A 144,179-nucleotide genomic window follows, 5' to 3' on the forward strand; every position below is an offset into this window, starting at 1 on the left:
TTGGGGCATTTCCATATCACGTACCATCTTGAAAGGCTGCTGTTTGGCCAATTTCTCCTTAAGGGTAGGGTGTCATACACTGAGTGACCCCAAACTGTCTTTGTCCATTTCTCTTAATATTGTACAGTCTATAATGGCTGAATTTTTTGGTATTTTATACAAGTGGAGGGGGGCCTAGAGAGACAGAAACCAAACTGTCATTCTCATTTCAATTAATATTGTACAGTCTATAACGGCTGATTTTTTTGGTATTTTATACATGTGGAGGGGGGCCTAGAGAGACATAAAACAAACTGGCTTTCTCCATTTCAATTAATATTGTACAATCTATAACGGCTGAATTTTTTGGTATTTTATACAAGTGGAGGGGGGCCTAGAGAGACATAAAACAAACTGGCTTTCTCCATTTAAATTAATATCGTACAATCTATAACGGCTGAATTTTTTGGTATTTTATATAAGTGGAGGGCGGCCTAGAGAGACAGAAACCAAACTGGCTTTCTCCATTTCAATTAATATTGTACAATCTATAACGGCTGAATTTTTTTGTATTTTATACAAGTGGAGGGGGGCCTAGAGAGACAGAAACCAAACTGGCTTTCTCCATTTCAATTAATATTGTACAGTCTATAATGGCTGAATTTTTTGGTATTTTATACAAGTGGAGGGGGAGCCTAGAGAGACAGAAACCAAACTGCCTTTGTCTATTTCTTTACATATTTAAGTATAAGTGTAGGGTGTAATATACATCCAAAGACGATGGCTGCATTGCCAATATTCATAGATGGATTGAAGACAATCTGGTTAGTGTGTCGAATTAATGAAGGCCTACCAGGAATTAAACTGTTTTTTGGATAATTTATTAGCTTTACAATTACATTACTTATCCAAGAAACAGGTGGAGCACTAAATTTAGTTATTTTAGGCCCAAAAACATTGATTTTTAAAGAAAATGGCAAAACAAAACCAAACAAAACCAAAACCAAAACACGCAATGACGGTTTGGCAAAACCCAAACACGACGGTAATCCAGATCCAAAACCAAAACACGGGGGTCAGTGAGCATCTCTACTCAAGACTGTGTGGCTGAGCCTTCAGAATGTGATTGTAATTCAAAATGTATAATTTTGGTGATGCATTTAGAAAATTCAGTTCGAGCCCAAGTTTGACACCTCTTCAACTCGGTGGAGTGATGATTAGTGAACCCGACCTGCCATATAAGTCCAGACTACTACGATACTTCCGATACTCATGTGTGTCTGAATTCTGAGAGGGATGCTCTGGAATGCAGACGTTGCCTAGTGATGCTGCTAAGTGTCAAGACTAAGTGGTTAGGATACTCCAAACCTGCCTGCATGTTAGTTGAGGAGTGAGTGTTGGTGCATCCGAGCGGGTTCAGACTGCACTTGCTGAGTCCCAAGTATAATAAACAATGGAATGAAGTAAAATGGTGCATGGAACAGTGTGAGCATGCTGTTGTGAGAGTAGTGGTATAGAGGCAGGGGAGTGAGAGATAGTGACATTCCCACTAAGCGAATGCCAACTCTTGACCCAAGTTAAACTACTGCCTATGCCAGTGGTTCCCAAACTTTCTCAGTTTGAGGCACCCTTAAGGTTTTCAATTTTCAAGGCAACCCTAATCCAAAATAATTACTGAGCAGTCCCATTTTATAAGTAGTTGGATCAAAATAATGTAATACGTATTTAGGTCAGGACAGAAATGCTTATTAAGTTGTTTGAAAAAATAATACACATACATCCAAGGGAAGAGAATATTTTTTTGTATTTTTTCCAATTATATTTCTGACAAAGAACAATTTACAGCACTCATTAACAGAAATAAGATAAAACAAGAAAAACAAAAACTAACAATTTGTTAAAAAATCATCACACTGTGCCTCTTCATAATATAAAATGTGCCCCCTCACAATCACACTGTGCCACTTTATAATCACATGTGCCCCATCATCATAACACTGTGCCCCTTCACAATTTCACCATGCGCCCCTTCAAAACAATTAGTTTTCCTTATTTTACACTGGCCCTTACATTTTCTTGCCCTTTACTTGTCCTTCTTTCTTTTGTGTTCTGTTTTCGTTTGTTTTTTACTGTTTTTTTCTGTGTTCGCCTCAGTCTTCTCTTCATCTGGCTCCTCACTGTATCGCTCAGACTGACTGCTTGTAAGGGTGATTGGCAGTGGCGCACGCAGGGGGGGTTTTGGGTCAGGGGAAACCCCCCCTGACAATCCTGCGTGCGCCCCTGATTGGAGTAGTGTTATCACGTACCTCAGTAACCCACAGCATGACGCTAGTTAGTCTTTCCACAGCAGATGAGAAAGATTGTAGCCAAGGCGGTTCCTCCACTGTTGCAGACACCTTCTGGGGTGAGCTGTTCTGCACCTGCCTGTCAGCAGTACAGGCTGCACAGAGGGCGTCCCGGTCTGTGTGTCCAACAGAAAGCTTTGTCTTACATTTGGCACAGGTATAATACATCACAGAAGCCACAGAGTGACCCTTGCTTTTAGCAGTCCCCTTCTCAGCCATTGTCCCTCTTTCAAAAGTAATACAAGGTAATAAACTCTGTATTAAAGAAATATAGATAACAGATGGCTATTTAGATAGGAGTCTACCAAGTCTCTGTACCAGGTAGTCCTATATAATAAGTGCACTCTCCCTATATATCTTTCAGCGCTGTCTGTGAAAAGATACTGAGAGAGAAAATACAAATATAAACAATATAATCACTCTCCCTTCAGAAAAATTATACTGTTATAAGCCTGTAAGTAAAGCAGGCAGCATATAAATTGGTAGAGGAGAGGCAGAGCAGAGGATTCAGTCAGCGCTGTCTCCGCTTGTCGTCTGAGGTAAATTGGCGCCAGGAAATAAATCTGAGGAGAGATGTTGTTAAAACTCCTCCTCCTCCCCTTCCTCTCTCCCGCATATACTGTGTACCGTTATTATGGCCACCTTGTATGCTAGGCACACGCTTAATTACAGTGCCCAGCGTGTGCTTATTAGTACAGCACTTTCTCACCTCCGAGGAGTGTGAGCGCTGACTTAGCCTCCTTAAAATGCTTGTCGCCAATGGCAGTTAAGGAGGAGAGGCTGTTGCAGGTTCACTCCTTTGACCGTTAACGGGGCTGTGGCTGCGGTTCACGGGGACCCTTTATACTGTCCCCCTATTTATAAATACTATTGGGAATGCCGGCAGAGGTGCTGAGTAAGGGAGCCATAACTGCTTCTCTTACCAGTGCGGGACCCGGAGTGAGCAGAGTAAAATCTTGCTCACTCACCTGGGTCTTAATCTAGAGTCCCGAGCCGCACCTAACAGGGAATAAAAAATAAAAACGTGTATTTAGCTAAAAACTAACTGAGTATAGGCAGGAGCCTATACCCTAGTGACAGTCACTTTAGAAAAACTGACGATCTCACAGGAGAGGAGGGGCATATTAGGGGAGGAATTCAAAGATCTAGCAGTTAAAGTGACAAGACTCCTGAGCCCACTACTATACCCCAATGTCTCGCAGTGTCCCCCAATGGAGTCAGATAAATGGATTTTACGGTGAGTAAAAATCTTATTTTGTGAATGACAGTAGTACAGCAATGCTTTTCTAGAAGAGAACTTCAGGTTTAGTGATCCTAAAAAAAAAAGCATTTTCTTTTATTTATTGAAAGAAGCAATTTCCTCAGAAAACTATTAAAAGAACAGTGGATAAAGAATGAAAGCACATAAATAGAAAGTCCCCATAAGTTAAATACATGTTTACATAATATATATCAGTAGTCTGTATTCTACTACAATATTTTCTCTCATTAATGTAGGATAGGTTCCCCATAGAGAAACTGATGGGCCTTTTGGCTAAGATCAAGTGTAGTATCTGTTCTTATCAGTTTACCAAATACCCGGTGGAGGTTATGCTAAGTGTGGCTCATCCGATAGCGCACTCTAACATCGGTGAGGGGCTGATGTAGACTCTGCTGCATGGTGCACTTGTCTCTCTCCTGCCCAAAACCCAGAGGACATACCTGAGTGTGGCTCATCCTATAGCACACTCTAACCCTGGTGAGGAACTGTTTGAGACTTGTGTTACCCGATCGAAGCCGGCCAGGAGCAAGAAGACCGACCCCGGGGAAGAAGCGCTGCCGACCCCTGCCTGTCGGGAAGAAGACGCCGGGAGCACCTCCAGCTGAAGAAGCCCTCCTCTCCTCGGGCCCTGCTCCAGCGGAAGAAGCGCCTCCTCTTCAGCGGAAGCCCCTGCTCCTCTTTACCCAGCGGGAGGATATCTGCACTGCTCCCTCCACCCCAGAAGACCAGCCTCTCTGCCCCAGAACGATGGCCTCAGCTACTGCAGCTCCTGCCTCCAACCCTGCTCCTGCCCCTGGGAAGAAGGGAGGAAAGACCACCGCCCCGAAGCCTCTCCCCGTGGCCGGAACCTCTGCCTCCACTGCCCCTGCTACTGCTGGACAAGGCCAGCCCAGCCAGGACACCCCCCAGAAGACCCCACTCTGGAACCCTGGATGAGGCAGACCGTGGTCCTGAAGTTGAAGGAAGTGGAATGAAGGGTCCCAGACATGACGGCTGAGACTTTTGGTAAGAAGATGATCCTCGATCAGGGCTTCTCCAAGGCTGAAACCCTCAGCGTGCAGAATTACCTGAAAGGGATCTGGTACATCACCTTCGCCTCCACTGCCATCTGTAAGAGGTACTGGGAGGCAGTGAAGACTGCGAGACCGGAGTCTCCCTTCTCCCGCTTCGTGGGGAACTGCCCCATCCAGAGAGAGGAGAGAAGAGTCACGGTCTCCATGAGAAACCCTCACACCCCTGGTAAGGACATCGCTACCTTCCTGAGCCGCTTCTGCTCCGTGGTCAAGGACCCCTCCAAGATCCTGGATGTCAACGGCTTCTGGACAGGCAAGTGGTCCATCATTATCAGACTGAGGAAAGACAACATGGCAACTGACGGACTCCAACACCTGCCATCAAGCTTTGCCCTGGGTGGCTCTGCCGGCCTTCTTCACTATGCCAATCAGCCGAGGAACTGCAGGAAATGCGGTGAAGCTGACCACATGGCGAGAAGCTGCAAAGTCTCAGCCTGCAGGAACTGCAAGGTGGCGGGGCACGAGACCAAGAATTGCCCACGAAAATTGTCCTGCAACCTCTGCGGCCTGGCCAGCCACATCTACAGGGACTGCCCCCACAGGGCCAGAACCTACGCTGCAGCTGCCGAGATTGGACTGCCGAAAAGCGGACCTGCCCCTGCCCTGCAGCCCAAGCCAGCACAGAGGAAGCAACAGAAGCCCACACCGCAGCCAAGAGCTGGTAAGATATCTCCCACCCCTGTTGTGACAGCACCCCCCCCCCTTGTAGGAGCACTAACCCCCTCCACCGCTACTGCAGCTCCCTCCCTGCAGGTGATGAGAACAAACAAAGGAGGAAGCGGAAAGAGCTAGACAGCCCAGCTGGCGACTCTGACCCCTCCAAGAAAAAGGCAGTTGAGCTCGAAGAGGACCCTCTCCCATCGGAGGGGGTCCTGGTAGAGATGGTGGATGAGTTGCTAGATTCCGAGCAGGAGGAGGAAGAATTCCTGCAACTACCCCACATCTGCCTATTCGACCAGCTAGAGGAGAAAGGTCTGCTCCCACCCGAAGGGGACACGGGCAGATTGGACCAAGTCCCACCGGACGAGGAGGGTAACTGATGTATTGATTGTGCTAACTCTCTTTTTTCTCCCAACTAATGGCTAACTTTTCTCTTTTTACTATTAATGTGAGGAGTGTGAAGGATAAGATTAGACGTCAGTCTGTGCTTACCTTTCTTGACAGTCAGAAATGCGATGTTTACATGTTGCAGGAATGTTCTCTCCCTTTCTCTAGTTCCTACAGGCATCTGGGGAGGCAGTGGTCTCACGGGCCCTCCTATTGGTCTGGGGGGAGTGACTGTAAGTCTGCAGGGGTCGCCATTCTTATCAGGGGAAGCCTCTTCACACTAGATTCCGTTCAGGAGTTTGTCTGCGGCAGATTGCTTATCGTAGATGGCTCCTGGGCGGGTTAGCCTATCAGGCTTATCTGTGTGTATGCATCCCCGGGTAAGAATGAGCGTTTGGAGCTTTTCCAGACCCAGCGGGCCCAGCTCGCAACCACCAGGGCGGTAGTGATGGCTGGGGACTTTAACTGTCCTATAGAGGAAGATGGTAGGAGTTCCTGTACTAATGCTAAACTTGATGTTTCTTCCAGGTTGTTGCAGGAGATGGTATCCGAAGCATCCTTGCGGGATGCAGTCGGATCCATGGGGGCCGGCTCTGTGAATTATACTTGGAGTCGCCCCGATGGCTCAGTGCGTTCCCGGATTGACTTTGTGTTTACATCGAGAGCGGTAAGACAAAACAGGCATGTCATGGTTCCCTGCTTTTTCTCTGATCATAGGGCCATTCTCTTTGAAGGTGTTCTGGGTCACGGGTTTCCTCCCGGCCCTGGCTCTTGGAAGTTGAACTGTGCTCTGCTGGGAAAGGAAGAGGTGATGGTTGAGCTGAGGGATGCCTATGTAATGTGGAAAAATGACAAAATGTATTTTAACTGTATGTCTAACTGGTGGGAGTATGTCAAGGGCAAGTTTCGCAGTTTCTTTCAGGCTAAAGGCCGCCAACAGGCGTGTGAGAGGAAGAGAAACTTCAGGAGGCTTCAGCGCCAGCTGCAGTCCCTGCTGGATCTCCAACTCTGCGGCTGGGATGTGAAGGATGATCTGGCTGAGGCCAAGGGGGACCTGAAAAGGCACTTCGAGGAGGAGTCCAGACGCATCATCTTCCGTTCCAAGGTGGAGAATCTGGAGAAGGGTGAGAAATGTAATTCTTTCATTTTCAGAAAACTCCACTCCGGCCACACGCCCCTGACTGAGCTGCGGGACGAGTCTGGCACCCCCAGGAGGGGGAAGGAGGGCGTCATGGGAGTCGTCACAGACTACTACAGCAAACTCTACTCCCCTAAGACTACAGACGACGACGCGGCTGAATCTTTTCTGTCAGGTATCACTAACCCTATTGATCCTACAGGTAGGGCAGCTATGGATGCCCCCCTCACCTTGGGGGAGCTGCACTCTACCGCTAAATCCTTTAGGCCGGGCAGGACCCCGGGCAGTGATGGCCTCCCAGCCGAGCTCTATGTAGCGCTGTGGGACCTCATTGGCTCGGACCTGCTAGAGCTGTATGAGGAGATGGTGGTGGAGGGCAGGATGCCTCCTACTCTGAGAGAGGGCTTGATCACGATTTTGTATAAGCGCAAGGGAGAGAGATGTGACCTCAAAAATTGGAGGCCCATCTCCCTCCTGAACGTGGACTACAAGATTTTGGCCAAGGTACTAGCCAACAGGCTAAAGGTTGTCATTGGGCGAATTGTTCATACTGATCAGACTTGTGGCATTCCTGGTAGAAGGATTGCAGACAGCCTTGCGCTGCTGAGGGACACGGTTCATTATATCAAAGACCGCCATGCACATGTGGCCCTGGTCAGTCTTGATCAGGAGAAGGCCTTTGATCGTGTCTCTCATGGTTTTATGCGTAAGGTTCTGTGCAGGTTTGGATTGGGTGATATGTTTTGTTCTTATGTTAACCTGATGTACCTTGATATTTACAGCTCGGTGTTGGTGAACGGCTGGAAGACTGATCCCTTCTCCATCATGTCTGGGGCCAGACAAGGCTGCCCTCTTTCACCTCTCCTTTTTGTCTGTTGTATAGAGCTCTTTGCGATGTCCATCAGGTGAAACCCAGAGATCAGAGGGATCACCGCACCGGGTCCAGACCGACTAGAGGCCAAGTGTTCGCTCTACATGGACGACATCACTGTCTTCTGCGCTGATCAGCGTTCGGTGGCAGCACTCGTCCAGACCTGCAACAACTTCGGCCAAGCTTCAGGGGCAAAGGTCAACTGCGGGAAGTCAGAGGCGATGCTGTTTGGTCAGTGGCACCTGTCATCCCCCGCTGCATTCCCCTTCACAATCAAGCCGGACTTCATCAAAATCCTTGGAGTTTGGTTTGGTGGAGAGGAGGCGGCCCTGAAGTGCTGGGAAGAGAGACTGGCGACAGTCAGGCAAAAGATTGGATTGTGGAGCCTCAGACTCCTTACCATCGAAGGGAAAGCACTGGTGCTGCGCAACGAGATTCTTCCCGTTCTTCAGTACACGGCCCAAGCTTGGCCAGCTCTTGCTGCCGTCTGTAAGACCATCACGAGGACAGTCTTTCACTTCATCTGGGGCTCCAAAATGGACAGAGTGAAGCGGTCAGTTATGTACAAGGAGCCCCACAAAGGTGGGAAAGGGATTCCAGATATCCCCACCATGCTGCGGGCCTTCTTCGTTTGCAACTGTATCCGCAGGACACTCCTTGAAAAGAATGTTTGCTCTGCTGGGAAGTCCATGTCCCGCTTTTTACTTCTTCCTCTTTGGAGGAAACTTGTTTGGGACAAGTGGGACAGCTCCTTCCCTTACAACTGGACTACACCTTGGTTTTACCTGGATGTTGGACAATTTGTGAGGGTGCACCATCTGGAGGGACTTAAACCAGACTTGTGGAAACCTAAAACTATCCACAAGCTCATCAGAGCTAAGGACATTATGGAGTCTGTTCCAGGGCTCCCTGTGGCCACGGCCAAACATGTTTGGGAGAATGTGGCCTCTAAGAGACTGACTAATGGACATAAAGACATTGCATGGATGGCCATTCAGGGGGTTTGCCTCTCAGGACATTTATGCACTCTCGGAACCTGTGCAGATATGTTCATTGCCCCTTTTGTATTACCAACAGGGAGACTGCTCAGCATATCTTTTGGGACTGTCCCACTGCACAGGCATTGTTGGATGCCCTGGAACATGAACTTAAGGACAGTGTGCCCAGGACTTGTCTTTCATACCATTCGGTATTTTATGGATTATTTCCTGGGACTCACACCGTTGAGGCAATCCAGGAGGCCTGGCGCCTTATGAACTGTTTTAAGGACGCTATGTGGCTTGCCAGGAACCGCCTCATCTTGAAGCGGGAGAAGATGACCATCCAGGACTGTCGCAGGCTTATCCATAGCCTGTTAAGAGACTATAACACCCTTGACAGTCCTGAGGAAGATGAAGACGACGATTGATTGTAATTGATTGATTGTTGTCTCCTCTTCACCTTCTCCCCATTGTGTCTATTTCCAATAAAAAACTTTGGTTTGTACTCCCCTCCCTCCCCCCCTCCAACCCATTCCCCTTCACAGCATGAAGTATTATTGAATGTCATGTCTATTTATGCACCCTTCCCTTTGTGTCTGTTCTCAATAAAAACTTTTTGCTCGTGACTCCATCACCCTACCCCTCTCACCTACCTCCCCCTCACGTGCAATGTTATTTTATTGCACTGTGATACGCTTTAAAGTTTGAATGGTTAGTGCAGTACTTGATGTATATAGTGTAGGATGTCATGTCTTGTACTTTATGCCCTGTATTGTACTAAAACGTATGCATGATCATGTCTTATGGTGTACTGTGTACACTTGAATGAAACGTATGAACTGTGTTTTTTGTACTTTATACAAAATAAAGCTACTTTTTCAATCAAAAAATAGAGAAACTGATATAAACTGCTGCCTTCATTGTTAGGTATTGCACACAATGAGCATTTTTTTTTTTTTTGCAAGAAAGATGTTACGAGCCGCTGCGGTGCCCAGCCGCCGCGACTCACTCACCCGCGTCCCGGCCGTCGCCATGGCGACCGGGACGTCATTTCCGGCCATGACCCGGCCGTTGCCGGGGCAACCAGCAGACGCTTCGGAGCTGCGTCCCGGCAATAGGAGGAAGCCGGGCGCAGCGTTCTACAGCCTGTGGGCTAATTAATATGGGCAGTTTATAGGAGGCAATTACAGGCATTAGCCTGCAACTGTGCAGGCCAGGGGCAAGCCCTGATTGGATCTATTAGTGACTGCTCTATTAACCTGCAGGAGTGTGTTTTACCTGTGATTGGTTCAGCTGGGTATTTAAGGCAATAAGGTCTGCTGCCTCATTGCCGGTTATAGCTTCTGTGCTCCAGTCTGCTGACCTGCTTGTTCCAGTTCCTGTATCCTGTATCTACGTTTGACTTCCCGTGTATGACCCTTGGCTTCGTATTGGACTTCGCTTGTGTTTCCTGTGACCCTGATCCTTGGCTTGTTTACCCGTTCTGCTACTTTGCCTGTGACCTCTGACCTCAGCTTGTTCATCATTACTGTTACCTGCTGCCGGCCTTTGACCTCTGCGTGGACCTGACTCTTCTTGCCTGGGTTCTCCCCAGCCGGTACACCCTTCACGACCCTCTGTCAGTCTGCAGCCCAGTCTGTCCCCACCATCAGGGGCTCCAGTGAACACCTGACTGGCAGAGTAGACTCCGGGTTGTGTTGTGCCGGCTGGAGGGGTTCCTAACATTATAACCGGCCCACTCACGGAGACAAGATTAGGATGGATGCAAGTGGATCCACACCGTCTCCGGCACAAACCCTAGCAGGCCATGTTGAGTCTTTGTATCAGATGATGCAGGGATTGGCTGAGCGTATGTCTGTTCAAGAAGAAGCCACAAAAGCTTCACAATCTCCTCCAGATCCCATCTGTGAGCCCAAAATGAATTTACCGGATCGGTTCTCCGGAAATAGAACCTTGTTTCGGAACTTCAGGGAGAGCTGCAAGCTCTATTTTCGGATGAGACCCCGCTCCTCCGGTTCAGAGCAGCAACGAGTTGGGATTATTATTTCCCTTCTACAGGGTGACCCCCAGTCCTGGGCGTTTTCTTTGCCACAGACCAGTCCGGCCATGCAGTCCGTAGACTCCTTCTTTGAGGCATTGGGTTTACTGTATGATGACCTGGATCGAGTGGCCTCCGCGGAAGCTCACCTACGGTCCTTGAAACAAGGCAGACGGTCGGCAGAAGAATACTGCGCGGAATTCCGTAGATGGTCACCTGACAGTGGATGGAACGACCCTGCCTTACGTAGTCAGTTCCGTGTCGGCCTATCTGAACAGATTAAAGATTCGCTGGTGCAATACCCGTCTCCTAGCTCTCTGGAGGATCTGATGCACCTCTCCATTAAAATTGACAGGAGATATAAAGAGCGGAAAACTGAAAAGGAAACGTCATCACCTCCATCCGCCTTCGTTCCTATCTCCCAGGATGGTGAGGAACCAATGCAATTGGGAGCATACCGTCTTTCCTCTGAGGAGAGAGACAGGAGATGGTCACAAGGCTTATGTTTATATTGTGGCGCAAGAGGCCACTTCTCCCGTTCTTGCCCAAACAAGTCGGGAAACGAGCATGCCTAAGGAACGAGGGGAGAGTTCACTTAGGTCTACAAATTGTCTCCCAGAAAAATGCACTATTGGTCCCTGCACAGCTCACGTTCAGTGCTCGTTCTACGAAACTATCAGCCTTCATTGACAGTGGAGCTGCTGGCAACTTCCTTGACATCGAGTTTGCCCGCTCTGCTGGGATTCCGCGGATTAAACTCCAATCTGCCATTACGGTATGTGGCTTAGATGGTAGTCCGTTGCCAGGCGGCAAGATTACTTGGGAGACCCCACCATTACAGTTGAACATTGGCGCTCTCCATTCGGAATCCATAGTCTTACGTCTTATCGAATGTCCTTCGGTTCCTTTAATTCTGGGCCACCCTTGGCTATCCTGCCATAACCCCGTCATGGATTGGGCAAAAGGAGAAATTGTCCAGTGGAGCCCCCATTGTACACAGTCTTGCTTGACACTACCTCTACGTATTATTCAGTCTATTCCGGAGCAGCTCCCTTCTCAGTATCATGACTACTGGGATGTTTTCTCCAAAAAGGCTGCTGACACACTACCACCGCACCGCAATTTCGACTGTGCCATTGAGCTCATTCCGGGCTCTAAATTACCCAAGGGACGCTTGTATCCTCTCTCTGGTCCAGAGACCAAATCCATGCAGGAGTATATTGACGAAAACTTGGAGAAGGGCTTCATCAGGCCATCCAAGTCCCCAGTAGGAGCGGGGTGTTTCTTTGTACCCAAGAAGGACGGTGGACTCAGACCCTGTATCGATTATCGAGGGCTGAACCTTATTACGGTTAAGAACACCTACCCCCTTCCCCTCATCTCCGTTCTTTTTGATCAATTAAGAGGAGCCACTATCTTCACAAAAATTGATCTTCGTGGGGCCTATAATCTCATACGTATTAGAGCAGGTGATGAGTGGAAGACGGCTTTCAACACGCTCTCGGGCCATTACGAATACCTGGTCATGCCGTTTGGCCTTAGTAATGCTCCTGCCGTATTTCAGGACTTGATTAATGAGGTGTTACGTGAGTTCCTGGGACACTTTGTTGTTGTTTACTTAGATGACATCCTTATATATTCAAAATCGTTGTCTGTGCACCAGGGTCATGTCAGACAAATCCTACAGAAATTACGGGAACATCACCTCTACGCTAAACTCGAGAAATGCGAGTTCGAGGTCCAGAAGGTATCCTTCCTAGGTTACATAATCTCCTCAGAAGGTTTCTCCATGGACCCAACCAAGGTCCAAGCAATTCTGGATTGGATACAACCGAATAACCTCAAGGCGGTCCAAAGATTCCTGGGATTCGCCAATTACTACAGGAGGTTTATTGGCGGCTTTGCTGATATCGTGGCTCCTATCGTCACCTTGACCCGCAAAGGAGGTGATCCAACTGTTTGGTCACAACAGGCAATAAATGCATTCAAAACCCTGAAGAAAGCTTTTGTGTCTGCTCAGGTTCTCAGACATCCGGATCCTAGGGTACCGTTTGTTCTTGAGGTAGATGCGTCTGACGTCGGTGCTGGGGCCGTCTTGTCACAAAAAGATCCCCAGACCCACCGCTTACATCCATGTGCCTTTTTTTCCCGTCAGTTCTCATCAGCGGAAACCAACTATGACGTGGGAAACCGAGAATTGCTGGCAATTAAATGGGCCTTTGAGGAATGGCGGCACTGGTTGGAAGGCGCTGCACACCAGATCTCCGTTATAACGGATCATAAAAACTTACAGTATATACAGTCAGCCAAACGTCTGAACCCCCGACAGGCTCGGTGGTCGCTGTTCTTCACTCGGTTCAACTTTATTATCACCTATCGTCCTGGTTCCAAAAATATTCAAGCGGACGCCCTGTCTAGAAGTTTCCTGGCACATCATGCTCCGGTCACCTGCCCAGAGCCTATTGTTCCTGTGTCTATGATTCATGCCGGATTAACTCAAGATTTGAGCTGTACCTTACAAAGGTTCCAGAGGTTGGCTCCTGATAACACTCCGGCAGGATGTTTGTTTGTCCCAGTTCATCTAAGGAAGACAGTCCTTGCTGAGGCACACAACAGTCGGACTGCTGGGCATCCTGGAGTCTACAAAACACTGGAAATCCTTTCCCGTACTGTATGGTGGCCGTCTCTGTCTGCTGACGTCAAGAGTCACGTCCAGTCCTGTGAAGTTTGTGCCAGGAACAAAGTTCCCAGGACTCACCCGGTAGGTCAGTTAGTTCCGTTGGCCGTGCCTGGTAAACCTTGGACACATCTGTCCATGGACTTTATAGTCGATCTGCCACCCTCTGCGGGACACAATACCATTTGGGTCGTGGTAGACCGGTTCAGCAAGATGGCGCATTTCATTCCACTCACTAGGCTTCCTACTGCTCGAGATTTGGCAGTCTTGTTCATTCAACACATTTTCCGCCTCCATGGACTCCCTACAGACATCGTCTCCGATCGGGGTTCCCAGTTCATAGCGCAGTTCTGGAGATCATTCTGTACCCTCCTGGGAATCAAGGTCAGTTTATCATCTGCATACCACCCTCAGTCAAATGGGCAGACTGAAAGGGTTAACCAGTCCTTGGAGAAGTTCTTGCGATGCTACATATCGGAGTTCCATGACAACTGGTCCTCCTTGTTGCCCTGGGCAGAATTTGCCTGTAACAACTCCTGTCACTCATCCACGAAAACCTCTCCGTTCTTTTGCAATTATGGTTTCCACCCCAGATCTAACTCTTTGTATTTACTCCAGTCTGTTGGTATTCAGGAGATCCGTTCCACTGCCAGGGATCTCAGAGTTGTCTGGAAGAAAGTACATTCATCTTTAAAACAAGCCTCACTTGTTGCAAAAAAAAATTCGGACCGACACTGTACCCCCTGCTCCCTTAAGGTTGGCCAGAAAGTCTGGCTGTCTACAAAAAATATCAGGCTCAGACAACCTTGCAAGAAATTGGGCCCTAAGTTCATCGGGCCGTTTCTTATCATCAAGCAGGTGAACTCCGTCGCATTTAGGTTAAAAATTCCAGGCTCATTAAGAATTCCAAACACCTTTCATTGTTCTCTATTGAAGCCAGTGCTTTATCCTGGTCAAGCCCAGTCTTCAAGTGTGCCTGGGAGAGGTTCCAGTGGGCCAAAAAAATTTGTGATTCAAAAGGTCCTTGATTCTAAAAATGTTCAAGGACAGGTGCATTTCCTTATACAATGGAGGAATCGCGGATTAGAAGAGCGATCTTGGGTTCCGCGGAGACAACTCCATGCCCCAAAGAAACTGAAGGAGTTCTTCAAAAAATTCCCTAGAAAACCAGGATGTCGGGGTCCCTCGACCCCTCCTCAAGGGGGGGGTACTGTTACGAGCCGCTGCGGTGCCCAGCCGCCGCGACTCACTCACCCGCGTCCCGGCCGTCGCCATGGCGACCGGGACGTCATTTCCGGCCATGACCCGGCCGTTGCCGGGGCAACCAGCAGACGCTTCGGAGCTGCGTCCCGGCAATAGGAGGAAGCCGGGCGCAGCGTTCTACAGCCTGTGGGCTAATTAATATGGGCAGTTTATAGGAGGCAATTACAGGCATTAGCCTGCAACTGTGCAGGCCAGGGGCAAGCCCTGATTGGCTCTATTAGTGACTGCTCTATTAACCTGCAGGAGTGTGTTTTACCTGTGATTGGTTCAGCTGGGTATTTAAGGCAATAAGGTCTGCTGCCTCATTGCCGGTTATAGCTTCTGTGCTCCAGTCTGCTGACCTGCTTGTTCCAGTTCCTGTATCCTGTATCTACGTTTGACTTCCCGTGTATGACCCTTGGCTTCGTATTGGACTTCGCTTGTGTTTCCTGTGACCCTGATCCTTGGCTTGTTTACCCGTTCTGCTACTTTGCCTGTGACCTCTGACCTCAGCTTGTTCATCATTACTGTTACCTGCTGCCGGCATTTGACCTCTGCGTGGACCTGACTCTTCTTGCCTGGGTTCTCCCCAGCCGGTACACACTTCACGACCCTCTGTCAGTCTGCAGCCCAGTCTGTCCCCACCATCAGGGGCTCCAGTGAACACCTGACTGGCAGAGTAGACTCCGGGTTGTGTTGTGCCGGCTGGAGGGGTTCCTAACAAGAGACACTTAGTTCAATTTGACCTTGGATATGTCCCCAGTGATGCAGATTTTCTTTGGAATTCAAAGTCAAATGTTAGGTTTCTCATTTGTGTGACCACAAATGTATAAATTATTCTGCAGTAACTAACCCCCTTCTCCCAGCAGATACTTAAAAAGTGCAAAAATAGTTATCAGCTTAACCAATCCAGGGCTGGTAGTCATGAGATATCACAAAAAATATAGCAAAAGATAAAGTAAACCACCAACAAATTTAACAAATACAGCAGAAAACTTCAGTTGTGCATGTGGAATAATCACATCCACACTCTTGTTAGTGCAATTATGTACATAAATATTCTGAATACACACACACACATTATCTACTATATAAATGCCTAGTGGTGTGTGGGAAAAAAAAAAAAACAAGCTGCAGCGCCACCTGCTGAGGCAGAGTTATACACTGACCTATATATTTCTTGAAGGAGAAGTGACAGTTGGGAGTGGTTGGTGGATGCCGGGGGTGACAGTGGGGAGTTTTTAACACCTTAAGTAGCTTGATGAAGGATGTGGCGATGAAGATGAAGGATGAGGTGATGGAGAAAAATGATGAAGTGGTGACATGTGGACAAAACCACGTTAAAAAAGGGCGCTTGCGTCGGGAAGTAACGCTCTTCCCCTGAGGAGGCCTGGGCTAGGCCCAAATGCATGACAAGAACCTTTTAAATACCTTAAGTAGCTTGATTTGACTAGAATGCATGAGTATCATGCACGGGTTAACTTGTGGAATATATATGGCAATATAAATTGTACATAGCCCCCTTGTGGAGGGATTGAGGTACCCCAACATCCAGATTTCCCAGGAAACTTTCTAAAGAACTCATGATGAGCTTGCCAGTGTGGAGGTGCCTCTGTGGAACCCAAGATCGTTCTTCCGGGCCGTAGCCTTTCCAGTGTACAAGGAAATGAATCTGCCCCTGAAATATCTTGGAATCCAAAATTTTCTCCACAATGAATTTGTGGAATCCATCTCCATTGACTGACCGGGGTCTGTGTAGTCTGTGAAAATTAAACTTATTAGGAAAGGCAACAGGTTTTAATAGAGAACAATGGAATGTGTTTGGAATTTTTAAAGATGGAGACAATTTAAGTCTGAAAGCCACAGGATTTATATTCTTGATAATAGTAAAGAGTCCAATGAACCTGGGGCCTAGTTTCCTACAAGGCTGCTTGAGCTTGATATTTCGGGTGGAGAGCCAAACTTTATCACCGACTTTAAAGAAGCAAGCTCTTCGATGACGATCCGACAAGTACTTGGATCTGAAGGAGGTCTGAAGCAAGGCAGAGTGAACTTTCTTTCAGATAACTCTGAGCCATGAGGCAGAAGCAGAAGCTCTGGAAACACCAGGAGATATTACAGAAAAGAGAGAATTCACCCTGGGATGGAAACCAAGGTAGCAGAAAAACGGAGATATGAGGGTTGAGGAATGACAAAAATTGTTACAGGCAAATTCAGCCCACGGGATTAGAGAGTTATCATGAAATTTGGAGATGTACAAGCGAAGGAATTGTTCCAGGGACTGATTAGTTCTTTCCGTCTGTACGTTGGATTGCGGATGGTAGGCGGATGATAGACTAACCTTCATTCCCAGCAGGCTGCAGAAAGATCTCCTAAAAGTGGGTGACATATTGGGAACCTCGGTCAGAGACAATGTCCTCAGGAAGGCCGTGTAACCAAAAAATATGTTGAATGAACAATGAGGCCAGAGTTCGTGCATCAGGCAGTTTAGGTATCGGTACAAAGTGAGCCACCCCCCTGAAGTGATCCACGACCACCCATATGGTATTTTAATTAGATGACCATGGTAAATCAACAATGCAATCCATTGAAAGATGTGTCCATAGATTAGCTGGAGTAAACAAGGGCATCAACTGACCCGAAGGGTGGTTTCTAGAGACTTTACTTCTGGCAAATACTTCACAGGAAAAGACATAACTCCGAACATCAGAAGACAAAGTGGGACACCAAACCCAACATGAGAGAATCTTGATGGTCTTAGATATTCCTGTATGCCCAGATTTGTTTTCATGGTATTCGGCAAGTACAGATTTCCTCAGATGAACTGGAACAAACAGCCTGACGTTAGGGGTTTCAGCAGGGTCAATTCTTTGAAATTGACGAAGTGTAACTCCAAGGTCTTTGGTCAAACCAGCATGAATCAAGGAGGACGGAAGGATGGGCCGAGAATCCGGAGGCGGATCATGACAGAACCTGAAGCTCCGAGAGAGTGCATCAGCCTTGATGTTCTTAGAGCCTGGTCTAAATGTAATTAAGAACTTGAAACATGTAAAAAAGAGGGCTGATCAGACTTGTCTAAAATTCAAGGTTTTGGCAGCCTAAATGAAGGTTTTTATGATCCGTGAATATGGTGATTTTATGGGCAGTTCCTTCCAACCACTGTCGCCACTCTTCCAGAGCCCATTTGATGGCTAATAATTCGCAGTCACCCACATCATAATTAATCTCTGCGGCTGAGAATTTTTCAAAAGAAATATGCACAAGGATTCAGCTTTTGGTTCCGTGGATCCCTCTGAGAAAAAATAGCACCAACCCCTACGTCTAAAGCATCCACAACGACTATAAACGGAAGTTCCAGGTTTGTATGCTTGAGGATTGGAGAAGATGTAAAAGCAACTTTAAGGGCTGAAAAGGATGCTAAAACTTCTAGCGACCAATTAGCTGTATTGGCACCTTTACACGTAAGAGCAGTAATAGGTGCCACTAGTGTTGAGAATGAACAGATGAACCTCTGATTGTGCACGGCAAGACCAAGAAATCTTTTATGAATGGCTTTCAAATTAGTGGGAAGCACCACAATCCTGGACTGCTCGCACCTTGTCATAATCCATTGAGAACCCGCGGGAAGAGATGACATAGCCTAAGAAGGTAACACGGGTGACCCCAAATTCACATTATTTGAGCTTAGCATACAAGTGGTGCTGGCAAAATTTAAGGAGCACTTCACGGACATGCTGGCGGTGCTGAGCCAATGACTGCAAATTGATTAAGATATCATCCAAGTAGACTACAACAAATTGCCTAAGATTTCCTGCAGAACATCATTAATTAGATCTTGAAATACTGCAGGAGCGTTGCAGAGGCCAAATGGCATAACCCAATACTCGTAATGCCCTAAGTGGGTATTGAAGGCTGTTTTCCACTCATCTGCTTCTTTAATCCAAGCAGACTGTAGGCACCCCGAAGGTCAATCTTAGAGAAGATGATGGGCAGTTTCAATTGATCGAAGAGTGTAGAGATGAGAGGAAGCGGGTATGTATTTTTGACCGTAATTTTGTTCAGACCGTGATAGTCAATGCAAGGCCTCAAGCTGTCATCTTTCTTGGCTACAAAGAAACTCCCAGCTCCTACTGGAGACTTGGACGGTCGAATTAAGCCTTTCTGAAAATTTTCCTCCACGTATTGCTCCATTGCCTGGGTCTCAGGAATGGACAAAGCATATAAGCAGGGCCATCTCTTCCATTGGGCACAATGGGCAGGTGCCCGGGGGCCCTGTGGGCAAGGGGGCCCGTCCGAGGCAGCGCTGAAAAAAAATCCTGCAAAAAAAAAAAGAAAATATTTACCTTGTGGTCACGTCAGCTGGTGATACAGCTCCCTCCCTGGTCCCCTCTTCCGTGCTGTGCTCGCAGTGAATGTTGGGAGTGATGTCACGCCCAACATTCACTGCAAGCACAGCACGGAGGAGCGCAGAACAGAGAGACTCAGCGCGGAAAAAAGAAGAGAAGGGGATCGGACTTAAGGTAAGTTAATATTAAGTTTATATTTAGGTGCCCCAGTGCACTGCATTGCCCGGGGGCCCATAATGTAGTTAAGGTGGCCCTGCATATAAACGTCCTTTAGGCAACTTAGACCCAGGAATAAGATCGATTGCACAATTATAATCCCGATGAGGGGGAAGAGAGTCTGCCTTTCTTGGTAAGGAGCAGGAAGAGATTCCAGAGTAGGCCGAAGGACACGAAGTGGTAAAGTCAAGCAGGTGGATGAACACTTAAGACTTCAGCAAATGATCTCTCCATTCTTCTAATCAATGTGGCTTTGCAGCCAAGGATGCCCCAGGATCAAAGGAGCGGAAGCACATGAGATCAATAGAATGAGAGAACCTCTGAATGGAGGATACTGACAGACAACTGAACAGGTGGAGTTCTGGCATGAATGCTGCCTCCAATCAGAGGATTACCATCCAAACCACAGACGGTGATTTCAGAGTCCAACTTAACCGAGGGGATACCAAGAGTCTGGGCCAATTTGAGGTCATGGAAATTACCGGCTGCACCACTAACGAGAAAGGTTGAAACATCAGTGGACTGGGAACCATAGACAAGGAATCAACACAGAAGTTTCTGAAGATATTATTTTCTCTAACACCTAGGCCTGGTCTTTTCCTGACTTGTTAGGGCAAGCACGAAGTAAGTGGCCTTTGTTACCACAATACATGCAAAGGTTCCTTAACTGCAGGTCAATACGCTGTTCAGTTTCGTACCTTAGCCTCAGAATTAGGCTGGAATGATGAAGCTCTCTCCGCCACCTATTGGCAAGGCCTGTCAGATCCTATCAAGGACGTACTCGCTTCACAAGAGCTTCCGTCGAAGCTTGACGACTTGGTTTCTCTGTGTGTCAAGGTAGACATTCGCCTTCAAGAGCGTTCTCAGGAGAGGGTCCAAGGTCGTCGCACTGTACGTTTGGCTCCTCGTTTTCAATCCCCAGCTCTCCCGGCGGAAGAGCCGATGCAAATTGGACGCTCTCGCCTGTCACGGGATGAGAAGGAACGCAGTATCAAGAATCATCTGTGTCTGTACTGTGGAGAATCCGGCCATCTGCTATCTTCTTGTCCCAAGAGGCCGGAAAACTTCACCGCCTAGGCAACACCAGGGAGGTTGTTTTAGGTTCCTGTCTCCATTCTCCCTCTCCTTCCAAAGATAACAGTTTTCTGATGCCTGTCACTCTCAAATTCTTGGACTCTTCCCTAAGTTGTTCTGCTTTTGTGGATTCCGGATCTGCAGGAAACTTCATCTCTGCCACTCTGGTGTCGAAGCTTCACATACCCTGCACTCCATTGCCGCAACCTCTGGTTCTTACTGCAGTTGACGATAACCATCAGCCTTCATAGGCCTACAGCGTGACAGTGAACTGGCATCTGTGGTAAGGACACACCAGTCTGGCACCTTGTGTTCTCAGGCCTGGAAGCTGCCACCAATGTAAGGACTGCCTTGCCAATCTTGAGAGGTTGACTTTGCAGTCTAGAGACCCCACTGTACGATCCCACTGCACAAAGAGGTTTGCTTGAAGATCTCTCATATGCCATCTTACCCACGGGAGGATTCCTATCTTTGAGGAAAACATTCCTAGGAGGCGCAGACACGTTCGCGCTGACACACGAGGTTGGATTTGAACTTGGTGTGCTAAGGACTGGATTTTGTCTCTTGCCCTCTCTTGAGCTAGGCAGACTTTGTCCGTATGTGTATGTATTTGCACTCCTAGAAACACAAGCTGTTGTGATGGTATCAGATGGCTTCTTGCTAGATTGACTAACCAACCGTGCCATTGCAGAAACTGGATTACCTGGGATGTAACTTCCAAGGCTGCTATGAGAACTATAAGGATCTTAGTGAATGTTCTTGGAGCCGTGGAAAGGCCAAATGGAAGGCAAGTGAAGTGGAAGTGGCGCCCTTGAATGCAAAATCTCAGAAATTACTGGTGAGATGTGACCAGAATATGAAAATATACATCTTTTAAGTCTATTGCTGTCAGAAAATCTCCTGTTTCTACTGCTTTGAGAATTGAGTTGACAGATTCCATCCGGAAATGTTTTGCTTGCACATAGCAGTTGAGAGCCCTTAAATCTAGCACTGTCCTGAAGGCACCTGATGGTTTCTGGACGAGGAAAAGTCTGGAATAGAAGCCCATATTTTCCTGACCAGACGGTACTGGTACGATAGCTTTTGTTCTCACCAGGCCTCTTAGGCTTTCCTCCAATGCTTGCCGTTCTAGGAAAGATGAGGGACTTCTTGACTGAATAAATTTGTTCCCTACCCAGGGTAGTTATGGAATTCTATAGCATATCCCTTGGTGACTATCTCCTGGACCCATGTGTCTTGTGTGGTCTGAATCCAAACTTTTGCAAAGCGTGATATCCTGCCGCCCACTGGAGTTAGTAGAGACAGGATGCATAGATAGTTATTGGGGTCTTTGCTGTCCTTGTTTCCCCCTTTTTGGTCTAAAGGGCCAAAAAGACTGTCTTGCCATATTATCCTTATCCTGTTTTCTAAAATATTGTCTCCCTGGCCTATAGGCACGGTCTTCCTTAAACTGTTGCTTTGGAGAATAAGAAAGAAAAAGTCTCACCTTTCTGTCCTGTGGTAAGCGATTAGCATTGCCACTTGCTAGCCTCTGCATTAGATTATCCAGTTTTTCGCCAAACAAGAAACTGGCTTCATATGGCAGCATTGTCAGACGGCTTTTAGATTGATGATTTGCCGCCCACGGACGTAGCCAGAGTGCCCTTCTTGCTACTACTGCTGAAGCCATGCTCCTCGAAGAAACCACAATCATATCCAATGCAATTTAACAGAAGAAATCAATGCTTTTCTGCATAATCTCTAAGAATTTGAGAAGATACAATCCATTTATTTTATCCTCAATATCCGTTTGTAGAGTATTGGCCCACAGCCTCAGGGCTCTAGCTACCAAAGCCATGGCTACCCCTGACTTTAGTGTTATGCCTGAGATGTGTAATTTCTTGAAGGAAGTCTCCATTCTCCTATCCATAGCATCTATTAATGGACCCCCATCATCGCATGGTAGAGTGGTCCTTGAGGAAAAGCCAGCTATGGCTGAATCCACCTTAGGCACCGAACACCATTTCAGCACATCTTCATCCTGAAAAGGGTACATGCGATTTAGCCTCCCCATGTTAGGATGACTATTGTCTAAAGCCTGACATTCTTTAGCAATCAAGCCTTTAACCACCTTATGCGTATAGAATACTTTAGACCTTACTTGGTGCTCTGAAAACAATGCATCCTGCGGTTTGATTGGTACTGCTGGCTCTTCAATACCTAAAGATGTGTTAATGTGCTTAAGTATAATATTCACAGTATCCAAATTAAACATTCTGGTCTCCTCTTTCACCTCAGCCTCACTATCTGAGTCGGAATCCCATTCCTGAGTAGAGCTGAATGTTTTAGAGGACGGCCCTGGCCTCATTTCCTCCATATCTTCCACTATAGGGACCCTGGCCCTTGTTGCTCTCTGTTCTGGGGCCTGAAACTCCTGTATCATTTTAACCATTCATGAAAAGAACTGCCTGAATTGTTCAGGGTGCATGACACATATAATGGACCGGGACAATCCTTGACATGATTTTTCACTTTGCATTTCCTTTTTCCCTGCACAAGCTCCATCGAGGTACTGTAAACACACAGAAAAGGAACTAAGTAACCTATCCTAAGAGTAATAAAGACCCCTTACTAAGAACTTACCTTGGGGTGTCCTTCAGCTGTTTTGGGGCGGGCTCCTGGTCCATAGTGCACAATCCAAATGGCTGCTAAATCCTGCAGCATCCAACACCAAGCAAAACACTGAACCTCATATATAATGGGCTGCAGTTGCTTACATACGGTGCCTGCTCTTGACGTCAACATAGTGCTAATTAGCTATCCGGTTTGCGGGATCACGCCGGAACGGCCCGCGAAGTCAATCCACGGTACCGCAATAACGTGGATTTTCGTTCGCGGCTCATAGGGTTGCGTACGAAAATCTGCGTTATTGCGGTACCGTATTACCAGCAATACTGCGCATGTTGAATATGCCCTAGTGAGTCTTAACAGATAATTATGTCACCTGATTCATCCTACAGATGAGCCTTAACAGAGAACAGTACTGCGTGCGCGTCCTGCGTGCACAACCACCAGGAGTCTCAAACAATCATCAGAGAGAACTCCCGTCCAACTGCCCAGCTGGAACTGCACATAGCAGTCAGCATAGAGGAAGCCAGAAACCTCACCAGGTAAGCCCTTTAGAATACAATAAAAGATAAAAACAAAAAACATTCCACTATACTACCCTGTCCTAATACTGCTGAGACATGAAGAAAAGACATCATGGAGAGGAGCTGCCAAATATATGGGCCAGGTGGGACAAAATTCTCCCTGTCTACACTAGCTGATCAGGGGATTAACCCATTGTGTGGGCTGTCATAGAGTAGCTAAAGGAAAGGTTGGGTTTTCACTCAAACCATTTTCTAGTCCAAAAGCCAGATAGTGTTTTAGGCCAATATTGAACCTGAAAGATTTGAACCTCCATCATCTTCAAGTCAACATGTTCAAGATGGAGTTGCTGTGATGAATGCATTATTAGGTATACCAACCTTACCAATATGTGGCAGTGCCTCCTCAGATTTGCAGTTAATCTCAGCATTATCAATTTTGTCCTCTCCCTTTTGTTCAAAAGACTGTGCCAAAAATCTTTACAAAGATCATAGCAACATTGTCAGCTCTCTTGAGAGCCAGAGGCGTAACTAACATGCCTTACTTGGATGACCTGCTTATCAAAGGAAATTCTTCCAAGCTTATTAGGATCACACTGAGATGTAGACCCAGATTTTAAAATCTTACACGTGGCCAGGCCCGGCGCTCCCATTAGGCAAGGTCAGGCAATTGCCTAGGGTGCCGGGCTCTGCAGGGCGCCTCGAAATTAAAAAAAAAATGACTATGGTCATTTAAAACGGAAATCCACGGGGAGGAGAGGAGGGAAGGGGCTATGAATCTTACCTGCATGAAGCTGCTCCTCTCTGCTCTGTCTCCTCCCCTCCGCTCACTGACAGTGACAGGCCGTGATGATGTCATCATCACGGCCCGACAGTGTCTGTGAGTGGAGGGGAGAAGACAGAGCAGAGAGGAGCAGCTTCATGCAGGTAAGTTAAAGACATGGGGAGCTGAGGGGAGGGAAGCGCAGCGCCAATTTTGACAGGGGGGCGCCGATTTTCACACTGTGCCTAGGGCGCCAAGGACCCTAGCACCGGCGCTGCAAAGGGCATATACACATTGGTCTCAATTGTCCTTGGCTGCCGTCTCAAATGATTTCATTCACTTGTACAAATTTCATTAATTAAAGAAGTGCACCTTGTTCTCTTTCACTAACTTCTAGTTTGTTTTTGGGAGTTGAGCACTGCCTCCAAGTGCCGCATGCTTTTCAAAATGGATATTCAGGGAAGGTTTTAAGTGTGACACCCTGAATATATATGTGTTTCACTGTCTTGACGCTGGCAGGTGAACTTACCCCTATATAGCTATATTGTGCCCAACATTTTCCTTTATGTATATGCTGACATATAGTGATTTATATATTGTTTGTTTCTGAGTGCCGGACAACATTTTTCTTTGGTGTGATTAAGCCACCCGTTTTTTTTTTTTTAGTAAAGGCCTGAAGAACAGTTTTACAAAACACCATGATATCCACGATAGAAATACAAAGCTACTTTTCCCATTTGTAAAATAAAAGGAGCCACTATAGACTTGTGAATTACTGTGACAATCATTATTTATTGATTATGGGCACAGAATTTATTAATAATTAACTTATGGGAGTAATTTTTACTTTTCATTATATTAAAGAGGCAATATATTGTATTATATTATTGGGCAACAAGATTCTATAATTCTATTAAGGGAAAGTATTTAATTGCCTTATTTATATAGCGCTGCAGAATTAGATTGCTAATGGGTGCAAAAATTATTTATAATGGGATGACACTTATTAAATGGCACTAAAGTGCCAGTATGCACTTGCACCCATGTACATACCAACACTTGTAGGGCCACATGTGTGCAATCTCCATCATGAGATAATAAATGTTTTCCCCATTATAATTATTTCCCCGTTCACAAAAATTTCCCCTAAATATAATTATGTATTCATATTGCCCCATAATATAAAGAAAAATGAAATTTACCCCCATAAGTTAATCATAATTTAATTTTGTGCCCATAATCAACAAATGATTGCTACAATATGTCAATGGTACCTTCTTTTACGTTAGGAATGGCAAGCTATGTCAGAAAACATGTTTGAGCTAACTATCCTCTCAGAAGCAAGTATTTAAAAAGTGCTCTTTTATTCCTGCGATTTTGGCACTTAGAAACATCAATGGCAGTTTTACATTCAAGCCTCATACCACCATATATAGTAAATAAGGCAGTTTGGAGCAATCAACCAGCATAAATTTGTGGGGTTCCAAACCACTGCCAAATATGATTTTTAGTAAACCTAGCCCATAGTTACTTAAAAGCAGGGCCGATGGACAGATGGGCCGGTTGCTAGCTGGCCGACCCCATCGCTCAGCGCATAGATGCCAGAATCCGGAATGACAGTCTGTGCGCTGAGCAATGGGGCCGGCCCTACACTTCCTGGTGGCCGCACGTCCCCCCCTCCTCCCCTATGAATGGCTCTGGCGATGAGTGTCACATGGGATGTGCACCATGTGATAGGTGCCGTCCCATGTGTTAGGAGAGACTATGGAGCGCACCGCAGAGCGAACAAGGTAAAGAGGGGAGGGTAGTTTGTGTGACAGTGTATCTATAGTATGTTTTATGTGTGAGAGGGTATGAATATAGTATGTATGTGTGTGACAGTGTATATATAGTATGTTTTGTGTGTGACAGGTTATGATTATAGCGTGTATGTGTGTGTGTGTGGGCCAGTGTATGACTATAGTGTGTGTGTAACAGTGTAACTATAGTATGTTTTGTGCGTGACAGGGTATGACTATTGTATGATCATAATGTATGTGTGTGTGTGGGCCAGTGTATGACTATAATGTGTGTGTGGGGTCTTAATATAATGTGGGAGGTAGGCTATTAATCTAATGGTGAATTGCAGGTATGGGCTAATTATTGGGTGCTATTTTATTTGTGGGGTGATGGTGGGGCAATTTAACAGTGGGGCCTATCAATTTAAGATGGGGTGATTGGATTATTAATTTAATGCTGGGATGGTTTGGGAGCTATTAATTGAATGTGGGGCTGTTTGGGGAAAATGAGGTCTATTTATTAAATGTAATTATGAGTTAATGAATGGGTTGGTTGTGGGAAATGGATATATTTATTAAACGTAAATGCTATTTAATTTCTTGCTTGGGTTCTTAGGACAGAGGGAAATAGTTTTATTTATTAAATGGGAATACTATTTAATGTCAGGGCTAGTTGAAGGGAAATAGATGTATTTATCAAATGTAAATACTAGTATTTTAATGTTGGGGCTGGAGTGAGGCCTAATTTTAAAACGTTGATGCTATATTGATTTAACACCGGGGCTACATTTCATGCACTCATTTTTTTTTCCAAATAGGGCATCCAATATTCCAGGATCCAGACAAGCAGCAACTGATCTAAAGACACCAGCAGCCACAAGTGGTGACCATGACAAGACAGGTAGGAGAGACCAGGGCAGTCTGCCAACTGTTCTGAATTTGGTGGGTGACTGTCCCGCTGAGTCAGGATTTGGTCTGACTACAAGAACAGTTGGGAAGATATGTCCTGCTTCACACTGTACTGCTTGTTAAGGCAGAACTGTGTGCACCTAATAGTAGTGCTCACAGTATTGCCTGTGTATTTGTCAAAAATTTGTCTAATAGCCAAATTACATCATAGGAACCCCCCTAAGTGTCCGGGCCCCCATAGCCTTAATCCAGTTCTGGTCAGCAGGAGGAATCCTTGCTCCCAGTCCTGGACAGGGCACAGCCTGCAGAGCAAGCCGAGGAGCTCTAAGTCTCATGATATTTATTAATCTCGTGAGACGAAGAGCTTCCCTGCTCACTCTACAGGAATGTCAGCAGCATCAGAAGCATAGATAAGTACAGTGGGCTGGTAGTGTCATAATGTGGATAGGGAAGGCCTGATAAATGTAATGTTTTATTATAATGTATGTATCAACACACCATTTTGACCAAGCCCCCAACATAATGTAGCCACCCCCTTGGCGGCGCCACGGAACGTGTTTTTTTTTTCCTGCTCATCAACAGAGGTGGGCCTGTGTGCTTTAAATGCCAGGGCCGATTTTTAGTCCCAGTCCGGCCCTGCTTAAAAGTACATGTTTCAGCTGTCAGTCTTTTTTCAGAGAAGACTGGGACTAGTCCTGCAGATTCAGACTTTTCTGCAGGGAGATCTGCATGTTCAATCACCCTATATATTGAGCATTTTGTCAAGGTCTTACTGCATCCCCCGTTTTAACTAGAGATGAGCGGTCCCGGATTGCGCTAATCCGAGCCCACCCAAACAGTGCGGATCCGACGGGATCCGAGCACTGTTCAGGTATTTCCGGCGGGCAAAAAAAACTAAACAGAGGCTATGACGTCCAAGTCTCGCGTCGGATCTCGCGAGACTCGGATTGCATAAATTCCCCGCTTGCGGCCGCCATCTTCAGTCGGGCTCAGATCAGGGAAGAGGGAGGTTGTAGTTTGTAATGGTGCTCCTGTGTCCTGTCACTCTGTCCTGCTAAATCCAGTGGTTACTTTGTCCTGTGCTCTGTCCTGCTGAGTCCAGTGGTGCTTTGTCCAGTGCTCTGTCCTGCTGAGTCCATTCATTTGTTATTTTAAAATTATTTAAAAATCATAAAAAAAAATAAAAATAAAAAAAAATTATACAAAAATAATTTAAAAAAATATAAAAAAATTATTAAAAAAAGTATAAAAAAATGTCTACTGCAATATATAAATACGTTCACTGTTCCTGCAGTCCAGAAATATTAGTACTGCAATATATAAATACGTTCACTGATCCTGCAGTCCAGAAATATTAGTACTGCTCTATATATATATATATATATATATATATATATATATATATATATATATAACAAGTTAACCCGTGCATGATACTCATGCATTCTAGTCAAATCAAGCTACTTAAGGTGTTAAAAAGGTTCTTGTCATGCATTTGGGCCATAGCCCAGGCCTCAACCACCAACCACTCCCCACTGTCACCCCCGACAACCACCAACCACTCCCAACTGTCACTTCTCCTTCAAGAATATCAATTAACAAATTAAATTAACAAATTAAAAACATCTTAGTATACCAAATTTCAGCCCTTTCTGAATTTTTTTTCCCACACACTAAGAATTTAGTAGGTCAGTGTATAACTCCGCCCAGCAGGTGGCGCTGCAGCTTGGTTTTATTTTTTACACACAGACAGACTAACACACGCCACTAGACATTTATATATTAGATACGTTCACTGTTCCTGCAGTCCAGAAATATTAGTACTGCTATATATATATATATATATATATATATATATATATATATATATATATATAAATACATTCACTGTTCCTGCAGTCCAGAAATATTAGTACCAGAGATTAAACTACGTTCACTGTTCCTGCAGTCCAGAAATATTAGTACCAGAGATTAAACTACATTCACTGTTCCTGATTGGTTTGTTAAAGTGCAAATGTCCTATTTCAACATCAGGGTGGGTGGGAGGGCCCAAGGACAATTCCATCTTGCACCTCTAGCAAACTGCCATCCTGTCTGCCACTGCAGTGCCACGTGTTTGTGCCACCCACTTGTGTCGCTTAGCTTAGACATCCAGCTACCTCGGTGCAACCTTTTGGACTAAAAACAATATTGTGAGGTGTTCAGAATAGACTGGAAATTAGTGGAAATGAATGTTATTGAGGTTAATAATAGTGTAGGAGTGAAAAAAAATAAAAAAAATATGGATTTTAGCATTTTTTGTTTTTAAAAAAAAAAAATCAGAACCAAAACCTTTCGTGGGGTGTTTTGTCAAAACTAATCAGAACCCAAAACCCCAAAAGTGGCCGATGCACACATCTAGTTTTAACCTTTAGATTCTGTGAAACTTGTTTCTCTTTCATCCTATCTGAGGGACACTGTTACCATGTGTTGTATGAGGGAAGCTAGGAGTTGGCACTTAAACATTTAATTATTTGTTTAACCTAAAGACAGACTCCTCCCCTCTACATCCTCAGTGTAATTTGAGCACCCAAGGAGTTGGGCTTGTGTGCTGCTCTGCAGCATTTCTTACAGACTAAGGGGGAATTTCTTTAATTTTCATCTATTTTATCTTTCTTTACATATTAGGTGCAGCACTGCTACTTAATGGTGCTGTGTTGGAAACACATTTCCTCATAGTACCTCAAGCTGCTGCATTGCCAGGACAGACGGCTCTGGTACTCCAGATCACTAAAAGAAGTGACAGCAGTCTGAACTGACAGGCGAGTGACTGGAGCTGCTAGTCGGCAGAAAGTGACGCAATCCCGATGCAGGCCACCATTTTTAGGCCAGTTCCAAGTTCCCTAGTAATGAGAGGGGCTTGGACCACAGTGTCACGGATGAGCTAAAGGTCACTGCGGGCTCATATAAAAAAAAAAGTCAGCACATCCGCCAGAGTAACAAGCGGTACCATTAGGGTGCTTGATAACAAGACAAGCACTCCATAATGGATATTGGAGGAACAAGGAGCAGCAGAAAGTGGTGACTTGTTGTGTCCCTTAAATTAGAGAAAACGGCAGCTGCCCGTTATCAGCTAGAGGCAAGTTGTACATTCCCTATGCTACATAGACCTCTCTCCCCACACGGTTCAGAGGGTAGTTGGCAAGAGATAGCGAGCGATCCAGCAGAGTCCTATCATAATAGAATTAACTATTGTTTTTCCTATTATAACAGGCACTATAGCCAGCAGGGTGTGTTAGACTACTGAGCACCAGTCTGACCAGCCCTGTCAGGTGTGGGCAATAACATCCAACATTTTATTACAACTGCCCTCATCCAGCTGCTTCTTCATGCCACCCGGCTGGCAAAAGAATTTGGGATATATCTATAATATAAATGCTTAGTAGTGTGTGTGTGTGTGTGTGTGTGTGTGTGTAAAAAATAAAACCAAGCTGCAGCGCCACCTGCGGGGCGGAGTTATACACTGACCTACTAAATTCTTAGTGTGAGTGGAAAAAAAAATTCAGAAAGGGCTGAAATTTGGTATACTAAGATGTATTTAATTTGTTAAGTGTTTATAAAGATTTAAAAAAAAAATATATATATATATATATTTCTTGAAGGAGAAGTGACAGTTGGGAGTGGTTGGTGGTTGCCGGGGTGACAGATCCCTGTGTCTGGATAGATGTGGCGATGAAAATGAAGGATCAGGTGATGGAGAAAAATGATGAGGTGGTGACATGTGGACAAAACCACGTTGAAAAAGGGCGCTTACTTCGGGAAGTAACGCTCTTCCCCTGAGGAGGCCTGGGCTATGGCCCAAATGCATGACAAGAACCTTTTTAACACCTTAAGTAGCTTGATTTGACTAGAATGCATGAGTATCATGCACGGGTTAACATTATATACATACATACATACATACATACATACATATATACATACATACATACATATACATATATATATACTCATTCAGTACAGATATTATTAAGCACAAGGTTTGGGAGATACTGTTTGGGCTACTACCCAGAGACAAATCAGTATCCTCCTTTACTGCTCTATTCTGACAATATTTTGTGACCATTTCTTCCTGCTTGCATTTTATTTTCTTGCAAACACACTAGGGGGCACCAAGGCCAACGACCTGACCAGACACGAGATGCTGCCTGGTGAGTGATCCCTCCATATGGAGGTTTTTCAGTCGCTGGCCGGGAGTGGGGTCTGCCCGACATCAACTTAATGGCTTCTTTGCAGAACAGGCAAGTGGACAAGTTCTGCTTGAGAACAAAGGATCCTCTGGCGGTAGCAGTGGCTGTAATGACAATGCCGTGCTGGGAGTTCCAGCTGGGATATCTGTTCCTCCCATTCCAATGCCGGCCAGAGAACTCAGACGAGTGAAACAAGGACTACCCGTGATCCTGGTGGCTCCACATTGGCCACGTCAGGTCTGGTTTGCAGACATTCTGTGAGCCAGGGTGGTATCTACCGCTTCATGAAGATCTGCTACTACAGGGCCCGTTTAGGTTCCAGGACCGAAGGAAAGGATGGCTGACTGGTAGAAAAGAAGTCTTGTTTCCTGTACCCACAGCAAAGAACTCTCCAGTTCTAAACTAGAAACGGTGACACTGGAAATGTTAATATTTGTTTTTAAATCCTGCATCCGCAGCTCAAGAACATAACCTCAAGAAACACTTGGCTGCTATTATGAGTGCAAAATACCCTGGGGAAAATGCAGAGACTGCATCCAAAGATGGCTGAGGGTTATGCCGCTCCAAGTCCATTGATCAGGCAGCACAAAATGACTGCTGCTAAATGTGCAGATCTAAGGAGAAAATTACATTTTGTACACATACTGATCCAGAGCAAGGCTGCTCCCCAGTATTATAGTTCTACAGAAGCAGGCAATGGGAGAATCTACCCTTAAAGTAATCTGCCATTAATAGACTCTGCCAATGGAAAATTGGGGAAAAATTAAAATTACATTTTCCGGCAATTGGAATCTAGAACTCAGGCTGAGAAGATGGCGTAAAATCATGTTTCCTCTGTCTTGTGACAAGAGGAAGTAAGAAGAATCTGTAAGTGCATATGCTGCAAAGCCAAGTCTGTCAAACCCCCAGGACTAAGCCATTCACATTAAGTATACTGGAGGCATCCGTAACACCAGAAGGGTCCAGGCCCTCGAGCACGTGTACTAACTCCCAATCCTCCTCAAAGAGATCAGAAGTAGAAACGAAGGTCTTTATTAGTTCAGGAATATGGAGCTTACCAGTTTTCCTCTAGGGGGAGCGAAGCAGACATTCCAATGAGGAAGCAGCCCTAGATAAACCAATAGCTGACTAATGACTGCCTGGAAACCCCCACTAGTGGTCAAGACACATACCTGCTTCACAGCTAGTGCTGAGTGTAGAGAAGGAAAAGGCACACCTACCTCTGTGGCCTGAGATAGTATTCGAGTGACTTCGGATATGGATGTCGTCAGTGACTTTGCTTCTGCAGTCTTGGAAGAGCCCGCGCTTAGGCATTCACAGAAAGTGCTGATCACAGCACCCTGTCTCACACTGGTCATTATATGTACGAGTCACACACACTGGTGCTTCACACTGTAATTTGTAATTGTAATTAAAAGCCTTTGGCACTTATGAAATGCTTGTAATTTTTACTTCAGTATATCATAGCAACATCTGACAAAAACTTTGTGAAAACCAATACTTGTGTCACTCTCAAAACTTTTGTTCATCACTGTAGTGGTGTCACATTAAGGGTAATGTCAGTACTTATAACAGTACAGCTGGTCCCCAAAACCAATTAGCATATACTACACTGTATGAAAACAGATGGTAATCTCAAAAATAGAAAACAAAAACACAGGGCTACAGCCTTTAACAAAAAATGCTTTATGCCAAAGGGAACTTAACTAAAACTGAACATATCTCCCATGGAATGGGTATAGTAGGGGAGTAGCTATCCTTCAACAGTTTAAGAGTTAAAGTGCCCTAGCTCCAATTACACCTACTATACCGCAATAGTCGCAGTCTCTCCCAATGGCAGGAAAGAGAAAATCCCATTTGCTGGATAGGACAGTTCTTAGGTGTAAAAAAAAAAAAAAAAATCACCTTGAACTGTTGATAATACAGGAGAAAATCACATTAACAGTATATAAACACAAGCTCATCTTGATGTGCATCAGTAGACGTCATTCATCCAACCATGTCTCAAGCAAGCTGTTAATAATCAGTTCAGATTTTATTTGAAACCCAACGCAAATTTTTAGTTACAAAAAAAACATAAAAAACAAACAAAAAAAAAAAAGGCATGGAAACAATGACTTTATAACATCCTAAAACAAAATGGAAGGTGGGAGGGAAAAAAAAAAAAAAAAAAAAAAAAGTTTACTACCGCCAGCAGATCATATACAGACAATGTGGTGAAATTCTTAGCACAAAATGGTTCATTTAGAGGAAATACATAACCACAGTGGACAGGATTATTTTTTACAATATAAAACAGTGACAAGTTCTACAGATGCAGTTACTTATAAGTATACACATGCATTCACAGAAAATGTAGGAATGCTACCTTACGGGACTTTTGTGATTTTTACTCGTTTCCAATTTTTATTTATTTATTTTTAAATCTGACACGTCAGGCACAGAAAAAAAAGCATCATTAAATGACATCTTCATTGAAAAACGAAAAACATTTAAAAAAAGAAAAAAAAAAAAAAGAAAAAGAAAGGAAAAATAATTGAGGTTAAGTTCTGTCAGTGTTTGCTTTTCTTTGACTTTTTGTGAGATCTGTGAGGGGATCTGGACAGGGACCTAGACTTTTTCACAGATTTTTTTGGTGACCTTGACCGTGATCTTCGAGACCTTTTAGGTGTTCGAGAGCCAGATGGTGACCTGGAACATAAAGAAGTCTTTGAACATTGAGACTACACTGTACAGTATAAACCATTGCATGAAACGTCTATCACAAAATCGGTGAAAGACCACATCATTGACATGTTTTGAGATAAGCAATTAACTGTAGCAGATACGAATGCGAGAACAGGTCACATATTATTATTACCACCAATTATTTATATAGCGTCACCAGTTAAGTTGCACCGTACTAGGAATTTTTGTCATTCACATCAGTCCCTTATTATTATTATTATCATCGTCAACAGATGAAGGCCGATTTACAACATCTCTATGGAAATGTTCAAGAGAATTTCTCGAATAAAAAAAGCCACTGCTTAAAGTTAATTTAAAAAGTTATGTTAAAACATATACAAAAACAAAAATAAAAACCCCTAATGCTTTACACACCTGTCCGAGCACGTTTTGTGCAAGTGCTCCCAAAAGCACCACAGTATATAGTACATCAGATTTTGAGGGTGAAAATGTTATTTCAGGTTATAACATTTGCAAAAAAATGTCTGAAGAATACATCCAAGTGGTGGAAACCAAACTATGCAACTTGTGCTGCTGTGGAGGCACCAATAATTTATCAAAAGGTTTTCAGCCCTACATAAAAAAAAATATTTTCTACAACTTTTGAGCGGCTGCTTCTCCGTTTTGTGGTTCTACTGGACATTTCATTCGCTGCCATATACCAACCTCTACAAATTATTGAACACATGTATTTTTTTTTTTCATAGCTCACCTTTTAGCCTTTTTACTGACATCTCTTGGAGAATCTTTATGAGAGGACCTGGATCTGGAGTTGTCCTTATGTGATCTTTCAGAACGTTCTGATTTTGGTGAAGGAGATTTGCCTCTCTTACTACTGCTACTGCGTGATGGACTGGGTGACCCACTGTGACGCTTTTTCCTAATTGGCATAAGAGATGAATGATTACTTAGTATGCATTATAACAATTCTAGTACCTACGATAACAGATTTGAAGAAAAATAAACTTGAAAACTCAGATAACATGCAGTCCAATAGCCCTTCAGCTAGGCCATGGCATACACTAGTGAACTTTGCTTTCAAGAAAAATTTGCTGTTTCTTTTAAGCAGAAGTAATTTTGATCTGGAAAGGAGTTGAAAACTACCAATGCAAGGGAAAGGAATATGTGTTCAACAAAACAGATCAGAACATAGGTTTTAAAGTTCTGCAAAAGCCAACATGTTAATTCTGTCGCGTTAACTGTGAAAAACAGGTTGTCTCCATCGGTTTACTCAAGCTCATAATGTGCATTGAACAAAATTGAGGCAGAAAGACAAGCATATAACTATGGCTAAAAATTGGGATCTGATCACAATCAGTTTCTTTTGTTTTTTTTTAAAGTGGGGTGTAATGTATAGTTTCGCCGCAAGAGTAAATATGTGCACAACTGCTGAGCCGCTTAACATTTTATTACAGTTAATGAAATTGCATAGAGCAGTTCATACTTGGAATTAACTTTTTCGTGGGCAACATGTGACTGTTCTATTTATTGTTAAAAGCTTTTCTCTGGCAGGTCATTGGGAGGCAAAGGAATAGTAGTTATGGCCAATGCTTGCAAAACGGTGTTCCAGGAGAAAGGGGTTGAGAGGGAGCTATTCCACTGCTGCAAAATGGCCAGTTGTAGATCCTTGGTATAGAACAGGGCAGGGTAGTCACCAGTCGGCACTGCATCAGATTCCCTCGGGAAGGAAGCTTCTGGCCAGGGCTGTGCGGAACTCCTGGTAAGGTCAAGCAGGAACCAGGGAAGCCTTCAAAGCAGTTGATTAAGAGCTCTTAGGAATAGGGGTAGGGACAGTCTCAGCTAAGGAGCAAGCCCCCAATCAGATCAAGGCTGAATAGCTTCCTGTAGAGAAAACCACTTTGTTTAGCCTCCAGGAAGGCTGGTAGTGAAAAACCATTTGGGCTGGGATTTCAGGAGATGTACAATGTATACACAAGAAAGGATTCCTTTCGCCCTGGCATCTGTGATGGAATTGAGCCACAGGTCTCAGAAGAGAAGCAAACTGGCTCCCACCACGGGAGATGTTGTGTGGGTGTGACCTACTGTCATGTTGTTTGTCTGAAGTCTTTGAAGCTGGATGCTTCACTGCGCAAGTTTCCACCTTTGTTGACCACAACAAGGAGCAGAGACTTGTACTCTGGAAGTCTGACTCTTCGCCTTCCCAGAGGGTCTAAAGGAGCGAAAACCTAGAGCCCTTCATCCGGAGCATATAAAGAGGTAGAAAAGAATTCTCTCCCTCTGTAGTAAGGGAAACAGTCTACAGGACAGAACAAGACCTTCACAGAAAATGGCAGGGACTCCAGTCCTTTTGGCTCTACACCCGTCTCCCAGTGTGATAGCAAGAGGGCAAAGTGTGCAGAGACTGCCAAGACTGAAATTATTTAAATTTTCGAAGGTATCATGGATGTGCTCCACCAGTTAGCAAATCCAATCTGGGTATATCAGACTGCAAACCCTCCACAATTGCACAGACCACCTCTCGACTGACTTAAATGACCAAAATAAGTATGGGTCATACATGGTGCTATGTCAACAGACTTAAGGCTGTCCTCAATTTTCCTATTCATGCCATCTCTAAGTTAACATTATATGCAATTGTAATGGTGGTGATCTTAGACATGGGACCATGTACCTTAGGCAGAGATACTCATTTTCACTGTATCCTTGCTATTGAGAGGATAAACTGACAGCAACTTGCTGGACACCTGAAAAATTATAATCAGGCTTGGTCCACGCTTCACATAGAAGTATTACTCTCTGACAAAGAATACAGACATTTAAGTCAAACTATACTGCTAAATTAATAGATGACATGTCAGCATAGCGTGCTTTGTATACATTTTCAAATGAGTTAAACAAACAACTGATCTAAACTAACCCTGAAGGCCAAGTGAGAAATGGGGTGCACCGCACAGCATAATGACGTCATTTCAAAACCCATTCACGGGATCCATAGCGCTGTGTTAAATAGGGTTCCCTGAATCCTGGTGGCCCAATGTGAATTGGCAAGCCCAAGTCAAGTGCTGGGAGTTGTAGCAGGCTTCGCTAGAAGCAACCACAGTAGCGCCAGGCAGAGTTCGCTTGAACCCTGCTAGTTCGAGTGTGTGAGATGGAAGGGGGGCGACTGTGGCTTCTGCAACTCAGTTCCCCACTTGGGGACCAGAGAGTGCAGCAGCACCAGACCCTTAACATTACAATGCCCTCTGAGGGCCCCTGGGAGCGAAGTTCGACAACAAAGCTGAAAGAGCTCCGACTGCGGCAGCAGGAAGATGACTGTCACAGAGTCTGGCTACTATCCCTTTCAAGTCGAATTGGGCTTTGATGGAGACAAGAGACCCCAGCGCAGGTCTTTAATAATTAAATCTCCCAGCCCAGACCTAGTGGCACCAGGGTGGAGAGGAGGAGAAGCTCTCCCTCGCCAAGGCAAGAGTGCAATGTTAAAGGTGTTAACAAGTTCCAGAATTACCCCCTGCTAATGTGTGCATTTGAAAGCAAAACCCAATGTAAAGCGCATCGGCCTGTGTGTTTATCATTACTAACTCTCGTGTGTAACAGCTCTATTAAGAGCTACAAAACAAACACTACTATTGTTAGACCCTGCTCTATTCCTACAAGACACCTATATTTGGTGAAATCATGCTATCATCAGATAAGTGCGAACACACTAACACTCTGCCAGCAGTCCTGATCCAAACTATGCAGTCAGGATGAACCAGCTGCAGACACAGGCAAAGAGGTGCGGTAGCAGCTACAGACACGAACTAGAAGTAAATGTTTCCAAGTGCCAGTGAAGGAGACTGGTGGCACGACCACTCTACAACTGGGGACACCACGAAGGTGCACAGTTGCCGCTTACATTTTGGTGGCTTAATAACACCAGTAGGAGTGGTCAGTAATGGAAGTTTATGGATAGTAAAAAGAAACAAATCTGTAAAAACTCCTCCCTGTGTCAGGGTGGTAGAGTAGGCCAAGCGGTCACAGAAGCATTTGATGCACTATGAGTAGAGCTTAAGGAAAAAACAAGCTACTTGTTAAACCCCACTCGCTTCCCCGCCCCACCCCCCCAAAAACTTCTTGGTAACTATTTTACATCTCATCAGTTGGAAAGACTTGCATAACTTGAAAGATTGCAGATTTAATATATGAATTTCTCAGTGCATTACATAAGTTAACACAATGGTTTATATTATTAACCTTTTATTGTATAATGTACACATATAAACTTTACTGACCTTTCTTTTCTGGTTGGAGTAGACTCATCTTTGTCTTTCTTTTCTTTTGAACGGTAATCAAATTTTTCTTTATCTTTCTTATCTCTGTCCCTTTCTCTCTCTAACTCCTTTTCTCTCTCCTACAATAAAATTTCAGTCATTTATTATTAATTTGCAAATTGCTGCCACCTTGTGGCATCAGGGGTAACCTTCATGTAATATATTATTTCTAGATTTAAAGGATATAAAGATGATCATAACAACCAAGAACACATGCATAACATCCATTAGGGTGCAATTAAATTCTAAAAACGGTATGGAAAATATTGTCCAAAGCTATTCTCAAAATATGGCCAAAGTGTGTGTGTGTGTGTGTGGGGGGGGGGGGGGGGGTGTATCCATTTATATTAATTTGCCATCACATTTGCACCACACTCATCAATGTTACTCAACACCAAGCAAATTATTCTAACCTCAGCCAACACACATTTGCATGACATAAGTTCTCTATCTGGTAGAATCAGTTGGTCAATGTGAGAAAGGCTTCCAGTTTCACACAGGTTATCAGTGGAATCATTAACCTTTTATAAGTTGAAAGAAATGACAGACCCCAAAGCCAGGTGGCTATCAGATAAGCAGGAGACCGACTACAGGTGATCTTTTGTTCCGGATACTCTACACCTCCATTATGTCTTGAATGTTTCACTTAACTGCTAATCTGATGCTCTAATGAACCTTGAGACCATTTATTAAAGTTCACTTGAACAATCTCCCCAGGGAAAGGAATACCCGGCAGTGTATATAGAATGGGTCATTAGGTTTCTGGAGTCACAACAGGTACATTTGCAGCAAAATGAACACATGCATACACACTAAAGACCAGTTTTACTAAACAGAAAAAGTAAGAGCAGATATTCATGATGAACTGAACAGCACACTGAGCTTTACCAAAGAGGTAGTATTGCTTATTCTTCAAAATACCCCAAACATTCTTCTGTTTCTTCCATATATAATAATTGTTTAAAACCAAACATAAGTACAGGTGGAGGCTCCTCAGATACCCAGCAAACGTAAACAAAACATGAGAGATGAATAAGAGTGCAGAAGCAATTGTACCCTCTGTAGCAACTTGTCTCGATAGTGTTCAACTTGTTCTTGAATACTCTGCCCGGACTTCTTAGGCCTTTTCCCAGATTCAATTTCATCTTGAAACTTCATTACCTTCAGCTAAAACAACAACAAAAAAAAAACATTAACCACACGCGGAGAGTCACCTTAACTAAACAATACAAATGAATGAAATTACATTAAACTTCCATCAACCACAGTCTGCAGGAGGTGACATTAGTAATCTTTCATTCAAAGAACTTACTAACAGTCAGTGCAAATGTTTTCACTACCCTTTATTCACCCACCAGTATCAGATCTGGGGCCTCTAGTTTTGAGTTAACTGCGAATGCAGCAGGTCTTTTAACTGTAGTAAATAGCATTTAATCATGTCAGAAAGCTATACCACAATCAAACTTATTTAGTAATGACTATTAACCAACACAAGAATGATTAAGAGTCTAATGATTGCTTCGGGTTACTGCATATTTGGATTTGATTTTTAGTAAGTAACCTGCAATGTAATTACACACTGCAGTGTGATATCAGATTATGCTGTGACTGTGCCACGCAGACTGAAGACAAACATCATTAAACTAATACTGCACCACTTTGAGACATAGAAGGCAAACACCCAAAAAATCCTTCAAAATATTTTACATTTTAAAAAAAGAATTTTTTTAAAATAAAACTAATTTCATAGATAATTATGCTCACTTGTTATTTTAAGATTAGTAGTAGTTTTATGATTATTTCATTCAGAGGTTGGATGTGTTTATCTGTAGAAACTATACATAAAAACAGATAAAAAGCTATCTATTGAAGTCAGCTGAATCCTTTGTTAGGTTACATCCGTGCAAACATTTTGTTGTTGAATAAAAAACATGAAATGCTTATTTTAGAACAGGACATAAGACTAATTGTTGAAACTTTGCACTGACTTCAATTTCACGAAGTTTGATGCGCTTTTCTTCGGTCATTTCAGAGTATTTCATAGATTTGGAATCGGACAGGTCGTCCCTAATTGGATTGTAGTAGTGTTGGTCCTCTGACTTAGAACTCTGTGTATCCTCTTCATCGTCACTGTCCTCTTCTTGGCTGCATTGAAACATAACATGTATGATCCATATTTCAGGTTTCATGAGCAAGAGGTTAAATTAGAGTAATCAGGTGCAAATAAGTTTATAGAACATTTACAGCATTAAACTCTAAACAGTACCAGCAGTAATACAACTATTATTTTATTCGAAATTAATTGCGTGGCAATTTGTGATTACTGCAATTATGCATGATAACCTGGTCTCTGGGGACACTGTTGCATCACTGGCTATGTAGGATATTTAGTTTTACACCTAAGCCAAGAAAGCAGCATGGCAGCTCCCACTGATGTTACTGAAACTAATAAATGTAAGATTAAATTTTGGATTTAAAACTATATCAGTTTATGGCATGTGAGGGGGCATGTCTGAAGGGGTCAGCTGAGACCAGACAAATGCTAGGTTTTTTTTTTGAGAATTATTAAATGATCATGAATATACAGAGCCAATGTTTGCCTACAGGTAAATTGCAGCCCTATGACCCTCCTCTTACTTTTGATTTTCTTCTTCATCAGAAGCCTCATGTTGGTCAAATAATTCCCATTTAGATGTGGTAACAGCTAAAAAAAACAAAGCATGAATAACACCACTTATTATTAAAACAAAGCAGAACAATTGTACAATTAGTAAAAAGGCGAGTAGACATGCTACACACGTGTACACGCTGGTTTGGGATGAGATCACAAACTTACACTGCAAGGGGCATTTATTATATTTATGTGGACACTCGCCTTGTGACTCTAGCTCGGATTCATTTACTGCTTCCCATTTAGATGGCGCCACTTTGAAAATCGGCTCATTCTTTTTAGAGTCGTCACCAAGGTCCACTTTTCATAAATAAAAGGGAAAATAAAACAGAAGTCATTCAAGGAGCACTAAAGCAAGTGAAGAATAGTAGATGTGCAGCATATGTAGCTGCAGAAATAAGATAACTCTTACATGGAATTCCATCCAAGTCATCATCAAGTGACTTTATGGGTACACCGTCCAGGTCATCAAGTGGAGCACCATCAATAGGAATTCCATCAACATCTTCCAGTGGAGCACCATCTAATTCTTCCTCAATTGGGGCACCGTCCAAGTCATCAACTACCTCCTATCAGCACAACAGGAACAGAGGTACTATTGTGAACTGGTAGACCTGACTAGGATAATCTACTTACATGGCAGTATACATACAGGTGGCATATTTTCTTATGCCACACTACAGTTGGCTGCCATTTGATAATGTGCTTACCTCAACATCCTTCTCTTCTATATTTACAAGACCGAGAAAAATGTTTTGTAATTTTATTAAAAAGGGCTCTGGATAAATGGTCCAGTCTTCCCAGGCACGGAAGCAAGCCATGACTCGTTGCTGCATGGAAAGAACAGAGTGGACACAGCTTAGGAAGCAGTTCAGTGTTTTCCACAATGGACAAGACATTATTCCCTTATTACATTGCAGTAATATGTAATCCAAAATGCATATGTTGAGAAAACCAATCACATCAACAGGGTCAGAGCAATGGCAGAAAGGTGTAGTTGTTAGCAGATAGAGGATTATTTAATAATTGCTGAATGGTTGCTATGGTTTTAGTAGATTTGTACTTTTGAGGTAAGTAAGGATGCAATGTTTTCCCCAAGCTTGTTAGCTTTTGAAAAAATTACATTTGCGGTCATACCATTAATTTTGAAAAGGGGCTATCAGTGTAAACTGAAAATATTACCCATAGCAGAGAATCAAAGAGCATGAAATTTTTAGTACGTGTTTTTTTTTTTTTTTAAAAAAAATATTTTTAAAATGAAAGAATATCACACAAGGCAATAAAGACAAATTTCATAGTAACCAGCAATATTCACTTACCTTAAAATTCTCTGACTGCAAGTGACCTTGTATAGCTCTGTAGGCGGCATTTAAATCGGCAAAAACTTGGCATAACTTTGTTTCAAAGCTGAAGTAGATAATAAAGAATTGTTAATCCATATCACATATACTAGGACAATCTGCATGTCAGCACTCTAGTACAAATTATATAAAATGAATAAATATTACACTATTCCACAGATCAGTACAAGGAGGGAAACATGCATTTTACACAAATATGCCGATTTGTACTAGGTTCAGCGTGTTTTGCAATATGCAATACTTGACTGTATACTCACACTACATCATTCAAGAATTAGCTATTCTAGCCTGTTAGACTAAAAATTTATTTTTTACCATTGTAAAAAACAAAACAAAAAACAAAAAATAAAAACCAGGAAAGTTCATTTGAATTTACATGTGAATACTCTTGTTTAGAATTTGACCTTTAAAAAAAAATGTGTTTTGGTTTTGTATTAAAAACTTAAATACTTACAATTTTCTGTAGTATGATGCATTGGCGACTTTAGCTGAAGAATTATATAAGACATCAGACACTAGGTAGAGTCTAGCAATCTGTAGAGCACAATTGACATAATAAGTAAACAGTAACAATAGTTTAATTTATTAATACCAACATCAACATTAGTGGGTAGCAACAGTGATAAGCACTGCTGCCTCACAATGTTCTATTGCGAACAAAGCACTGTGGAGTTTGAATGGATTCCACCCCAGCGCCACAGTGCAAACATATAGCGGTAGGTTAATATTACCCTTGGTGCATTTGTGTGGGAGAATTTAGACTAAGCTCCACTCAGACAAGGAATGTATAAAAATAAGATTTTATACTTACATTAAATCCTTTTCTCTTACTCCATTGGGGGACACCAGACACTGGGGTATTGAATGTTGTATAGTAGCGAGGGCTCTTTAAATTTCAACATTTTAGCTGAAGCTTCTCCACTTCCCACTCCATAGTGCCCGCTGTGACCAGTTATCTTCTAACTAAGCCCCACAGGACAGGGTAGGAACACACACCATAAGGAGAGGAAAACCAGAGCGTAAAAAAGGGGAAGGTGTCTGGTGTCCCACACTGGAGCAAGAGAAAAGGATTTAACTAAATATAAAATTTTATTTTCTATGTCCTCTGATTGGGTGACCCTGGACACTGGGAACATTCCCAAGCTACTCTTATGGGTGGGTTTTAGTAGAGGCAGTGCGCGCAGCACCTTCCTCCCAAAGCTGACATCCTTAGATGCAAACACATTAAACTTATAAACCCTTGTAAGGGTGTTGATAGAGGAGGAGATGGCAGCCCGTCACAGCTGCTCAGTCGAGACCGCATGCCGAGCCGCCCAAGGCGGCCCCACCGACTTGGCGGAATGTGCTTTAACAATCTCTGAAACGGGCAACCCTGCTCCCCTGTAAGCCTGATGGATTACTGACTTAATCCATCTTGCAATAGATATTTTGGATGCTGGTCAATCCTTCTTATGGGCCTTGTAAAGGACCAAAAGACTGTCTTGCGAACATAAAGAGTCCTCTGAACATAAGTTCTCAGAACCCTGACAACACTCAGATATTGAAGAGAGCCCTCTTTCAATGGGGACCAACTGTGGACAAAAGCTGGAATAATTATACCCTGATTGAGGTGAAATCTAGTTATCACCTTAGGCTGAAAGGAAGGCCTGGCCCGAAGGACTGCCCTATCTCTATGGAAAATAAGCAGCGGAGATTTGCAAGACAAAGCTGCCAATTCTGAAACCCTTCTTACCGTTGAAATGGCTAAAAGAAAAACAGTTATCAAAGTCAGAATCTTTAACTCTACCTTGTCCAAAGGTTGAAATGATGAATGCTGCAAAGCATCTAACACCAGATTTAAATACCATGAAGCCACAGGAAAGACGCAAGGGGGATGAACATGTAACAAAATTTTAACATCTAGCAATAATGGCAGTCTTCTCTGAAAAAAGACAGAAAGGGTAGAAACATGAACCATCAGAGTACTATGCCTCTAGCCCATCCTATAAAACCATAAGAAGCCTGGGTGTTTGAAAAGAAGAGACGGAAGCCCCCTTCTTCTCACACCAGGCAATACAAAGTCTCCACACACTGTGGTAATTCTTGGCTGAAATCGATTTCCTAGCATTGAGCATGGTCTGGATCACCCTATCAGACAATCCCTTAGTTCTCAGAATCAAGGCTTCAGCAGCAATGCTGTCAAAGCTAGCTGCTTTAAACAGAGGTGCCAAAACGGGCCCTGACTTAACAAGTCTGGCCTCAGAGGAAGATGCCACGAATGACTAGCTGACATGGTGAGGACGTCTGTTTACCAGGACCTTCACGGGCAATCTGAAGCCACTAGGATGACCCGAATCCCCTCTCTCTTCACCCTCTGCAGAATCCTCTGAAGCAATACCACCAAGGGAGAATATGTAGATTAGGTGGAAATGCCAAGGAGTCGACACGGCATCTACCAAGACTGCCCTTGGATCTCTTCCCTTGAACAGAACCGGTTCAACTTGCAATTGAATCATTATGTCATCAGGTCAATATCTAGTCGCCCCTATCTGCTCACAATCTGGTGGTAGACCTCTGGGTGAAGAGACCACTCTCCTGGGTGGACAGTCTGTCTGCTCAGAAAGTCTGCTTCCCAGTTGTCTACACCTGGGATGAAGACGGCAATGATGGCCATAAAGTTCCGTTCTGCCGACCGAAAAATCCTGCTGGTCTCGCATATGGCAGGAGAACTTCTTGTTCCTCCTTGGTGGTTGAGGTATGCTACAGTCGTGGCAATGTCTGACTCTCTCTAAAAAAGTTCCCTGCAGCATATGTTCCACTTAGAATTGCATACAGTGTTTTAGTCAAACACTTAAATTGGAAGCTTTGAATCCTCCAGAGTCCAAAGACCCTGAAACCGGAACAATGGGCGACAGCCCCCCAACCCCGGCTGGCATTCATAGTCCACTCCCAAACAGAGAATCGGCGATCCCTGCTGAGTTTCTCCCTCCTCAGCCACCAAAGGAGCGTGTGATGCAACCTCTGGGAAAGGCGTATGACCTGGCTGGACAGACATTGTGGGACTTGTCCCAATTGGCGAGAAGTTCCAGTTGAAACTCTCTTGCATAAAACTGGGCAAATGGGATCACTCGAAAGTCGAAACCATCTTGCCAAGTACTCTCATGCAAAAATGAATGAAAGTCTGTCTGTGAGCTAAGAGACATTACAATGTTCTGTAAGTATAGGAATCTTGTCCGCCGGTAAAAACACCCTCTGTTTCTGGTTGTCGAAACAAAGGCGCAAAAAGACCATCCGCTGATAAGGAGTCAGTCTGGACTTTTTCAGATTTAGAATCCACCCGTGGGCTTCTAATATCTGAGCAGTCTCTTGCACGCGAGCCTGGAAAACGGCTGTCAATTCTGCCTTTATTAGCAGATCGTTAAAATAGGGAATAATCTTTATTCCCTTGGAAAGCAGCAGAGATGCCATGACTGCCATAATTTTGGTAGAAACTCTTGGTGCCGTGGATATACCAAAAGGCAGCACCCAAAACTGGTAGTGGAGGGACTGAATAGCAAACCTGAGAAGACAATGATGTCCTAAAAGTAACATGGAGATAAGCGTCCTTAATATCCAAGGCCGTTTTGTCCTGTCTGCATGAAATCCCATGGTGAAAAGTCTTCTGGGTTGGGATCCAGGGCAATCTATAACGTAACCCTGTGATACAATCCCTCTCACCCAGGCATCTGTAGTGGACTCTAGCCACTGGTCATGGAAAAGTAGTAAGCAGGCTCCCACCACACAAGAATCTGTGTGGGCAAAATGCCTGTCATGCTGAATGCTTGTCATGGAACCTAGCTCCTACACTCCCCCCCCCCCCCCCAAGCCTATCTCTCCCTCTGCAAATTCCCACTGGGGACCAAAGTCTGGCCTCTGGGGTACGGAGTCCTAGATTTTCTTCCAGGAAATTCCCTCGAGAACTGAAGGGAGCGAAATCTAGCTCTAGTTCTTGAAGCATTAACGGGAAGAAAAATACTCCCTCCCCCTGTGCCCTGGCTGATAAAATTATATAGCTCAGGCCCAAACAGACCACCAGAGAAAGAAATTGACTCGAGTCTGCTTGGACCCAACATCAGCTTCCCAGGCCTTTAACCAAAGCATGCGACAAGCAGAGACTGCTGGAGCTGAAATCCTTGCCCCAATTAATTTAGTATCTAGAACCGCATCCCCTAAATCACGGGTGTCCAACCTTTTAGCTTCCCTGGACCACATTGGAAGACGACGAGTTGGTTTGGGCCGCACATAAAATACACTAACACCAATGATAGCTGATCATCCAAAAAAACATAGAAAACATAGTTAACATATTAAACGTACTTGGAAATGAAGTTAGTAAAAGTTAGGAAACCTGTTGCAGAATCATGATTAAAGCAGTAGTCCCATTACCAGCTGCAATTTAACTTACCTGCATCTGCCCCTTAGTGGGGTTCGGGGAATTACATGCCAAATACTTTTTCCTCTCTTTCTGCACCCATGAATCATTTTTTTTATTGACCAGTTTGAAATGGTCACCGATATAGGTAGCATCAGGAGGACTAATAGAAATCTACAGAGATTTAAAGATAGGGTGGCGGGAAAAATGGCTCATGGAGCAGCCTCCGATGAGGGTAACAGTGGGTGATAACTTCACCCTACTCAGCACTGCACATTTAAAATGGTTTAAAATATTAAAAATACAATCATCTCTTAATATTTATAATAGATACATACAGAGAACACAGCTAGTTCATAATTGCATGGTGCAGAAAGTCCAAATTCAGAGTAACAACAATAAGATACTGGATAATCTTTCACTGCTGCTGATAGTTCGCGCGGGTGACTCTTCCGTGCTGCGCTACGCAATGGATGTCGGGTGTGATGACGTCACCCCCGACATTCACTGCGAGCACCGCACGGAGGAGGAGACCAGGGAGGGAGCCGGAGCGCCAGCTGACGTGAACGCAAGGTAAGTATTTTTTTTTTCAGGATATTTTTTTCATCAACAGCGCTGCCCCCTTGCCACAACCGCTGGGCCACATTTACAGGCGTGCTGGGCCGCATGCGGCCCGCGGGTTGGACAACCCTGCCCTAAATACTCTGTGGCTCCCTGAATTTGTTCCTCTATGGACAACAATTCAGACCCTGGTCAACCAGCCTGCTCCAAACACCTCTCTAGAGCCTTGTTAAATGATGCAGAGGCTAAAATGGGTCGCAGAAAGGCCCATGCAGACACAAAAATAAAGCTAAGCATGCTCTTAACCTTGCGGTCAGCACCATTTTTAATGTTCGCCGCATTGTAAATGGAAATTGTGGTCGGCTTGGACAACCTTGTTACTGAGGCATCCACCTTGGGAGAACTCGTCAGAATCTGACCCAAACACAGGCTGGGTAACCAAACCTCTACGTTTATGAGAGGTGTAGCAGAACCCATCATCCTTTCTAAGGAAGATGAAACCCTGACCAACCTCTGCACAGAAGTTGTCAAACTTCTTGTCCAAAGTGGCTCCTCCTAGATTGCCACCCTGGGACCTACTGGCTCCTGGCTGGTCATAAGTCCACCAAAATCTACCCCTAAACCTGAGGGAATCAGAGAAGGACTCTTCTCATGAGAACGGGTCAGTTGGGCAACATCAGCGATAGTATTGGCTAAAGAGTAATCGGCACCCGAGCCTCCAGGGGCACACCCCCAGTCGCTACCTGCGATTGGTTCCCCCCGAAGGAGTCCCTCGATGGAAGTTGGAAGGCGGCATCTGAGGCACTACTTGCATCTCCGCTCCGGCATTGCACATACGTCTGTGCTATGCAATGCACTGCTGCTTCCCCCTCCCAGTCTGTCGCCGGCCGGCTCTATTACTGCCGAGCGGTATGAATAAAGCCGCTATGAGGCTCGTGCCCACACAAGAGGGGCGGGGGGGTTGGGGGGAGAGGGAGAAAACTAAAAGCTGCTATACAGCTAAAACAAACTCCTCTGCCCACAAGGGCACTTTGAAAAAACTGTTCATAACTCCTGCAGGCGGGGGAAGGGGAGGAGCTTCAGATAAAATGTTGAAATTTAAAGTTCCCTCACTTCTATACAACACTCAATACCCCAATGTCCAGGGTCACCCAATTGTAGGACAAAGAAATATTAATACCAAGGACAATTACTTGATTCATTAAACAGGTACTGTAAAGTATTTATACACTAAAAGTAACAGAGAATTAAATAATCATACCTTTTTAGGGAGTGGGGTTTTCAAGATAGACAAAGACTCTGCTATGCAGTCTACAATTTCCTCCGCTGCTTCAGCATGGTTAAGACAGAACACCATAGCTTCACCAATATCATTCTTCCGTGGTGTTAAGCCTCGTAAAACCTCCTCTAATTTGTCCCTTTGTCTAAAACAGAAATTGACAATTATAATCACAACACAGTACATAGATAATGAAGAACAGTTATGGTTGCCATCAGCTTAAGATTTCTACAGTGACTGGTTCATGTTTTGTGTGTCTGCTATTTGCAGTCTCCTCATCCCAACCGCTCTACACTTCTGATTGCTGACAGATATGCCAGAATTTTGTAGGTCGATTATGTTGGTACCCAACAAAAGCCACCACACTTTTTCCAACAGCAAATGAAGGTGCAATAAGTGATGAAACACTGAAAGTTTTAAAATATTTCATGAATTCATGTCCATATTGCAGAGTTCATCATCTAATATTTATATACCGCCACTAACTCCGCAGCGCTGTACAGAGAACTCACATCATTGTCTGCCCATTGGCGCTTACAGTCTACATTCTTTAACAAACATACACAAAGAGATTAAGGTCAATTTTAATAGCAGCCAATTAACCTACTAGTATGTTTTTGTAGTGTGGGAGGAAACAGGAACACCCGGAGGAAATCCACACAAACACGGGGAGAACATACAAACTCCACACAGATAAGGCCATGGTCGGGAATCAAACTCATGACCCCAGGTGCTGTGAGGCAGAAGAGACACCCACTAAACCACCATGCTGCCCAAGCTTTGTACTAGAGTCCAAATTTAAGTACTCCGATTCATGTAGCTGGTACACAAACTATATAATTATGAAGTAATGATACCTGTGACGCATAAATAGTCCAAGTAGGGTGCCTGTTCTCGAAAAAGAGGAGCTAAATTCATTTTATAGCAACATTTTAAAATTGTTTTTTTTATTTTTCTTCATAAAAATACAATTCAAGTTTAATTGTTTGCAAACTGAATGGAATAAAGCCCTTTTCTGATTTTGCTATGTAAGGAGTGCACAGTTGCACTTTTCAAATATACAATTGACACAATTTCAATGACAAATCAGCTTGTGAAACATACGGCACAAAAATCCAGTAATAAATATTATTTGTAAGTAGAGTCCATTTGGAATCTGGTGCTCACAAAAATTACAATTAAAAATATAACTGATAGGAAAATAAATCCTTTAATTGACCACTAATAATGAAAAATGTAATGTAACAAGTAGTCAAAGGACATGACCATGCGAGCTTGTGCAGCAAAACAATTTTTAAAAGTTGCTCTCCACTGTGTCCTGAATGGAATTGTAGACATAGGGATAATTCATCCCTATACTCTACTAGAGCTTTCAGTCACATTCATCTGGTTCCCTTCAATTTGCGTTTCACAATGCCCAAAAAAATAAAAATGAAGTGGGGATGTTTATCTAAATAAGCTTTAAATTATCCTCGGCTGCTGGGTGCCCTGAACGCAGAATGTTGCAATATATTTGAATCAATCATGAATGTCCAGGTTCATCAAATATGGTGCTAAATAGACTGATTTTCTCAAAATACATTATTGCATATTTTAAATTATTGAATATTCATCAGTCTAAACTATACACCATTGAATAATTGGTAATTACAATACAGAAGCTTGCGCAAATGTAATGGTTAGGCATGTAGACATACTCTTCTTTAAGAGATCCCTTTTTGATGGACTCCTCAACAAAAGTCTCAACTTCCTGTTCCTCTGTCATGCCATGCAAGTATGGATTCAATGGCGGCGGCCGCCACAATGAGCCGTTCTTAAACATTCTGAAATCTTCTGTTCTCCACTTTGTGGGAGAATCTCCCTAAATTAAAAGATACAATTATTAAGAGAAAGTTTTTTGAGCTGTGTTTACTTGAATGGGGAGAGTTAAAAAAAAAAACCACAGTAAGCTGTCAATTATGAAACATTATGTAATAAGAGAATAACATTTCACCATTTAAACTAGTATATTACTTGCCTGCAATATGGAGTAAAGCTTCCATCTGTAATATACATGGGCAGGTGTCTGGTTTTCAAATAAGAACCTGCAAAAAAAACAATTCATTACATTAATTTATGACCTTACCAATTTTCCTAGCTTAATCATAAAATAGTGTGTATATTGTAGTTTATTAGGTTCATACATGAACTATTACTCTGAGAAGCAAAGGTAATCCTTTTCAACAGTTGCCCTCACACATATAAATTACAATAAATCCTGGAAATACAGAGTGCAGAGGACATCATGTTTTGTGGTACTGGGACATTGGGACTTCTAGAAAGAGAAAGCTAAATCTGTACCTGAACATTGGATTGTTGATTTCTCTGTTCATGATCATAGCTTCAAACATTGGCCCTTCACGCACCACAAATTCGATCATGCGATGGATCAGAGCGAGTAAATTCCTACAACGACAGCACAGTTAAAGAAAAATGTATTCACACCCTACCTACTAGTTGCACTCCACCTAACTCCTGTACTGATTACTAGCCACTCTGCAGTGACATTACAATACTACATAAAAATGAAGGATATCGGTGTGTGTGAAGCCACTGCTGAATGGGCTGTGTAGTGCAAGCTAGACCAGGGATGCCCTACTGCAGCTAAAGTATTAGTCCCACTGGAGCATGTAAAACAGACTAATTTGGCTTCCAGGGCAGGCTGAGAAAAAAAGTTATATCATGGTTTAAAATGAAACATTTACCTATAGGGTCATGCAACACTAATGTATGGGGCGTCTACATATACTGTATGTTAAAATACAATTCTAAATGGATACAATTAAAACCAAAAGGTTTTTACTTATAAGTACTATGCTCACTTTATATACAAGAACAGTTTATGTTAAAGAATCATATGAAAGATGGAGTAGAAATGCAGCAGCAAAATCCTTCTGTCACTATACAAGATACTGTTGGGATTATTTCAATAAACTGTACAAATCCTTTGTGATTTTATGTACAAATCCAATTATACCATTGATGGCTCTTAAAAAGGCCATAAAAAAAATCATTGAAGATAAAAATGGAATGTTTTTAAGAAAACAAACACAAGCTCTTCAATGACAGAAGGATACTGCCTGAATACACATTGAATTCTTTCAGATATTTTACAGGCCAAGACCCACTGATGACAGTTTAGAATAGAAAAGTAGGGGTTTAACTAAGATTCCTATAAAACAATTAGGTGTAAAAAAAACAAACAAAAAAAAACACCAAAACAAATAAAAACCAAAACAAAAAACCACTGTATGAACAGAAATAGGGTCAAGTCCATTCATCATAAAACATGTATGCCTACTTAAATTAAATAAAAAAATAAAATAAAATAGTGTATATATATATGTATATATAAAAAAAACAAAACAAAAAAAACCCCAAAAACAACATCAATACTTAAAAAAGAAAAAGTAATTCCCAACTATGAGAAAGCAGCACATCTACAGCACATTGGTGCATAGATTAATCTGGTAAATTTCCAGTGGAGCACCAATACAGATACAAAAAGAGGCCATTTTCTGCTTTGACATTTTTCTTCATAACTAAGCTATATGCTGCCCTAAAAGTTAACATAATTGTCTAAATCACATGGGTTTTTATCTTGTATTTAAAGGGCAATTACTTTAGTAAGGGGAGGGAATAGTGTATTATAAATGGATAAGAATCAAAATTGCTATAATTTACAATAAAAATTGTGTAAGCTACATTTTGGCCAAAAGTTATGTCAAGTGCTTTAATTATAACAACAACCACATTTATTGGAGTCGATCGTACCAATGTCTGGTCAAAATACTTTCCCAATCCTTCCCTGGATGTTTTCCTGGTCCCCCGCTGCCGCAGACAGTTCAGCTGTGGTGTTGCTCACCAAGGCCAATGTCAAAGGTCAATGGGAATTGGAATCTGATTAACTTATTTTAAGTGAGGTTGTATTTTTCATCTTGAAGAAAAGACTGCACTTCACTGAGCAAGAGTGTATATGCCAACCTGATCCAGTTCTGACCAACCATGGCCTACATCACAAAAATATACTGCAAAAGGAGAAAGTATTCCAACTGCCCTATCAACACATTAAGTATACATTTTTGCACTGTGATTTGCAGAAGCACTAAAGAAAAGGATGAAATCTGGAATTTAAAACATCGGGCGCACTATATTCTCTCTATGGAAAAGTAAAAGAATGGGGAATCAACAGCATTAAAATATCCTAACACTTAATAATAATTGCTGTAACAGTGAAGTGTGGAGAATGATTCACTTGCCTCTTATAGGTTTGTTCCAGGGCTGTATAATCCTAAATACAGAAACCACTAATGGCTTTATGACTAATCTAGCACTAACATGTATTGTGTAGTAATAACAGACGGCCATTAATAAACTGTTGCTCAGTGAAGTCCCAATCATCCCCTCAAGACCACCAACCAATTATTTGTAATTTTGTAGGGGAAATTTTCTAAAGTCAAATGAGTAATAATAAAGAAAAAAAAATGTACCTTTCTGTTGGGATAACCACTTTGACTATGGCTTGCGACAGAGTCTGTATATGAAGTCACATCAGATAATAAACATAGAATATGTGAGTATTGTTAACAAGTAACAAGCAAAAAATATACATATTCATTTAAACACTAAACATCTAGTACAAACTTTTGTAGGCACTTCTTGACAAGTCATACTAAATACCTATCAAGATACAAAGAATGTGCCCACAAAGTGGCTGAGAACTGGAACGTCCTTACATAATACACATTAAGGCAGCAAATAGGTACTACACTGGAAATTGTAAGGGCAAGGATTTTATAAATACTACAAAACAGGCTATGCGCCAATGTATTTTCTGATAATTATCTAATATGCTTGTGGGGACCTTCACTTTCAACAATGAATCAGAGGCAATAGAGATCACAGCTAGAAATTTATACAGAGCTTGGTTAAAATGAGATCGCATTGGGGCACAGGAAAATTTCAATGAAAGTGTTAGCCAGGGCAAAATGACCTCTCAATGAGTTTGGGAACTGTTGGCCAAATTACCTTGATGCTAAAAAAATCCCTCCCATCTACTATCACTTACTAGCAGGGGGAGATTATGTATTTCAGGTGCAGCTGTACTGCTTGAATTACCCCAGCAATATATTCTTGTCCTATGTGTCTTTTTAACAGATATAGTATCAATATCAAATATATACTACTGAATGCATCAGTTTACAAGGGTCTTTTGTACTTACTGTTCAATTCTTTTCTCTGCTTCTGCAAGGGCACAGAGAGTGGGAAATGGAGTAAGGAACCTCTCCCCATAAACCCCCCCCCCCCCCCCCACACACACACACTTTACAATGAACACAGCAAGGAGGCAAGAAAACGATGATTCAGAGAAAACTGATTGGGCTAGTTGGTCTATGTCCATCTAAACACTTGGAGCACGGGTTTTAATGGCAAGCACAAATATCCTGCACCCAAGGAGCAGTTTTTAAGAACACAGGGACAGCACCACCAACTCCTGATTAATCTAAAAACCAGGGACCATTTTAAACTGGAAGGATGGTACTTGTTTCCATGTATTATGAGTAGCAACCATCTCAGGATACATGCCACGTTGAAACAATAGCAAGGAGGGCAAAACAAAACATCCAAGTGTAAGAAAAACCAGTAGAACAAGAGGCTCAAAAGTAACACCTCAGATGACCTTTTGAACCAGGTTGAAGACCACTAAGAGGAGAAAGGAAGAGCAGGCAGAACACAACCCGCTCCTTGTAAAAATACTAACATCTAGAAGGAGGACAAAGACCCGCACCGTAGGATAAATCAAGGCCAGACATCTGGAGGAAAAGAAGCAAACTAGAGATATGAAACATTTCAGGTTGAACCTGTTCCTTGCACCAGTCTAAGTAGAACAACGAAATCAAACTATAATAGACAAGAGAAGACAAAAAGTTTCCGTACCCACATCATGGTTTACAAGTCATTTCTGATTAAGAATCATGGCTTCAAGAGCCATGTTGTTAAAGACAATTCTGTGAGGCTCTGTTGAGAAACAGGGACATAAGATCAAACAGATTTAAGTAACAGAGCTATCTATGCCAATGGGGACATTGAATAATGCCCACACCTCTTCCAATATTAGCTTTACCAGGAACCACATGATCAGAAAGGGAGATGGGAGAGACAGGTAGACAAAGTGAAAAACTAAGTTCCTTGCGTCATAGAGGGTTGAGCTAGTGATTTAGCTTCAAAGAAAACATTTATTTCTGGGGACCCCCATATTTAGGTCCTGAAAAACTTCAGAATTATCATCAGCTATTTATATAGCGCCACTAATTCTGCAGCGCCGTACAGAGAACTCACTCACATCAGTCTCTGCCCCCATTGGAGCTTACAGTCTAAATTCCTTAACACACACACACAAATTTGATAGCAGCCAATTAACCTACCAGTATGTTTTTGGAGTCTGGGAGGAAACCCATGCAAACACAGGGAAAACATACAAAACTCCACACAGATGAGTCCCACTTGCTTGATGGCTTAGGAAGTCCACCCACTGAATGAAGGTTGCGGAGGTGGTTGGAACAAAATGTTCTCTTTACTGGTGAATACAGGATGCTTCTCATGGCCTTAGTGCCCCGGCAGACAATGCCACTGTAGAGGCTTCTCTGAACAATAAATGAAGCACCAATTCACTTGGCCTTTCGTAACAATTTCCAGGAGCTCAGTTAGATAAATGACTCCAAGAAATTTATAAATAAGATGGGAGTTTTGAGGAGACCATGTACCCAAACGTGGTGAAGGAAAACCCTCTTTATTACAGGAAGCTGACCACTCCCTGACTCCAAATGGGACGTGCGATAATTCAAGTAGCACTCTCAAGGTACCCAAAACCTAAAGTCAAAACTAATCCCCACCAATACTCATGCAGCACTAAATAGTAGTGTGTGGGTTGGACAGAATTCATCAAATAAGCTTCTGGAACCATGTTCTGGCAAAAGAACAAACTGTACAGCAGTGTGAAAGCGAATCCCCAGAAACACCATTAAAGTTGACAGGGTCATGGGACTCCCAAGAGCTGGCTAAAACCAAAAGATTAGTAGGCTTTCAACAGATCATTCAGATACAAGACCATCATCATAGCCATGGCAGCCAAGACCTTGGTGAAAATCCATGGAGTTGATAATAAGTAGAGATGGGCGGGCTCGGTTCCCGAGATCCGAACCCTACCGAATTTAGGGTATCCGAGTACCAAGCCGAGCACGCTCGGTACTCTCCTGCCCATTCGGATTCGAAATTGAGGCAAAATGTCATCGTGACGTATTCGTTTTTCTGAGCTCGGTTCTCGCGAGATTTGAAAAGCATAAATACCAGCCTCCACAGCAATCCATCGCCATTTGACAGAGGGAGAAAGCAGGGTTAGGTCACACTGGCTATATCAGCGCAGGGACAGTGATTGATTGTATTCAATACCATTGTAATCAGTTGTTACAGCAGTAAGAGAAGAAGAGAGAAGGGTTTTTGTTCAGTTTCTGGCACTCCAAGTGCTGTTGGGGTGTCCCCCATTCTTTTGCAGAAATTTATCTGGCTGTCCAAAAAGTCCTATATTACAGCAGTGTCAAAAAAATATATTTAGAACTCCCATTTTTTTTTGGGGTGTCCCCCATTCTTTTGAATACATGTTTCTGCCTGTCAAAAAAGTCCTATTTGGCAGCAGTATCTAAAACAATTTGTAGCACTGCAAGTGCTTTGGGCTCAGAATGGATTCAAAGCAGTCCACATATGAGCAAAATGAGCAACCAGGTTCTGTCACCAGTCCTGATGGTAGTGTTCCCAGTACGTCATCAGGGAAAGGCGATGTCAAACTACACAGTCTTTTGAAATCAGTCAAAAAAACACACCCCAAAAAAAATGTACCGTGTTGAAGCGAAAAAGAAGTGTAACTGAGGAAAAGTTAAGTGCCGATAAAAAAGAAATTGCAAACATGCCATTCTACACACGCAGTGGCAAAGAGAGAATGAGGCCTTCGCCTTTCTCTATTAGTGGCAGATCCAAAAATGTTACCGAGCCTACAAGTGGTGCACAACTACTGTTACGCGTCAAAGCCGAGCTGCAAGATAACAGTAAGGCATTAGAGGATAATGTTTGCTCTGATTCACAAATGACACCAATCCCTGTGGAGAGTCCATCCAACAGTGGGATGTCTAATCGTGAGCATTCTGTTAGTGTACCCATAAAGAAGGTCCCTTTCAGCAGTTCTGCTGATGTGAGCCTGAACAGCCCGAGAGTAGCCGGTGATACACAAATTGAGGATGCCACTTTGGAATTAGAAGAGGTTGAGGGGGAGATTTGTGTAGGCGACGAGGGCGCTAATGATGATGTTGATGATTATGATGCAGACAGATACCAAATTGCCTTTCTCAATTTCTATTTATATTTTAGATTATATAACGGCTAAATAGTTTTCTATTTTACTCCTAGTGGAGAGGGGATCTGATGCAGACAGATACCAAGCTGCCTTTGTCCATTTCTTTGTATATTCTAGTTCTACAGTCTATGCAGGCTGCTTTTTTTCTATTCAACTACAAGTGGAGGGCGGGGGGGTCATAGACAGCCACCAAACTACCTTGGTCCATTTATTTTTTTATATTGATCAGTCTATCCAGGCTGCTTTTTTTCTATTCATTTACAAGTGGGGGGTGGGGGGGGTGCTATAGAGACAGAAACCAAACTGCCTTTGTCCATTTCTTTAGATATTTAACTAGAAGTGTAGGGTGTAATATACACCCAAAGACGATGGCTGCATTGCCAATAGGCTAAAATGGAGAGGAAGACAATCAGGTTCGTGTGCAGAATTAGGGACAGCCTACCAGGGATTAAACTATTTTCTTCCTAATTTATTATCTTTAGAATTACCTTACTTATCCAAGAAATAGGTGGAGCACTAAATTTGGTTAGTTTATGCCCAAAAACATAAATTTTTCTACAAAATAGCAAAACAAAAACAAAACACGGGGGTCAGTGAGCATCTCTAATAATAAGTCAAAAGGGGAACACCTGAAACTGGAAAAAGTAAATCGCTTTAACAAAAAAAAACAACAAAAAAAAAACCACACAGGTTGGCAGACTATCTGGATCAACCTATTCGCCTTTTGACAATAATTAGAGCTGGACTGGGAGAAAAACAAGCAAGTGGTGCAATGGTTTTCTAAAAAGGGAGTGAAGGGCCTGGTTTTTTTATACCCTGAATATAGATATTCGAAAAATCTGGTTTGAGATAGTGGTTTGAAAATGGATCACATTTCACCAAATATGTTTGTGGAACAATCTGCTATGGACCTAGATTCAAACTTGTAGTTTTAAATCGGGGTCAAGCTTTGAAAATTGAAGCTTACAATCATGGATAGTGTAAAAATTATTGTTCAACACAATGAAAATATTCATAATTTAGCTCTTTTTTTTTTTTCAAACTGTTCAAATGTGTGCAAACCAGCTCAGACCTGTTCAATTTTATTGATTTTTTTAACCAGTTCTAAGGCTGGTTTGATAATCAAACAGAGACCAGTTAAAGCAACTCAAGTCCTTAATGGACACCACAAAAAAACACCACATTCATGAGACAGTTTGTCATATTTCATGGGGTTATCTAATGGTCGGGCTAACCCATGTTTCGCCTTCCTATTTTACTTGAGGATGAGTCAATCACAGACTCATCCAAAACATTCCCCAGACGCCCAATTGGCAGGGTATTATGGGTTTGTCCTGTGCCGAGCAAGCAGTCTGCAGGCCAGTCCTTAACCTTTCCCAAAAAGACCTTTATGAACTGAATTGGGGATTTAGCCAAGGCAGGTTTGGGGAAAGAAACACCAAAGATAGTCAGGCCCTGTCCCGAGTTGCCCATCAGGAAAGACTAGAAAGGCGGTCTGCCGCCTTCCCTGAGCAAGATTAATAGATGAGTTGCAAACAGGCCATAGTGCAGGCTGAAGACTAAATGAGAGACTGTAGTACATATGTATGTACATGACTCTAGAACACTGTAGTAATGCTGGCCGCACTGGAGACACTTATTCAAAGACTCTTGCTATATGCTGATTAGCGGTACCAGAGTGGCTCGGCATCCTCAAATCTGGTGTCTCTAAGGGACAGCCATTGATTATTTGCACCTCTGAAGATCTCTGCTCCTCATCGCAGCTGTCATCTTGAAATGAACAAAGTTGTCCTTTCTCCTCTTGATCAGGAATGCACCGCTTTGCTCTACGGCAGTGTTTCCCAACTCCTCATGCACCCCCAACAGCTCATGTTTTCAGGATTTCATTAATCATGCACCGGTGACTTAGTCTACCTGGCTGGGTCAGTAATTATCCCACCTCTTTCCACCAACAGAAATCCTCAAAACATGAGTTTTTGGGGGTGCATGAGAACTAGAGTTGGGAAACACTGTTCTACGGTAATGAAAACTCCCCTTCTGAGTAAGTAGAAGTAAGCGGTCGCTGTTTAGATCTCCCTGGTCAGAATAATGACCAGGGTGAGAAGACCGATAATGCTCCAGTGTTCTAGAGTGGAACCACAAGGGGTACACTTGAACCATGTCTGAGGCCATGAAAATAGAGGATTGTTTCTGTACACACTCATTCAGCCCCTCCCAACACAGGTATGTTTGCCCTGCAATGCTAGACGGGAGAACAGAGGCAGTCCCTCTAGTATTTCAAAAGAATAAAATAGAATTAAATAAAACATAAACAAGGACGTAAACAAGGAGGAAATCTGATTTTATGCAGTGTTCAGTCTTCCTGGGGTAAACATAACTCACATTCTAAGTGCCCCTCCCCTACTGCAAATGAAGAAGTTGTATTGGACATGTAACAGTGCTTTTATTTTATTGAGCAATACAAAATAAACAATATTTTAATAACAATATGCTCTTAATTTAAAGCCCGAAGCAAAAATATAAGCAAAGTATCTGGATTTTAACCAAGCTCTGTATATGTCTAAAGACTAATACAAAACTATAAGCAAAGCAACTGCCTGGAATCACATATCTGCAGTAGTGTGACAATGTTTCCCAACCAGGTAAGAGACAGCTACATTAAGCAGGCTACAAATATCCAAGACAGTGAAAGGCACAATTATTGTTTTCACTCTATTATGACAGAAAAATGCTGTGTTCAAACAGTAAAAGGGGTGACTAGAGAAGTACATGTTCTAACCTGTTTAAACTACATGTGGATATGTTTAGAAGTGTACATAGTGTAAGTGTATAGGGAGAAGAAATACAGTATATAATTTAGATATGTATGTAAAATATATATGTATCCAACACCACTGATGAGGTGAGTACACTGCTAAGTTTTGTTAATTACCTTCTCAAAATCCTCCTTATTTTTCGGTGGTGGTAACATGGGAGCATTGGGATTCTTGAGACGCTCTCTAGGCTGGGCATTAAATGGTAGACCAGATGGAGGGGGTGGCAGGGTGTGCTCCATCATAGACGGGGGAATATAGATTGGGTGTGGAGGGATAGGAACCGCTTTTCCCCAGCCTAGCTTCATTTCAAAAGACATAACCATTTTTCCTGCAATCATAAATAAAAGTTTTTATTTATTTATTTTTTAACTTATCCATCAGAATTCAGCATTATTCGAAGATTTTCCCACTGTTATTAAATAATATTAGAAAATCAAAATATATTATTACAGATCAGTCATGTTAGCAATTTCTATCACTAGCAAAGTAATTGATGTTTACAATCTTAGACTCTGCCAGAGCCACTAGAGGGAATGGGAGACCAACAGACCTGGTAGGTTTTACATGAGCACCTGAGAAGGATCTGGGATATACCAGAACTATCAAGTAGAAATCTACACGACAATGTAACTGCTACAACGCTTATAGACACTGAAGAAAGAAAGCTTGGATGCCAATTAGGAACACCTTGTTTGCTTCTATCTCCCATTATTACACAAGTACATGTTATTTATGCATAAAGAGGTGCAGGGATACTGAAGTGATGAAAAAGTATCGGATAGGTAGGATACAAACGTGGAGGTAAACATCTTGTCATGGTATGGAAACTCATCATACTACTTAACTGGAGGGGTTCTTTGAAGGAAAATTAAAGTATATATACTATATTCAGCTTTACATTATACCAGCTTTAATCCCTCTCAAATACTACATACGATTAAAATGGAAAATGTAAACACAACACAAAAAAAACCAAAAAAAAACCCGACAACATATCTTACCATTCAGATTTTTCAAAGCTCTTTCCGCATCCCGTCTGTTCATGAAGGCAACAAAGCCACAGTTCCTCTCTCGTGCCCTCTCCTCATCCGTTCGCGGCCACATGATTTTAACACTAGCCAATGGCCCAAACCTCCCAAATTCCTGACACAACATTTCTTCATTCATCTATAAAGGTGATTAAAAATGTGCATTATCATTCTTAAACAGTTTATTTTTTTATACTGCAAGCAGTTACGACATCATCTTGAGATTTGTATTTTTCCCCCATATGTACAAATGTGTGTTCACCCAACAATTAAAGATATAATGCATCTAGATTCTGTGCAGGTTCATTATACTTGGGTAATGGAATGTGGGTCTAGTAGGTTTATACATGTGACCAACCACTATCTGTTAATTTTCTGCAAGAACATAAAGCGGTAGATTCAATTAAGCGAGTGGTCCCACTGGAGCATTGCGTGATGTGCCCCTCTCATGCGAGTGTGATTACTTTAAAGCTCAGATTAAAGATTATCGGGTATACATATACATTTAAATACTTTCATCTATTTTTTTATAAATATACTACAGATATATTCTTCTTGCAAGTAGACCTAACATTACTACTCTCATACTAGATCAGTATTCCATGCAATATCGAGACACTTACGTTTTTAATTATTGAATATAATCTGTGTGCACGATTTTAGTTACAGTTGGTACAATAAGGGCAAACACCCCACACTAACACTATGCTATCAAATAGACTGCCACAACACTCGCACTACACTACTGCCTACACTATACAACAACTCTGCATAGTACATATACCCACACAAATACTGCCACTCACACTATCAGCCTACACAATATAAACTACTCTATACCACCACAAAATAGCCTACTGCACACAATGCCAGCATCCACAATGTATGATACAACTTAAATTATACCGCCATCAAGACAACCTATTACATGCCATCATCTAAACACCTTTTCCTATTTTACAGTCACCCTGTCACACACCTTACAATAATACATCTCTACTAGTCTGTGCTAAAACTACATGACAAAAAACAAACAAAAAAAAACAAACAAAACCAACGTTCAGATCAGTATGAGTTTTGACATGTAAAACATCGCTACAAACAATTACCTACAGACACGCACCATAGAACTCTACTTTGGTTTGATTTACGAAAAAATAGATAGAATAAAACCCAAGTAGCTCCCCTACTAGACCCAGATCTCTAGTTATTACCTGAGGGTTGATGTTGCCAAGATAAAGATTAGTTGTAGTCGGATCACCAACATCGTGTGACCCAGGGGCATAGTCATCAAGAGCTGGATAGAGGAGAGAAAATAACTAGTCAATATAAGAAAATCCCAAAAAAAAGTACAATAAGAAGTTAAAATACTAAACAGGTTACCACCAGAGGATCTGTTTCTTCTTGATTGAGGATCCACTGTCCAAAATAAAAAATAAATAAAAAAAAAAAAAAAAAAAACAGAAAAAGAAAAAAGAAAAAAGAAAAAAAAAAAAAAAAAGGGAAAAAAACAGGGTAAACATAACACATTTCAGACATCACAGTTTAGACGATCAATGTATAAATCCAATGTTTAATACATGACTGGATAAATCCCAGGTGGCCAATGTGCATAAAATTACTGCTGGTGTCTAAGTTTTGCAAGTCAGTTCTAGTCACATCAACTAAAAGAGCCTGCTGGCTCAGATATGACTGACTGGGTCCTGAATTCTACATTATTTTTTCCAACTTTATTATAACTTGTAGAGATTGTTCATTGAGAACTAATCAGCAAATGTAAAATTCAAATCTATTAACCATCAAATTCTAGATGGTAACTAAAATTAGTAATTTACTGTACATCTGAAAGAACATTCACAGTAACATACGATCCAACAGACAAGACGCTTCTCACGTGTAAGCTTAAAAAGATATGTCCACCTATATGTGGTATTAAATAGTCCAAATAAATCCAAAAAAAACTACCCTAAGGGTGGGTCAAATATTTAGTTTTTATAGCTCTTTCTAGCAAATAATGACAGGCTACATTCAGATCAAATAAAAGATAACATTCTAAGCGTCTGTTGCTTTGTTCAGGAGCACGGAAAATTAGATCGTTCCATTTCCATTCTGGTGATTTTGCATTCAAATAGAGACATATTTCTGGGATTGCTGGAGCATCAGAATCACTTAATATATGCTCCAAAATGAGGCAGGGAAAAATATCAACACACATATTATAATATATATATATATATATATATATATATATATATATATATGCCCCTTAAGCACTCTTTCGTCCAGTGTTTTGGGTTTTTTTATGTCCAAGTTTATTTGTGCATTTTATTTTTTTGCACTTTTACTACTTAAGCCGCTGCATGCTCCTATTAATGTTTCAATGTGGCACCGGAAAAAAACAAACTTGCTCTGCCACTCATTTTTTGTTGTCTCTTGAGGTCTTTAAATTACAATAGTATTGTGTGTCTACCACCACAGGTAAAATGAATAACATTTTAGGCATGAGTTTGCTAGCAAGGCTGAAACAGGTATGCCCAGGTATGTGATGTTACACAATTCTTATACTGAACTGCATTGTACTCTACAAATCACAAACGGAATAAAGAAAGAAAAAAAAACTGATACAAACAAAAACAACACAACACAAGAGTCCGTACATGGCAGCATAGCCTGCAACTTAAAACACTGTAAATAAAAGGAAGATAAAAATGTCTCTTACTTGGACGTCTCTGTCCCTCAGCGTCTGATTGTGGAGGTTCAAATCTGCTCATTCTGCCTTTTGTTTTGTGCCGTTCATCTCTCTCCTCCTGAATCCTAGAAGGAATTAAAATCAGGTAAGGGTAATAGGAACCAGATATCATTAGACCTACATGCCTACTTCCCTCACTTTGGGAATTTAGGTTTTCAACCCCTACATGATCAAGCCAGTGTGCGTTTATATATTAAAAAAAATAGCCTCTAATTTTATATGCATTCTATAGGGAACGAAAAGTACAGTGAGTGGGTGTACTACTTCCTCCTATACATACTTTCACTGAATTAAAGCAACCTCAATGATTACCCTACAATATAAATAAGAACAAAGGCAAACCTAAGTGTATGGAAGTACATGAAAATGTTTCTCCAAAAAACAGACGCGGACATGTGAATGTTCCATGAGATGCATGCATTGTAGTTATACATAAGGCACGGTGGCTGCACATACTTAGGGGTTAGAGGAAATGAGGGATAGGCCATAGTATGAGCACAACAATATCAAGGATGAAGGATTTTTTTTTCTTGCTTTCCTTTAATGATAAAAAGAATGTGTCTAGTGATTAGAATAATGTTCCCTTATTTACATTAAAAGCAGTTTGCTGAATAAAAACACTTGTCATAGGTGAGGGCCAAAGTTATTCTTTATTATACAGATAGAGGCATCAGAGATTTGGGGGTAAATATATGAAAGTCCGGTTTTTTGCCTTTACAAGCCATCGTCACTTTAAATTTTACCTGCAAAGTCGCCGATTTCCGGCGAGCTGAAAAAAAAACGGACTTTCATATATTTACCCCTTGGTATAGGTCAGGCCTCCCTCTAATATGCACCTCACAGGGGCCTAGATCCAGCGGTCATCATTTACCAATAACACTGGCCAATAAGATAAGTTACATTATAAAATCCAGTATCACAGTAAAACTTGAACTCCTATTCTATATAGTAAAAGTAGCAAAAAATTAGCAACTTTTTTTTTTAATGGAAAACCTGTTTAAATAGCATCTCGAAAAAAGGGCTTTAGTCGCTTTTCTCAAGACTGCACAACATGTTACAAAGTGCAAACATCAACAGATAACATTATAGATCTGGCCTTATGTTACACAGGGTAGATTTGCAAATATTTTAATATAATCTTGGAAATAATAATAATGTACTCACTGCTTCAGTTCTTCTTTGAAGAGCTCCAAATTGCTTTTCTTCTTTTCTTTCTCCCCTTTCTTTAAAGGCTATGAAAATAAATAAATGAGAGCCAAAAGATTCACAATCTTATAATTGGTGTTCATTTTAAAGCCACGCGTTCATCAAGTCAGGGTTAAATAATAAAAGGAAAGAAAAAAAATTCTGCATACAGCAGTTTTGGTGCAGTGAGATACATGTACATGACACAAAAGGAATGGGAAATAGGTAATTTCCTGTTTAAAAAAAAGCACCCTTCGAGGGCCCATGTCTAAAAGATAAAACCTTTACTGTTTATTTATGTAGTGCACAATATCATTCAGTACATTTTTGGGCACCTAGAGAAAACTCACTCAAACATGGCAAGAACATACAAACAGATGACTAGAGTCAGAATAAAATTAATGGCCCCAGCGCTGTGCAATGCTAACCACTGTGCCACCAATGCTGCCCATTCTGTTGATAAACAAATCAACCACTCCTTTTTGAAGAAAAGGACAGCAGTGACTGTACCCTCTTTGCTAATTTACTCTATTCACAGTGCAGAAGGAATGTGCTCAGTTCCATCCAATAGCTCAAACAACAAGACAAAGGGCAACTACAAAAAAAAACCTTAAAACATTAGAGCCAGTAACAATTGCTGAGTAAATACAGAAACCCTAGGGACATGAGGGCAGTTAGGGGGCTAGTCAAAAATAAGTCCATGTCCACCTTCAAAAGGAAACAAAGCTAAAAAATAGTTTGTGTCATGCATAAGTGTGAGTTTTGCAAACAGTTCCTTGCTGTCCATCCTCCTAAGGTAGTGATATGCATGACAAAAGAAGCAGTATATTGACCTTATCAATAAACATTAACTTTCATAAATTAAAGAAATGTGACCATGGAAAATCAGAAAAGGGAAGTGAATAGAGAAGTTTCAATTCCCTGCAAACTTATTTGTAAAAGAATACATTATAGCAGATAAATACATATTCCCAGATCTTGCTTACAAAATGTTCTGTAATGCCAAATGACTATGCACAAATTCACAGGTATATATCAAAGGAAACCATTAATGTGCTAAAAAGCAATACATAACACATGATTACATACTGTGACAGCAGTCACATGGGAAGCCGACGTGTTAAGAAAATACTGTAAAAGACATGCAAAGCACTACTATAGATGTATATCCAATGAGAAGGGTTTAAACACTGCATGATATAATATAATATATTTGTGACCATACCACACTTCAGTATAACAGATATAGATATATGGGCCTAGAAACAAGGGCAGATTACATTTATTTTTGTAAACGCAGAGCTCCCATGCGGTTGCCTAGGTATTCATATGTACGTAGTGTACACTAGAGGAAGGAATAGAAGCTAAAATAGAATGTTTGATTGGCCATTACATAAGGAAATAAAAATCCTGAAAAAAGAGGATTTATATACTTACGTTAAATCCGTTTTTATTTTATTCATTTTAACTTTTTTTTTATAGGTGGCAGACCTGGGAGTGTGTTCAATTATAGAGAACACACTCACAGCAGAGCAGCGCAGGCACTTCCCTGTCAGATGAGAGCCAGAGGCTCTCACTGACAGGGAGAGAAGAATGGGGGGCCTGAATAGTGAGTGACAAGCGGTTTCACCGGACCGCTGTCACTCCTGGAGCCTCCCCGATAACCGGCGCTGCCACTGCAGGCACAGAGCGCCGGTTATCTGAGATTACAACGCCGGCGGCCATCTTGGATCCGTGGGCGAGAAGAGCAGAGGAAGGGGGCCATACCAAGATCCCCCCTCATACATAGGAGGGGGCATCGGGGTGCTAACTGCTGCGGAGACCTCAACTTTTGAGGTCTCCACTAAAAAAAAAAAAACTGAGGAGGAAGAGGCGGGGGGATTGTAGAGGGGAGGAGTCTGTCAGCAGTGCTAAAGATTAACTAGCTAGATGCCAACTCCCTGTGCTCTTCTCCACAACCCATGGTAAGCAGTGTCCTCCAGACTGGATGAAAGAGAAATACCAGATTTCATTTACACTACATTTCCCTGCGTTCTACCCAGATGCAGAATTTTATACTGTCATACTGACATCAAGTTCTCAGTATGGTAATCCATGAGTTACTAATGCAAAATATAAAATAATGTACATACAGTATGTAGTACTGGTATGTGTGTTGTGGACACATCTTATTTATTTTACTGCGCAGATGATTTATTATTGAAACCAAGTATATAGACTTTTTACATTATGGTGCAACCTGTAACAAAAAAATACAATGTAGAAAGTTGTAAACTGAATGGTCTTATTTCCCTTATTTTAATTGAAGTTTTGGAAGTTTTACACCAATTTTTCCCAGTTCCCTTGAAAACCATATAAAAGGTGTTTAAATGATTGAGAATAGTTTCTTTTGCATAGAGGATCAACTTTAGTTGTGTCTTAGACCTGTAAATCCTGCACACTAAGACAATAATACAGTGCAAGTTACAATAAAAGTTCTACCTCATCATACCAATCATGAGTGGTCAGTAAATGAGTGTTTGATTATTAGAATCCTGACATAAAACAGGAAAAACAGATTATCACACCTCCCAATATTGTAACCGCCTTCTATGGGAGAGTGAATGAGCGCCTTTGAAAACATGGCGTCACCAAGCTGAGGCATGACCGCATCACTTTGGGTTGTGCCATGTACTTCGGTAGTCTGCCTACCAGGAGGTGAGGAGATGGGAGAGGACAGTGACGTTTATTCTAGAAGTGTAGTTTGGCACATCTAAAGCTCATATAGTACGCTTTTTGTTTTTTTGCAACCATCTTTAAAAAGCAATATACAAGGCAGCTGAAAAGCTTATTTTTCCTTAATTTCTATTTATAGCAATTCCCTGTGGAGCACACATGAAAGAATTTCACAAGACATTTTCTAAAGCGCACACAACAAATATTAACATATTGTTAAGGAACAAAAATGTCTGCAGTATTCTGTATGAAGCACAAAAGCAACAAATAAAGAAAATATGCATATTTAGTAGGCCTTTATAAAAAAAGACATTTAAACAACTCAAAAATGCAGTAACAGTAACAAAACATGAATAATGCAACAACAAAAAACACAAGTCAGTCAAACAATTTATTATCTGGGTAAAGGCTAAAAAAAAACTGGAGAAAAAAAGCAACATTTTCTCTTACTGGTTTCTTAGGTTCCATGAGTATAATTGGTGGAGGTGGTCTCTCGATGGGCGCCGGCGGTGGTTTCGGCTCAGAGAACCGCGAGGAAGGCTTGTACAATTTGCCTTTCTTTTCATCAGTCTCGTGCTCATCTGCAATCATTTTTTTTAATAGAAAAATGTTTGTATAGCGTGTTAACAAATTTCAAAAGACATTACATTTTTGTTTAAAACAATAGCTGCTTTTCAGTAATACAGCAAGGAAGGGTGATCTAGAGTTTTCATGTAGTCATTCCGAGAAACAATTCTAAACAGGTTCACTAGGAGATAATATCATGAGCAGTGAGGGAAAGGCTGGAGTCATTTTTACATGTAATCTAAACTCACCATTGTGATTATATCAAGACCTTTAAATAGTCACAAAGTCAACTATCTTAAAGACGGGAAAAAAAAACGCATACAGATCATCAGGCTGACAGGACTTATACAAAAATTCACACCCCTAGGCAGATTGGCAATACGCAATCTAAAATAACCTTAGGGGATTGTGACTAGTGAAAAGGCAGTATTTTATTTGAAAGGTTACAGATTTATAGTGCAAAGCTTATACAAAAGTGTTTTAGTTCGGGGACCAGCATTTACCTTTTGCTGCATTGACAATCCCGCCTCTGACAAACGTTTTAACTTTACTGGCATCACCGCCTTCAAATGCAGCTAGAAATTCTTCATAGATCTCTGCAGCAGCTTTTTCATCTTCCTGTGTACAGCAAGAGACAGGTCTGGTTACCTAAATAAAGTCCAAATTACTAACCTGATAGTGTAATAACAGGAGCTATGTGTTACAGCGCTGGGAAAACGATGAGCGTACTGAGGATATATAAAATGGCTATATAAAGTATCAACCATTTCCAATAAGAATACCAAAAACTTAAAAAACATGCATACTATTAATTTATAACCATTAAAATAAATTCTATAACTGGTTCCACATATTAGAATATAACAATGCCAAAATAAAATATTGTTCTATCAATACATTTTCCATCGAAAATCTATTAAAATAAAGCCTAAGTGTGCATATAATTGCAGAAGGAAAACTACACAATAATTGCTATTAATAGCATAATAAATAAATAGGAGACTCCCATAGTCACTAGAAACTAAATATCCTCTAAGAAAGTACAAGACCAGAAGACATAGTACCTCTGTGACTGAAAGCTTGACATATGATGAAGGCTGCTGGCACTTACTCCAAACACATATGTGGAACAAATTATGTTACAACTTTGCAGCCTGGCTCCCCCACGTCTGGTCATCTGACCTTCCTTCTGTCAGCCTCCAAAATGTCACTCCCTCATCTCTATTTTGGCATCTCTCAATGGACACCCTCCCCCCACCCACTGCCTCAACAGCTCCCTTGGCCTTGCTTTCTCTTGTCTTTGCATAATTTCTGACTCCTCCAACTTTCTTTTCCGCTCTCGGACCACCAGCTCCTCCCCTTCACCCTCTACACCACCACTACCTTGTATCTCTGGCTTGAAACACTCCTCTCCCATATTAAACCACCTTGACTTGCCCTGACTAGGCTATCATCTTGTACAACCATACTCTTACCTCTACCACTTTGGTGTGCCTTTGGTGATCTAAGCCCCAACCATGGTACGCCAAACTAACTTTGTTCCTACAAAGATGTTCTCACACTGCAGTGTTCTCCTCAGACAATTTTGCCAGCTGTGTGGGAACAGTTGTAATACTTTGCAATAATAATGAAAAATGTTAGAAATTATTGCCTACCCATGCCAGGAATGGTCAGTCTGCTGGTCAGTGATCTAAGACACACTGCTGGCTGTAGTGCTCACTTAGGGCCTATTCCAATAGGAGAAATAATGTTTTATTCTATTATAATAGAACTCAGTTGGACACTAAGAGTCGGGTGGCAAGAAAAGACTGAATGGAGCACCCGGGAAATAGGTACTGGGGAGAGCACTGCATCGCTGAAAACCAGTGGAGGAACGCTCACTCTCTTGTTGACATCTTACATTTTAAAATCCATCAACTCCTACAATTATCGCCAAACAATCCTTCTTTAAGTTCTTCATTTGCTCCCAAACCTCGACGCCTTTTCTCCACTTTCAACCCCCTTTTCTGCCCCCCCCCCCCCTTTCACCTCCAAAACAGAATCCATCCACTAAATTCCTCTTCTAGCCAGGCCCCATTCCCTGCACTAACTTGAGCTCCTTCCTCCTTACCACGCTTCTGAAGTCCGCCCTCTTCTACTCCCTCGCCTGCTCCCTTGATACCATCCACTCTAACCTTTTCTGTTCACTGTTACCCAACGTCTACCTCTAACTCGCCCACCTCATCAACCTTTCCCACTCTATAGGCATCTTCCCCGCTGTCAATCTTTCTCCTCCCCTTCGTCTCATAAATACTTGAGGGGCTCTTCTACACCAACCTTGTCACCTTACTCTCTGATAACCTTGACCCTCTCCAATCTGGTTTCTAACCCCTCTACTCCACTGAATCCAGCTTAACCAAAGTCTCCAATGCTCTTCTTGCCGCAAAATTCAAAGGTAATTTATCCGTGTTTATCCTTCTGGACCACTGTGTGGCTTTTGACACAATAGACCACCCTATTCTCTCCTCTATCCACTCTTAGTTTACTGTTTATCACTAAAAAAAGATCATTCTCCGTCTCTACTTCAATCACCACCTCATACCTTTCTCTTCCCGTTTCCTGTTGGCGTTCCTCAAGGTCCATGTTGTTCTCACTACACACATACTCTCTGGTTGTGCTAATCATCTCCTTCAGACTAAAGTACCACATCTATAACGATTATACCCTTAGCTCTACCTGTCCTCCCTACGACTTTTCCTCCTTCCACAAATTTCAAAATGCTTCTTTGCCACCTAGTCCTAGGATGTCAAAACACTTTCTCAAGCTAAATATGAGCAAAACAGAGCTCATTTTCCATCTTTACAAGCCTCCACCCCTTCTGACATTGCTCATTATTGACAACACTAGGATCCCCTCAGTTCCTCAAGTCTGCTGCCTGGTCTTCACCCTCGACTCCTCTCTCACACTCCACATCCAATTCCTCTTCCACGACATTAAACCACTCTCATAATCTTTGCAACTTTCTCCTATCTGGCTTCCGCTTTCCTTCTACCTCCCTCTTTGCCATTCCCACCACTTCCTATAGAGTCCAATTTTAAACACCGCTCCCTCCGCTAAACCAATAACCACCGCCTCACCTCCAATTACCACTTCTCACTCCCACATCCAAGACTTTTCCAGCACTGCCTTCTATGTCTGGAACATGCTCTATCACAGCAATGCCTACCAGGCCACTGACTAACCCCTCCCTATCGTCCCCCAAACGTGTCGCCCTCTTATTTTTACATTCCATCCCCTCTAGATTGCAAGTTCTCAAGAATAAGGCCTTCCTCTCCCCTACATGCTTCCTACCCCTCCCTTGCCATTCCTTTAATGTTGTTGTTCTGGTATTACTACTTGTATTTGTTACCCTTTTCAGTTCAACTTATGCTATGTACATTTTTTATTAACTTTTGTTTATGTGAACTATGTCACCCTTAATTGTACTACCACTATGTACAATGCTGCACCCTGTAAATAAACATAAAACAGTGATCACTGTATGTTTGTAATATTAAAAATTAAATTAGCATATTTTCACAGCAAATATATAAAATAGTAATTCTGTTATATTTTGCAGATCAGTCCAAACTACTGGATTGCCAGTGGGAATCTCTCCACAGGTCCTGGATGCTGAAGGAGCAGTAGTATCACTCAGTGAAGAAAGACCAAACTGGCTGTCTAAATTAAAAAAGTGTGGCCATCTTTAGTTTTACATTTCTATATAAAAATATGTGCTACTTACAAGTCTTATGCAGATCACACAGACCAACCAGGTCATATGTTAAAAACAAATAAGCACTTACATAGTATTTTTTCCAGGCAAGGAAAAGAGTTTATCAAAATGAGCATATCTTTCAGATCTCATCACTGGAAAGTCATTGCACTAAGGCGGTATGCATCTACTCCAATATCTCACCTTCTTCTTGAGCTCCTCTTGCTCCTTCTTGCTTAGCGTTCTCTTTGCAGCGCTCATCTTGCCAATGCTGAATGCTTTAAGCTTACTATCCAAAATAGGTTGCTGCATGCGAGATAGAAGAGAACAATTCCATTATACTAATCCTGCAGTTAAGAAACTAATTAAAGAACATTACAATTCTGAACTATTAAAAAAAACAAAAAAAAAAAAAACAACAAACTAAACTTTTTGGACATAGAGGATTACTGACTGCAATGCATGCATAAATTAGTTAAACCAAGCATAGTATTTCAACTAGCTGGAAATCACTGAAGGAAACACATTCAATAAAAATTAAGAGTGAATTACTTTCATTTAGCAAGAAGACTAGGAGAAGCACCACACACAATTTCTTAAATGGTCATCCACTCCGTGAGCATTATATTCTGCCAGTGTTATAGTATGAAGTGAAGAAAGCATGCAAGTAAAGAATTCTATGTTACCGTACATTCCAGTATTAAGCCACTGCTCACAGTGGAACCAGCTAAAAAACAAAACAAAAACGCACAAAAAAAAAAAAAAAAAAAACACAAAACATTTTTTTGGTCCGGACTATTTCTGATGGTATGTGAAATAGTAAAACATAGTACTTAAAAGGAGATATGAATTTAATTTATTACAGTTTTTCCCAGACATTCTACCAAAAAAGACATAAGACATGGGTATAAGTAATTTTGCCCAATGAAGTATTTTTTCCTGAATACTTGCAAGTACTAAAATTAGCAGAAGATGCTGTTAGGCTAATGTCAGTGAAGTAAAATAAAATATCGGTCATGGGCTTCAATGGAAGTTTTCTATCTTCCAGCCAAGCTCAATTCAGTGGTCAGTAAGGTCTAGTGATGACCAGAAGAAAGTTATACTAAGGTCTTACTGGGTAAATCAAATAGCTTACAGACAGGCAGTATGGTAAAGCCTTTTATCATATTTACAAATAATGTTATATTGACAATAAAAACAAAGGTATGCATCCATTTTAATGCAAATGTGGTTTGTCCCATTTCAGCTATGCATAATGGGATTGTCATACATATATAGGAATCAAGCACACTTTAAAATACTAAATGACCTTGTCCTGACACACAGTAGGGTGATTCCACATCAAATCAACAGAGTTTAAAACCAACAATTTCACATTGTAAAGACATTTGTTATATTAAATGTTGCCATGGGTGTAAAGAAAACCCCCAAATCTTAGGCCGATATGTGCACTTGTTTGAAGTTATGACTTTAAATCCGCAATTTTTTAACAAAAAAAATTGCTTTTAACGGTTTTTAAATTGCATTGAGCTAGAGAGTTGGGCAAGGTCTCATTTTAAACCAGTTTCTATATGATATGACAGCAGTTGGTGTAAAAAAAAAAAAAATGTAAACATTTTGAAAATCAAAATTTTGATTTTCTCAAAAGCCATTTTTATTTTATTTTATGTTTTAAAAAAAAACATCTTAAAAATTGTTCACACTGTTAATAAATCCCCAAAGTTTTATTTTGGGATCATCTGCTCAAAAACTTTAATTTTGGACCGTTTGTTGAAATAAATAAAATGAAAACTATCTTCATTAAATTTAATTTATCTCCTTAAACAATCCATTTGATGTATATTATGTACAATGACACAGTATGTTAATAATGAAATATTTAAAACTTTTGTGTCATTCACATGTTTTAAGAAAGCTAATACATATCACTACCATTTGGTGCTGCTGCTCTGGATGGGTGGTGCTACTTGATGGGTTGGAACCGGCTGAAGGCTTCATTTGTTTTTAGCATTTCCCTTTCAGAAAGGGTGTACACACGACCTGATGGAGTGAACGGATTCACCTTACACAGAACATCTACCATAGTAATCCATAAAAAATCCAGCTTCTTTGGCAGTGAAAAATATGTTTTCATCTTCAGAATAAATGCGAGCCACAATTTCTTGTCATAGACAGCAATTACAGAAATGTTTTCTGCAACTGGTACAAACTTTTGCAACATTTGGCATTCAAGAAAATAAATTACACATCCATTCTGAAACAGTTCTCAATTCCTTCTTATTAGAAGTATGATTAACCTTTTTAAATGGTTTGAAACAATGCACCATAAAAAGGTACCTGTCACTTTCCTCTGTATTTATTCTTCTTTACTTCTCTAAACCAATTTAAACACAAACCACTGCTCTAAACCAATTTAGCCACCAAAGCAGGCTTGGACTGGGCTGCCAGGGAGTCTGGAAAATAATTCCCATCAGACTCTGCTGAGGGGTGAGAGAAGCATTTGCTGAGCTTTGATTGGAGGAGCCCATCACATGCTCCACTGACCCGTGGAGTTCAGCAGCAGCCTCATAGGCTGTGCCTTCTCTTCTCTGCCTGTCCAGTTGACTGAGGCTTCTTTTTGTGAGTACAGTGTAGCTCAAAAAAGCGGAGTTGCTGTTCCTCCCTGCTCCCAGTACACATTCTCCCAGTCTGATACTCCACTGCAAATAAACACTCTGCTTTTTCAAATGTGACACAAATGGTCCAGGGTCAGGTTAGGTTGGGCTTCAATTAGTGACCAATGGGCATTTCTTCACTAATTAAAGCCCACTTAAACCTAACCTGACCATTTGTAGTGGTCCAGGAAAATGTAAAAGGCGGGTCTATTCAACACAATTGAAGTGTCTTTCCACTTAAGTTTACACACCTGTGCAGAAGTGGAAGCAGTCGCTGTCTGTTAAATCTCGTACCCAAAACACATATGAAGAGAAAAGTGCATTCCTCTAATGAAGTGCACTGGAAAAAATATTGTTATTTTGATTTTCTCAGTTGTATAGTACCTCAATAAAAAAAAAATTCACGAGTCACTCAAAACTGAAAACTCTTGTAGCAGATGATCCCAAAATAAAACTTTGGGGGTTTGAACAATTTTTTAGATGTTTTTCAAAACTAAAAATTTTGAAAAAAGTTTACATTTTTATTCAAACATACTGCATTAAATATCATTTGAAAGCCCATAAAGAGGTTTTTAATGATACCTTGCCCAACTTACTAGCTCAATTAGGTGAGCTACAAATGAAATTTTAAAAAAAAAAAAAGTGTTAAAAAAATTGCAGCTTAAAAAAGGCATATAACTTCAAAACCAGTTCACATGTATTATACCAAATCTAATTGAAATTGCAGAAAGTAAGATAGATTTTTTTCAAAAATTGTGTTGATTTGATATGGAATGACCCAGTACAGGATAAATGTAACCAAAAGTTGGAAGTAGTAGTTTATAAAAACAAAACTAAAAAAACAAAACATTAAACACATTTCTTTAAAGACATTTTGCGGTGCACAATGACATTATATATAATAATGGCCAGCATATAACCACTCAATATGTTATATATTGTAACACTCAAATGTTACACCACGCTGTGCTCCCTCCTCAAAGCATCTTCCAGGTGCTATTATAACTTGTAATGTCACTTTCTCTCCTATATTGAAACCCTGGTTATGATGTTACCATGCTTAGCACAGCAAACCTTATGGCATGAGCTTTTATTGGCTACAACCAATTCTAAGGGCTAATTCACAGTCCTATGAGGTGGAGGTCCAGAAAGGCCAACATGATCTAGTTGACAGGTCAACTGTTCAAATAAAATCAGTCTATGCCTAATTTTTTCAAGATCATGGGTCAAGCAAGGATTGGTGGAAAGAGTAAAAATATCACTTCAAATTCCTGCCTAGTATCACATTAGGATCAGTCCAGTCATTCATTTAAACTTCATTTTTCTCCTCAAAAAACTGTTTCAAAAAACACATTTATCCCATAATTAATCACAATGAGTACACCAGTGGTTCCCAAACTTTTGCAGTTCGCGGCACCCTTAGAGACTCCAAATTTTTTCAAGGCACCCCTCCAAAATAATTATTGAGCAGTCCTGTTTTAGAAGTAGTTGGGTCGAAAAATTGTAATAAGTATTTAGGTCAGGACAGAAATACTTATTTAGTTGTATGCAAAAATGCCCCCTCTGCATCCAGGAACTCTGCCCTCAGGCACTCTGTCCCCTCTGCATCCAGACACTCTGCCCCCTCTCACACTGCCCCGTCACCCTGTCCCCCCTCCTCTGCCCCCTCTCACGATGTCCCCCCTCCTCTGCCCCCTCTCACGATGTCCCCCCTCCTCTGCCCCCTCTCACGATGTCCCCCCTCCTCTGCCCCCTCTCACGATGTCCCCCCTCCTCTCCCCTCTGTCCCCCTCCACTGCCCCTCTCACGCTGTGTCTCCCTCCACTGCCCCTCTCACGCTGTGTCCCCCTCCACTGCCCCTCTCACGCTGTGTCCCCCTCCACTGCCCCTCTCACGCTGTGTCCCCCTCCACTGCCCCTCTCACGCTGTGTCCCCCTCCACTGCCCCTCTCACGCTGTGTCCCCCTCCACTGCCCCTCTCACGCTGTGTCCCCCTCCACTGCCCCTCTGTCACTCTCCTGTGCCCCTCTGTCACTCTCCTGTGCCCCTCTGTCTGCCCCGCTGCCACTCTCCTGTGCCCCTCTGTCTGCCCCGCTGCCACACTCCCTCTCACTCCTCTGCCCCGCGCCAAACATAAAAAAAAAAACCAAAGAACACACAAACTTACCAATCTGCCGGGCGCCGGGACCCAGCAGCCTCCTCTCTCCCGCAGCTGTCACTGAATATCGACGTCAGTAACAAGCTGCGGGAGAGCAGAGGCTGCTGGGTCTTGGCGCCCGGCGGATTGGCAAGTTTGTGTGTTCTTTGTTTTTCTTTTATGTCTGGCTCGCGGCACCAATGTGACAGCGCCGCGGCACCCCTGGGAGCCGAGGGCGCACTGTTTGGGAACCGCCGGAGTACACCATAAAGAATTTTTATATGGATTTCTTTTGTGTGTTAAATTTTCTTAAATGGTATAAAATAAAAAAGGTGATCCAAGCAGGGGAACAAGACAAAATTTAACTAGATATTGCAAGGGAATGCCAGGGATTAGAATCAATAGAGGGAAGGGTAGTCAGTGGAAAATATATTAAAAAAAAAAAAAGGGACATTTTTGTAAGAATGTGAGCTAGTAGGAGGTGTAGCATATATAGGGAGAGCATTTGAGAGAGAAGAAAGCAGACAGGAAATTCACTAACTACACCTTTTACTTATTGCATAACACATACTTAAGTCTTGCGCAGGTGAATAAGTCCACCATCCACTAACATTGACAAAGAACAAGAGAGACACAACTAGAAACAAATGGCTCTAGTAAGGAATGCTCCTCCTCACTACTCCAGTGTACTAGACAGCAGCACTGGTAAACTGAGTACGTGGGTTAACTCTGGACTACTAAAAGTGCTTTGGTCACTTAAAAACAGATAAAAGATTGCTACATTAGAAAAGGACTTTCTATATAATTATATATATATATATATACACACACACACACACACACACACACACACACACACACAATAGAAACCGTTTAGCACAAAATCATGTTATTCACTAAGGTTTTGAAAAGGTATATGAAGCTGCAATTTTACAATAAGTTTTAGATTAAATTATTTAGATTAAACTCAGATATGTTTAGAGTAACACATTGAAAATAATATTGCACTCAATTGTCTAGCATAATTAATTTCATTTAGTATGGTCATCAACTAGCCTGTAAATATATTAATCCCCCCCTCCATCCCTTGATACGGATAATAAAAATGATTCTTTAAAGAAAAAAAAAACAGTGTCAAATTATTTGGGGTCTTGCATTTCTGCATTGGGATGGGCGTAACATAAGGGACTGTATATGAAGGACCCCTTGAAGGAAGGTTGTTACTTCCAGAATAACAGCTATTTTCACTTGGAAAAGGATAGATAAGGCAGACACCTTTCTCTCTCGCAAATTACCGCCCCATCTCTCAGCTCCCATGCCCCTCCAAGCTTCTCGAGAGAATTGCCTACACTCGCCTCACACACTTTCTTACAGCAAACAACCTATTGGATCCCCTTCAGTCAGGCTTTCGCTCTCAACACTCCAGAGACTGCGCTGACCAAGGTTGTCAATGATTTGATCACAGCAAAAAGAAAAAAACATTACTCTCTTCTAATTCTCCTGGATCTCTCTGCTGCATTTAACACTGTTGACCACTCTCCCCTCATACAAATGCTACAATCCCTAGGTCTTCAAGACACTGTCCTATCCTGGTTCTCATCCTACCTATCTAATTGCTCTTTCAGTGTTAATTTCTCTGGATCCACCTCTGCTCCGCTTCCTTTATCAGTTGGAGCACCACAAGGCTCAGTTCTAGGTCATCTGCTATTCTCTATCTACACCACTTCTCTTGGAAAACTAATAAGCTCCATTGGATTTCAGTATCATCTCTATGCGGAGGATACACAAATCTATCTATCCTCTACTGATCTTTCACCATCTGTGTTGTCTCGCGTTACTGACTGTCTTTCTGCCATTTCATCTTGGATGTCTTCTCTCCAACTCAAACTCAATATTTCAAAAACTGAATAAATAATATCCCTACCCAAAAACAGAAGCTTCCTGCCTAACATTTCTATTGATAACATGACCATAAATCCCACCACGCAAGCTCGCTGCCTAGGTGTTATCCTTGACTCACAACTATCATTTATTCCCCACAACTCTACATCTAAATCATGCTACATACATCTAAAGAACATTTCCAGAATACGCACATATCTCACACAAGACACCGCAAAAACCTTAATTCATGCACTCATCATCTCCCGCATCGACTATTGCAATTCCCTCCTTACTGGTCTTCCCAAAGTCAGACTTGAAGCCCTACAATCTATTTTGCACGCAGCGGCTAGATTGATTTTCCTTGCAAATCGTTCTTCCTTTGCTGAGCAACTCTGTCAGTCTCTACATTGGTTGCTTGTATTTCAACGAATCCAATATAAAATTCTTCTACTAACATACAAGGCCGTCAACAAAATTGCACCGACATACATTTCCACCCTAGTCTCAAAATATCTCCCTACTCAGCACCTCCGTTCGGCGCAAGATCTGCATCTTTCTTCCACTCTCATCACATCCTCCCATTCTCGGTCACAGGAGTTTTTTCGGGCTGCACCCACTTTGTGGAATTCCCTCCATCGCACAGCAAGACTTTACTCTAGTCTTCAAACCTTCAAGCGTTCTCTGAAAACCCACCTCTTCAGTCAAGCTTATGATATTCCTCAACCATCATCTTAATCTCCCTAGGTTACCCTATTACCACCCTCTACACAGCTAACATAAGACAACAACCCTCTGACCAACATTGCTTTACACACATCCCACTCAATACTTTTACCCTTGTATTCTTGCTGGTCCAGTGTGCAATATGTTGTAGCACATGCTCTTGTGTTTCAAACTCCCATTGTCCCATAGATTGTAAGCTTGCGAGCAGGGTTCTCTTACCTCTCTGTCTGTATGTATTACCCAGTATTGTTTTATTAATGTTTGTTTCCAATTGTAAATCCCTACGGAATTTTGCTGGCGCTATATAAATAAATGTTGATCATGAGGACACCTGGACCTTTAGGGACCCAAGTCGAAGACCTGTGTCCAAGCCATAGTGGAGAAAGGCTAGGATACGGGAAAGATGAAAATTAGTCGAGTGACAAAGTCTTTGCTCGCACCACTTAATGTAGGTATGCCACACTCTGTAATAAATGTGGGCTGAGGTTGGTTTACTGACTCGCAGAATGGACTGCCAGAGTTTGGCCTCAAAGACTAGGCCATCAAAGCCCACAGAGGTACGTGCTGGTAAAGAACCAGGCCCTGCCATGACAGGTCGCCTCAACGGTGCAGAAACCTTCTTGGAACTGTTACCCTGCTTAGAATCACGAACCCTCAGGCTCACCAGAAGCTGCTGTAGAAAGGCCAGCAACTTCTGTGGCTCTGTGTGGGACGGAAGGTCCCTCTGCCTGCTCAATGAGCCGTACAGGAAGTAGCGATACTAGTAGAATTCATAAACCAGTTAGTCAACTCTAGGAACTGGCAGGACATTTTAAGGAGCAAGGGAAGACATACATCTATTGCCCTGAATATAAATAATTTAGCCCAAAAATATACACACAGAAAAAAAAAAGTGTTTACAACTAAATTTATGTGACAAAAAGAGAAGATCATGAGTAAAGCATTTTACAACCAAATCAAATATCTTACATTCGGTAAAGGCTTGTTGATATGACCAATGAGTTTGTTTTGTTTTTTCACATCAATAGCCGCATGGAAAAGCACTTCAAAAATAATGCAAGAACCAAGATCACTGGCAGTGCAAAAAAGCAAATCAAACCAAAACAGCAGGGATTTGTTCAAACAGTAATTTCCTGAATTTTGGTCTGACTAATATTTTATGCTGCCACCCAAAAGACCAGCACTCATGCAGGCACCAGGTTCAATGATTCCTGTGCTTGCATTATTTCCAGAGTGCTTCTATTATGGCCCATTGCAAACGGAATGGAAGATGAGACAATGCTACAAAAGCACTTGTTTGAAAGAACCCTAAAGGTAGGCAAAAAATTGCAGAGTATGTTAAGCAAACCAATTAGCATGAAAGTTTTTCCCAATCGACTGGTTTCTGCAATCAATTATATTCAACTGAATTGGAATTTCAAGAGAATTATTGCCAAGGTGTTTCTTTACAAACTGGTTGTAGCGCTCGTGTGGTTACAATTATACAATAAAATGGTCACAAACATAAACAGAAGTAGAATTTTCACTCCTTTTTCCATTTTGGTAAAAACACTGTGCATGTGAATGGGCTGTCTACACCCTCACTTACACTCAGCTTTACAAAGCAAATATTCCCCAAGCACTAGCAGTATTTATCGATACTAAACACAGAAACAGCTACAAAGGCATCCTCAATGAGGGAAATTCCTAATGATGTACATGGTGTTCAATAAATTGGTGGCCAGGAATCAATAGTAAAGCTGGACACACACAACATGTTTTTCATCCAATTATTGTGCCAGTCTCACAATAAACAACCGTTTGGCAAGATCTCATTAGTGTGTACGCTCCCGCAATCATGTAAAAAAATCACGATCAACGATGTCAGGCAAATGTGGAAGTGTGTATGCAACCATGACCTGCAGCGTAGGCAGATATCTGTGGAGTGTACAGACTCACAATCTTTTCAGCATATGGTTATGAGAGAGTAATATGAGGTTGGGGGGGGGGGTTAACAAAGTTGCAGTGGAACAAAAAAAAAATTCTTTAATAGTTCAAATCTGTAAATGTTAGTTTTATGGTTCTTCTTTAATATGCTAGTTCATGTGGGCAATGATGTTCTGGTTATTGTAGAATAATACTTAAGAGAAGCTGTGTGTCATTTTCATGCATTCAAAGCATAGGTACCCTGTCCTAAAACAAGCTTACAGCAGTTAATTTGTTCTTAACTTTTAGACTTGCAGCCCAAGGAAAACAGAAAATCCCTAAGTGCAATGACATATCATATTCTGTTCACCTTAATCACATAAAGCAGCTTGATCAAACCAATGTATTACAATTCACGGCTATCCAAGCCAATAGCTGTTTCTATCAAATAGAAGGATATTAACATGTTTAATCATACTGCTGTAAACATGAATAAAAATGGCATCAAGTAACTCAAACTATAAATAGTACTTACAAACTACAGAAACTCCATTGCTTGTAATATTAGTACAGACAGTCACATAAGATAATTATAGGTCATTATATTAACAGGAACATCTTCAATAACGTCTTCACCCTCTACAGTAAGAACACATTCTTACATTAATAATCTGCTTGTAAACATGTTTAATAAAGAGGACCTCTCAACAGTGATAAACATGAAAATCATAGCTTGCCTCTACACAGACGCGCTCCAGGAGGCGCAGCTTGCCACTACACAGACGCGCTCCAGGAGGCGCAGCTTGCCACTACACAGACGAGCTCCAGGAGGCGCAGCTTGCCACTACACAGACGCGCTCCAGGAGGCGCAGCTTGCCACTACACAGACGCGCTCCAGGAGGCGCAGCTTGCCACTACACAGACGCGCTCCAGGAGGCGCAGCTTGCCACTACACAGACGCGCTCCAGGAGGCGCAGCTTGCCACTACACAGACGCGCTCCAGGAGGCGCAGCTTGCCACTACACAGACGCGCTCCAGGAGGCGCAGCTTGCCACTACACAGACGCGCTCCAGGAGGCGCAGCTTGCCACTACACAGACGAGCTCCAGGAGGCGCAGCTTGCCACTACACAAGACGCGCTCCAGGAGGCGCAGCTTGCCACTACACAAGACGCGCTCCAGGAGGCGCAGCTTGCCACTACACAGACGCGCTCAAGGAGGCGCAGCTTGCCTCTACACAGACGCGCTCAAGGAGGCGCAGCTTGCCTCTACACAGACGCGCTCCAGGAGGCGCAGCTTGCCTCTACACAGACGCGCTCCAGGAGGCGCAGCTTGCCTCTACACAGACGCGCTCAAGGAGGCGCAGCTTGCCTCTACACAGACGCGCTCAAGGAGGCGCAGCTTGCCTCTACACAGACGCGCTCAAGGAGGCGCAGCTTGCCTCTACACAGACGCGCTCAAGGAGGCGCAGCTTGCCTCTACACAGACGCGCTCAAGGAGGCGCAGCTTGCCTCTACACAGACGCGCTCAAGGAGGCGCAGCTTGCCTCTACACAGACGCGCTCAAGGAGGCGCAGCTTGCCTCTACACAGACGCGCTCAAGGAGGCGCAGCTTGCCTCTACACAGACGCGCTCAAGGAGGCGCAGCTTGCCTCTACACAGACGCGCTCAAGGAGGCGCAGCTTGCCTCTACACAGACGCGCTCAAGGAGGCGCAGCTTGCCTCTACACAGACGCGCTCAAGGAGGCGCAGCTTGCCTCTACACAGACGCGCTCAAGGAGGCGCAGCTTGCCAATCTATAAATGCACCCCGGCACAGCTTGCCAATCTATAAATGCACCCGGGCACAGCTTGCCAATCTATAAATGCACCCCGGCACAGCTTGCCAATCTATAAATGCACCCCGGCACAGCTTGCCAATCTATAAATGCACCCCGGCACAGCTTGCCAATCTATAAATGCACCCCGGCACAGCTTGCCAATCTATAAATGCACCCCGGCACAGCTTGCCAATCTATAAATGCACCCCGGCACAGCTTGCCAATCTATAAATGCACCCCGGCACAGCTTGCCAATCTATAAATGCACCCCGGCACAGCTTGCCAATCTATAAATGCACCCCGGCACAGTTTGTGAATATACAAACCCTAGTGAGCACTACTCACTAATACACAAATGTCAGCATAATAACTAGCACAGGGGAGTGCATGCTCACTTAAACAGTCCTCCAGTAAGGTGTCCTTTGCATACTGAAGAATGAGCCCGGCCGGGCCGCAGGAGAACGTGTGGCTAAGCAGAGCAGGCCTCGGGTCATGAGCCCGGCCGCAGAAGAACGTGTGGCTGAGCAGAGCAGGCCTCGGGTCCTGCGCACCACACACACACATACGTTACATCAATCACACCCACTGACAAGACGGCGCCGGTCTATTCTGCAAGCACGAATCCACCAGCAGAACAGCGCTACAGACCTACCCAGCTCCTACAGCTATCAGAGACTCTCACCTTGGCTCCCGCTCTCTGCGAGCCGCCAGACATTTTCTCCGCCATCTTGCGTCTCTACCTCCTCTCCAGGCCAACCAATCGAGAGTCGAGTATAAGGAGCGGAAGAAGGCGTGTAACCAGCGGCCAGTCTGGGTGTCGATACCTGAGCGATCGGTCTCTAGTATAAGGTAGCTGAGCTACGTCACGGTACCGCGAATATGTCTCTGCTGAGCAGTATATCGGTCAGTACAGACTTATCATTGCCGGTCGACAGGGACAATACCTACCACAGTGTAAATAGGTGTTGCTGGATACACGTGAACATTTGACGTGTCGACTCGCCGCTGTACTTCCATATTTGTCTACTAACCATATTTCCAGGGGCAGTCAGAGGTTTTAAGGATTTAATCCTTAGAATGTCCATATAGTTCAATATCACTAACTCTATGATATAATTACCAGTGCTCTGTCTACTGAATGCATTTTCGGATTGTATTCCAAACACATGTACTGCCAAGTCTCTATTTTAGACTCTAAGGACATCTATTTGAACAAAAATTGGTGTGTTGCTATAGTAGATTGTCTTTCTTTTGTAAAACAGTGTCATGTGGGTCTATGCATCAAGCTTTTTTGTCACTTCAAAGAAGCGAAAACAACTGTTTGCGCATCTTTTAAGCATGTTTGCTATGCATTAACTGCCTACTGGAGGAGATTTCACAGAAATCGCCATTTAGGCAAATACTGTTAAATATTGCAGTCCCTATAGTAATCTATGGGAATTGCAATGCATCAAGCTTTGCGTTGTGCAGACAGTTAACGGCATCTCAGGATGGCGTTACCTGTAATTTCCTATGGGATACTACTGTTGCCTCATCGGCTTCGCAGAATCCGGTAACTTCCTCCTATCACTGGCAACACTAAGCTGCTGGTAAATAGGGAAAAAAAGATCACAGAAGAGGGGTCACTTTGCTGGGGCTCCCAGAGTCTCTTGTCTCATTTATGTTTCATGTTTTACATTTGTGACTTGAACACCACTGGTGACATCCAAACAGGTTTGTTTTTTTCATTATAATTATGTTCAATGGTCTAAAAGAAAACATTATATAACAAAACAGTGGGTGTAAAACTGTAGGTGTAGAAATGGTACAACAACCTACATCAGAGAGTTTCAGAGGGTGTCTAGTATTATACAGGAGGGTAAACTTCATGGTACTGGGGGGAAGCTTGTGTATGAGAGTCTTCTCACCACTCATGGGTAAGACAAGAAAATTAGGATCAGGAGAGAATAAGTGCTGGAACCTGTTCTCTTCAAAGAGCCGATGGGCCCCTAGCTGGTTAAAAGCATTGTCCCTATCGTGGGAGTAGTAAATGATTTCCTCCATAGCCCCTACTTGCCTTCTTCGTTGAATCTCTTCCATTCCCTGATGAATCTTCTGTTCTTCCTATGGCGGTCTTCCTATGGCGGCTGAAATCTTGGATTTGGGACTTATAATTTCTCTTTCATCCAGTCTGGGGGACACTGCTTACCATGGGTTGTGTAGGGGAGCACGGGAGTTGGCACCTAGCTAGTTAATATTTAGCACTGCTGACAGACCCCTCCCCTCCCCTCTACAAACCCCCGCCTCTTCCTCCTCAGTTTTTTCTAGGTGCCCATAGGAGTTGGGCATGTTTTAGTACTGCTAGTGTTTTTTTCATTTAACTTTATTTTATTTAATTCCTTTCTGACATAGGAAGTTCTTCTTTGGTGGCAGACCTGGGAGTGTGTTCTGTTATAGAGAGCACACTCCCAGAACAGCAGTGCAGGCACTGCTTTGTCAGATGAGAGCCAGAGGCTCTCACTGGCAGAGTAAATTGGGTGCCTGAATACAGAGTGACAGGCGGTCTCTCCGGACCGCTGTCACTCTTGGGGCCTCCCCGATAACCGGCACTGCCACTGCGGGCATGGAGTGCCGGTTATCGGAAGAAACATAATGCTGGTGGCCATCTTGGATTCTGCGGAGGAGAAGAAAACAGAAGGGGGCCATACCAAGATCCCCCCTCATACATAGGAGGGGGCATCAATTGAGGTCTCCACAACTCTGCCGTACACCATCTGGTTTTTTTTCCCTAATGGTGGATTTTTAAAAATAAAAAAAAATCCAGAGAGACAAGGAATTGGGAGGCCGACTACCTAAGTCGAAATCAAATGATGCCGGGGGAGTGGTCACTCCATCTGGAAGTATTTCAGTCTAGTTCAGAGGTGGGGTCTTCTGGATATAGATCTCAGGGCCTCCAGACACAACAAGAAGGTTCACAGATCCCTTAGTGGTGGCAGTGGACGTAATGACGAGGTCATGGGAGCTCAGGTTGGGATACCTGTTTCCTCTGATTCCCATGCTTCCTTGCGTGCTCAGTCGACTAAGGCAAGGGGGTCTTTTGATAATACTAATAGCTCCCTCATGGCCACGCCGTGTGTGGTATGCAGACATAATCTCTATGGCGATAGGATAGGGATTTCGTCTTCTGTCACAAGTCGACCTCCTTCTTCAAGGTCCCTTCCGTCACCAGAATTTACCTCAGCTCAGTTTAACGGCATGGCTGTTGAAGCCAGCCTCTGGAGGGCTAGGGGTTTTTCCACCAATGTAGTTAACACTATGATGCAAGCTCAAAAACCAGTTTCGGCTCGTATCTATCAGCGGATTTGGAGAGCCTATATCAGATGGTGTGAAAATTGGTCATATCACACGTCTTCCTTCCGTCTCCCTCGCTTATTGGCCTTTCTTCAGCATGGGCTGGAAGCAGGTCTTCATTTAGGTTACCTAAGAGTTCAGGTATCGGCACTGTCAGTCTTTTTTCATCGGAAATTAGCGGATTTGCCACATATCAAGACTTTTCTTCAGGGAGTCTTACATATTCAACCTCCCTATGTCCCACCTACAGCACCATGGGATCTTAACCTGGTACTGGACAAGCTTAAAGGGCCTCCCTTTGATCCTTTACCTGAAGCAGATTTTAGGTGTTTGACCTGGAAGGTTGTTTTTCTTTTGTTAATTGCATCGGCACGTAGGGTATCGGAATTGGGAGCTCTGTCTTGCCGGGAACCATATCTGGTTTTTCATGAAGACAGAGCGGTTTTGAGAACACTCCCCTCTTTTGTTCCAAAAGTGGTGTCCTCCTTCCATTTGAACCGGGAAATTGTGGTTCCAGTTTTTTCATCTACTTCTCACTCTGATCGGCAGTCTATGAAAAAGTTAGATGTGGTCAGGGCTCTCCGTATTTATGTCAAAAGAACATCTCAAATTAGACGAACCAATTCTCTGGTTGTCCTATATGATTCTAACAAAAGAGGCTGGCCAGCCTCTAAACAGTCTATTGCAAGATGGATTACGGCAACTATTAGGCAGGCTTACATGACAGCTGACCTGCCTGTGCCGGAGAGACTTACGGCCCATTCCACCAGATCGGTAGGGGCGTCATGGGCAGCAAGAAATGGGCTTCTGCTTACCAGCTTTGCAGGGCAGCCACCTGGTCTTCTGTCCACACATTTACCAAATTCTATCATTTTAATGTATTCGCATCCGCAGATGCAGATTTCGCTCGTAGTGCTCTACGAGCGGGGTTTTCAGAGCGGTCCCACCCTTAGGGGGCTGCTTTAGAACGTCCCCATGGTAAGCAGTTTCCCCCAGACTGGATGAAAGAGAAAAGAGGATTTATATACTTACGTTAAATCCGTTTCTCTGATTCCGTCTGGGGGACACTGCGATCCCTCCCTTCTGCCTTTCCTCTGTATGCTCTTGGTTGATTGACCTATCTACTTGGGGCTTTTTGAATTAACTGAGGAGGAAGAGGCGGGGGTTTGCAGAGGGGAGGGGTCTGTCAGCAGTGCTAAAGATTAACTAGCTAGGTGCCAACTCCCGTGCTCCCCTACACAACCCATGGTAAGCAGTGTCCCCCAGACGGAATCAGAGAAACAGATTTAACGTAAGTATATAAATCCTCTTTTCTCTTTCATCCAGTCTGGGGGACACTGCTTACCATGGGGTTGTAGAGGGAGCTTGGGGAGTTGGCACCTAACTAGTTAACTTTTAGTGCTGCCGACAGACCCCTCCCCTCTACAATCCCCCTGCCTCTTCCTCTTTCTGTCAGTTTTTTTCAGGTGCCCATGGAGTTGGGCAGTGTTTTTAGTGCTTAGTGTAATTTTATTACTTTTATTTTATTCTTTTAATTTTTACTTCATTTTTTCCCAGTAGCAGGCTGGAGTGTGTTCTAATATAGAGGACACACTCACAGCACAGCAGCGCAGACGCTCCCCTGTCAGATGAGAGCCAGCGGTTCTCACTGACAGGGACATGAAAGGAGATGGAGGAAAGGGTGTCTAAAATTGAGAAAGACAAGCGGTCTCACGGACTGCTGTCACTCCTGAGCCTCCCCGTTAACCGGCGCTGCCATTGCAGGCATAGAGTGCCGGTTATCGGATATGTCAGTTGACGGTGGCCATTTTGGATTTCGGGAAGGAGATCCTAGGAAGAAGGGGGCTATACTTGGATCCCCCCTCATGCATAGGAGGGGGCATCAGGTATTATCCGCTGCGGAGACCTCCTCTGGAGGTCTCCATTACTCTGCTACAGAAAATTATTTTTTATTTTTTAATCGCTGCAGAAGCAGCACTACTGAAAGGGGGGAGCTAACACATAGAGCTCCCCCTCTTTCCTGAGAGAGAGATGGTCTGTCCCAGTCTTCTGGCGCCAAGGAGAAGCCCGGGAACAGAGAACAGATCTGAGGGAGCAGGCACCAGGATACTGCTGTTGGACTTCTCCCCTGTTTGGCCTATGGCTAAGTATCTGATTTATTTAAACACATATGCTGTATTGCTGTGTACAAGAGGGCTAGTAGGAGTTATATTATAGTTCTCCCTGCTTAAATATTATTTTGTGTTTAAAATATTACAAGTACAACTTTTTATCTAGATTAGTTGATTCTTGTAGTTACACTTTCCTCTATACATATTATATCTCTCTCTCTACTCAGCTAAAATTTTTCAATTTAAGTGTGTGTGTTTGGTGTGCCTTCCTTTATTCAGAAATGCCAGATAAGGGAAAGGGCCCTAAATCAATATTTTTTACGTGTTCTAAATGTCATGTAAAATTAACTTGTGGGCAGAAGGACCCGTTGGCACTCTGTTTGTGAAGCAGGGGTCCCCCCTGCGCAAAGCCAACAGGTCTCAGCCCCTCCATCGGAGGAACCGGCCTGGATGGCCTCCCTGACACAGTCGGTTTCCTCCTTAGCACAGATTGTTTCTCAATCCAATCAATTGTGGTCTAGTGGGGCAACTTTGGTGTCTAATAATCCAAATACACCATTGGGCCTCCCTGCTTCCTCTGGTTCCAGTGGAATGTCTTTACCAGGACCTTCCTCATTACAGATGGACCAAGCCCCTGTTCCCACAGAGCCACCATGGTCCGCAGCTTTTATAAAGGGTTTGGATAAACTGAACCAGTTACTCGAATCCCCAAATATTCCGCCTGCTAGAAGGAAGTGGCCTAGATCTGATAATACCCTTATGGTCCTTTCAGACTCTGAGGAGTTTTCAGAGGAAGAGGGGGATATTAATTCTGATCCTGACCAGGTTCTACCGTTGGGACAAGAAGAAAGCTCTAAAAGCCAATTTATTAACGATTTGTTTTTAACAGTAAGACAAGCGTTGGATCTCCCAGAACCGGAAGATCCGACTCCCAGAGACAGAAATCTTTTTAAGAAAGCCAAAAGAAGGGCTAGCCGTTTTTCCCCTTCTGTAGAACTTAGAGATATTGCAGAAGGAGCCTGGAAACAGCCGGAGAAAAGGTTCTCTGTTCCCAAAGGTTCTCTTCCCTGTATCCATTGCAGGAAGAGGATGTGGTTCGCTGGGAGAGCATTCCAAAAGTGGATATTCCTATAGCCCGATTGGCCAAGCACGCTTTACTCCCAGCCCCAGGTTCTGCATCCCTACAGGATGTCAATCACCGCAGAGTGGAATCCCAGCTAAAATCTATATTTGCGGCTGCGGGTTCTTCCTCTAGGCCCACATTTGCTTCAGCTTGGGTTGCTAGAGCCATGGAAGCATGGGCAGACCAGCTGGCAGAGGCAATACAGGACTCTGATTTACTTCCCCTGGCTTTGCATTTGAAGGAGGCATCGGGGTACCTGTATAAGGCGGCCCAGTATACAGCGGATGTATCCTCTTCTATTCAGGCTGCATCTATCTCAGCAAGAAGGAGTTATGGCTGAAATCATGGAAAGGAGATGCGGAATCAAAAAAGTCAGTGGAAACCATTCCTTTTTCAGCGGCAGGTTTGTTAGGCCCGGAATTGGATACCCTGATCTCTCAGGCAACTGGGGGCAAAAGCACTTCCTTGCCAGTATTCCCTAGCAGGAGCCGGAACCCTCGGGTCATCTCTTTTTCGTCAGCCTTTTCGGGGGACCTCCTTTCCTAAAGGACAGTCTTTTAGAGGCAGACAACCCAATTCTCGAGGCTCCTCTGCGAGGGGGAGATCCTCGTTTGCAGCTAGGCGCCAGGCCTCCATGTCCCAGGAGAAGCCTGCGTCATGACGACCACTCTGTTCTGCAGGGGGCGCCAGTGGGGGGACGTCTGTCTTTGTTTCAGGAACAGTGGGCAGCGTCCTTCCAAGATTCTTGGATGCGGGGTATTATATCAGAGGGGTACAGGATAGACCTGTTGGGCCCCGCTCCACATCGTTTCTTCCAAACTCCGCTACCCCGAGGTCCATCAAGAAGGCAGGCTATACAGGATTGGGTCGCCTCTCTTCTTTTTCAAAAAGTTATCTGCAGGGTTCCAGATTACCAGAAAGGGAAGGGGTTTTATTCAAACCTGTTTCTGGTCAAGAAGCTGGACGGCTCCTTTCGTCCCATCCTAAATTTAAAGGGCCTCAATGTGCACTTAAAGGTGGACAAATTTCATATGGAATCCCTGAGGTCGGTGATAAACGGCTTAGAGAATGATCGGTTTATGGCGTCCATAGACATAAAGGACGCATACCTCCATATTCCCATATGGATTCACCATCAGTCTCTTCTAGGATTCTCGAGGGGATCCTTCCACTATCAGTTTCGGGCCCTCCCCTTCGGCCTCTCAACAGCGCCAATGGTTTTCACGAAGGCCATGTCAGTTATGGCAGCATGTCTTCACCTTCAGGGAGTTCAGGTCGTGCCTTATTTGGACGATCTGCTCATCAAATCCTCCTCAGTAGATTGCTTACGTCATCACTTGTCCCTCACCTTGGTGGTCCTCGAGGGCCAAGGATGGCTGATCAATTTAGAGAAATCCCAGATGGTTCCGTGTCAACGCATGGTTTTCCTAGGCCTCATCATGGACACCAGCCAGCAAAAGGTTTTCTGGCCTGTCGAGAAGGTTGCTTCAATTCAGAGCATAACAACTCAGGTCTTGTCTTCCCCCAGCCCCTCAATGCACTTGTGCACGCGGCTGCTGGAAAAGATGGTGGCCTCCTTCGAGACCATCCCCTTTGGTCGAGCCCATTCTCGTTGTTTCCAGTGGGATCTGTTGACAAAATGGTCAGGATCCCACCTTCGCTTAGATCTCCAGAGGATCTCTATCCCCGAGGACGAGACAATTACTCCAGTGGTGGCTGATTCGGGATCACATGGCGGTGAGCAGGTCCTTCGCTCCATGGTCATGGATCATAGCCACGACAGACGCCAGCCTGAAAGGTTGGGGGCGGTGATCCTACATCTCCGGCTCCAGGGCTTTTGGTCGGTTCAGGAGTCGACCCTTCAATAAACGTGCTGGAATTGAAGGCTATTCTTTTAGCCCTTCGGGGGGCCCAGTCCCTCCTCCAGGACCACCCCGTCAGTCCGACAATGCCATGGCTGTGGCATATGTCAACAGACAGGGAGGAACCAGGAGTGTAGCTGCAATGAAAATTGCAATTCAAATCTTGATTTGGGCAAAACTATATGTTCCAGCAATATCGGCAGTATTCATTCCAGGAATAAGAAATTGGGAGGCCGACTACTTAAGTCGAAATCAGATGATGCCAGGAGAGTGTTCACTCCATCCAGAAGTGTTCCAGTCTCTGGCTCAGAGGTGGGGTCTTCCAGATATAGATCTCATAGCCTCCAGACACAACAGAAAGGTTCACACATTTCGCGCAAGGGCAAAGGACCCCTTAGCGGTGGCAGTGGATGTAATGACGATGTCATGGGACTTCAGGTTGGGATACCTGTTCCCTCCGATTCCCATGCTTCCTCGTGTGCTCAGACGAGTAAATCAAAAGAGGTCTGCCTGTAATTCTGATGGCTCCCTCATGGCCGCGCCGAGTCTGGTACGCGGACATACTCTCTATGGCAGAAGGACCGGGGTTTCGTCTTCCATCTCGAGTCGACCTCCTTCTGCAGGGTCCCTTCCGTTACCAGAATTACCTCAGATCAGTTAACGGCATGGCCGTTGAAGCCAGCCTCTGGAGGGCTAGAGGTTGTTTCCTCCAGTGTGGTGAACACTATGATGCGAGCCAGAAAGCCAGTCTCGGCTCGCATCTATCACCGGATTTGGAAAACCTATATCAGATGGTGTGAAAATAGGACATGTCACACGTCCTCTTTTCGTCTCCCTCATTTATTGGCTTTTCTTCAGATGGCCTGGAAGCAGGGCTTCGTTTAGGTTCCCTAAAAGTTCAGTTATCGGCACTTTCAGTCTTTTTTCACCTGAAATTAGCAGATTTGTCAGATATTAGGACTTTCCTCCAGGGAGTCTTGCATATTCAGCCTCCCTATGTTCCGCGTACAGCACCGTGGGATCTCAATCTGGTGCTGGATATGCTTAAAGGGCCTCCCTTTGAGCCTTTACTTGTGGCAGATTTGAAATGGTTGACCTGGAAGGTCCTCTTTCTTTTGGCTATTGCATCTGCACGTAGGCTTTCAGAATTAGGAGCTCTGTCTTGTCGGGAACCATATCTGGTTTTCCACGAGGACAGAGCTGTGTTAAGAACCCTCCCTTCTTTCGTTCCTAAAGTAGTTTCGGTTTTCCATCTGAACCAAGAAATTGTAGTTCCGGTCTTCTCATCTACTTCCCATTCAGATCAACAGTCTATGGAAAAGTTAGATGTGGTTAGAGCTCTCCGCATTTATGTCAAAAGAACTTCTCAGATTAGACATACTGATTCTCTGTTCTTTATGATGCTAATAAGAGAGGCTGGCCAGCCTCAAAACAGTCCATTGCAAGATGGATTACGGCTACTATTAGGCAAGCTTACATAAGGCTTACCGTCCGGTGCCAGAGAGACCTGGTCCTCTGTCTACACCTTTACAAAATTTTACCAGTTTAATGTATTTGCATCCGCGGATGCAAATTTCGCTCGTAATGCTTTGCGAGCGGGATTTTCAGAGTAGTCCCACCCTTAGGGGGCTGGTTTAGAACGTCCCCATGGTAAGCAGTGTCCCCCAGACTGGATGAAAGAGAAAAGAGGATTTATGTACTTATGTTAAATCCGTTTCTCTGATTCCGTCTGGGGGACACTGCGATCCCTCCCTTCTGCTTTTCTTCTGTGTGCTCTTGTTTGACTGCCCTTTTTTCTCCTTGGGCTTTTTAATTAACTGACAGGAAGAGGCAGGGGGATTGTAGAGGGGAGGGGTCTGTCGGCAGCACTAAAAGTTAACAGGTTAGGTGCCAACTCCCCAAGCTCCCTCCACAACCCCATGGTAAGCAGTGTCCCCCAGACGGAATCAGAGAAACGGATTTAACGTAAGTACATAAATCCTCTTTTTTCCTATTCAGCCTTCGGCAGATTGTTTTTCACCCCCCCATATCCTCAAGACTATATAAACCTCCTGTTCTGGCAATATGGTGCTAGATTTTCAAGTCCAGTAGCCTGCTAAGATGCTGGATAATTTGGCTCCTCTGTATCCTGGTATCCATGTCTATTCATCAGATCCTGGTTTCCAGCGCCATTTGCTGCCCATCTAATCCTGCTATCCTGTCTCTGTACCTATTCATCATGTCCTGGTATCAGCACCATATGCTTTTCTTATAATCCTGATATCTTGTAATTAGTGCTATTTGGCAGATCCTGGGATCCAGCGTTATATGCTTTTCAACTAATCCTGGTATTGTGTATCCATTCCTATTCAGCAGATCCTGATTTCCAACGCTATATGCTTCTCAGCTTATCCTTGAATGCTGCATTTATCCTTATTCAGCAGATCCTAGTATTCTGTGCTATATGCTTCTCAACTGATCCTGGTAGCCTGCTATGCTCTATCCATTTCTATTCTCTTCACTCCTTGTCGGCTATAACATCTTCTCCTTTCAGTCTCGCTTAGAACCCATCTGGAGGACCACGACCTGGGGGGTGAAGCATTGAAACCCAAAATCGTCATTCTGTTAGATTCTGCGCCTCCATGGTGGGTAGACCAGGCAAACTACAAAGAGTTCAACTGTCCTTTTGAATTTTGTAACATGAAGTCTCTGAGGCTTCACGGTCCAATGTTTTGTCTCACTGTCAACGGTATCTTCTCCCAACATTTCAAGACCGCACCCTATCCACCGAACCAGACTCCCAGAATTTTTAATGAAGTCTGGCTTAATAGAGAATGCAGTGAAGGATGACAAATGCCACTGCCCGTGGAGCATTACCTCTGACTTCCCGCAGTTGACTTTTGCCCCTGAAGCTCTATGCGAGGGCTGTCACTAATTCCTGATCTGTGCAGAAGACAGTAACGTCATCCATGTAGAGCAAGCACTTAGCATCTTGATGGTCGGGTACGATGATCCCTCTGATCTCTGGATTCCATCTGAAGCACACAGAGAAGAGCTCTACACAACAAACATAAAGAAGAGGTGAAAGTGCAGCCTTGTCTGACAGACAGAACTGGAAAGGTGTCAGTCTTCCAGTTGTTCACCAACACAAAGCTGATATATGGAAAATATGCTATTAGCTGAGAGAAAAGAGTTTAGGACAAACTACATTATTTAGCTCTCCTGTCAGGTGAATCCTCATCTGGCCTGCTTGCTGGGTCTTCAGGTTGAAGTGGAACTTGCCTCACTCTTTTCACTGGTCAAATAAGGTGATGTTTGACAACTTTAGGAACTTCTCCACCTCTACTACATCACCATCTCTTCCAGTACTTTCCTCTGTGGAAAGGGGTTCTAGAGGAGTTCAACCGCTAGTTATTTGGAATAGTCAGAGTTGGCAGCTGGGCTCTCTTCTCAGTTTGTTTCCTTTACCAGCAGCGGGCATAGGAGATGGCACCTTTAAGAGTTGGGGGGGGGGGGTACTGCAGCTGGAGTGGGGAATATATCTTGCAGATGAGAGTGGGGGCGCTGTCACGATGGGGAGGGTGGAATGGAGAGGGGGGGCTTGTGCTTCCTCTGGACTGGCTTGAATCAGATTAGGAGCTGGTCCACCTTCAGGTAGTCTTCTGCTGTTATGGCATAGGTTTTTGCCCTCCGAGATATTGCAGTTCTTCCACATGTGATCTACCCCACCGCAGTTCCGCAGCTGGTCGGCATACTAGAGGATTCATGCAGATCTGCCCTGAGAGAAGATTTGTGGCAACTGCTGCATGCTGTCTGTGCTCTTGTCATCTATTCTTAGCCTGACAATGAGGGACCACTTGCCAGTCCAGGAGTTGTTTCCATCTAGGATCTTGAAAGGGTCCTTGACCACTGCGCAGAAACAGCTCAGAAAGTTAGCAATGTTCTTGTAAGGCGTATGTGGGTTTCGCATTGAATCCATCAACCATCTTTCCTCTCTTTGAATAATTGCCCATGAAGTGAGAGAAAGGGAATTCAGGTTTTGTCACTTTCACCACCTCCCAATACTTGCAGATTACATTGCACATTGCAATAGTGGCAAAGATTATATTGAATATCCCCTTCAGGTAGCTCTGTTCTGATAGTATCTCAGCATTGTAAATATCCTGCTTATAGATAATTTTTCCCACCTTCATTCATATACAGGATTCTTCCCTCCACCTCCAACATCTTCATGGCTACCCTCTGGGGACAGTGCTAGTTGGGATTCCCTTGGGCTGTTGCTGGAGGGTCGTTGAGGTTGAAGCCCCAGAGTCAGTGAAACTTTTGGCCATCTTCTTTCCTTCTTACTTCCAAGGGGCAGGAGCAGAGGTGGAGGGCAAATGTTGTAGAGCCTCAGTTTGGAGTAGACCTTGAAGCCCTGCTCTAAATAGACTTATCGACAGACAGGTGCGGAGTTTAATGGTAGAGAGGTATTCACCAGGCATCCCTGCAAGGGGATATGGACTTAGCTGCTTTCTAGCCACAGGTCTTGGTCCTCTAAGAAGGGGTCTTAAGAAAGCGAATAGTTGAGAACAGGACTGATTATGAGGCACGAGGTTCCTGCAACAACACCGCAGGTCTTGATCATGGAACAGGTAACACAGGATACTAACTGAGAAGTGGTGAACTGCAGAGAACTGATGCACTGAGATCCCTGGAAAGCGAATAGCTTGAGGACGGGACCGATGATGAGGCACGAAGTTCTAGCAATAATACCACAGGTCTTGATCATAGAACGGGTAACACAAGATACCAATGTGCAGATGGGAGCCAGAGAAAACAGCGTCCTAACAGGTAAGGAGACCTGAAGATCTGGCACCTTAATTGAGAAACAGGTGCTTTTAAATAGACAGAGATGACAGGCAATTAGCCACTCAAGAGAATGCAGGAAGTTTTGAAAAGACCAGGGGATAAATGTATCAAGGTGAGAGTTTTCCGGCGGGTTTGAAAAACCAATCAGATTCTAGCTATCATTTATTTACTACATTCTACAAAATGAAAGCTAGAATCTGATTGGTTGTTATAGGTAATATCTCCACTTTTCAAACCCGCCGGAAAACTCTCAGCTTGATACATTTACCCTCAGGTGTGCGCATGTTCAGTTCAGACAAGCAAGTGAATGCAGGGAGTGAGAACCAAGGGAAACGGATAAGAACAGTGACCAGTATGAAACGTAGCTGGTGCAATGTGTGACAGCGAAGTCATCTTACTGGCTTCTTTTCTCATGTTCAGAAAGCGGCTGAAGATTGTCTGGAGGATGGTCACTTCTTGGTAGACAGAACTATGCAGATCTTCCCGATGGGTGGAGCTCTGCAGATCTTTCCAGCAATCAGTTCCTTGCAGAGCTTCATTCCTGCCTGAAGGTCTTCCTCTTTGCAGTCTTCTTGCTTCCCTGGTGTTGGCAGCAGAATGTTTTTAGTAGAGATGCTCACTGACCCCCGTGTTTTGGTTTTGGTTTTGTATCTGGATTACCGTCGTGTTTTGGTTTTGCCAAACCGCCCTTGCGTGTTTGGTTTTGGTTTGCAAATTTGTTTAAAAATAAATGTTTTTGGGCATAAAATAACCGAATTTAGTGCTCCACCTGTTTCTTGGATAAGTAATGTAATTTTAAAGCTATATAATTATGAAAAAAACTGTTTAATTCCTGGTAGGCCATCATTAATTCTACACACAAACCAGATTGTCTTCCTCTCCATCTATGCATATTGGCAATGCAGCCATCGTCTTTGGGTGTATATTACACCCTACACTTATAGTTAAATATCTAAAGAAAGGCAGTTTGGTTTCTGTCTCTCTAGGCCCCCCTCCACTTGTAGAAAATACTAAAAAAGTCAGCCGTTATAGACTGTACAATATAAATTGAAATGGACAAAGGCAGTTTGATTTCTGTCTGTATAGGCCCCCCTCCACTTGTAGAAAATATTAAAAAATTCAGCCGTTATAGACTGTACAATATAAATTGAAATGGACAAAGGCAGTTTGGTTTCTGTCTCTATAGGCCTCCCTCCACTTGTAGAAAATAGTAAAAAATTCAGCCATTATAGACTGTACAATATAAATTGAAATGGACAAAGGCAGTTTGGTTTCTGTCTCTATAGGGCCCCCTCCACTTGTAGAAAATAGTAAAAAATTCAGCAGTTATAGACTGTACAATATAAATTGAAATGCACAAAGCCACTTTGGGGTCAGTCTGTGTATGACACCCTACCATTATTGAGAAATTGCCAAAACAGCAGCCTTTCAAGACTGTACGTGATATAGAAATGCCCCAAGTCCCTTTCCTATTTGGGGGTAGATTGCACCCTACACTTTTACTTATAAGTATACTTGTTTTTTTGGGGGTGTATTTTTTTCCCTGATTTAAAAAGATTATGTACTTTTACATAGGCTTTACCAGATGACGTACAGGGAAGACTACCATCAGGACTGTTGCCAGCACCTGATTGCTGATTCTGCTCATATGTGGACTGCTTTGAATCCATTTTAATGAGCCCAAACCACAAAATATGACTTTTTACAGCCAGAAAAATTATTGTTTCACACTGGGGAATATGGGACACCCCAAAGCACTTGTAGTGCAGAATATTGAAAAAAAAGCCTCCTCTATCCTCCTCTCTTCCTGCTCTAACAATTGCTAATAGAATTGGTAATAATAATATAATTGAATATATTAGAATTGAAGTAATAATACAAAAGAATAAGGTGTACAATTATTGCTCTGTCCCTGCTCTAATACAGCCTGTGACCTAACCCTGCTCTCTCCCTCTGTCAAATGGCGATGGATTGCTGTGTAGGCGGGTATTTATGCTTTTCAAATATCGCGAGAACCGAGCTCTGAGATCCGACTATGTCATGATGACGTTTTGCCTCGATTTCGATTCCGAACGGGTGGGAGAGTACCGAGTACTCGGATAGGCGAATTTCGTTTGGGTTCGGTTCTCTGGGAACCGAGCCCGCCCATCTCTAGTTTTTAGCAAGTTTGCTAGTCCTTACAAGGATTATAGTAAAAAGATACTACACATGATCTTAGCCAAAAGGCCATGATCCTCTGTTTAGAATCTAATAATCCCTTTATCATAAGATCCTGCCTTATTCATTTGAGATAAAGGCACTGAATATTTGATAGATTATAGTATAATATTGTTTGTTATTTGCGTGTTATTTGTTAATAGTGTAGGTGAAATTTGGTGATGCAGTGAAAGGGTTAATATTAGTTAATTGTTAGAAGGCAGCAGTGTTTTATAACTAATAAGGTTAATTAAGGAATTCCACGTAGGTGCGTTCTGATGTTCACTGTAAATACACGTAGTAAAAAAAAAAAAAAAGGAGGGGAGGCAATTGCTCAAAACCAAAAAATCTATAAATGTAATTTCGCTTACATCAGAATTACGTAACATAAGTTATTTACTACCATATTCAAAACGTGGATATAAATACGGACAGGTTGCATGCTGTGTTTAAACATGTCAGTTGTGAGCAAGTCCAATGTCCGATTTGAATCAGGTTCAATGAGTGAATATATCAGCAAATTATGATACATCCAGATTAAATATTATTTTACCAGAGCACTAATCTTGTAATCTTATACTGATGTTAGTAATCTGTCAAAGATAAACAATAAACAAATATTTATATAAATATATAATAATATATAATAATAATCTAATAATTATAATAAATAAACAATAAAAGAGACAGGCAGTTCATATTTTGGCCTTTTATTTTGCAGAATCTTCGCTTGCACGATCACTAATCACATATCTCTTTTAATATTTCACCTTCTATAGAGAGGATGGTTTGATACCAATAAAATGTATGTTTTATTTATTACAGCCCTAGAGTTTCCCCTATAGGAATATACTTTTTTTTTTGGGTTGTTTAGATTCTTTCTCTTTGGCTTTATGTGGGAAAACTGAGATGTAGATTACTCCACTCCATTTGCATGTTTCAGTTTCAAGGGAGGATCTTTAGATCAGAATCATCTTGTCTCTTTGGGTCCTAGGCTTAGGAGGCATAAATGAAGGATTTAGAAGAGCTTCTCTGTACTTTCATGTATTGCCACAAGAGGGCAATTCATGAACATGTTCTGTTTCAATTGATTACAGGGAGCTGTTTCTTGTTCAGTAGTCAGTAGGTGGCAGCAGGTTGCAGAGTATGATGGAAAAGAGCACAGAAGCAATTATATCAAGCCTTTCAATGATCGTGCACTTGAAGTGAATGAGGATTATGTAAGCATTGCAAAGCAAAGTACAGTGATCTTTGACCTGCTATGATGTAATTAGTGGACAAGTTAAACAAAATACCGACCTGTAGCAATATTGACTCACAAAACCACTGAGTTGCTGTCTGTTTTTGGTTCCAAAAGCCCCTTTTAGTTGCTGGAGATAAAGCTTTGAACTGTAGGTCAACTCTGATTTTGAAACCCCCTGAAGGTGGCGACAGAAGTCCTCTTTGTAGTTATAGTACCAAATCTCCCAGTGGAGGAGCAGGAGATAAGAGTGCGTAGGCTGGAGCTCTGAACAAATCAGGCCCAGTATCTACGGAAACTTTTAGTCGGCTCTTGGCTCACTGGGATTGCAGTGGCGCTGAGGAGATCCTCTCCAGAGTCAGATGCTGACTTGCAGGTAAGAGCCTCAGTCACTATGCAAGGACCGAGCTGGCATTGCTCAATGCCCAAGGGCAGGTTGTAGATGTTATATTACATATTAATTAGAGGTCTCATTTGGCTTAGGGTTGAGCACCAAGAATATTATGCACCTCCCCACTCAGATCACCTCAACCATAGAATCAAAGATTACTTGCTAAAATGTCACCTCTATCGCGTGCAACTAGTTGACCTTAATGTAGAAATAACCACAAAACACCTCAAACAATCAAAATACTCAAGAATTCATAGGCTCCAGATTCCATTTGAATCACCCATCATTCCCCTCCTTCAAACTTCTTCTCTAGGGCAAGAAATTTGACTGGGGCCACCACTGGAGCTGATACTGTAGTCAAACTTAACGACGGATGTGACCTCAGCCTATGCTCTAGTTATAAGCCCATGTTACTGCTTAATGTAGACCTTAAACCTTTTACAAAACTGCTTGCAAACAGGTTGGCCATTGCCATACCATCTTTGGTACACCTTTGTAAGGATTATTCCCCAAAAGTCAAAGCTTTGAACCACGCTGCTGAGGAAACTGCCACCCCCACTCTGTTGTTAACCCTTAGAACTGAAAAGTCTTTCAACCACGTTGCTTGGCCATTTATGCAAAACAGTTTATTGGATAGGCTTTTCTGCCTCTTCATTAAAGGCATATCTGCATTATACTACAACGCAAAGGCGAAGCTCCTCACAAATGGCTGCTTCTTATTCCTCTTCCAGATCAAAAATTGGAACCAGGCAGCATTGGCCATTATCTCCCCTCCTTTATGCCCTGGCCATGGAACCTCTTGCAGCTTCACCCCTGGCAAAACCCCAATATTACAGGAATTAAAGCCAGCTATTAGAATCACAAGTTGGCTCTTTACGCAGACAATATGCTCCTTACACTGACATATCTCCACTTCTGTATGCCTATTGTCTTTGACGAAATTAAGGAATAGGGCAATATTTAAAATTTTATAATTAATGCTGACAAGTCTGAAGCCCTTCCCCTTAATGTCCCCCCAACATGTGCTACAACTACTTGAAGCTAATTTAAAATTTAGATGGCAACCGCACAAGTTGAAATACCTAGGAATACACTTAACCAAGCGTTACAACCTATTATTCTCAGCCAACTTCCCGCTACTAGTAGAAGTTTTTAAAAAAAAGATTTCTCCTCGGCTTCCCAATGTATTTCATGGATGGGAAAAGTGATAGTGGTTAAGATGAATATTATTCCCAGGCTACTTTACGTTTTTCAAACCATCCTAGTCAGTGTGCTCCAGTTACCTCAGAGATCTCCAAAGTAGTGTCACATGCTTTGTTTGGCTACCAGAAGATCTGTAATTATTTACAGACACCCGAGGGATGGAGGCTTGGGCCTCCTTTGCTTCCATAAGTACTGACTCGCTGCACATCTCATGCAGATTGTGCTAGCCCATAAAAATGCTCAAACCAGGCTGATGACAGATGTAAGTGATCAGCCTCTGTACCCCTCCCCCCTCCTGGGTTCTGTCCCTCAGATTGAATTTTTGTCCAAATTTTCAATGTTTGGTTGCTTATTGATTATATATGTATTGTAAAGTTTAATTACTGTATGGCTCATGTCTTCTCAAGCCAATGTACTTATTGAGACAAATGAAACTGTATTCCCTCCCCCCCTTTCTCTTTTCTCCCCCCATACCCCCAATGTATTACTATTGAAAAATCAAATAAAATGTTTTTAATAAAAAGAATGCACCTCCTTCTGTCAGGACAAGGGGCCCTGGGTGTTCCACAACAGGTAGAACACTTCCACTGGGGGTGCTGCCACTGAAGCAGAGTTAGCTGAGACATGGCAGTGGTGTACTTGTGCAAAAACTGAATGATGTGTAGTGCGGTAAGCCCATAGAGTGATGTTCGGACTGGCTATTTGTGCCAGTTGCCTACTTTGAGGTGTCCCTCTTTTCTGTATTCCCAAGCAGGAATTTACTGGTTATGGTGGGCAGACTTAGGAGCCACTATTGGATGATAACGTCTGGATTGACGGCAACCCGGTTCACAGGGGAGGGCACCGGATTGAAACAGCGGTAACATTGTGGGTTCATGATGCATCACTTGTCACCTCCTCCACACTACTCAATCCCAGATTGGAGGTAGCAGGCCTATGTAGGTCACTGTGTAGATGTGAGTACGGTCAAGCACAGGAGCTGCTAAAGAAACTGTGAGAGAAGGCCAAAGATCGAATCTCTAGTGTTAGGGGACTGAAGCAGAAAAAAAAGACAATGCCACAACTAGCTCTGGTCAAGGTGCAGCAGGTTGGTATAGTTTTCAGGGCAGTCGTTGAGGAAATCCCAGTGATGTTAAGGGATAACAAGGATTCCTCATGCAGAGCACAGGAAAAGTGCATCTGATGTCAATGGCTGCTCAGACACGCTCTTTTTTTTTTTTTTTTTGTTACAACAAAACCACCACACATTATAGACAAGTATATAATCTAACAGTTAGCTCTAGGGTTAGGGTTACAATTAGGCTTACATTTAGGGTTAGGATTGAGAGTTCCACATTATAGACGCGGCAGGTGTCTCATTGTCTCCCAGCTCCTGTCCCGGCCGTCGCTATGGCGACCGGGACATCACGCAGCGCCTGGCTGTCAGACAGCCGGGCGCATGCGCACAGGGGGCACAGTACTCGGCCAATAGTGGCTGATTGAGGAGGCCCTGCTACACTTCTACTGGCTGTATGCCAGTAATTTATCATGCAGCCACCTGGCTGATTATTCCTGCTGGATATCCTGTAACCTCATTGGCCATTAGTAATTAGCATTAGGCTATTCCTTTGAGTGCTAGTAGGGCTCTGTTCTGATTGGCCCCTGGTACTATTTAAGGCAGTGAGGACTGAACCTCACTGCCGGTTATAGCGCAGTGGCCTAGTGGTTAGCACATCTGCCTCACAGCACTGGGGTCATGAGTTCGATTCCCGACCATGGCCTTATCTGTGTGGAGTTTGTATGTTCTCCCTGTGTTTGCGTGGGTTTCCACCGGGTGCTCCGGTTTCCTCCCACACTCCAAAAACATACTGGTAGGTTAATTGGCTGCAATCAAAAAAATTGACCCTAGTCTCTCCCCCCCCTCTGTCTGTCTGTGTGTGAGTGTGTGCCTATAGTAGGAAATTTAGACTGTAAGCTCCAATGGGGCAGGGACTGATGTGAATGAGTTCTCTGTACAGCGCTGCGGAATTAGTGGCGCTATATAAATAAATGATGATGATAGCGTCCTGTTCACAGTTCTGCTGCCTGCTTGTGCTCTCTCTGTTTGGTGTTTAACCTGTGACCGACCTCCCGTGTATGACCCTCGCTTGTTCCTGGACCTCGAACCTACGCTTCTGACCCTGACTATTTGCCTGTATTCCGGATTCTGCCTTTGCCTGTGCCCCTGATCTCTCGCTTGTCCCTGGATTTTGAACCTGTGCTTGTGACCTCTGACCTTGGTTTACCCTGCCGGATCCCTACGCTGCTGTCCGCCAATCATTCCACTCCTGGGTTCTCCTTAGCTGGTATTTGATTCTCGACGCTCCGTCAGCCTGCGGCCAAGTCTATCCTCACCACTAGGGGCTCCAGCGAACACCAGGCTTTCGGAGTAGACTCCGAGTTTCACTGTGCTGGCTAGGGAGTTCCTAACAGCAGGTGCTGCCATTGCCCCCTTAAAACTGGCAATCTCAGTGTGGCCATTTTAACTGATGATAATTCCAGTCGATTTGTTGTGATGTTGGCAATTAACATCAGCCATCTTTAAGGTAAGTCTGTATTTCATCTATGTTGGGCTCACAGTAATCTGTTTTTTTGTTATTGTTTTAAATGCTGTCAGCATTTTTTCAGATGGAAAAAGGTACCACACCTGTTTTTCTATAACCGATATTAGGTTAAGTTGGTAGGTATGAGTGCAAGAGCAGGTTTTTAAGTAAGATTTCTCATTAATATAATACTGATTAAATGTTTCTACTGTCACAATCATACCTTGTGATAAAATGACAAGTTGCATTAGTTTGATTATAATCTTGCCTTGTCTTTCTAACAAAAAGGCTGGACTTATAGGGGCATATTCAATTAGCTTTCCGGTTCGCAGTAACACGTTACCGCGTATCCTGCGCAGTATTGCCGTTGATACGGTACCGCATTAACGCAGATTTTCGTTCACAACCCTATGGGCTGCGAACGAAAATCCCCGTTATTGCGGTACCGTGTATTGACAACGCGGCCCGTTCCGGCGCTATCCCGCGGACCGGAAAGCTAATTGAATATGCCACATAGATATTAAAATCTCTATAACATACATTATTTATCAAATGTAATGAGCCGCCATAGCTCACTCTATTCTTCCATCCCAGGTGGTTGTTAAGCAGCTGGGATGCTACTTCCTGTTGAGAACTTTGCTCTCATTGTATCTTCTGTCCTGAGCCCTGCATTTGTGAATCCTGCTGTGTTGCTGAAAACCTTTTCTGATTACCTGTTGCATTACCTCTGCTTCCTGGATATTCTCTGCTACCAGCCTTAGAGCTTTTCTCTTGTCCTGGATCTTCTTGTTTGCTACCCCCCGACCTTTGGCTTGCCTCCAGTTTATCTTTTGTTTACTGTCTGGTGTACTACTACACAGTCTACCAGTTACTACCAGTCTCAATGAAAGAAAAGATTTTCCAAGGCACTTTTATCTGTATCCTTAATTGTTTCGAGTTTGCTCTTTATATTAAGGGGGTGCCACACCTCACAATAATCACACTGAATCAAATGAAATATATGAAATGAAGATCCGATAATAAAATGAATATGGCAGAAATAACCCATAAAGAGGCTCCTGACTTAATAGAAAAGTCATATATAGTGATGAAACGCGTCGGATAGATTGAAAAAGTACATTGATTGGCGAATTGGACATCGCAATCCGACTTTGGAAGTTTTGCTGCTATATCTAAGAATGCCAACAGTCGGTTAGGTAAATTATCAGTACATTCTTTTAACACAGCTGAGACCCATTCTAGTGGTGCACGGAGGAAGAGATGGCTCATTCATTAAGGTTTCATTATATACTATGGCAATGAAGTACACACCGTTTCAAGAAGGGGGCAGCGGAGGAAAAAAAGCAAAACAGTGCAGTTTTATCCTTTACAATGGGGGACGAGCTGTCCCTAACCAGCCACTCACTTCCTAGGCTTTGATGGAGTCATTCATTTGAAGAACACAGCCAGTGGAAAATGAGGTGAGTTGGCCATTCGCGTATTGAACAGTAAACCGTTTGCATCACCAAGGATTGTATGGATATTATGTTCTTCAGCTGTGAGGTATTTTTAGCCACATCTATTACCGATTTTGGTTACTTCTAAATGTCTGGATTCTTCTTTTGAACATGCACATCATTAAGCTGTATTGTCAGTTAGGAGTACTCCAATGATACTATAATTCTACTACTCCTTAGCTCAGAGTGTTAATTGTTACATTTATGTGGATGACTAATTCGTTAAATTTCCTCATTATATGCATTTTTATTCTCATATGTATACCATTTCTGTATTGATGTGTCATGATTTATTTTGATTGGTTTAAATAAATTAATTTTTTGTTATACTACCAGTCTCAATGCTCCTTCACTACCTGGTACTGTAGATAAATTCTTAATACTATGAGGACAAGTCCTGCTCTATGGGAAAGGTAGAGGTGAAGACCTCTAGTGTATCTTGCACAATAGTTTATCTGGTGTCAGTTACATCAAATCTATTGTACATACTCTTTCCATTAACACCTCTTTTTTTAATGCCACTTGCAAGCTACAATTCCGATGTCATTTTACAAACTGAATAAAGGATATTGGTCTTCTACTTTGGAAAATGGTAGCTGAAGTGTAGCAAAACACTGTTGGCATTCATACATTTTGAATAATTGTTTGTGATAACCCAGACAATCTTTTAAATCCAAAAACATCAGTCTTCATTTTATTAATGTGTAAATTGCAAGTTCCAGTCGTTCAGATTAAAGAAATGTATATATTTGCCCACCTCACAGAACATTAAAACATCTATATGTTGTTTGACTAATCAGATATTGTGAGAGAAACACTGATTTATATATAGAAGAGAGCTGTTACTTACTTTCTGTTGAAAAAACGCTTAATTATAATATTTACCTTTTTACATGACTACATATAGAATAAGAGACAGTACCCATTGTGTTCATTACAATTTTCCCTACTAATTAATGGAAAAAGTTCTCTCAGCTTTTCTATAATGTACTGTAGGAATTGTATAGACATCCTTCTGGAAGCGAATTCTACATCACATTAGCTAGCCCAAGAGATGTACATGAAACAAAAGTGTGGGAGTCAGCTGTCAGGGCAGGAGGATGATGCTTCTGCTGTGCCTCCTCCTACCCACCTCATAGGGAGCGCTCCAAAGAGAAGAGTTGCAGCTGGGAAGAGACCAGCAAAGCAGTCTAACAGAACACATTTAAAAGTAATGGTGTGCCTCCTCACGGTACTGTTGCTTAAGCTGTTTTATCAAGGCACCATTCACTGTGAGCCAGGAGGATACTAGATCTTTGCCCCTCAGTAACACTGTCAGACCTACTGTATCATATATTTTTAACACACAAAAGGAAGAAAGATATTTCTTTAAATAGGCTGTCACTCACCGGACCGTGAGTGCCTCTGAGCTGATACGTGGTTCTCTAGCCTTCCTGCCGGCGCCTGTCCTGAGCCACGGCCGTCCGCCATCTTGACGGACTGCGCATGCGCAGCACACAAGAACTCTTATGACCTTTGCTTTTAATCTAATTGGAGGATCAGGCACCTCTCCCTATTTAAGGCACCTGTGCTCATTACATCGTTGCCTGATCTTGAGTCTCATTCCCTGTGAGTCTCTGAAGGTGTCTCCTGTGTCCTGCTCGTGTTTTCAGTTTCCTGCTGATTACCTACTCTACTCATCGGTGGTTCCCATACCCGCTACTGACTCCTGTATCCTGCTCGTGTCCTCAGCTGTCTGTTGGATTACCTGCTCTGCTCACCTGCGGTTCCCATACCCGCTTCAGCCGTTCAGCGCTCCTGCTGTGCCTGCATATCCTCGTGGACAAGCTTCTCTACTCATCAGCGGTATGCTTACTTGCTATTGACTTTAAACTGTTACCTTGCATATCCGCTTAGGACAAGCTTCCCTACTCAGCAGCGGTATCCATACCCGCTATAGACTATTAGCTATAACGCTGCATATCTGTTTGGAGCAAGTTCCTCTGTGCTCTCATTGTATTCATACAATTATTGACTCTATTCATTCCTCCACTTATCCTCACCTGGACAAGTCCTCACCTCGCAGTGGTATAACTTGCTGTCCGCAGACCACTGACGCCTCCTCTACCTACCTGCACCTGGACAAGTCTTCTCATCACAGCAGTGGTACAACTTGCTGAACGCAGACCACTGACTTCCCGCTACCCTACCTGCACCTGGACAAGTCTTCTCATCACAGCAGTGGTACAACTTGCTGAACGCAGACCACTGACTTCCCGCTACCTACCTGCACCTGGACAAGTCTTCCCTTCACAGCAGTGGTACAACTTGCTGAACGCAGACCACTGACTCTCCCATTACCTTCCTTCACCTGCTCACATCCACCCGGCTCTCTGTGGTTGAAACCTGCCTTCCACTATAGCTGCAAGTCGCTGACTTATCTACCAGTATAGCTGCAAGTCGCTGACTCATCTACCAGTATAGCTGCAAGTCACTGACTACCATCAATTCTATTGGCATCCTCTCTCCATCTGCTGTTATATACGTTCCACTATTCACCCTGCTGCCAGAGGACCGCTGTGCAAACTCCGCCCCTCTGGTAAGCATAGTCACCTGGTGAATCCTGGGCAGAACTCCTAGTGCCCGTGACATAGGCATTCTCAAATGTAAGAGGTAATTCAAATATATTCAATAAGCATTACAGTATTCCAATAATTTATTGGTAAAATAAATTACATCTAAAATTCCTCATTACATCATTGTAATTAGGTTAGTTCTTTAATAGAATAATGGTTTACAGTATCTTAATATCATTTAGAGAAAGTAATTAAATCAAAGATAATAATATTATTATTTATTATTATTATTGTAGATTACATTCTAAGTGTAAGAGGGCACAGCTGAAACAAGAGGGGTAAATGTGTTTCAGAATGGAGGTTGGGCTAGCTGTGAGGGTGCATTAGTGTGAATAGTGGATGATAACTATAAACGGAGCACCGCGATTGGCCATCAGGCGGAGACATCACTAAGGAAGTTTGGCAAGAAGACCATAAAGAGCCTATTCGAGCTAACCTTAGGATGTAAGCTGTCAGGAGCAGGGCCCTCTTTCCTTGTGTGCTCCTTCTACTATTCCATCACTCTCTGTACCTCTTGGCCTGCTTCCCTAGCCCTATTTTCTTAAGCATTGGCCTACTTCTTGCTGATTTCTACCATCACTTTCAATCATTGTCCCAGTAATAATTTGATTTGCACTACCACGTTACCTGTGTCTGTGTATATATTTTTGTTCAGTCTTTGTTGTTTCTGTATCATGTTGTGTCATGGCTCAATGTTATCTGTATGTCATGTACGACGCTGCGGACCCTTTCTGGCGCCTTATAAATTAAAAATAATAAATTCCCTTAGAAAGCTTATATAGTGAAAAGCATTGGCGTTTTTCTCTCTCAATAGTACCTCTCACTATTATACAAATACATGTTTGATTGAATGGTTTCCTAGATAGGGCATATGATTTGCTGCATAGGCAGGAGGGTTAGCTAGTAGCACTGGATCATACAGTGTGGTAGCATCCTAGCAACCTTGTGCTAGCTATCATTCATTGCATTACTTGAGAGCTACTAAGTATACACTCTCCTAGACTAGATATTGGATCTGCTATACAGGCAGGAGAGTTAGCCAATAGCAAATTATATTTTAGTAGTAATGTGATATTAGTATTTCAATAAATGCTAGCTAACAGATTTATACTGCATATTAGCTAACAGCTCCTACGCTTCTGGGTAACTGTTAATGTCTATAGATATTGTCTAGAAGATCATTTGCTTTGTTGATGGTTTGCCTTTTGTATACAGTGAGGTGTGCTGTACTCCTAGGGGTATATTTGCTAAACTGTGGGTTTGAAAAAGTGTTGTTGCCTATAGTAACCAATTAGATTCTAGTTATCATTTATTTAGTACATTCTACAAAATGACAGCTAGAACCTGATTGGTTGCTATAGGCAACATCTCCACTTTTTCAAACACGCATTTTAGTAAATATATATCGCCTAGTCTCTATGTATCTTCTCTACATGGTACTTGTGATAAACTTTTAATACTTTGAGTTTAAGTCCTGGAGGCATCTAAGTGTCACGGTTTGGTATTCTGGACTCTTGGATCCACCCAACAGATGTTACCCCTAGCAGGGCGTGGAGTCTAACGGGCGAATGGTTTTCACCAGCGGTCACCGCAAGGTGACTTGGGTTTAGCGGCGTTCGCCCGCAGGTCTCGGTTCCTACCAGGGGTGTTGGGCAGAGTCCTGGGGGAGTGATAGCAACTGGTGTGAGGAGGGCACACTGGTAATGTCAGTTCCATACCCAGACAGCGAATAGACAACAGATGCGGGATAAAAGTGCAATCAGTAATTTAATGATGATTGGATGATCACAGGATAGTCTTGGTAAATTGGCACAAGAAACATAGGAACAGGGTGAGCAGTACCACCGTCAATGTAGTATGAGTGAATACAATATAGCGGTATAATCAGTGTATTCAAATATAGCAATAGCATGAACAGTCCAGCAACAAAGTGGGGATGGTAATGAAGCAGATATATGAGACCACAATGAGGCAGCACGATACAGGAGGTACAAGTAACAGTCCAGCCAGCAAGGTAATCACAGTAGATGCAGCCAGAGTGGAATACCCCGTTATGCCATTATATGCATAGATGAGATAGGAACAGTTCAGCCAGCAGGATGAGAAAAGAACAAGCAGCTTAGATGATACGACCTGTAATGCCACTGAGCCACAGAGACAAATGCGGAGTAGATGATCTTGAGTGGTGCAGTCCGTGGAGGGTTAACACAGTAGAGTTAGATGTTACTTGAGCAGAATGCCCGTGTAGTAGCAGCACAACGAAGATAAGTGTAGCTTAAGCGATCCAGCCTGTGGAACAGCAATACAACAGAGGCAGGTGCAGCTTGAGTAGTGTGACCCGTGGAACAGCAACACAGCGGAGACAGGTGCAGCTTGAGCAGTATAGCCCGTGGAACAGCAACACAGCGGAGACGGGTGCAGCTTGAGCAGTATAGCCCGTGGAACAGCAACACAGCGGAGACAGGTGCAGCTTGAGCAGTATAGCCCGTGGGACAGCAACACAGTGGAGGCAGGTGCAGCTTGAGCAGTATAGCCCGTGGAACAGCAACACATCGGAGACAGGTGCAGTATAGCCCGTGGAACAGCAACACAGCAGAGGCAGGTGCAGCTTGAGCAGTATAGCCCGTGGAACAGCAACACAGCAGAGACAGGTGCAGCTTGAGCAGTATAGCCCGTGGAACAGCAACACAGCAGAGACAGGTGCAGCTTGAGCAGTATAGCCCGTGGAACAGCAACACAGCAGAGACACACTGACGATCCAGGTGGAGGCACAAGGAGTAAGCAAGATCCTAATCAGACAGGTAACTTGATCAACAGGCCCAGAGGAAAGGGAGGAGGTGCCTTTTCAAGTTTAGAGCCAAAACCAGGAACAAATAGGAATCTTGCCAGCAACATACAGGTACTCAGTCTGCACATGTGCAGATCAAGACTAAGGGTTTAAGGTCTGCTAATGAGGCACAGGTGAGAGTCTTAGTCTTTGTTTATGAAAACCGAATAAGCGCCGTGTGACACTAAGTATCTGTGAGAACATCTCTCTCTCTCTACAGGAAAAGCGGCTTGCTAAAGGTGAATCTCTCTCTGTTCTGTTCTGAAAGTTTATCAAGGTATCAGTGGGAGCTGTAACATAATTGACACATATTGAGCCTGATTCATTGCCGATCTTATCTTGTGCGGAAGTTGCGATGAGTATTTTAAGAACAAACGGGGAGATAAGATATTCGCAATTCAATGAGGAACGGAAAGTTCATAAACACGCCCACCTTCAGTCCTTTACACAATGGAATATAAGATGCAACGGATCTTAAGCAATTAGCTCATCTTAAGATCTGCAACTTAACTTCCGCTTCTTATTTAAAGATAAGAAAGTGTGTTACATAATGGCAAATGTGGGAGGTACGAAGGGTTTGTTTACAAATGTTAAAGCACACTCAGGAGTGTATTATGCAGCACAGTTGTAACCTAAGTATTTTTTTTAACACTTACAAGTTTATAGAATCTTGGGCAAATGATTTTGAATTGTTTTAAATGAGCTAAATTAACACACTATCTTCATCACCTACATGAATGATCGTGTAAAGAGTTTGATTAGAACTAAGAAGGTGGATGCAGATTAATATCATAATATTTCTCTAGCATAATTAAACATGCATATTAAATAAACAGTAGTGTCTTAGAAAAATTTATATAATTTCTGTTACAAAATGCATAGCCTACTCTTCCATAAGCAATACATAGAAAAGTACATACAGATGAAGGGCATGAGTCAGGAGTCGAACTCATGACATTGTTGGAAGGTGGATTGGCTAACCACTAAGGCAACGTTCATTTGGAAATAATAATAAGTTCTAGAGACTAGAGGGAGAAGCACAACAATGCAGCATGTGTGCAACAGATGTAAGAGCTAGTGTCACTGTTCCAACGAGAGACAACTGGATCCTGGTGGTTCACTGGAATTGACGTGACTTCGGCTAGGGGAGCGGAGTCTAACAAGCGAAAGGTGTTCACCAGTGATTCACGCAAGGGAATTTGGACTTCGCGGCTTTCACTTGCAGGTCGCGACCCTCCATGAAGTTCCCAGCGAACCACGAGAGAGCGAGAGCGTAGACAGATGTTAGGTAGTATGCGGTGCTACTGGCAACTGGTGAGAAGATGAGCCGAGGAATGTTGCTAGGAGCGGATCTACCGCATAGCCTGTCGCGTTGCCACTGAAGGTGGTAGTGAAGATGATGCGATATCGGCACTAAGAGAAATAGGCGGAGTATACTGTGGCATCAAAGCCCGGAGGCGCAGGAACTCGGAAAGGCAGAGCAGGAATCCCTGGGAACTAGAAACGACACAGGAGCTGTATTCAATACGGGTGTCAGAGACTGACTGAAAGAACCAGCACAGATTTCAGGTCAGAAGGTGTCTTATAGTGTAGTGCCTATTAGGCAGCCAATGGAGGGCAGTAGAAACACAGAAAAAGGATAGGACGTTCTGCGCATGCGCAGAACCAGTGATCGCTGAACCAGGAAGGAGAGACAGCGCTGGAGGGGAGCTGCAGCGTGGAACCAGTTAAGTAAGACAGGACATCAGGCGGGGGGAGCAGCGGAGGCCACAGTTACACACGCCTGCTCCTGCGCCGGACAGCGGGAGTGCGGCGTGTGACAGTACCTCCCCCTTCAAAGGTGGACGCTGAACACCTAGGACCTGGCTTCTTCGGGAATCTGGAGTGGAATTTTTTTAGCAGAAGAGGAGCGCAAATGTCAGCAGCCCGCACCCAGGAGCGCTGTTCAGGACTATACCCCTTCCAGTCCACTAGATATTTGATTGTTCGTCTAGAAGTCTTGGAATCCAGAATATGGCTGATCTCGAATTCATCACCTTGTTGGAGGGAAGGAGTAGTAGTAGGTGTAGCCGTACCCGTGAACCGATTGATGATGAGTGGTCTCAACAGAGAAATGTGAAAGGCGTTAGCGATGCGTAGAGTGGGTTGTAATCGTAATTTAAAGCAAACGGGACTAATTACTTGAGAGATTTTATAGGGGCCAATGTAGCGAAGAGCTAGTTTCATACAAGGCACTTTAAGACGAATGTTTTTAGTAGACAGCCAGACCCTGTCCCCAACTTTCAAAAGAGGAACAGCTCTGCGTTTCTTATCTGCTGCCAACTTATAGCGAGTAGAAGACTTCTTGAGTGACTTCCTGACTTGAGACCAAATGGATAGAAAACTCTGTCGAAGGGCATTAACTGCAGGAACCTGGGTGGGAGGGAGGGCAGACAACTCCGGAATACGAGGATGGCTGCCAAACACAATGGAAAACGGAGTAGCTAGCGTGGATTCGTGGAAGGAATTATTGTGGACAAACTCTGCCCAGGATAACAGATCCACCCAATTATCCTGATTGGCTGAGGAAAATATTCTGAGAAATGTTTCAAGGTCTTGATTTACCCTCTCGGTCTGACCGTTCGACTGGGGATGATATGCGGAGGAGAAATTCAGACAAATACCCAGAAGATGACAGAGGGATCTCCAAAATTTTGAGACAAAGTGGACACCTCGGTCTGAGACAATCTCGACAGGACAGCCATGTAGTCGGAATATTTCTTTCACGAAATGTTGAGCTAAGCACACAGAAGATGGAAGACCAATGAGTGGGACGAAGTGTGCCATTTTGGAAAAACGGTCTACTATCACCCAGATGGTATTGAACCTTTTGGCTATGGGTAAGTCGGTGATCAAATCCATGCTAATATGGGTCCAGGGTTTGGTAGGTAGTGGAAACGGGTGCAGTAACCCTGATGGGACTTGGCGGGGAGTCTTGTTCTGAGCACAAATAGAACAGGCGGCCACGAAATCTTTAATTTCGGAGTGAAAGTTGTGCCACCAATACTGTCGAGAAATCAGTTCCGCGGTTTTATGAGAACCGAGATGTCCTGTAAATCTTGAAGCATGGAACCAGCGTAAGAGACTTTTCCGAAGACGAGGTGGAACAAAAGTTTTCCCTTGGGGGGAGTAGGAGTGAATGAGAGCAAATTAGGACACTTGGAATCCAAGATGGGACGTTCTGGGAGAGCATCGGAAATTAAATTCCCGGGGAACGCCCGTGATAGAGCATCTGCTTTCTTTTTTTTATGACTAGGCTTGAAGGTAATCCGAAGATCAAAACGAGTAAAGAAAAGAGACCAGCAGGCTTGATGCGGATTCAGGCATTGGGCAGTTTGAAGGTAGAGTAATTTTTTGTGATCCGTGAAGATCGTAACTGCATGGCCGAGCCCCCTCCAGGAGGTGACGCCACTCACTTAAGGCTAACTTCATGACCAAAAGTTTTTTGTCCCCGATGGCGTAATTACTCTCTGCAGGCAGGAACTTGCGGGAGAAGAACGCACAAGGATGGAACTTCCCTTGGATGGTCCTTTGGGAGAGAACTGCTCCCACTCCAGTGGAGGAAGCATCTACCTCTAAGAAAAAAGGAAGGGAAACATCAGGTTGCTGGAGAATCGGAGCCATGGAGAAGGCACTTTTTAGAAATTGGAAGGCCTCTACCGCTTCTGGGGCCCAGCTCTGTGGGTTAGCGCCTTTCCGAGTAAGAGCCACTAGGGGAGCCACAATAGAAGAGTAACCTGCTATAAAGCGCCTATAATAATTGGCGAAGCCCAGAAAACGTTGAATGGATTTAAGAGTGGTTGGCTGGGGCCAGTTGATAATACAATGAACCTTTCCAGGATCCATCTGTAGATTTGCTCCGAAAACTATGTATCCTAGGAAAGGTAACTTGGAGGCCTCCATAAAACACTTCTCCAATTTGCAAAACAGATGGTTGGAGCATAGTCTAGAGAGGTCCTCGGCCACATGCAAACGGTGTGAAAGGAGATTCCTGGAGAAAATGAGAATGTCGTCCAGATATACCACTACATATGAATATAATAGATCACGGAAGATTTCATTAGCAAAGCTTTGAAAAACAGCAGGAGCGTTACAAAGGCCGAACGGCATCACTAGATATTCATAATGACCGTCCCGAGTATTGAAAGCCGTTTTCCATTTATCGACAGAACGGATCCTAATAAGGTTATATGCTCCACGTAGGTCTAATTTCGTGAAAACCTTAGCACCCTTAATGCGATTGAACAGCTCCGTGATCAATGGGATAGGGTACCGGTTTTTGATAGTGATGACATTCAACCCTCTGTAGTCGATACAGGGACGGAGGGCTCCATCTTTTTTTTTCACAAAGAAAAATCCGGCCCCGGCAGGTGAAGATGAGGGTCTAATGAATCCCCATTGCAGATTTTCTTTAATATAGAGCGTAGTTGCCTCAATTTCCGTCAAAGAAAGGGGGTAGACCCGTCCACGTGGAGGAATTTTCCCGGGAAAGAGATCGATGGGGCAATCCTAAGGTCGGTGAGGTGGTAGACGCACAGATGAGGCTTTAGAGAAAACGTCTGAAAACGAAAAATACTGGGGAGGTAATTTAACTGGAACGGGTTCCGGAGGAATTTGAGCAGAACAGATGGGTTTAACAGATGTCAAGCACTTGTGAGAGCATGCAGGACCCCATGCGATTATTTGTGAAGAAGGCCAATCCAGGTGGGGTGAGTGAAGATGTAGCCAGGGTAACCCGAGGATGATGGGGCTGATAGTCAGGAGCAGAACAAGGAAGGAGATTTTTTCCCAGTGGAGTGCCCCAACTTGCATGGAGATGGGTCTGGTCTGTTTGTGAATGTTGCCATTAGGGAGACGGGAACCATCAATGCCAGTAGTAACCACAGGCTTCTTCAGTGGAACCGTAGGTAAGGCAAGCTGGGTTACCAAAGATTGTGAGATCTTGTCGTTTCCCGAGTGCCAGGTACAGGAGGCTAGAAGATGGCTAGAATCTCCACAATATAAACATAATTTGTTCTTCATCCTTCTGTCCCTCTCCTCAGGAGTTAGACGGGAGCGTCCCAGCTGCATTGGCTCACCCGCAGGAATGGATGGTGGAAATCGGGGCCCTGGACGAAAGATAGGGCGTCTGGGTACTTCCTTCTCGGAGGTTTTCTCCCGCAACCGAAGGTCCACCCGGTTACAGAGAGAAATTAGGGCGTCCAAGGTGGGTGGTATCTCTTGAGAGGAAAGGATGTCTTTGATTTTATCTGATAACCCTTGCCAAAAGGCAGCAACTAGTGCCTCCTCATTCCACTGGAGTTCGGAGGATAGGGTCCGAAGCTCGATAATATACTGCGCCACCGAGCGGGAACCTTGACGTAGTCTCAGGATGCTAGATGCCACGGAGGTCACACGTCCGGGTTCATCTAAAATCCTCCGGAATGCAGAAGTAAAAGCTGAAACATCATTGAGGAGGTCGTCATTTCGCTCCCAGAGAGGAGAGGCCCATGCCAGGGCTTGCCCAGATTGGAGGGAGACCATATAGGCCACTTTTGACCTGGGAGTGGGGAAATTCTGTGGTAGGAGCTCAAACTGAATGGAGCACTGATTTAAAAATCTGCGTCAAGACTTTGGATCTCCATTGAATTTGGAGGGGGTAGGTAAACGCAGAAAGGAAGCAGCAGCCTGAGGAATCTCGGCGACTTGAGGTTGGGGTTGGACAACCGGAGAAGACGGAGCCACCTGTAGTGCATCCAGGCGGGCTGTAGACACTGTAGAAATTGCATCTGGACGGCGTCTTGACGCTCCACTCTTCAAACCAAGTGTTGAAGCATGTCCTTGGTGGAAGGTTCTCTGTCAGGATCAGACATGGCTGGTTCTTAATGTCACGGTTCCTACGTGGGACAACTGGATCCTAGTGGTTCACTGGAATTGACGTGACTTCAGCTAGGGGCGCGGAGTCTAACAAGCAAAAGGTGTTTACCAGTGATTCCCGCAAGGTAATTTGGACTTCGCGGCTTTCACTTGCAGGTCGCGGCCCCCCAGGAAGTTCCCAGCGAACCACGAGAGAGCGAGAGCGTAGACAGATGTTAGGTAGTATGCGGTGCTACTGGCAACTGGCGAGAAGATGAGCAAAGGAATGTTGCTAGGAGTGGATCTACTGGATAGCCTGTCGTGTTGCCACTGGAAGTGGTAGTGAAGATGATGCGATATCGGCACTAAGAGAAATAGGCGGAGTATACTGTGGCATGGAAGCCCGGAGGCGTAGGAACTCGGAAAGGCAGAGCAGGAATCCCGGGAACTGTAAACGACACAGGAGCTTTATTCAATATGGGTGTCAGAGACTAACTGAAAGAACCAGCACAGATTTCAGGTCAGAAGGTGTATTATAGTGTAGTTCCTATTAGGCAGCCAATAGAGGGCAGTAGAAACAAAGAAAAAGGATAGGACGTTCTGCGCATGCGCAGAACCAGTGATCGCTGAACCAGGAAGGAGAGACAGCGCTGGAGGGGAGCTGCAGCGTGGAACCAGGTAAGTAAGACAGGACATCAGGCGGGGGGAGCAGCGGAGGCCACAGTTACACACGCCGGCTCCCAAGTCGGACAGCGGGAGTCCGGCATGTGACAGCTAGATAATAGTACTCTTCCTTATTACCCAAAAATTTATGCCAGTTACCATCTGCACAGGTACCGGTTAGTGGTTAGCACTTCTGTCTCACAACACTGGCATCATGAGTTCAAATACCAAGCTTGGCCTAAGCATCTGTGTGCAGCTTGGGGTGGGGCACGTTGGTGCAATGCTAATTATACCGACACTCACTTAAGAGACCAAAAAATCTGAAGGCTATGAAAGCGACATAAAGAAAATGTACACATGCAGTAAAACACACTTCCTTATCTGACGTGAAACTTAGCTGCCAGCATGGAGGATGTTCGGAATTTACAGCTGCGTACATGACACTGTTATTGGTAAAGTCCTATGTGTGTTTTATTGCATGTGTACATTTTATTTATGTTGATGTCATGGCCTTCGGATTTTTTTGGTCTGTTAAGCCAGTGTCAGTATAATAAGTATCGCAATTACCATTACTACCGGCAGCTTGTGGGCATGAATCATTAATGAAAGGAAGGATCTTTGCCCAAACCAGGCTTTCTTTGAAAATTTGCAAGGTGTACAATTAGGATAGTATTTAGATAAAGTAATGGTTTGTTTTTATGAAACACACAAACACTTGTTAGCTTGATTTTTATTCTGTCGTTCAAACGTGATCTACTACATGCTCTACCACAATGATAAATCTGTCCTCCTATATTAGATGTATCTCTCCCTCAAATGTCACTTTCTTAGGGCAAGGTGCATTTTGAATTTATTACAATGTTTTACTTTCAAAAAGGAAGATGCCCCACAGGTCACATTCACATTACTATGTGGCTTGATTTTTAGGGGACTTTCTTGGACTAAAATGCAACATTGTCTTGAATTCTTGTTTTTCTCCATCTACGACTTGTATGTGTTATGTTATGTGCTCAGCTTTACAAAACATCAATGCAGATCACAGTTGTGCAGCATAGTGGTTTAGTCGCTCACACTACTGCCTTACTGCACTGAGGTCAGGAGCTCAATTCCCAACCATTCCCTTATATGTGTAGACTTTGTATTTTCTCTTCCATGTTTGTGTGGGTTTACTTTGACATTTGAAGTTGATGTGCGCTATGCTTTTTTTTTAATATGAACTCATATTTAGCATTTACCTACCCCTTCAATGCCAGATGGTTTTGTGAAGATCTTAATTTGGTAGGTCATTTGGCATATACCTACCTTAATGATTCAGGGCCCAAGGGCACCTTATGTGTATGATACTACTACGAATGGAATCCCTTTTGGAGGGGAGGAGGTCTTGTTGTGATATGCAATTAGCTTCTGCCAACCTTACCTTGTTTTCTTCATCTCCTGCTTGTATGCCTTATCTGTGTGAAGTTAGTGTTCTCCCCATATTTTTTTAAAATTTCCTCCCTCAACTCCATTTGACTTCATCAATCAAAGTGTGTGTGTGTGTTGTTAGACTGTAATCTCTATTGGGCCAGGGACTGTGTTCTCTGTACAGAGTTGCTGGTACCATCATAAATAAATAAATGATGAAATAAATTAAGATGTAGTACAAAGGGACCAATGTAATTTAAATATTAAGATATGTTCTAAATGTCCAGCCATTATTGGCTAAAATAACCTCGACACATTTCTACATTTCTTGTAATTAAATTACAAAAGAACACACAACAATTTTTTTTTTTAAAAAAACACCTTTTTAAACGTTAATATAAAAAAAAATTGTAAAATTTTGAAATAACTAATATTTTTTTTTTTTTTAACAATTTGGAATACTTTTTGATTTTTTGACGATATTTTAATATATTGTGGATGATGGCCTAGTTTGATTGTGGTTTTCACCCACAGCCTGGGTGTTTTCTTGAGCTGTTGATAAAAAAAGAAAAAAAACATGCTTAGCTAATTGTTCAAACATATATTACTTCAAAAGGGTGTACTTTGTTTGTCTCATTTGCTGGGATCACCAGAGGCAGTGTTACATAACTTAAGATTGTTGGAAAAGGTTAATGATATGCGAAACAGTACTAGGCAGAAGATTAATACTTTTGGGTGGCAGAGGTATTTATACATACACATTTGTGTGGTGGCTGGGGTTTACTTGAAAGCACAACAATTATTCTTATGGCCATGGTGGTTTAAAACTGTGGAATGGATAACTAGCTCTTTGGAAAAGGGCATGTGGTTAATCATGATTTTTGCTCAACTACAATGTGACTCAAAAGGAATACAATTCGGAAAAGTGTTTAATTTCAATACTTACATTCACCCATCGCCGCCTCCAACACTTTCTGTGTAGCAGGCACCTCCTCCTTCAGGGCCACCTCCGCCACCTCCTCTGGTGCCTCCTCCACCTCCTCAGGCGCCTCCGCCACCTCCCCTGGTGACTCCTCTGCCTCCTCAGGCGCCTCCGCCACCTCCTCTGGTGACTCCTAAGGTACTTCCACCACCTCCTCTGGTGACTCCTCCGCCTCCTCAGGTGCCTCCACCATCTCCTCTGGTGACTCCTTCGCCTCCAACGCCTGTTTATAGTCTGTTGGAATAAATATTACACATAAGCTTCTTGAAAAAACTTCAACCTGCTTCTCAGTTATAAACATCTAGCCTGATAATGTGAACTGACATTGTGAAACATGCATTTTAATACAGATCTAAAGAAAATCTTTAATAAAAGGAATTAAATTTTACTGACACAACCCACTTTCAGATGGCGCTTAACAAGGTTTGTTTTGGAATTATGTATGTGGAAATGTCATTATTACTGTTTAAATTAGTACTCAAGTATTTTTTTTTCAGATTCCAAATTTTTACCATCTAATTAGTGTCAGATTAGGAAGAAATTTTACAGGAGGTATTTGGGTAAGGCCTTCTAACATGTGAAAATCAGCTTAGGCCAACTGTGAGCATTGTCCCCAAAGATGGCGTTCCACTCTTTTTGCAATATAACTGTCAGACGCCGTCCCTGTGCTATGTCTGCCGCACAGAGACAGACGTCTGCTTCTGTTGCAGAGCGCTCGGTTGCCAGGCAACCGGGCGTACTTCCGGGTCAGTGGTCGCGCGTTCTGTTGCTAGGCAACGGAACTCTTCCCAGTAACTCCGGCGGTGGTGTTTAGCGTCACCACCGCCAATGATTGGACTACAGCTGTATAAAAGCCTCACTCTGGCACATGGAGAGTGCCAGAGTATTAGGTCTCATCCTAGCTCCAGCGTTCCTGTGTACCGTTACAGCGCTTCCTGTGCATTACCCGGCTTGTTATTTACTACTCCTGTTCTGTGCTCCCTGTGAACTTGACTTCGGCTTCATATTTGATTCTTCCTCCTGTGCTTTTGACCTCGACCCGGTTACCCTGACTACGGCTTTGGACTTCCCCTCTGACATCTCCTGAATTCTCGGTTTGGACCCGGCCTGTACGACACCGCTTTTCATCTACTGCTTCACTGATTACTCCCTCGGAGGACCGCGACCTGCGTGTTCCCGCAGCTAAGACCACACTTCCTTGCGGGGGTCCCTGGTGAAGACCAGGAACACGTTAGACTCTGCGCCTCTTTGGTGAGTAGTGCAAAAACCAGTAAGCAAATACCCTAATCTGTGACAATAACACATCTGCCACTGTAATATTAGATATGTCTGTAAGGTAATGTCAGCATGTTGTCTTAGTGGGTAGCACTTCTGCCTCCCAGCACTGGGCTCATGAGTTTAAATCCCAATCATGGCTTATTGGTCTGGAGTTTGGGCCTCAATCAATAATAAAGTAAATGTAGCACCATAAAATCAGGCTCATGGGGCCTAAGTATGTGGCATTGGAGAGGGAATAACATTTCAAATATGGAGACAGATTTATATTTGGGGTAGGGCACCTCCTTGCTAAAATTTGACACGAAACTTTGAAACTACTCTTACAAAAAAAGCAAGTGTTTGTATTACAATATTTTATATGATCAATAGAGAACTCGCATCTTATTATCTCCTCCCTGAACTCCTACAAAAGCCAGAGCTGGTGTCGGCGTAGGTCACTCCAGCAACGTTGCAGTTGGAAAACCGAGCTCCGGCGGTGAAACCGCATCTAGATATGGCGCTGGTACGCCCGCAACTTTAAGTCGTTGCTCACGTACTGACCAGAGGGCATGCTGTCCATGCCCGTGGTCAGTACCCTGAGCTTTCGTCTGGAAAAAGTGCTCACCCTCATCTTTTACTTCTCACACTCAAACAAGTACTTTGCTCTGTGATTGGTTCTCTGAATGCATTGCTCTCCTTAAGCATGCAATCAATAGATTTAGGGGGGTGCTAAACAATGTAAATGTTTTACATTTGTTATTGGTTTTTCTGTTTTTCTACTCTCTTTAGATTTTCGTTAAAAATGTCTGATGCTGGCCCAAGCACTCAGGGGGCCAAAAGCAGGCGCCAATTGAATTTTTCTGGGAGTGAATTAGAGTATTTGGTCGAAATGATGATTGACAAATGCTATACACACAAAACACGTAAGTCGGCCATTGAAAAAGCCGCGACTGGAAAGAGACCACACAACACGTGTACGCCATTGCTTCTTGTCGGCAGACAATCAATGAAGTAAAGGAACGGTAAAAATAATAGGTTGAACCAATCCATAAATAATTTGGGTTTACTGTAAACATAGTAAAAGAGTGACAAGTGTTACCTTGACACATATGTGTCCAGTGTAAGTCATTTGTATTTGAAGGCTAGATTTGTACAGAGAAAATGTACATTGTAGTGTCAAAGAGTACATGTCCAAATGTACATGTTACAATTATCCACCCATGACAATGAACACACATTTAGCAGTGTGTGTGTGTCTGTTTTTTGGTGTCTAAATTGAAACTTTCCAATGTTATGTTCCATGGTTTAGTTATTAAAAGAATTTTAATTAATATATTTTGTACAGCTGGGCTGACAAAACAAAATTTAAAAAAGAAACTAATAGAGGCAAGGAGGCACGCTCAAGGAACAGGTGGTGGCCTTTAACGTTCGTAATATGTCCCTCACCCGTCTTGAGCACAAATTTGAAGAGCACATAACCACTTCAAATGCAACCCTCACAAATATGTGCACCCTCTTGTTCCAAATCGTTATGAATCAGCTGTCACACGCCGCACTCCCGATGTCCAGCGCGGGAGCCGGCGTGTGTAACCTGGTCTCCGCTGCTCCCCCCCCCCCACCTGACTCCTATTCCCTGCTTCACTTACCTAGTTCCACGCTGCAGCTCTCCTCCAGCACTGTCTCTCTGCTTCCTGGATCGGCATTCACTGTTCTGCGCATGCGCAGAACGTCCTAACCCTTTTCTCTGCTTCTACTGCCCTCTATTGGCTGCCTAATTGGAACTACACTATTTAATGCCTTCCTTACCTGGAATCTGTGCTGGTTCTTTCAGTCAGTCTCTGACACCCGTACTGATTACAGCTCCTGTGTCGTCTCAAGTTTCCGGGGATTCCTACTCAGCCTTTCCGAGTTCCTGCACCTCCGGGCTCCTACGCCACAGTATATTCCGCTATTCCCTCCTGGAGTTGGTACACCTCATTATCGCTACCATCTCCAGTGGCAACGCAGCAGGCTATCCGGTAGATTCGCTCCTAGCAACATCCCTTGGCTCATCTTCTCGTCAGTTGCCAGTAGCAACGCATACTACCTACATCAGTCTACGCTCACTCTCTCTCATGGTGCACTGGGAACTTCCTAGGGGGCCGCGACCTGCAAGTGGAAGCCGCAAAGTCCATATTCCCTTGCGGGAATCACTGGTGAACACCATTTCACTTGTTAGACTCCGCGCCCCTAGCTGAAGTCACGTCAATTCCAGTGAACCACCAGGATCCAGTTGTCCTTCATTGGAACCGTGACAGATCCTGACAGATAACCTTCCGCCAAGGACATGCTTCAACACTTGGTTGGAAGGGTGGAGCATCAAGATGCCATTCAGATGTAATTATTACAGTGTATACAAAAGCTGACAACTCACCTGGATGCACTACAGGTGGTTCCACCTCCCCCGGTTGTTTAACCTCAACCACCAGCCGCCGAGATTCCTCAAGCCGCTGCTTCTTCTTTGCGTTTACCTACCCCTGCCAAATTCGATGGAGACCCAAAATCTTGCCGCGGATTCTTGAATCAGTGCTCCATTCAGTTTGAGCTCTTACCTCAGAACTTCCCCACTTCCAGGTCAAAAGTGGCCTATATGGTCTCCCTCCTAACTGGTCAAGCCCTGGCATGGGCCTCTCCTCTCTGGGAGCGTAATGACGTCCTCCTCAATGATGTTTCAGCCTTTACCTCAGCATTCCGGAGGATTTTCGATGAACCAGGACGGGTGACCTCCGCGGCTTCTAGCATCCTGAGACTACGCCAGGGTTCCCGCTCGGTGGCGCAATACGTTATTGAGTTCCGGACCCTATCCTCCGAACTCCAATGGAATGAGGAGGCTCTAATTGCGGCCTTTTGGCAAGGGCTATCAGACAAAGTCAAAGACGTCCTTTCCTCTCAAGAGTTACCACCCACCTTGGACGCTTTAATTTCCCTCTGTAACTTCCGGGAGAGGCCCTCCAAGAAGGATTTCCCTAAACGCCCTATCTTTCGTCCAGGTCCCCGATTTTTATACTGTGGAGATTCTAGCCATCTCCTAGCCTCCTGTACCCGGCGTTCGAAACTTTTGCTTCCTCTCCAACTTCTTTCTCAGACCCTACATGTTCCTTTCCTGTCACTTTAAGTTTGCCTTCAGGATCCACTCAATCCATGGCATTATTGGACTTGGGAGCAACCGGGAATTTTATTTCACAATCTCTAGTTACCCAGCTCGCCTTACCTACTGTTCCACTGAAGAAGCCTGTGATTACTACCGGCATTGATGGTTCCCGACTCCCTAATGGTAGCATTCATAAATGGACCAGACCCATCTCCATGCAAGTTGGGGCACTCTACTGGGAAAAAATTTCCTTCCTTGTTCTGCCACTGACTATCAGCCCCATCATCCTCGGACTACCTTGGCTACATCTTCACTTACCCCACCTGGATTGGCCTTCTTCACAAATAATTGCATGGGGTCCTGCATGCTCTCACAAGTGCTTGACATCTGTTAAACCTATCTGCTCTACTCAGATTCCTCTGGAACCCGTTTCAATTAACTTACCTCCCCAGTATTCTTCATTTTCAGACGTGTTCTCTAAAGCTTCCTCTGAGCGTCTACCACGCCACCGACCCTGGGATTGTCCCATCGATCTCCTTCCCGGGAAAATTCCTCCACGTGGACGGGTCTACCCCCTTTCACTACCAGAAACTGAGGCAACTAAACTCTATATTAAAGAAAATCTGCAACGGGGATTCATTAGACCCTCATCTTCACCTGCCGGGGTCGGATTTTTCTTCGTAAAAAAGAAAGATGGGGCCCTCCGTCCCTGCATTGATTACAGAGGGCTGAATGCCATCACTATCAAAAACCATTACCCTATCCCATTGATCACAGAGCTGTTCGATCGCATTAAGGGTGCTAAGGTTTTCACGAAATTAGACCTATGTGGAGCATACAACCTTATTAGGATCCGTTCTGGCGACGAGTGGAAAACGGCTTTCAATACTCGGGACGGTCATTATGAATATCTAGTGATGCCGTTCGGCCTTTGTAACGCCCCTGCCGTTTTTCAAAGCTTCGTGAATGAAATCTTCCGTGATCTGTTATATTCATATGTAGTAGTATATCTGGACGACATTCTCAGCTTCTCCAGGAATCTCCTTTCACACCGTATGCATGTGGCTGAGGTTCTCTCTAGACTACGCTCCAACCATCTGTTTTGCAAATTGGAGAAGTATGTTTTCGAGGCTTCCAAGTTACCTTTCCTAGGTTACATAGTTTCCGGAGCAAACCTACAAATGGATCCTGGGAAGGTGTTCGTTGTATTATCGACTGGCCCCAGCTGACCACTCTTAAATCTATTCAACGTTTTCTGGGCTTCGCCAATTATTATAGGCGCTTTATATCCGGTTACTCTTCTATTGTGGCTCCCCTAGTGGCTCTTACTCGGAAAGGCGCTAACCCACAGAATTGGCTCCCAAAAGCGGTAGAGGCCTTTCAATTTCTAAAAAGTGCCTTCTCCACAGCTCCGATTCTCCAACAACCTGATGTTTCCCTTCCTTTTTTCTTAGAGGTAGATGCTTCCTCCACTGGAGTGGGGGCAGTCCTCTCCCAAAGGACCATCCAAGGGAAATTCCATCCTTGCGCGTTCTTCTCCCGTAAGTTCCTGCCTGCAGAGAGTAACTACGCCATTGGGGACAAAGAACTCTTGGCCATGAAGTTAGCCTTAAGTGAGTGGCGTCACCTCCTAGAGGGGGCTCGACATCCAGTTACGATCTTCACGGATCACAAAAATTTACTCTACCTTCAGACTGCCCAATGCCTGAATCCGCATCAAGCCCGCTGGTCTTTCTTTTTTTTTACTCGTTTTGATCTTCGGATTACCTTCAAACCTGGTCTTAAAAACAAGAAAGCAGATGCTCTATCACGGGCATTCCCCGGGAGTTTAACTTCTGATGCTCTCCCAGACCGTCCCATCTTGGATTCCAAGTGCCTTAATTTGCTCTCAGTCACTCCTACTCCTCCCCAAGGGAAAACTTTTGTTCCACCTCGTCTTCAGAAGAGTCACCTACGTTGGTTCCATGCTTCATGATTTGCTGGACATCTTGGTTCCCGTAAAACCGCGGAACTGATTTCTCGACAGTATTGGTGGCCCAAATTTCACTCCGAGGTCAAAGATTTCGTGGCCGCCTGTTCTTTTTGTGCTCAGAACAAGACTCCCCGCCAAGCCCCATCAGGGTTACTGCATCCGCTTCCACTACCTACCAAACCCTGGACCCATATTAGCATGGATTTCATCACCGACTTACCCATAGCCAAAAGATTTAATACCATCTGGGTCATAGTAGACCGTTTTTCCAAAATGGCACACTTCGTTCCACTCATTGGCCTTCCATCTTCTGTGTGCTTAGCTCAACATTTCGTGAAAGAAATATTCCGACTACATGGGTGTCCTGTTGAAATTGTTTCAGATCGAGATGTCCAATATGTCTCAAAGTTTTGGAGGTCTCTCTGTCATCTTCTGGGTATTCGTTTGAATTTCTCCTCCGCATATCATCCCCAGTCGAACGGTCAGACCGTGAGGGTAAATCAAGATCTTGAAACGTTTCTCAGAATATTTTCCTCAGCCAATCAGGATAATTGGGTGGATCTCTTACCCTGGGCAGAGTTTGTCCACAATAATTCCTTCCACGAATCCACGCTAGCTACTCCTTTCTCCATTGTGTTTGGCAGCCATCCTCGTGTTCCGGAGTTTTCTGCCCTACCTCCCACCCAAGTTCCTGCAGTTAATGCCCTACGACAGACTTTTGTATCCATTTGGTCTCAAGTCAGGAAGTCACTCAAGAAGTCTTCTACTCGCTATAAGTTGGCAGCAGATAGGAAACGCAGAGCTGTTCCCCTTCTGAAATTGGGGGACAAGGTCTGGTCGTCTACAAAAAAAATTCGTCTTAAAGTGCCTTGTATGAAACTAGTTCCTCGCTACATTGGTCCCTATAAGATCATTCAAGTAATCAGTCCCGTTTGCTTTAAATTACGATTACCACCCCTCTATGCATCACCAACGCCTTTCACATTCCTCGGTTGAGACCACTCATCATCAATCGGTTCACGGGCCCGGCTACACCTACTATTCCTCCTTCTCTCCAACAAAGTGATGAATTTGAGATCAGCCATATCCTGGATTCCAAGACTTCTAGAGGAACAATCAAATATCTAGTGGACTGGAAGGGGTATGGACCCGAAGAGCGCTCCTGGGTACGGGCTGCTGACATTTGCGCCCCTCTTCTGCTAAAAAAGTTCCACTCTAGATTCCCGAAGAAGCCAGGTCCTAGGTGTTCAGCGTCCACCTTTGAAGGGGGAGGTACTGTCACACGCCGCACTCCCGCTGTCCAGCGCGGGAGCAGGCGTGTGTAACCTGGTCTCCGCTGCTCCCGCCCGCCTGACTCCTATTCCCTGCTTCACTTACCTAGTTCCACGCTGCAGCTCTCCTCCAGCACTGTCTCTCTGCTTCCTGGATCGGCATTCACTGTTCTGCGCATGCGCAGAACGTCCTAACCCTTTTCTCTGCTTCTACTGCCCTCTATTGGCTGCCTAATTGGAACTACACTATTTAATGCCTTCCTGACCTGGAATCTGTGCTGGTTCTTTCAGTCAGTCTCTGACACCCGTACTGAATACAGCTCCTGTGTCGTCTCAAGTTTCCGGGGATTCCTACTCAGCCTTTCCGAGTTCCTGCACCTCCGGGCTCCTACGCCACAGTATATTCCGCTATTCCCTCCTGGAGTTGGTACACCTCATTATCGCTACCATCTCCAGTGGCAACACAGCAGGCTATGCGGTAGAGTCGCTCATAGCAACATCCCTTGGCTCATCTTCTCGTCAGTTGCCAGTAGCAACGCATACTACCTACATCAGTCTACGCTCTCTCTCTCTTGTGGTGCGCTGGGAACTTCCTAGGGGGCCGCGACCTGCAAGTGGAAGCCGCGAAGTCCATATTCCCTTGCGGAAATCACAGGTGAACACCATTTCACTTGTTAGACTCCGCGCCCCTAGCTGAAGTCACGTCAATTCCAGTGAACCACCAGGATCCAGTTGTCCCTAGTTGGAACCGTGATATCAGCAAAGTTCACAACCCCCTACACTAAATGTCATTCCTTCACCTACTCCAGACCCTCAGCTCACTATTCCAAATTATTCACCACTTTCTATTTCTCTGCCTCCTTCTCATCCTCCTGGCCCATCACATCCCTCAGCATCACCCTCGGCACACCCTGCATACCTCCCTGTCTACGCCTTACCTACCCCCCTGGCCAGGCTACTGCCCAACACCCAGCCTAACCCCCTGGCCAGGCCCCTGCCTACCCTCCTGGGCAGCCCCATGCCCCTTTATAACGTCATTGGTCATACCCTGCTGACCAAGAGAGTTCTGCTGCTTCCTCCAAGCCCTCAACATCACGGTTAACAAGACGTAAAAACCATGTTTCAGCCTCAAAGAGGGGAAAAAAAGAGGAAAAATAAATGAATTTATGTATTTGTTTTGTTAAATTTTATTTTATTTTTTTTTATCAAAAATGGGCATTGTCTAATGAAAAAAAATTAGACATTTGTTAGAAAAAGTTTGATTGTATTTTTTAAAAAAATATGCAGACATGGGAAAATGAAACATATTGTTTTTTTTGAGCCAAATGTAAAATTAGTACACTGACTCCACATAACTTAAAACACTAATAGCCAAGCACCAACATTACTGTTTACTATACAAATGGGCCAGAAATGTGTTTCCAAAGTTGCATTCAAATGATGATTGTTAACAAGTTGTTGGTTATTGTAAACAAACATATACATAAACACCCCCCCCTTCCCAAATAAGAAAACCCTCAAAAAGCAAGGTACATTCAAAATACTAGTTAGGTTGGCTAACATTGTTTGAGGCACAGGGACAAGTGTGTAACTGTGAAGAGGGGCCCTGCAGCTGCCGTGCCCAGGAAGAGGGCGTAGAAAGAAGAGACTGTAGACGACTCACCGGTTCTGCATTCCAGCGGTGATTACTTCCATTCTTCCCCGACAGGTCCCAGCAGCAGAGGGCAAGTGAGCCAATCAGGGCTCACCTCCCCTTGCTGGCCAATTGGCGGCTGGATAGGTGAGCCGTTTGAACTTTTGGCGTCTCAGCGAGCCAATCAGGGTTTGCTGCCGAGTGACGTCAGCGTGCCGGCGACGCCCTGTCCCAGTTAGTTCCCCCGAGAACGAGGAGAATGTTGTGGGACGCCCAGTGGCGGAGACACCTGCGGAAGTGTCAAAGAGCCCTTGTAAGGGCAGTGAGCTTCCCTGCCACACAAAGATGCCGCAACAAGAGAAAAAGCGGATGTAATCATCGGCAGGGAGCCCTTGCAAGGGCTAAGAGCACCCCCGCCATGAAAGCAGCGGTAAGCAGAGCGCCGAAGTGGAGAAGAGGTCTGGACAATCCAGGGGGGGCGACGTTGATGCAAGTTGAGAGTCCAGCACGGAGCAGGTGAGTATAAAAACCCTCAGTTAGGTCAGGCATAAGGCCCGGGGGGGCAATTTAGGCATTAGGCCTGTGGCGCAGGTAGTGGGCACAAGGCCCGGCCACAGATAGGACCTAGGTAGGGTTCTTTTGGGCACAAAGCCCCATAGTTAGAGAGAGAGGGTACACCAGGTCTCATAGTTGGAGAGAGGGGGGCACAAGGCCCCACAGTTAGAGAGAGGGGGACATAAGGTTCCATAGTTGGAGAGAGGGGAAGGCACCAGGCCCCGGTCGCAGCACTTGGGTACAAGGCCCAATAGGTAGTGGTAACAGGGCGCAAGGCCCTTGAGTTTAGCATTTATAATCTTAAAACAGCATATGGGTCATGTTAGAAGATTTGAAAGCTATGTATGACTTTCTAAGCTTTTGGACGTAGATGTTTGGACATTAGGCATTAGTGAGTTTATATCATTTTTTAATTTCATTTTGTAAACTTTTTTATTGGGACAAAATGCTTCTCATAAATAATGACCCTAAGGTAAGGAGAGATGCAAACGCATTTTCAAGTATGCCTACAGGTTGCTATCGAGTTTACAAGCATTTTTAATGGATACTATTTTATTTTAACAATAACACATGTATGTTTGGAAAACCATTTGTTGGCGGGCAATGCAGGTTTGCATAACATTTTTGCTTGATCATTTTTACATCAGATAGCATTGGTGTATTTGACATTTGACCTGGACAGGAAACAGTAACAATAATTTGAATTTACCTTAAAAATCTGTGTCAATTACATACTGCCTGAAGTTGGCACCCTCTTGTGATTCCCGCCATCTGGCTGCAGGCTCCCCCACCTCGTCCATCCCAGTAACCTCATCCTCCACCCCTGGAGCCACACTATGGATGGCAATGTTGTGAAACACCAAACACAGAGCTATGATATCACATACTTTACTCTTCCCATACATCAGTGCACCACCAGACCGGTCAAGGCATCTGAAACAAGCCTTTAATAGGCCAAATGCCCACTCAATGACCGATCTGGTGGCTGTATGAGCAGAGTTATATGCAACCTTATGCTCTGTGTGTGGGCTCAACATCGGAATGAGGAGCCAAGGCGTAAGGGATAAGCATTGTGTCCTATGTAGGGTGTGAAGAAAGACACAAGAAGCACATGTTAATACACTCTTAGACAAACAAATGAACACCCTTCAAATGTAAACATTCATAAATGTTACTAGTACATTACTGCAAAGGCAAATTGGCAGCTAAGTATTGAATTTTAACTTAAATAAACAAAACATTGTAAGCTAAACACATTTGGCAACCCACAAGACATAGGTGGCTGAAGGCTTTTTTCAATGTGTCATCTACGTAATTTTAGAGGAATCGCATGGCCAATATCTATCTCACATGTAGTGATTACTTTTACACTAACCACCTCATTAACAATTAAAGGTAACATAATAGTATATATAACAGTTAGAAAAGACACGATTTTGAAACCAACTTGACTTAGGCATATGGGCTTGTAGAGTTTTTAAACTTTACATTGTGTAGCAAAATTGACAATTTCAAAACATCATGTAACCTTAGATGTTATTTATCTGATAAGTAAATGTGGCTACATAAACAGGAGCATTTAGAGATGTCAAACAAACTAAGCCGTTTCGTTACAACTACCAAGAAATGGCACATGCACTATATGACACAATGTGGACACCTAACATCCAAGGACAAATATCACATTCAGAGAGCAGTCACTTGGAACTTAAGGATTGTTTCTTAAAAAATTTATAAAAAAACAAAAAAACATCAGTCTAATTACCAAGAAGCCATGCATCTCCATGTGGCCTTGCCTCTCTTGCAATCTGTGCCACATCTCTGATTGCCTAAAAGCAAAGGAGTCATGGGTACTCCAACCCCATTTGGCAACCAGGTCTCAAATCTGGAGAGACGGGTCACATATAGACTGGAAAATAATTGAGTGGAAATGCTTCCTGTTCAAATACAGAGAAGCATCCCCACTCGACGGGACCGAGGCCACATGTGTCCCATCTACTGCCCCTATGATGTGCGGGAAGCCGGCTATGGTGGCAAACTGCCGTTTAATGCGCACAAGGGACTCCTCATCTAGTGGCATATGTGTAAACTGGGAGATGCGTGACAGGAATGCCCTGAGCAAAACCTTCAGCACACAACTGAAGGTGGCCTGAGACATACCTTCCACGACCCCCACTGTGGTCTGGAACGACCCAGACGCGCAGAAGTGCAGTACCGCCAACTATTTGGTCAAAGGCGGCACTGCTTTCGGGATGTTGTGCATTGGCTCAAGGTCCCTCTGCACAATGCACAGGGTATCCAAGATGACATGAGGAGTAAGCTGATAGCGATGGACAACCTCAGCAGCTGACATCCCAAAGAGGCTAATACGTGGCCTGAAAACGCTCCCTAGGACGGCGATGTTGTACCAGTTGCTGGTTTGGAGGCTCTGGAGGATCATTCTCTTCCAGAAAGAGATTTTCATCCAACTCCAGAATCGCCTGTATGTGTGACAAAAGGATTAATTAACAAACCAAAAAACTAAATAGCAGATGTGTTTACAGCTTTGTATTCCCTATGTAGAATCAAAACATGCAAATCAAACTTGCAACAAAATCACAAAACAGTCAGAAATAAGAGGGGAGAGAATATAAAAAAAACCAGGAGTAAATACTGAGACTGCAGTCAAAGTGACCAAACACCACATCAGAAAATACATAACCATAAACATACAGAAAGAGAAACACAATAGACAGAATAGTAGGTGGGAGTGGATACTTACCACACTGCAAAAAGAAAAGGGGACTTTGAAAAAAGCCACTTAAACCACAGCTGGATATTGAAAAAAACCAAAACAGCAAATCTGTTTGGGGGGAGAAACAGAGACAAGAAAAGGGGAATAAATGTCTTTACATCTAAGCTGGAGTACATATTCAGACCACAGTCAAAGTGATGACACAGTGCAGGAGCTTGTAATTTGAAAATAGTATGCAATACAAAAAAGCCAAATAAACAATAAACTCCCACCACCTAAAACATACCAAAAATAAACAATTTCAACACATTACATCGAAAAGTAGAGATGCGTATCTAATGGACAGAAAAAGAAACTTTGGCCAAAATTAATTCAACAAAAAAAAACCTCTTTACAGCACTCCTCCAAACACACCTCAATGCCTAAAGTCCCAACAAAAATCAAGTGAACCAAATGGTGTTTTAAACCAAACCATAATTAAAGAACTATCTGCAGGTGTACATGCTGGCGCAGATCAAAATAGGATAGATGCAGGTTCTATAAGAAAACGCAGTTCTCTAGTATGTTTGAAAAGCACCAAACTCATAGCTTGTATTCAGATCACTAGGATTGAAGTAATAGTGTCTGTGTTAATTTATTTTGCATTTATTGTAACAATATTTAAGTGTTCCTTATATGAAATGTAACAGTTCTCTCACTTGCAGACATGTTTTTCTTTTTTCCCCTCTGTTTAGTCTATATAGTGTCACGAGCCGCGGCGGTACTCACAGCCGCCGCGGCTCGCTTCCTGTAGGTCCCAACGTCCCGGCCGTCACCATGACGACCGGGACGTCATTTCCTTCCAACTCCCGACCGTTGCCAAGGCAACGGTCGGACGCTTCCTCAGCGCCGTGTCCTGGCAGCCAGGCGCGCATGCGCTCTAGGGACAATCAGGCAGATTTAGCCTGTGGCTGAATTAGCAGGCATTAGCCTGCAGGTGTGGATTTCAGTGCTAAGCCCTGATTGGTCTTGCTAGGTGCTGGCAATTAGCCTACAAGTGTGGCCTTGTCTAGGGGCAGGTTCTGATTGGTTATGGGTTGTATTTAAGGCAATGAGGTCTGCTGCCTCATTGCCGGTTATAGCTTCTGTGCTCCAGTCTGCTGACCTGCTTGCTCCAGTTCCTGTTCCTGTATCTACGTTTTGACTTCCCGTGTATGACCCTTGGCTTCGTATTTGACTTCGCTTGTGTTTCCTGTGACCCTGATCCTTGGCTCGTTTACCCGTTCTGCTACTTTGCCTGTGACCTCTGACCTCAGCTTGCTCATCGTTTCTGTTACCTGCTGCCTACCTTTTGACCTCTGCGTGGACCTGACTCTTCTTGCCTGGGTTCTCCCCAGCCGGTACACACTTCACGACCCTCTGTCAGTCTGCAGCCCAGTCTGTCCCCACCATCAGGGGCTCCAGTGAACACCTGACTGGCAGAGTAGACTCCGGGTTGTGTTGTGCCGGCTGGAGGGGTTCCTAACATTATAACCGGCCCACTCACGGAGACAAGATTAGGATGGATACAAGTGGATCCACACCGTCTCCAGCACAAACTCTAGCAGGCCACGTTGAGTCCTTGTATCAGATGATGCAGGGATTGGCTGAGCGTATGTCTGTTCAAGAAGAAGCCACAAAAGCTTCACAACCGACTCCAGGTCCCATCTGTGAACCCAAAATGAACTTACCAGATCGGTTCTCCGGAAATAGAACCCTGTTTCGGAACTTCAGGGAGAGCTGCAAGCTCTATTTTCGGATGAGACCTCGCTCCTCCGGTTCAGAGCAGCAAAGAGTTGGGATTATTATTTCCCTTCTACAGGGTGACCCCCAGTCCTGGGCGTTTTCTTTGCCGCAGACCAGTCCGGCCATGCAGTCCGTAGACTCCTTCTTCGAGGCACTGGGTCTACTGTATGATGACCCGGATCGAGTGGCCTCCGCGGAAGCTCATCTACGGTCCTTGAAACAAGGCCGACGGTCGGCAGAAGAATACTGCGCTGAATTCCGTAGATGGTCACCTGATAGTGGATGGAACGACCCTGCCTTACGGAGTCAGTTCCGTCTCGGCCTATCTGAACAGATTAAAGATTCTTTGGTGCAATACCCGTCTCCTAGTTCTCTGGAGGATCTGATGCACCTCTCCATTAAAATTGACAGGAGATATAAGGAGCGGAAAACTGAAAAGGAAGCATCATCACCTCCATTCGCCTTCGTTCCTGTTTCCCAGGATGGTGAGGAGCCTATGCAATTAGGAGCATATCGTCTCTCTTCGGAAGAGAGAGACAGGAGACGTTCGCAAGGTCTATGTCTATACTGTGGCATAAAAGGCCACTTCTCCCGTTCTTGCCCAAATAAGTCGGGAAAAGACCATGCCTAGGGAATGAGGGGAAAGTTCACCTAGGTCTGCAAATTATCTCCCCGAAAAATGCTGTATTAATCCCGGCACAGCTCACCTTCCGGGCTCGCTCTGTGGACCTGTCGGCCTTCATTGATAGCGGAGCTGCAGGCAACTTCCTTGATATTGGGTTTGCCCGCTCTGCCGGAATTCCGATGGTAAAACTCAACTCTGCCATTACTGTCTGTGGCTTAGACGGAGGTCCGTTGCCTGGTGGCAAGATTTCCTGGGAGACCCCGCCACTACAGTTGAAGATCGGAGCTCTCCATTCTGAGTCAATCACCTTCTTCCTGATCGATTGTTCGTCGGTTCCTATGATCTTGGGCCACCCATGGCTTTCCTGTCATAACCCTGTCATAGACTGGGTAAAAGGAGAGATTGTCAAGTGGAGTACTTATTGTACACAGTCTTGTTTGTCACTGTCTCTGCGTATGATTCAGCCTATTCCGGAGCGGCTTCCCTCACAGTATCATGAATTCTGGGACGTGTTCTCCAAGAAGGCTGCTGATACCTTACCGCCACATCGTGACTTTGACTGTGCCATCAAACTTATTCCTGGTTCCAAGTTACCTAAGGGGCGTTTGTATTCTCTTTCTGCTCCAGAAACAAAATCCATGCAGGAGTATATCGATGAAAACCTGGAGAGAGGCTTCATCAGGCCATCTAAGTCTCCCGTAGGAGCGGGATGCTTCTTTGTATCAAAAAAAGACGGAGGGTTAAGACCTTGTATTGACTACCGGGGATTGAATCATATCACAGTCAAGAACACCTATCCCCTTCCGCTCATCTCGGTTTTGTTTGATCAGCTAAGAGGGGCCACTGTCTTCACTAAAATCGACCTTCGCGGAGCCTATAATCTCATCCGTATCAAAGAAGGAGATGAGTGGAAGACGGCATTCAATTCGCACTCTGGCCACTACGAGTATCTGGTCATGCCGTTTGGCCTTAGTAATGCACCTGCAGTGTTCCAGGACTTGATCAATGAAGTTCTTCGGGAATTCCTTGGTTGTTTCGTGGTCGTCTATTTAGATGATATCCTCATCTATTCCAGATCTTTGCCCGCCCATCAGACTCACGTCAAACAAGTTCTACAGAAATTACGAGAGAACCACCTGTACGCTAAGCTGGAAAAGTGTGAGTTCGAGGTACAGAGAGTATCCTTTTTAGGCTATGTAATCTCTTCTGAGGGATTCTCCATGGATCCAGCTAAGGTCCAGGCTATTCTGGATTGGGTGCAACCCAACAATCTTAAGGCGGTGCAGAGGTTCCTGGGCTTCTCCAATTATTATAGGAGATTCATTCACAACTTTGCCGACATTGTGGCTCCCATTGTCGCTCTGACCCGTAAAGGAATGGATCCAACTAATTGGTCGTCCCAAGCAGTAGCCTCATTCGAAAGCCTGAAAAAGGCCTTTGTCTCCGCTCAGGTCCTCAGACATCCGGATCCAGCTAGGACATTTATTCTTGAGGTCGACGCCTCTGACATCGGTGCCGGTGCCATCCTATCGCAGAAGGATCCTCATACTAATCGTCTGCACCCATGTGCTTATTTCTCCCGTCAGTTCTCTTCAGCGGAGGCCAACTATGATGTCGGTAATAGAGAACTATTGGCAATCAAATGGGCCTTCGAGGAGTGGCGGCATTGGTTGGAGGGTGCTTCACATCAGATCTCTGTCATTACCGATCACAAGAATTTACAATATATACAGTCAGCCAAACGTTTAAATCCCAGACAGGCCCGGTGGGCGTTATTCTTTACCCGGTTTAACTTCCTGATCACCTACCGACCAGGCTCCAAAAATGTCCGGGCAGATGCCCTTTCCAGAAGTTTCTCGGCACACCACATTCCAGTCACTATCCCAGAGCCGATTATTCCCCCTTCTGTAATCCATGCCGGGTTGACCCAAGATCTGAGTATCACACTTCAGAGATTCCAGAAATTAGCCCCTGATACTACTCCGGAGCGACGTCTCTTTGTTCCAGTCCATCTAAGGAAGGCGGTTATTGCAGAGGCGCATAACAGTAGGGTTGCAGGGCATCCTGGAATTTTCAAGACGTTAGAAATCCTTTCCCGTACAGTCTGGTGGCCATCTATGTCTGCTGACGTCAGGAGTCATATCCTCTCATGTGAGGTTTGTGCCAGAAACAAAGTTCCTAGGATCCGCCCAATAGGCCAGTTAGTTCCTTTGGCACCACCTGCAAAACCATGGACCCACTTGTCCATGGACTTTATAGTGGATCTACCACCTTCTGCAGGACACAATACTATTTGGGTCGTGGTAGACCGGTTCAGTAAGATGTCCCATTTCGTTCCCTTACCCAGACTGCCTACAGCTCGGGATTTGGCCGTCTTATTCATTCAACATATTTTCCGGCTCCATGGACTCCCTACTGACATAGTTTCCGATCGGGGTTCCCAGTTCATAGCGCAATTCTGGAGATCTTTCTGTACCCTCCTCGGAATCAAGGTTAGTTTATCATCCGCATATCACCCTCAGTCCAATGGGCAGACCGAAAGAGTTAACCAGTCCTTGGAAAAATTTTTGCGATGCTACACGTCAGAGTTCCATGATAATTGGTCTTCCTTGTTACCCTGGGCAGAATTCGCCTGTAACAATTCCTGTCATTCATCTACTAAAACTTCTCCGTTTTTCTGCAATTATGGTTTTCACCCCAGATCTAACTCCCTGTATTCACTTAACCCAGTTGGTGTCCAGGAGATCCGTTCCACTGCAAGAGATCTCAGAGTTATCTGGAGGAAAGTACAGGCATCTCTGAAACAGGCTTCAGTTGTCGCAAAAAAAAATTCGGATCGCCACCGTACCATCTGCTCCTTCAAGGTGGGCCAGAGAGTGTGGCTGTCTACAAAAAACATTAAACTCAGACAGCCTTGCAAAAAGTTAGGTCCCAAGTTCATCGGCCCGTTCCTTATCATCAAGCAGGTTAATTCTGTTGCATTTAGGTTAAGAATTCCGGGCTCATTGAGAATTCCCAACACATTTCACTGTTCTCTGTTGAAGCCGGTATTATATCCTACTCAAATCCAGTCTTCAAATTTGCCTGAGAGAAAATCAAACAGATCACCAAGATACGTTGTTCAGAAGATCTTGGATTCCAAAAAAGTGCAAGGTCAGGTGCACTTCCTAGTGCAGTGGAGGAATCGTGGGTTAGAAGAACGGTCTTGGATCCCACGGAGACAACTCGATGCTCCTAAACAGTTGAAGGAGTTCTTTAAAAAATTTCCAAGGAAACCGGGATGTCGGGGTTCCTTAACCCCTCCTCAAGGGGGGGGGTACTGTCACGAGCCGCGGCGGTACTCACAGCCGCCGCGGCTCGCTTCCTGTAGGTCCCAACGTCCCGGCCGTCACCATGACGACCGGGACGTCATTTCCTTCCAACTCCCGACCGTTGCCAAGGCAACGGTCGGACGCTTCCTCAGCGCCGTGTCCTGGCAGCCAGGCGCGCATGCGCTCTAGGGACAATCAGGCAGATTTAGCCTGTGGCTGAATTAGCAGGCATTAGCCTGCAGGTGTGGATTTCAGTGCTAAGCCCTGATTGGTCTTGCTAGGTGCTGGCAATTAGCCTACAAGTGTGGCCTTGTCTAGGGGCAGGTTCTGATTGGTTATGGGTTGTATTTAAGGCAATGAGGTCTGCTGCCTCATTGCCGGTTATAGCTTCTGTGCTCCAGTCTGCTGACCTGCTTGCTCCAGTTCCTGTTCCTGTATCTACGTTTTGACTTCCCGTGTATGACCCTTGGCTTCGTATTTGACTTCGCTTGTGTTTCCTGTGACCCTGATCCTTGGCTCGTTTACCCGTTCTGCTACTTTGCCTGTGACCTCTGACCTCAGCTTGCTCATCGTTTCTGTTACCTGCTGCCTACCTTTTGACCTCTGCGTGGACCTGACTCTTCTTGCCTGGGTTCTCCCCAGCCGGTACACACTTCACGACCCTCTGTCAGTCTGCAGCCCAGTCTGTCCCCACCATCAGGGGCTCCAGTGAACACCTGACTGGCAGAGTAGACTCCGGGTTGTGTTGTGCCGGCTGGAGGGGTTCCTAACATATAGTGTATGTAAATTTCAATGTGAATGTTGCCATAGTGGTTAGGCATTCAACCTGCCAACAATATTGTACTGCATTTGAATCCAGAGTCGTGCCCGTATCTGTGTGGACTTTGTTTATCCCCATGTTTCATTGCGTTTACTGGAATGTGTCACTTATAGAAGAGTACGCTAATATATGTTTTGGGGACAGCTATGTAAACCGAGTTTTGCACCGTGTATTTATATTTATGATTGAGAATTATTAGCCGTTGATTCCGCAAACACAGTGTGAGTGCATTTTTTAATTTAGTCTTAAACCTTCAAGTTGCCAGTTACTGCCTGTGTTGTGTTGTATGATTTTTTCAGAGCAGTATTACCTTGGTTTCTGGCTTTTGCACTCACGTTATTATTTTACCTAATAGAACTTTCAAACATGGTGGCTGTCATTCAAGTCTTTGTGTTTTCAAATGTATGTAATGCTCAATATGCACGTTGGGTTAGTGGTTAGACAATCCACTTTTCATCAGTGGGATCATGAGTTTGATTCCTGACCCATTTTTGGAATGTGCCTATATTGCATGCTGAGATTTGTGTTAAGCTTCAACACAGACAAGCACCTGTTCCAAATAAAGTGAAAGTGAATCCAAACAAATAGCCAAAAAACACAGATAACAAGAAAAAAAAACCTAAATGCTCCCCCCCCCAAAAAAAAACAGAAGGCAAAAAAGGACAGACAATTTTAAGTCCAATTATTATTTTTATTATATAATACATCAATGAATTTTTATAGCAAATTATTACTGTGTATGTACCAAGGATTTAGGGCTAGAATATTTCAATGTATAATTATTGACATTAATAAAAATTATAAATGAAAAAAAAATTGTTATGAGAGAAGTTCATGCTCAGCTTTTTGTTCTAGTCTATATCATTCACATATTGTTTCCACCTGCACATTGGCTTAGTGGTTAGACCATCCACCTTTCAACAGTGGAAACCTGAGTTCGAATCCTCACCAACTTCCTTATCTCTCTGGAGTTTATATATCCTCCACGTGTTTGTGTGGCTTTCCTATGTGTCCCCTCTGCAAGAGTACTCTTGGTTTAAGGTCACACAATTTATTCGAACAAATTAAGCTGTTATGCTTTCAGATTATTGCCATTTTTTTACAAATATCAACAACTAACTGTTAGACACATCAACCACTTTACATTGCAATTTATTACAACTGTAATAAAAAAAAAAAAGGTTGCTTTTGGAAAAAAGTACACAATGTTTAATGTTTGGTACAAATATAAAATATTTTTTTTAAAAAAAATTGTGAAATGTATCATAATGTATGTTGTGCATATTTAGTTGTGAGTGTTTACAATGAACGATGCATTTTGAACAATTTAGTGTTGTTATTGAGAGCTGTTTCTCTAGCTGCTTTGCACTTAAACATGACCCTGAGCTTCCTTAAGTTTAAGCAGGAAGTTAAGATAAAGCTCACACTATTTCTTCTTAACTATCGGACAGATCAGGGGATAAGGCCTACCCTTAAGTCAGTACAAATAACACCTACTCTTCTTAAGTCTGTACGGATCTCCGCCCATTCCCCTTCCATTCCCAACCCTTGTTTCTTAAGTGTTTGGAGAATTTCTTAAGTGCAGTAAAGAAGGATTTTCATCTTAACTTAAGAAATTCTTAGCATATGCAACAGATCTTCCTTCTTAAGTCCCTTTTCTGGGCATGCGCAGAGAAGATTTTCGTAAGATCCGCAAAAAATAGCAGATAAGATAACTAATGCATCAGGCCCATTATTCTTATTACCTTCTTCAAAGGAATGTTTATGAAAAGTAGAAAATAAAAGATATATAATACATTTTAACAAAGACAGAATGTTCGGTATGTATATTTGCATATGTAGTGGGAGATAAATATTCCTCTAAATGTACTTCATTTAGCCATCTGGATATTATATTAGAGGCATATAAAAACACTTTTCACTTATGAAGATATGGTTCATCAAAAAGTGACAGGACATAAGAATTAACATACAGTAGGAGGGACATCAATTTATGGATCAGTCTGATTGTCTCATTATGGTGCCAAAAGGAAAGGGTTTTGGTAATGGCCTGTGGTTTTCTAATAAACATATAACTAAAAATAATACTGGCATAGAAAAATTGGTATGATGGGTTTTTAATGAGACTCAAGCCAAGTGGACCTGGACAGTTGCAGAACTTTCAGAAATCAAGACACCAGTGATAATAGGCACAGGAATATCTGAACTGAAGATGGAAGATGGCCCTGCTAATTGAAAACAGTTTTAGTTTAGGTTTTGTTATTCCTTAAGGTTGAAAATTTGAAGTCCGTTAATTATTCTTTGTTGCTTGCACAAAAAAAACCTGTTAAAGATTTTTTGGGTTATAGGTTTGTGCCCTTTCAAGGTTGCTCCCTGGGCTGGAAGTGATACCAAAACAATGGGTTTCACATTTATTTATCTTCTATCATTTCCTGATGGGGCATCTATTGATGTTATTGACAAAAGTTTGCGTGTGTTTATCCGTCTACTAATAATGCAGTTATTTTAGTTAAGCATTGTCATCTATGGCAAAAGTGGTTATTAAATCAGCTTGGTTCATGGTTTATATTACTATGATTGTTACCTCCAGTGGGTTGTTTATTACCTTGTTTTTGTTAGTGTATAGGAGCACTTTCACTCCGTCTCCCCTGCTGCGTTGCTGGCAAAATTATTGGGGACTTAGTTGACAAACATATTTGGATTAAAAGCTGTTGACAACAGATGAAAACATCTGTGGTAAGTATAGGGTATTGATTATTTCTAATAAAAATATGTGGTATCAATGAGCGTGTTTACTGTCTTTATAGTGGGTTTATTATTTTTAATAAATGTTAGTGGTTTTAACAAGGGTGTACTGGTTTATTTAACATTTTTTTTTTTTGAACTACAGGTCCCAGCCAGCCCAGGGTGTCAGGGCATGTTGACACTTGTGGTTCTCCAAGTGCCAACATGCCCTAGCTGTCATGGGTATGCTGGTGCTTGTAGATATAAACGTAGCAGCCTGCCCACACTATTTATGGCACCCTGGCTGGCTGGGACATGTTGTTCCACAAAACAAAATGGCGTCTGTTTATTTTATTCAACTATAATCGCCGTTATTACCCTATACCCACCGCCCAGGGGTGTAGGAAGAGCCCTAGTGCTTTCAGCACTGGACCTGTTATCCCTAGAGGGGGGACCCGCTCGTTTGTTTAGGCAGACCCCACTCCTTAGAGAATCCAGCCCAGCGCTGAAAAGCCTGGGGTTGGTTATCATTATGGCAGGGGAACCCCCTGCCGCGTGTCCCCCTGCTATAGTGCCACCAACCCCGCCTGGTTTGCCTAGTGCTGGTTCAGTGAAAATCAGGGGCACCCCCCTCCCCCCCCCGATTTTCACAGAACGAGCAGTAGTCTGGCAGTGCTAGGACTAATAGTGAATAGAGGGGGGACCCCCACGCTCGCTTTTTTTTTTTTAACTTTGATCTATTTTTTTCAGCTGCCGGTCCTCTGGCTCTATTGCAGTGTAACAGTGATGTGTTTACCTAACACGCTGCTAGCAAGCTGCATTGTATCTAGCGATTTTTAAAGCAAACTCAAGAGAGTTTGCTAAATCGCAGCTTCATACATTTGAGACTTGTATAGCTAGAGTGGCAAACAGTCGGGAGTTTGTTCTCTATCGATTTTGGAAATAGTGATTTTGACAGAAACACAACTCTGGCGATTTTACATGAAATCTCAGATTCATACAACTGCAAGTTTCAATTCTCCCGAGAAAATCGCTGGATTGCAAAATCGGACCTTGAAACATTTACCCCCTGGTCTGGTGTAAAAGAATTGCCCAAAAATCAGCTCTTCCATAAAATGAACTACAAATTCCATGAGGAAGGCCAATACCGACAATTACATCAAAGTAAACAGACTTCTGTGATGGTGGATTTCAGCGGGGATGAATTAGTATTGTTTGAGGATGATGTACACACTGATGAGGAAGAATATGATGACAGTGTAGATTGCAGGTGCTGAGATCTAGCTGAGAGAAGGGGGCTAGGTGATGTTGGTATGCTTGGTAATATTTTGGGTAGAATGGCATGTTGGCAATGTTATGTTTTTCTACAGTAAACTTTCTCCTTTATAGGAGAGGTGTTTTTTTTTAAAAAAAGGTACAAGCTTTTTATTTACATTTTTTTTCCCTGACTTAAAACCACTATGCACTTGAATATAGGCTTTAGCACATGAGGTAGAGGGATTAGTATCATCATGACTGAGACTGGAGTGTGACAAGAACAATGTGACTAAAGACTGGAGAGTGACAAGGACACTGCCACCCCTCCTGTTTCTGTATGAGCTATGGCACAGTAAAATGTGACTGGAGACTTTTAATAACAGTTTCAGCACTAAACACTGCCACCTCTCCTATTTCTGGGTGAGCTATGTTACTGCAGATTTTGAAGAACACTGCCAACCCTACTATTTCTATTTCAGCAATGGCAAATAACAATGGAGCTTTCCTGCTTGTGTGCTACCTATATAACACCCTACAATTTGACAGCAGATTTAGAAGACCAAGGGCTAGATTTACTAAGCTGCGGGTTTGAAAAAGTGGGGATGTTGCCTATAGCAACCAATCAGATTCTAGCTGTCATTTTGTAGAAGGTACTAAATAAATGAAAGCTAGAATCTGATTGGTTGCTATAGGCAACATCCCCACTTTTTCAAACCCGCAGCTTAGTAAATCTAGCCCCAAGTCTGCCATCCCTATTATTTGTATTTCAGCAATGACAATTAGCAATGGAGCTCTCCTGTTTGTGTGTGAGCTATATAAAACTGTACAATCTGACTCCAGATTTAGAAGACCAAGACTGCCAGCCCTATTATTTCTATTTCAGCAATGCCAATTAGCAATGGAGCTCTCCAGAATGTCTCTGGAGACTTTGAAGAACACTGCTACCCCTCCTCTTTCTTTTCTACCTATGATGCTGCCCAACTGCACTAGAGACTGCCAAGAACCGTGCTACCCCTTCTGTGTCCCTCTGTGAAATGGCGCTACATCGCCGTGGAGGGCAGTACTTATAGGATCGAAAACTCGCGAGATCTGACATAACGCTGATGTTTTTCCTCGTTTTAAATCTCGAGGGCACGCAAAAGTAACGAGCCGGTTCAGTACTTGGATCTGCTAAGTTCGGTTGTGTTCGGTTCTCGGGGAACCGAGCCTGAGCATCTCTAGTTTTATCCCATTGTTTAGAGGTGTTGCAAAGCAGGTTATGCTGGAACCCATAATGGCTACCTTCTTTATCTGTTTAAAATATTATAGAAAAAGAAATCAAATTTAGGCCATTTTGAAACAAAATATTGACTGTGTGTACTTGGCATTAGGGACAATAATGAGCTTGGTTTAGAACCTGTTGAGCTTTAGGTATCGTTGTGACATCCATGGGAGAATGCAGAAAGACAGTGGTTTACAACAGATAGTACAGAAAGAAATAGGTCAGAGAAAGCAATGTACATTTGGGTGTCCTCAGTATAGAGGTGGTATTGGAGGCCAAATGACCAAACAACTACCCCAGGACAAGTGATGTACAATATTAAAGTACAACATTTAGGGGGGGGAAAAAAGGAGCCTTGTGAGACCTCAATAGAGAGTGAGGGTAGAAGGGAGAATGTGCCAGAGGTGGGTACACTACAAGAGCAGTTAGAGAGGTAGGAAGTGACCCAG

General features: G+C 43.4%; 1 protein-coding gene and 1 pseudogene across 4 annotated transcripts; one reads left to right on the top strand and one right to left on the bottom strand.

The window, feature by feature from the left end:
* The first annotated feature begins 2,301 nt into the window (after nucleotides 1-2,301).
* On the top strand, nucleotides 2,302-31,355 carry LOC142143152 (uncharacterized; annotated as a pseudogene).
* A 1,755-nt stretch (nucleotides 31,356-33,110) lies between these two features.
* U2SURP (U2 snRNP associated SURP domain containing) lies at nucleotides 33,111-83,482 on the bottom strand. 4 transcript variants are annotated; one of them, XM_075201929.1, is made up of 26 exons: nucleotides 83,391-83,482; nucleotides 71,795-71,896; nucleotides 68,361-68,475; nucleotides 67,741-67,871; nucleotides 64,555-64,622; nucleotides 63,361-63,455; nucleotides 62,028-62,060; nucleotides 61,856-61,938; nucleotides 60,615-60,780; nucleotides 59,730-59,941; nucleotides 52,884-52,927; nucleotides 50,695-50,799; nucleotides 50,372-50,438; nucleotides 50,052-50,215; nucleotides 48,337-48,499; nucleotides 42,579-42,658; nucleotides 42,083-42,170; nucleotides 41,474-41,593; nucleotides 41,176-41,332; nucleotides 40,968-41,063; nucleotides 40,730-40,796; nucleotides 40,081-40,237; nucleotides 39,149-39,259; nucleotides 38,054-38,172; nucleotides 34,534-34,701; nucleotides 33,111-33,785 (listed from the first exon to the last, which is right to left on the bottom strand). In XM_075201929.1, the coding sequence occupies exons 1-26, from the start codon at nucleotides 83,433-83,435 to the stop codon at nucleotides 33,647-33,649; spliced, it is 2,895 nt and encodes a 964-aa protein (XP_075058030.1). In that variant the 5' UTR covers nucleotides 83,436-83,482; the 3' UTR covers nucleotides 33,111-33,646. The 4 variants fall into 4 exon arrangements, with proteins under 4 accessions (XP_075058030.1, XP_075058027.1, XP_075058028.1 ...); XM_075201926.1 differs by having other exon boundaries at nucleotides 40,929-41,063; XM_075201927.1 differs by lacking the exon at nucleotides 62,028-62,060 and having other exon boundaries at nucleotides 40,929-41,063.
* Nucleotides 83,483-144,179: the final 60,697 nt, after the last annotated feature.

The sequence above is a fragment of the Mixophyes fleayi genome, chromosome 3, assembly GCF_038048845.1.
Source record: "Mixophyes fleayi isolate aMixFle1 chromosome 3, aMixFle1.hap1, whole genome shotgun sequence".
Classification (NCBI taxonomy): domain Eukaryota; kingdom Metazoa; phylum Chordata; class Amphibia; order Anura; family Limnodynastidae; genus Mixophyes; species Mixophyes fleayi.

What these genes read in the sequence shown, in the direction of transcription:
- U2SURP (XM_075201926.1), bottom strand. Translation starts at nt 83,435, where the DNA reads ATGGCGGAGAAAATGTCTGGCGGCTCGCAGAGAGCGGGAGCCAAG. An exon ending in GATTGTCAATGCAGCAAAAG is followed by an intron (nt 67,872 to 68,360) that starts GTAAATGCTGGT and finishes AAATGATTGCAG; the next exon opens with ATGAGCACGAGACTGATGAA. An exon ending in AGCTTTACTCCATATTGCAG is followed by an intron (nt 50,216 to 50,371) that starts GCAAGTAATATA and finishes CTTTTAATTTAG; the next exon opens with GGAGATTCTCCCACAAAGTG.